This window comes from Elaeis guineensis, chromosome 1 (assembly GCF_000442705.2).
Source record: "Elaeis guineensis isolate ETL-2024a chromosome 1, EG11, whole genome shotgun sequence".
NCBI classification, from domain to species: Eukaryota; Viridiplantae; Streptophyta; class Magnoliopsida; order Arecales; family Arecaceae; genus Elaeis; species Elaeis guineensis.
In genome coordinates, this window is record NC_025993.2 from 174,080,358 (window position 1) to 174,192,373 (window position 112,016).

General features: G+C 38.2%; 7 protein-coding genes across 14 annotated transcripts; 3 read left to right on the forward strand and 4 right to left on the reverse strand.

Moving 5' to 3' along the window:
- The first annotated feature begins 44,942 nt into the window (after positions 1–44,942).
- LOC105039667 (probable protein-S-isoprenylcysteine O-methyltransferase) lies at positions 44,943–60,636 on the forward strand. The gene is made up of 5 exons (XM_010915894.4): positions 44,943–45,178; positions 57,872–58,115; positions 59,510–59,638; positions 59,871–59,969; positions 60,092–60,636. Exons 1-4 carry the CDS (start codon positions 45,055–45,057, stop codon positions 59,959–59,961), a joined length of 588 nt encoding a protein of 195 aa, XP_010914196.1. The 5' UTR covers positions 44,943–45,054; the 3' UTR covers positions 59,962–59,969; positions 60,092–60,636.
- A 659-nt stretch (positions 60,637–61,295) lies between these two features.
- Positions 61,296–65,596, forward strand: LOC105039668 (nifU-like protein 3, chloroplastic). The gene is made up of 4 exons (XM_010915895.4): positions 61,296–61,624; positions 61,767–61,845; positions 61,924–62,219; positions 65,229–65,596. The coding sequence occupies exons 1-4, from the start codon at positions 61,514–61,516 to the stop codon at positions 65,418–65,420; spliced, it is 678 nt and encodes a 225-aa protein (XP_010914197.1). The 5' UTR covers positions 61,296–61,513; the 3' UTR covers positions 65,421–65,596.
- Positions 65,597–65,760: 164 nt separating this feature from the next.
- On the reverse strand, positions 65,761–67,611 carry LOC105039669 (pentatricopeptide repeat-containing protein At3g61360). Its single transcript, XM_010915896.4, has one exon. The coding sequence runs from the start codon at positions 67,381–67,383 to the stop codon at positions 65,944–65,946; it is 1,440 nt and encodes a 479-aa protein (XP_010914198.2). The 5' UTR covers positions 67,384–67,611; the 3' UTR covers positions 65,761–65,943.
- Positions 67,612–69,210: 1,599 nt separating this feature from the next.
- Positions 69,211–70,834, reverse strand: LOC105039670 (uncharacterized). 2 transcript variants are annotated; one of them, XM_010915898.4, is made up of 3 exons: positions 70,592–70,834; positions 70,311–70,478; positions 69,211–69,604 (listed from the first exon to the last, which is right to left on the reverse strand). In XM_010915898.4, the coding sequence occupies exons 1-3, from the start codon at positions 70,729–70,731 to the stop codon at positions 69,364–69,366; spliced, it is 549 nt and encodes a 182-aa protein (XP_010914200.1). In that variant the 5' UTR covers positions 70,732–70,834; the 3' UTR covers positions 69,211–69,363. The 2 variants fall into 2 exon arrangements, with proteins under 2 accessions (XP_010914200.1, XP_010914199.1); XM_010915897.3 differs by having other exon boundaries at positions 70,311–70,481; positions 70,592–70,818.
- Positions 70,835–72,495: 1,661 nt separating this feature from the next.
- On the reverse strand, positions 72,496–88,193 carry LOC105039672 (uncharacterized). 6 transcript variants are annotated; one of them, XM_019847175.3, is made up of 15 exons: positions 87,946–88,085; positions 87,656–87,859; positions 87,394–87,502; positions 85,175–85,222; positions 85,018–85,066; positions 84,819–84,867; positions 82,853–82,923; positions 82,305–82,363; positions 81,614–81,712; positions 78,487–78,547; positions 77,494–77,630; positions 77,351–77,407; positions 75,502–75,599; positions 73,270–73,469; positions 72,496–73,164 (listed from the first exon to the last, which is right to left on the reverse strand). In XM_019847175.3, the coding sequence occupies exons 3-15, from the start codon at positions 87,463–87,465 to the stop codon at positions 73,094–73,096; spliced, it is 1,071 nt and encodes a 356-aa protein (XP_019702734.1). In that variant the 5' UTR covers positions 87,466–87,502; positions 87,656–87,859; positions 87,946–88,085; the 3' UTR covers positions 72,496–73,093. The 6 variants fall into 6 exon arrangements, 5 of the variants coding, with proteins under 5 accessions (XP_019702734.1, XP_073105110.1, XP_073105096.1 ...); XM_073249009.1 differs by having other exon boundaries at positions 87,656–87,829; positions 87,946–88,083; XM_073248995.1 differs by lacking the exon at positions 87,656–87,859 and having other exon boundaries at positions 85,018–85,054; positions 87,946–88,193.
- Positions 88,194–92,517: 4,324 nt separating this feature from the next.
- Positions 92,518–95,553, forward strand: LOC105039673 (dehydrodolichyl diphosphate synthase CPT3). 2 transcript variants are annotated; one of them, XM_010915903.4, is made up of 3 exons: positions 92,518–92,730; positions 94,440–94,509; positions 94,586–95,553. In XM_010915903.4, exons 2-3 carry the CDS (start codon positions 94,496–94,498, stop codon positions 95,322–95,324), a joined length of 753 nt encoding a protein of 250 aa, XP_010914205.1. In that variant the 5' UTR covers positions 92,518–92,730; positions 94,440–94,495; the 3' UTR covers positions 95,325–95,553. The 2 variants fall into 2 exon arrangements, with proteins under 2 accessions (XP_010914205.1, XP_010914203.1); XM_010915901.4 differs by having other exon boundaries at positions 92,519–92,730; positions 94,440–95,553.
- A 3,178-nt stretch (positions 95,554–98,731) lies between these two features.
- On the reverse strand, positions 98,732–108,050 carry LOC105039674 (uncharacterized). Its single transcript, XM_010915905.3, has 9 exons — positions 107,789–108,050; positions 106,775–107,019; positions 101,789–101,900; positions 101,631–101,702; positions 101,425–101,551; positions 100,872–101,317; positions 100,525–100,652; positions 99,711–99,800; positions 98,732–99,421 (listed from the first exon to the last, which is right to left on the reverse strand). Exons 1-9 carry the CDS (start codon positions 107,909–107,911, stop codon positions 99,307–99,309), a joined length of 1,458 nt encoding a protein of 485 aa, XP_010914207.1. The 5' UTR covers positions 107,912–108,050; the 3' UTR covers positions 98,732–99,306.
- Between the last annotated feature and the right edge of the window lie 3,966 nt (positions 108,051–112,016).

A 112,016-nucleotide genomic window follows, 5' to 3' on the forward strand; every position in this document is an offset into this window, starting at 1 on the left:
TTTATGCACATGTTCAGTGAAAAATTATGATATATTATGATACAAAGTGTTTTGATACAGATCGGATTTTTGCTCTCAGCCTAACTATGTTTCAGTGGGTCCCGCCAATGAGGATTATACGTTGGTACTCAGTGGACCCTGCCAGTGGGGGTTGTGCGCTGGTGTTTGTGGACCCTGCCAGTGGAGGTTGTGCGCTCGTATTTGTGGACCCTGCCAGTGGGGGTTGTGCGCTGGTATTCTGTGGACCCCACCAATGAGGGTTAAACGTTGGTCATAGTCGAGGCTGTTGAGTTTCGAGTGTTTTAAATCGAATCGAATTTATGATTATATTATATGTGAATATTTGAAATTATTGAATTTGCATTAAATCAGCATGAAATATATTTTTATGTTTATTTACAGCATTGTTCTTGAAAATTATAAAATATCTAATTGAGATATTTGTTACTTACTGGGCTGTCTAGCTCATTACTTTTCTTTCTATTTTTCAGATTCAGATAATTAATTTCGAGCGTGGAAAGAAATATTGGGACAAAGCTTTTAGAGACGAGATTTAGAATTGTCAACTTCATTGAACTTAGATCTATTATTTTATTTTTAGCAAAAATTTTATTAGATGTAAGACATTTGATTTAATTACTTGAATTACAGTTGAATAATAATTATTTGAATTTATTCCGCTGTGATGCATTGATATCATGATGAGATGCCTTGCATGCTTATGGAGAGAGTTCTTCATGAGTATGCGGCGGTTGCCGCGATCCTCGATTCACGATCTCGGGTCGGAGGCGTGACAATTAATATGGTATCAGAGCATAAGTGGATAAATTATGACACATAGAATTTGACATAGTATGAGTGTAGGTGGGTAAACATTAGGAATATTAGGACGTTAAAGTATGAGCATCATAATACATATATCCTAACAAATAGATAAATAAATCTAATAAGGTTTTTGAATTTTGAAAGTACGAATAAGAAGAAATATTTTTGAATTTTGATTAATTGGGATGTCATCATATGATTCATAGAAGTATGCTTTTTCTATCTTATGATGGGTTGGAATTAAAAGTGGTTAATATTTTAAAATAAATAAATAAATGAATGAATGATGATGAATGAAGTTCTTATGCAAGAATAGAGACATTGACCTTCTTCTATTCAGATAGATTTGACTTGAGTCATGAGATATTGAATATTATTTTATAAAAAATGAGATCATAATTTCGAAATTTTGAAATATTGAAAATCTTTGAGATATTGATCTTGATAAATAAGAAAATGAATGGTTCCATTTCAGATCGAAATTAATGTATTGACTTTTTTCTTATGAAATGATTTAAGAATGAATTTATATCAAGAATTAGAATATTGAAATATTTGTAGATGAGATTCAAGTAAGAAACTATGAAGACTCAGGCAAGAAAAAAATTTCGAGGACGAAATTTTTTTTTAGGGATGAAGAATGTCATAGCCCAAAACCAAGCCCAGCCCAGCAGACCCAAGCCCAAAAAAAAAAAAAAAAAACAGAGGATTCAAACCGGGAAGAAGACTCCCGATAGGAGTCTTCTTCTCTGGCGAAACCCGAGTGATTTGGGAGTCCTAGGACCTCTCGAAGTCCTAGGATCCTCTATAAGAAGACCCCCTCTCCCTTGAGACCGAACATCGGCCTCCTCCCTCTCTCTTTCTCTCCATTTTTCTCGATCGAAGCCGCGGACACCGTTCGGTTTCTCGTCGTGATTGCTCGCCGGTGAGGTCACCAGAGGCTGGGGTGAGTCTTCCTTTCCTTCCTCTCTTCCTTCCCTATCTTCCCATACCTTTGCTTGAGGCGGCCAGCGACGAGTGTCGCCGATTTTCGATCGGGAAAGAGACCCTGTTTTTTAGCCTCTTTTTCTTTGATTTTTCAGCGCCGGCGATCGTAATCGACCGCCGGCCATACTCCTCCGTGATCGGGGGAGTGGCCCCCATCTACCGCCGGTCTCTGTCGCGGCGGCCGTGGCCTGAACGGCCCGACAAAAGGAGGGGACGCCGGTCCCCTGTTCCGGCGCGGGAAGAGCCGAGAAGAAGAAGAAGAAAAAAAAAAGAAAAGAAAAGAAAAAGAAGAAAAAGAAAAGAGAAAGAAGAAAAAGAAAAAGAAGAAAAAGAAAAGAGAAAGAAGAAAAAGAAGAAAAAAGAAAAGAAAAGAAAAGAAAATAAATAAATAAATAAATATATATATATATATATAAACAAATAAATAAATAAATAAAAAATAAAAGAAAAATGATGAGAGAGAGAGTTTCTCTCTCTTCTCTCTCTTCTTTCAGTCTGAACCCTGACTTTCTCTCTCTGGAATTGGACTTTCTCTCTCTAAAATTTTCTCTCTCTAGATTGTTTCTCTCTCTTGATGGATTTCTCTCTCTCTAAAGTTATTCCTCTAGGATTAGCGAAGTGGAAGGCTTCATTGATGATTTTGATCAAGTTTAGCGAAGAGTCTAATTTTAAATGAGGTTTTGATTTTGAGATTTGTTAGATTTAATTTTGAATTAAAATTAATGTAAAAAATATAATTTTGAATAATAGGCACGGAAGAATCTCCTAGAAGTTAGTCGATCTGTTCATTCAGTGCTCTGTGAAAGGTAAGTTATGAATCATCCTCTCGAGATATTTCATATTTATTTTGAAAATAAATAATTATTCTCTGAAATTATGCATGATTTATGAAATTATGTTTTGATAGAAAAGTGCTTTTTGAAATATTATGATACGTCCATTTATGCACATGTTCAGTGAAAAATTATGATATATTATGATACAAAGTGTTTTGATACAGATCGGATTTTTGCTCTCAGCCTAACTATGTTTCAGTGGGCCTCGTCAATGGGGATGATACGTTGGTACTCAGTGGACCCTGCCAGTGAGGGTTGTGCGCTAGTGTTTGTGGACCCTGCCAGTGGAGGTTGTGCGCTGGTATTTGTGGACCCTGCCAGTGGGGGTTGTGCGCTGGTATTCTGTGGACCCCACCAATGGGGGTTAAACATTGGTCATAGTCGAGGCTGTTGAGTTTCGAGTATTTTGAATCAAATCGAATTTATGATTATATTATATGTGAATATTTGAAATTATTGGATTTGCATTAAATCAGCATGAAATATATTTTTATGTTTATTTGCAGCATTGTTCTTGAAAGTTATAAAATATCTAGTTGAGATATTTGTTACTTACTGGGCTGTCTAGCTCATTACCTTTCTTTCTATTTTTCAGATTCAGATAATTAATTTTGAGCGTGGGAAGAAATATTGGGACAGAGCTTTTAGAGACGAGATTTAGCATTGTCAACTTCATTGAACTTAGATCTATTATTTTATTTTTAGCAAAAATTTTATTAGATGTAAGATATTTGATTTAATTACTTGAATTACAGTTGAATAATAATTATTTGAATTTATTCTGCTGTGATGCATTGATATCGTGATGAGATGCCTTGCATGCTTATGGAGAGAGTTCTTCATGAGTATGCGGCGGTTGCCGCGATCCTCAATTCACGATCTCGGGTCGGGGGCGTGATATTTTTTAACAGCAAGTAAATGAGATTCTCTAGTACCTGATTGATACCTAGCACACATGTAAATACTCAGCATAATATCTGGTCTACTTGTAGTAAAATAAAATAGAGAGCCTATCATACCTTTATATAATTTATTATCCACTTTCTTACCCCTTTTATCTTTGTCAAGCTTATAGGAGGGACTCATAGGTGTGCCAATCGATCTTGAATTCTTCATTCCAAATTTCTTAAGTATTTTTCTTGTATATTTTGTTTGGTTGCTGGAGATTCTTTCTTCACTTTGCTTGATTTGAAGTTCGAGAAAAAAGTTCAACTCTCCCATCATGCTCATCTCGAACTCATTTTGCATAAGCTTGGCAAATTCTTGACAAAAAGATTCTTTAGTAGCACCAAAGATAATATCTTCCATATAGATTTGCACCATCAATAGATTATCATCTTTTCATTTTAAGAATAATATTTTACCAACATTCTCCCTAGTGAATTTATTATGTAACAAAAATTTATTTAACCTTTCATACTATACACGTGGGACTTGTTTTAGTCCAAATGCATGATCTTCAAAATCAGGTGATTGTTCAACATACACTTTCTTAGATATAAAATCATTAAGAAATATACTTTTAACATCTATTTGATATAATTTGAAGTTCATAAGATATGCAAATACAAGTAGTAGCCCAATTACTTCTAATCTAACTACTGGGGCAAAGATTTCATCAAAATCAATATCTTCTTCTTGATTGTATCTTTTAGCCACTAGCCTACCTTTGTTTCTAATGATGGTGCCATGTTTATCTAATGTATTTCTATACACCCACTTAGTTCTAATTATAGGATGGTCATTGTGTCTATTAACTAGTATCCAAATTTTATTTCTTTCAAATTAATTTAATTCTTCTTGCATAGCATTTATCCAACAATGATCATTTTCAGCTTCTTCTATTATTTAAGATTCAATTTGTGACACAAAAGCTAAATAATTATTGATATTTCTAAAATAAGATCGAGTTCTTATCCTTTGTGATGGATCACCAATAATAAGATCTTTAGGATGTCCATGTGTATACCTCCACTCTTTTGATAGTTCTTTTAGACTTGGAGTGGGCTCCTCATCTTTTTCTTCTTCATCCTCTTTTCTTAGGTCTTTTTCATTATTTTGAGGTGAATCATCTTTTAATGTGGGGCTATCCATCTTGTTATTGAGAATATCTACATCCTTATTTAAAGCATTTTTCTTTCTAGAAGATTTGTTATTAGATTCATCAAAAACTGTATAGATAGATTCTTCAACAATAAGAGTTTTTTTGTTGAAGACTCTATATGCTTTGCTTGATTTGAAGTATCCTAAGAAGATATCCTCATCCGACTTGGCATCAAATTTTTTTAGATTATATTTTTCATTATTTAGTATAAAATATCTACAACCAAAAATATGAAAATAGTTATGTTTGATTTTTTTTCTTTCCAAAGTTTATATGGTATTTTCTTTAGAATAGGTCTAATTAATACATGATTTAAAATATAGTATGCAGTATTAATAACTTCCACTCAAAAATATTTAGATAAATTACCTTCACATAACATAGTGCATGCCATTTTTTATAATGTATGATTTTTTCTTTCTACCGTTATATTTTGTTGAGGTATTTTAGGTGCAGAAAAATTATGATCAATTTTTTTATCATTATAAAAATTTTTAAAATATTAATTTTTAAATTTGATAGCATGATCACTACGAATGCATACAATGAAAGTATTCTTCTCATTTAAAACTTTTTGATAAAATTTGGTAAAGACTTTAAATGCTTCATCTTTTTGTGCTAAAAATATTATCCAAATAAATCTTGAAAAATCATCTATAATTACAAGCCTATATTTCTTACCTCCTAAGCTTGTGGTTCTAGTGGACTCAAATAAATTCATATGAAGTAATTCTAAAGATCTAGATGTTGAAATCATGCCTTTTGGTTTAAAAGAATTCTTAGTTTATTTTTCAAATTGACAAGTATCACAAATTTGATCTTTTTCAAAATTTATTTTTGATAAACCTTTAACAAGATCTTTCTTAGTGAGTTTTAAAAGTAAATCCATGCTAGCATTACCTAATCTACAATGCCACAACCAACTAGTCTCACTAACTTTGGCTTCCATTGCTACAAGACGCTGATCATTCTTCATGTGTAGATCATCTGGATCCATCATGTAGACATTGTCATGTCTATGTCCAATGAACATAATGCCATTATCATTAGGACTAGATACTATGCATAATAAAGATTTAAAAGTTACTTCAAATTTTTTATCATAAAATTAGCTAATACTAAGTAAATTATGTTTCAATCCATCAATTAATAATGTATTTTGGATAGAAGTAGAGAGAGTGATATGAATGTTACCAACACCAATGATATGCTCTTTTCTATTATCTCCAAATGTAACCACTCCTCCATCTTTAGATTCAAAAGTGGCAAATTAAGATTTATCATCCGTTATGTGCCTTGAACAGTTACTATCAAGATACCAAAGCTTTTTCTCCTTTCAAGCTGCAAGACACTCCTACACAAGAAAATGAAGTAAAATTTTTAGGTATGTAAGTCATCTTGGGTCCTTTAGGGTTAGTACTCATGATTTCTTTTAGAATTCAAATTATTTTAACTATTTTTCTATTTAATTTTTTGAAATCACATGCATAAGATTTATGATCAATTTTTCCACAACAATAGCATGAAATATTTGAAGTAGGATTTGTTGAAGCTTTAACAAATAGATTTTTTAGTAATTTTTGCTTCTTTTAGGGTTTAAATCCTAATACAGCATTGTTAAAAATAGCTTTTTGTTTATTTAATAACATATACAGTTTTTCAAAGATATAAGTGAATTTTTCTATAAATAGTTTAATCTTCTTTAGTTCATCATTAAATTTCTAATTTTCACAAGTTAGTGAACTAACTTTTTCAGAAATCTTTTTCTTTTCATGAATCAAATTAAGATTTTGCTTCTTAAGTTCTTTGTTTGTCAATCTTACTTTATTAAATTTAGTCAAAAGATCTGTAAATGCCTCTTCTAACTCATCAAAAGTAAAATCTAAGTAAGTTTCAGCATTTACCTCTTTTTGATGAGCCATCAAGCATAGGTTGACAACTTCTTATGCTTCTTCATCGGAGCTTGAGTCCTCACTATCGCTCTATATTACCATCATTGCCTTCTTTTTGACCTCCTTGCTTGATTTCTTGAGAAGAGGGTAGTCCATTTTGAAGTGATCGGATTTCTTGTATTCAAAATATGTGGAAAGTTTCTTATCTTTCTCCTTCTCCCTATCTTTGCTTGATTCTCCTTTAAGTATCATTCTCTTAAAATTTTGCTTCTTTCTTTTCATGAATCTCTTGAACTTTTTTGCCATTAGTGCCAAATCATCTTCTTCCTCTTCTTCATTAGATTTTTCACTATCATCATTCTTGGAGGTTGTAGTCTTAAGAGCTATAGTCCTCTTCTTTTTGATTTCTTCCTCTACATTTTGCCTCATGGTTAACTCAAGAGTCATTAAAGACTCAAGAAGTTCTTTCAATGGTAGCTTGTTAAGGTCTTTGGTTTCTTGAATAGTGGTGACCTTCGCTTTCCAAGCCTTCGAAAGTGACCTAAGAATTTTGTGAATAAGCTCACTGTTAGAATAAGATTTTTCTAAGCTTTTCAAACCATTGATAATATCAGTGAATCTAGTAAATATTTCAGAAATAGATTCATTTACTTTCATTTTAAATAACTCATATTTATGCACAAGCATATTTATTTTGGACTCTTTTATTTGATTGGTAACCTTATGGGTGACCTCTAACCTATTCTAAATCTCTTTAGCTGACGTATATGTAGAAATTCTATTAAACTCATTAGGATCTAATGCGCAATATAGAACATTCATAGCCTTAGCATTTAATTCTATCATTCTCATGTCATGCTCATCCTAATCCTCTTCGAATTTAAGAATTTCACTACCATTTACTTTGATTGTGGGAGTGTGTGGATCTTTGATTATAACTCTCCAAAGTTGATAATCAAGTGCTTGAATGTAAATGCACGTGCATGCTTTTCAATAAGTCTAGTTTGTTCCATTGAATAAAGGTAGACGGTTGGTTGATTGTCCTTCGATAAGAGATACACTCATTTAGGTTGCAATTTGATCTTAACTCTTGATTGTTAAATCAAATATAAGTAAGTACTGGGCTCTGATAGTACTTGTTGCCTAGTAAGACAACCTAAGAGGGGGGGATGAATTAAATTTTTCAAAATTTAAATAAGTAATCTACTGTTTTAAAAACTAATGAAGCATTGATGAGTGCAGACTTCAAGTATGCAGAAATATAAATGCAAGAGAAGCTAGAAAAAAGAACACAAGCATAAACACACACGATATATAGTGGTTCGGTGCTCTTTGCACCTAGCCTACTTACTAAGATCCACTTGAAAATTTCACTATAATCTGTCTAAGATTACACTCGAATAATTTTTTGAGCTCACTATCCAAAATTTAATTGGTTTTATAATGGATTACCAACCGCAACCAATAAACAAGTCAACCTTTGGCTTATAATCTAATTTTCTGGCTTGGATAGGCTTATTCTTTAGCTTCAAAATCCTATTGAAGCTAGTTATAATAAAGACAAAAGTAAAACAACAATTGAAAATAAAAAGCTTCTTTAATGAGCAAACATGTCGATGAAGCTCTTGAATCTTCTTTTATGGAAGCTTTTAAGTAGATGAGCTTGTCTTCTTTCTAGAGAAAATCTTTTGATTTGATGTTTGAAGTGGTTGGAAAGTGTATGCTTTCTTTTCAATGCTTTTGAACTTTTGCTCTTAACTTTTTGCTTTCTCTCAATGATTGATATGATAAGTCTAGTCTCCATAAGTTTTATAGGTGTTTTTCAATGTTTGCTAGACTGGAGAGACGTTTCAGACCGTTAGAAGACCGAATATAGCCATTGAAAAGTGGACTGTATATTTCTGAAAATTCTGCAGAACTAGCCGTTGAGATTTGAGTCGACTCGACTGACCTTTGAGTCGACTCAATTTGAGCATGGAGTTGACTTGATGTTCCTCGAGTAGACTCAACTAGCTTGCTAGTCTGCTTCAAATTTTTATCCCAAAAATATAGTTTTTTGTTTGCACCCTGAGACTTCGACTTGAGCAACTCGAGTTAACTCGACTCCTCAGCTCGTTCGAAATTTTTCTGCTTTGAAACTTTACTTTTTCTATTACTATTCATTGAGTCGACTCGAGCCTAGCTTGAGTCGGCTTAAGAGCATGTCGGTTGAAACTCTTGCATGTCAAAATACTTTTTACGTGCCGTCTCAGCTTAAGTCAACTCAGAATAATCTTGAGTCGACTCAAAGGTCTTTTCATTGAATTTTTTATGATCTTTTTCTATTAAATTCTCTTCAATTTTAGATCTTAAATATCTTTCTCCGATCTTATTTGAGATGTGTAACATGCTTTAAAAGCTACTAAATTTTTCTTATTTGTTCTCAATTTGCATTGTAGGATTTTTCTTTTGTTACTCTGTAATTTTTCCTAAAACATGATCTTGAAGAGCTCATTAGTCCAAACGTATACTCAAATATTTTGTTATTCATCAAAATCAATCCTTGGGGTCAACACTTGATGAATATAAATATGAATATGGATATTAGTCAGATGTAAAAATTTATATCTATATTTATTTTAAGAGGATATGGATACAAGTCGGATACTAAAAGTATGGATATAAATATGAATATAGATTGGATAATTAAACTTTAGGATAAATTATATTTCTGGTCCCTTAACTAAGTTAGATTTTCTTAAATGGTTCATGAACTACAAAATTCTAAATTTTAGTCCTCCAACCATCTGAACCGATTTAATGTTACCCTCAGACATGATTCCATTAATTTTCTCTCATCGAAAATTTGAGGCGGCAACATCTAATGCTTATATGGTGCTTATGTGATATTAAAATCTAAAAAAATATTGGTGTGGCGCTTATATGGCATTATTTCTTTTTTTTCATCGTATTTTTTTTTCTTCTTCTTTCTCCAGTCTCTCTTCTTTGAAGAGGATGGGGCCATGGAGGAAGGAGGGTTTGAAATGGGAGGAGAATGAAATCAATGTCGGCTTGGCAGGAGGTGTTGGGGGGAGGCGATGGGAGATGAATGGAGAAGAAGAATCGAGTGAAGGAGGATGGGGTCATGGTGGAAAAGGGGTTTTTCTTTCTTTTCTTTTTTTCATTGGAGTATTGGGGATGACAAAAAGATAAATGGAAGATGAGAGATTTAAAAAGGGATGGGTAGAGAGAATTCAGTGAGATAGAGTAGTAAAAAATAAAGAAAAAATGGTTGTGAGGGAAGAGCAGAATGGGGCCGACCATAGAGGAAAGAAATTTCCTTCTTTTCCTTATTTTTCCATTGGGATTTTGGGAATGAGAAAAAGAGAGATGGGAGATGAGAGATTTGAGGAAGAAGATGAAGGTTTGGAAAGATGAGACATTAGAGATTTTGAAATGTGGAGTAGAAGAAGATGACGTGGCTTAAAACAAGGAAGAAGAAGATGATGTGGCTTAAAAATATTTTAAGCCACGTCAATATCTGTTGAGATATGCAAGCAAAAAATACTCTATATGGGCATCAAATTTTGTCACATCAGATTCTAATGAGAAAAAATCATCAAAATCACACATGAAAGCAATATTAAATCGGTTCAGATAGTTAGAGGACTAAAATTTAAAATTTTATAGTTTAGGGATCTTTTAAAAAAATCTGACTTAGTTCAGGGATCAGAAACATAATTTATTCTTTAATTGTAGAATCAAAAATATTACTAAGTGGATGATAAATCAAGTTAATAGTATACCAATGTAATTACATATCTTATAAAAAGTTTATTAGTGTTATAAGAAATTAAGTAGGATTATAAAATAGAATCAGATATTTGAATACCAATTAGAAAATTTTTATCGATATCTATATCATTTTTTTTATGGATATGAATACAACTATGGATATTAGTTAGATGCTTAAATTTTTATCCATATCTCGATAGATTTGAATATGAAAATAGATCCAAATGGATATTATCCTATTCACTTTCACCTTTAAAAATAGTTTTACGTTAAAACTTTTCTAGAATTTGCTTAGTGGTAATATGCTTCACTCTGATGTTATAAAGGTGGTTGCATATCTAATTAGGAGTAGCAAAAAATAAAGCAACTAGTTTATAGATCAATATGTGTGCATTTTTTTTTCTTTTTTATCACTTGATTTGGTTTCTAGGTTGTTTATTCTGGCCCTCTTGTATCATTTTTGATTACAAAGGGTGGGCTTTTGCTATGACTTGCGCATTCCTAGAGTACATACTAGAGATTCTCTTCTTTCCAGGATTGAAGTATACTTGGCAGATAAGTGATAATGAGTGATGTTTTGGATTCGACCTTAGCTAACATCATCTAACTGGCCAATTAGAGTTCACCACATGACCTTCATTAAAGGTCCTATAAAACCACTTACGCCTTCATTGAGAGTTTGGGGAAGAAAAGAAAAGAAAAAAAATATTAATAAAGAGAAAAAAGAAAAGAAAAGAAAGAAAGTGTATTTCTTTCCTCTTGATTGAAAGTTTAAAGAAAAAAAAAATAATTTTTTTCTTCTTGATTGAAAACAAAAAAGAAAGAGAAAGAAAGAAAATATTATAACCTTCTTTTACTATTATACCTTTTAAAGAAATCCAAAAAATCCAACAAAGCAATCTAAGAAAAGATCTTAGCTTTTAAGTTTTTCCATCTTTCCTTTTGTTTTCATTAATTTTTTCCATCCATAGGAGTCTCAATTGGTGGGAGGCTTGAAATAAGCCATAGAATTGAAATATAATATTAATTTTATTATTTATTATTAAAAAGATAAGATAGAAATTATAAAAAATTCACTAAGTCTCAATTTTTTTCTTTTCAAATCTATTTGATTTGGAAGAGAAAAAAATTACAAATTTGAGGAGATTTATATTCTCTCTATTTTTCTTTTTTTCTTTATTATTTTTTATAAGAAAACTCTCAATCAAGAGAAAGTATTAACTTTCTCTCTCATTCTTTTTTCTTCTCTTCTATTCTTGTCTCCCAACCAAGGTGTTAAATTCTTAATCCTGAAAAGTTAAGTTGATGGTTATACCATGGCCCATGATTGCGTGTGCAGTTAAGTTGATGCATGTAATGGGCAGGCAGTTATCCAGTAGTTAGGGCATGCGTTCGTCTTACTCGATAATGAATGCTGATTGGTATCATCTATAAATAGCATTTGAGGACCTCTAGGTTCACTTTCTCTATGCTTTTCTCACTTACACCCACTTACTCTCAAATTCATTGTTGTGAGGACTCATAAGGGCATGTGCTTAGTTTCATACTAGTTATTTGTCACGGAGACATTGGATATTTATACAAAACTCAAATAATATCTTTTGGCTAATTTTTTTAGTTGAGGTCCTATATTGATCATTACAAATTGTATTCGAGCTGATCCGACCTATAGCCTATATGGATTAGGAGATGCCACAGCATGAGTCCATTGGGACTGACCATAGATTGATCGTAGTATTTATGATTGGATTTAAATGGATTTAAATTTTTAGCCTAGTAAGGATGCTGGGGTTTAAATGAGAAGAATATGTAAAGACTCGTGTAGATGTGTGTTTAGTCCCACAATGATTATTTATATAGGAGATCTTGGGTACTCATACAAAATTTAGGAATCTAAATCATACCTTTTGTTGATCCTTGTTGAGTGAGATTCTGAGTTATTATAGTTCTTAAAATCCCTATCTAATATAGGAATCAGAGGGTCCTCTGTCAAATGAACTCTGGCAAGTGAGGAGCCACAACTGACCATTCTTGGTAGCTATTGTAGATCTGTACCTCGATCTCGATCAATACAATCTTGATCAAGATCGAGCTATAGGAAATGGATGACCTAACATAGATGCAGATGTGATAAGAAATCAGATTCCTTGTTAGCAGTGGATGTCAGTTCTTCAGCCTCAGACAATCTATCTTAGATCATCCCCGACCGACCTCCTCCAGCACCTAGAAATCGACATCCACTCCAATCTTTATGACCTCGACTTTTGACGATTTGAAGTAGCTCGTATTGGCTGACCTATGCCAATCAGAGGATAATCTAATTGTCTCCATGAACTCCGGTACCTCGGCCATGATGACTTATTCTAGGTCAGCTTGATCGATCTATCCTAGATCGGCTACAGTCGACCTATCCCTCCACCAACAGATTCATCCTTCCTCCAAATTGAAAAAGTCCAAATAAGGTATGACTCTTCCGCAATCAAATCTCCTATGAAAGAAAAATCCTCCTTCAAATCTATCCAAATGATAAATTTGAAAACCATCGGAACTTCGAGATGGATACATCTCAAACTCCTCTCCTATAAATTAAAGGCTCCAGGATCCTTCAAGGTAGGCAATCGACTCCTCGCTCTCTTCTCTCATCATTCTTCATCTCCTAATTTAGACGTCGGAGGGTCTACACCAAAGTTATCCCTCTGATATGGACTTGTTTTGCAGGTGCTCGAATGAAGTTTCAGCTATGAATTTGCATCAATCACATCTATCTCAGCGTACGACCTCAGGCGAGGAGATCGACAGCAACATTTGATGCTAGAGGAAGGGCCCTCTTTGACCAGTTTTGAAGTCTTATTTCAAGGCTAGTCTTGAGGTCCTATTTTGAGAGGAGAAGAGGTTCAACATCGATCACCATGAGGGCACATAGAAAAGCATCAAATGCATCATAATGCTTCAATGGTCGATGGGTCAATAATATCCAACCGACCAATGCACCACCACCATCGACATAGGAGAACCCTTCAACAGCAGCACCGACGACACCAGTAGTACTAATGACACCAACGGCATCGATAATCTTCCACGATCAATATAACAATCTTGTTCGATAAGTGCAGATACTTTCGGCTGCGGTGAGGGAGATACAACAAAACATGGAGCCACCCCCCGCTTCAGAAGACCCACAACCTATAAGAGGAAGATCGGCAAATCAGCTCCCTTGTAGCCTAAGGGCGGGAGCTAGTCACCATAGCCGACCTCCAAGCCCACCCTGTTACCGCTCGAGGAGATCTTCTACCCCCATTTCTAGAAAGAACTCGACCCAGGTCATGCTTCTCCTTGGCATCGACAAACTTGGAAAGACGAGATAGAGAAGAAGCTCCAAGAAATGCAACAATGGTTAGACGCACTTCAGGCATCGAAGCAATTGGAGGATGACTTGGGATTTAATGTCGACCCACCTTTCACTCAGAGGATAATGGATGAGGCCCTTCCACTTTGGTTCAAAATGCCTTAGATAGAGCCCTATAATGGAACTGTCGATTCGATGGATCATCTAGAGAATTTTCGAACCTTGATGCTTCTGCAAGGAGCCAGTGATGCAATTCTCTATCGAGCTTTTCCTTCAACTCTGAGGAAGGCAGCTCATCACTGGTACTCTAATCTACAGTTGGGCTCTGTGGATTCATTCTATCAATTGAGTCGGCTTTTCATCACGCACTTCATTAGCAGCCAATGATAGCAGTATAATTAGGACCTTCTCGTTAGCATCAAGCAGAGGGAGAATGAATCTTTACGAGACCATATAAGTCGATTCAATGCTGTGACTTTGGAGGTGTGGAATTTGGATCAATCCATGGCGATGACCATATTTAAGGTCGAACTTCAGCAGAATGATCTCCTTTACTTGCTCAACTTGAATTATCCAAAAGACTTCCCTAAAATGTTGGAGCGGACTAAAAATTATGCCTAGATCGATGAAGCTTGGGACCAGCAAGGGGAGATCTTTGGCCAAACATCACATCAAAGCTCTTATCAAAAGAAAAAAGACTCTCGATGAGTGCAGCACCGATGCCCAGAATCTAAGCCTCGTCGATCTCAGACCCCACCTCGGAGCAATCGACCTAAATCTCCTGTACCGCCTTGCCAACGCAAGTCTCCTCTGTGGAGGTTCCACTACTTCACTCCACTCAACACCCCCCGAGCTTAGATGCTCATAGAGATAGAACGACAAGAAGAGCTACTCCATCCAAGGAAGATGGTCACCTCAGCACGCAAGAGAAATTCAAGGAAGTACTGTAGATACCACCGTGATCACAGTCATGACATAGAAGAATGCTGGCAGCTCAGGTAGAAAATTAAGGTACTGATCCGATGTGGATGTCTTCATCGATGTATTGACGAACGTCAGATCTCGAGGAATCAACACAGCGAGCCTACTCGATAGGAAAACCCCCATAGAGACCAACCAGTAGCAGGAGAGATCCATATGATCTCTGTGGGGCAGCTCGATCGGTGCACCTTAGATCTAAGCCCAGCTGAAGATAAGGAGATAAAAAAAATGAAGATTAGAGGTGAGGTTACTTTCTCTGAAGCTGACCTAGATAGAGTAAAGTATCCCCATGATGATCCTGTAGTTCTTTCTTTAAATATTATAAATTATGATGTACATCGAGTCTTGATTGATAATAAAAGCTCAGTTGATATCTTATTTTATGATACTTTTGTTCATATGAACTTGAATTCTGAGCTATTGATGAAGAGGATTATCCCTCTGATTGGGTTCTCGAATATTACGATCCTAGTAGAAGGAACCATCCCATTGACCACTATAGCCGGACAAGCTCCAAAACAAGCGATTGTACAAATAAATTATTTTGTAGTAAAAAGTCTATCTATGTACAATGCTATCTTAGGTTTGTCTGGACTTAACACACTTTAAGCTATTGTGTCGATCTATCAGCTGATAGTGAAGTTTCCTACTCCACATGGGGTTGGTGAGCTCTGGGGAAACCAGTAACTTGCAAAAGAATGCTACATGGTGACCCTGCGAGGAACAACACCCAAAGAATAGTTGACGGATGAGCCCGATGTTCGGGATGAGAAAACTGAACAAAGGGGACATCCCGTGGAAGACCTAATATCAGTACCCATTGGCGAAGATTCAAATAAAGTGGTGTGGGTCGGTTCAAATTTATGTGAAGAGAATCGTCAGCACCTCATCTCCTTCCTACGGGCCAATGCTGATGTATTCGCTTGGACGGCCTCAGATATGTCTAGCATAGATCGAGAGATAGTGGTGCATCAGCTCAATATGGATCCAAAACATCATCCAATTATATAAAAGAAACTTTATTTTACTCTTGATCGGTAGAAGGCCATACAGAAAGAGGTGGACAAACTCTTGAAAGTAGGGTTCGTGCGAGAAGTGTATTATCCAGAATGGTTGGCCAATGTCATCCTCATCCCTAAAGCCAATGAGAAGTGGCGTGCGTGCATTGACTTCACTGACCTCAATAAGGCATGCCCAAAGGACAGTTATCCCTTGCTCCGCATTGATCAGTTGGTGGATGCGACTTCGGGACATCAGCTCCTATCATTTATGGATTCATTCATCGAATATAATCAAATCCGGATGACCCTCGAGGATGAGGAGAAAATCTCTTTTATTACTTATCGAGACTTTTTTTGCTAGAAGATCATGCCATTCGGTCTTAACAATGTGGGGGCGACTAATCAATGGCTCATTAACAAGATCTTTAAGGAGTAGATCGACAGAAATATAAAAATATATGTCAATAATATACTGATCAAAAGTCGGATTACTGAGCATCACATTGCTGATCTTGAAGAGTCGTTCGCCGTACTACGGTGATTTTGAATGAAGCTCAACCCCAGTAAGTGCGCATTCGGTGTCACCTCTGGCAAATTCCTCGATTTCATGATGTCTCAATGAAGAATCAAGGCAAATCTAGAAAAAATTTAAGCTCTTCAGAAAATGAAGCCACCGAAGACGATTAAAGAAATACAGCACCTGACTAGAAGGATTGCCGTCTTGAATAGATTCCTCTAAAGATCGATCGAAAGAAATTTGTCCTTTTTCAAAGCTCTCAAACAGATGAAAAACTTTCAATGATCAGAGGAGTGCCAAGCTGTATTTGACGACCTAAAAAAATATCTCGGCTCACCTCCACTCCTCAACAAGCCAGAAATCAGAGAAGTACTTGTATCTTGTCATTTCCCCCTCCATAATTAGCTCCGTTCTCATTGGTCAAGAAGTCAAACTGCAAAGCTAATCTACTATGTTAGCCAGGTGCTCCATGATGCCGAGACTAAATGCACAAAGCTTGAGAAGGTGGCCTATGCTCTCGTAATATCATCTAAGAAGTTGTGGCCATACTTTCAAGTCCATACCATTACCGTCCTCATCGGTCAGCCCATCAGATCGATACTCCATCGATCGAAGATCTCAGGGCGATTAGCCAAGTGGGTCATCGAGTTAGGTGAGTTTGACATTAAGTACCTACCTCGGCCATCCATCAAAGCTCAAGCATTGACTAATTTCATCCTAGAATGTGCCATCTCGGATGAAGAGCAGAATGCTAAAAAAGCAGCTTCATCGACTGACGAATATTGAAAAATATATCCTAAAACTAATCATATGACCTTTGAGTTTCTTCTGTATATGAATTATTGATTGATAAATAAAAATTATTTTGATATTATTCATCATAAAATTATATCTTTCATGTAGAATTCTTGTGTTGTGATGAAGTTCTTAGAACTATGTTAGTAATCGATAAAGAGAAGATTTATCGTATAGTTCTTAAATATATTCATGACCAAATGATACATCATTACAAGACGATGACGTTTATCGAGTGATGATCATTGTGTACCACATAGGTTGGTTGTCCTCTTAACTAAAGAGTGTGGTGATACTGGTATGGCATACATGTGAGATGTAGGAGTTCATCGTCACTGAACAGGTGACTCACCTACGAGCGTTCTGCTGTCAAGAGCAGCTCGCAAAGCGTATGGATGTAAGTATCTCTCAGACTTAAGATTACCATAGTGACTTGCAAGCAACTCACTGTGCTTTGATGTCAGACTATCTAAATTTTTAATGCAGTGACGGAAGACTACTAGGTACAGTCAAGTACTTATGAAGTTTCTGTGTGGATCAAGATGGGATTGACCTCTTCATATTATAGGAGCTAACGTATTGCTGTATTTTGATTTAGTAAAATCTTGACTAGGATAATCCATGAGAGAGATTTGAAAGATTAAAATACAATGTAGATGAAACACTCTGGATTGACAGTTAACCTGAGATCATCCTAGAGCATTCAGGATCAAAGAGATGAATTATACGGGAACCATATGCATAGGTTCTGCAATATTCTTTTGTGATAATTCGATCTAGTCGGATGTTGAAAATCATTACTAGATGGTAGCTTCGATTAGTATAGATATCGATTCCTGTGCTACTAGCTTAGTGTTTGAACCTATGGAGTCACGCACACAAGTCAGACAACGTAGGAAAGTATTGGCCTATGTTTATATATCCAATTTGGAAGTACTTGAGTTGATTGAATATATAAATTAACTTGATTGATAATTAAGCTATGGGTCAAATGAGATTGAAGAGTTGACTATGTCTAACTAGCACTACACATGTGGTTCAGGTTCAATTTCGGAGATGAACAACTCTTGATCTATGATCCAAGAAGCCTATGAGAGATTGGATTAAAGTACTAATTAATTTTAGATTAGATCTAAATTAATTAGATTTAATTAAGTTCAAAATTTTAAGTTAGATTTGATCCAAAAGTTCTAAAGAGTTTAAGATTGACATTCTTTCGAAATTATTTCGAATCAGCTTCAAATCGGATTCGATTTGAACTATTTTTGGATGAGATCCTTGAAGTCCTATTTTCACTGGGACTCTCCCACTCCTTGGCTAACCAGCACCTAATATGCTGCTGGTTGTGGGCCATCCCACATGGGTGCGGGCATGGGTGCAAAGTAGGCGCCATATAAGCCGCCAATCCTTTCTCATGTAGGAGTCCTTCTTTAATAAGTTATAGACTGATTCAAACTTATTTGAATTAAGAATTCTATTACTTATTGGATCATAAAAATCATCTGTAAATAGAGAGGATCTTTAACTATGGATGCATAAGAGAGAGCATAGAAATCAGATTGAGAGAAAGAGAGAAAGAGGTATAGACTGATTCAAACTTATTTGAATTAAGAATTTTATTACTTATTGGATCATAAAAATTATCTGTAAATAGAGAGGATCTTTAACTATGGATGCATAAGAGAGAGCATAGAAATCAGATTGAGAGAAAGAGAGAAAGAGGCGTGAGAGCTTACAGGGCATCCCATCCTTGGCGTGTTGCTCCACCTTGCTACCCCCTTCTCCTCTTTGGCATGGGCCTTCCTTTGGGTGTCTCCTTGCTGGTGTGAGGCATCACACCTAGTGTCTCTCATCCCTCCCTTGGTGGCCTTGCGAAGGTGCATTAATCCAGAGATTCATCCTGCTTTTTCGCATTGCCTAACATGCGTACGAAGTAGAGGGCCTACAGTTTCAGGCCTATGCGAAGGTTGAATTTAGATTTTGAAGATTTGATCCCTATTCCACTATAATTTAGGTAAAGATTTGATATTTATTTAGTTGAATATATAGAGAAATTTTTAGATGCAATTCTGATTATCCGCGAGAAACAGGTTTCTTCCCTTCAATTGGTATCAGAGTCAGATTTTGATACATGAAAGCATAACTAAATTTTTTTGAATTATTTACATAATATATATAATTAAAATTTTATATTAGATATTAAATTTGATTTAAATCTATTTAAATAAAATTTATGATTTGATTTTGATTGGATTATAAAAACCTAATCAATGGTTGGTTAAGATTTATTGTAAGTTTGTTGTAATAGAATTTTATTGTTGCTGAATTTTGTTAAAATAATAACTTGATTTAAAATATAATTTAAATTTATTTTAGTAAAATTTTAATATTATTATTTTGGTTATAAAGTTGAACTTATTTCAGATCTGAATTGAATCTATTTTGATAGATTTTTAGATCTGATTTCTAACAAAATTCAGCACTATATCAAAATAGATTTAACAAAAAATTTAGTCCTTATGTATTCATGTTTGCATTTAATTAATTTTTTATATGATATCAAATCTAAAATTAATATTTTATAATCAGTATAAGATGTATTTCAGATCTGATATGATGTATATGATGCATCAAATCTAATTAGATTAGATAAAAAACATGAATGATGAGATCAAGGACATGTTCATGACATAAACTGTTTTGTCAAAATTGTATGTTGATGTGATTTTATATAAACTTAGATTTTAGATCTTAGTAGCCCAGTACTTAAATTGATAAGATCACTTCTGGTCATAAGAGATCGAAGAGATTAATCTCTCTCTTTTGTCCATTCGATGGGTTCTCTCTTATGACGGATAAGGGTGTCATTGTGATCTGATTTTATGAAAAAAATGAATAGATTTTTATAAATTATTTTGATCATAAATATATTTAGATTAGGTCTAAAGTGATTTATGATTCATCACAATAAGATAAATTTAAATATAAAATTATTTTAAAATCTGAATAGTATATTACATTAGATGTAATCGGTATTGATCTAAAAGTTGTCATATGCATGAGATATATGTATGAAATTTAGATCATACCTATACAGGTTTAATTGTTAAACAAATTATAAAAATTTATTTTTATAAGTTAAAACATATGGTATGCTTCATCTGAAATCTTGATAAAATAGTTCTATAAACTGAAACACACGTTTCACATACTTAATTTTGAGTTAAGTTTAAACAATCTAGATTTGAGAATTGAAGATTATTAAGATACCATAAAAATCGATGGGTCATGGGTTAGCATGAATCAGATCTTTCTAATAGGTTAGACCTAGGGCTAGAAATAAATATGGACCAAGTAGAGAAATTGGTAAAATCTAATCAAGTGTTGAATTAGATTATGTCAGAATTTTTTTAAATTAACCTCAATAGTTGAAGTTTGATGAAGTCTATATTTTTGACCTTAATAAATAGACCATGATCATGGCTCCATGGTTGAGCTCGAATCTTCTGGTAGACCAAATCGAAACTAATTAACCAGTTGATGTCTAAAATAAGTCTAGCAGATTCGATCAAGTGGTTTTGAATTGAGAGCTACTTATCTATATACATCTACGGTGAGTTAATGGCACATCCCTCCCACTGATCTCACTTATCTGGCCAACATGATAGATTGTATTTTTATTAGGTCATAATCGATTCAAGTAGATCCATGCCATCAAGGTTAATCAGTATGACTGATTTAGGTATCTTTAGACCAGCTTGTGTTGAATCCTCTACATGACTTGGTGAAGTCAGTGACAAAATTTATGACTTACAGATCAATCTCTTCTCTTATTCTTAAGTCAGTATAAATTAAATTCTTTAAATTATTAGATCCATAAAATGATACAGTTTGGAGGTACCACATGCCTGATGTCTATTACATATTGAAATTATCATCCATCATATGACTATCCTATTATACCATCAGATCAATGCTCAGGTTGATCGAGCCACACTTACGTCTGGACATCTATTTGTTGGATACACATGGTGTCGTCATGTTAATGGTTGGATCTAACCAGAATTTTTAGTGGATGCGCCACACACCTGCTGAAGGGATGCTTGGGGCAAAATCTAATTGCTAGAATTTATTTAGAGAAATAATTGGTTATGAACCTACCCATGGATGCACTAGGATTGGCCGAGCCACACTCGAATCCAAATGCTGTCTGTGTGGATTCTAGTATCCGTTAAGGAATTAATATAATTTCTCAAGTTGGAGGTAGAGACTACCAATTCGTACAAAATAGTAGGAGAACCTTTGGACTAAAGTCTATATCTTTAGGATTAAAAGTAATTCATATACTAATAGATTTTTATTTTTTCTTTCAGTTATGGCCAACACACTATTCCTCCGTTCGCTGTTGGACAGCGGCAAGCTCACCAGACTCAACTTCGATAGCTGGTATCGAAAGTTGAAAATCGTCTTAGAGCACAAGAGGATTCTATACATCTTTATGGATGAGACACCTGAAGAACCTGTTACCAATGCTCCTCGTGCTATGAGAGACACTTACATGAAGTGGCTCAATGATCGCATGACTGTGCATTGTGTGATGAGGACAGTAATAAATGATGAATTTAGCTATAAGTTCAAGAATGCACAGCCAGAGGAGATCATTCAAATGTTGAATGAGTCATTTGGTACCCCTGAGGATGCAGAGAGATACAAAATCTCTTGCACAGTATTCAATGCCCATATGTGAGAGGAAGCTTCAGTTACCGATCATGTTCTTTACATGATTGAGCAGATTGAATGCCTGAGCAAACTTAACTTTTCGTAACATGAACAGAGGGAGCTTCAGTTACCGATCATGTTCTTTACATGATTGAGCAGATTGAATGCCTGAGCAAACTTAACTTTTCGTAACATGAACAGTTAAGTAAGGATGCTATCCTCAACTCACTATCAAAATCCTACTTATTCTTTTTCGGTCATTAAGAATGATGAAGCCTGCAGTGAACTATCATGGTTTGCTAGGATTGCTGTAGACTTTTGAGAAGGATCATTAGCTCCAAAAAAAATCGGTGCATGTTGTGGAAGATTCATCTGCAGATCGTTGATCCTTTAGAAGAGGAAAGAAAAAGAAGGTACAGAAAACTCATGCTGCCGATCCTAAGCAGAGCAAAATATCAAAAGTTGATAAGAACCAGATGGAATACTTTTTTTGCAAGAAGTTGGATCATTGAAAAAGAAATTATCCTACTTACATAGCCACCTTTGATCCGAACCAACCTAAAAATAAGAGAAAGAAGCAAACGGTTGCTTCATAAGGTACTTATATGATAACTCCTTATAATTTCTCTATTTGTGATACTATTATCTGGGTATTGGATATCGAATGTCTGATTAATATTTGTAATTCATTGTAGGGACTGCAGATAAGTAAAAAGTTTTGAGAGGACGAGCGGCTCTTGAATGTTGGAGATGAAAGTTTTGTTCCAGTTCTGACTTTGAAAGCTTTGCAGCTCATCTTCGAGTCCAGTAGTGTCATATTAAATGATTATCATTATTGTCCTTCCTTTTTTATGAATGGCATCTCTATAGGTCTTTTCGCCAAACTTGATTTTAAGTTTATAATAAAGGATAATTTTTGTGATATCATTATGAATGATACTATAATTATACAAGGATAATTAAGACATGGCATCACGGCCTGTTGGTGTAATGTACATATCTAGTAAATACCCTAAATTAGATAATGTCAGTGAATCCTATCTTTGGTATTGTAGGCTTGGTCATGTGAACAAAAATAAGATCGACAGGTTAATCAAGGAGCGTATTCTTAAAATAGATGATTATAAATCATTACCTATCTGTAAATTCTGTCTACTTGGTAAGATGACTAAGTCACCTTTTAAGAAGAAAAGTAAAAGAGCCAACGATATCCTAGTCTAATACATACTGATGTATGCGAACCTATGAACATAAGTGCCAGAAGAGAATACTACTACTTCATTACGTTTATAGATGACCTATCGAGGTATGGATATATCTATCTTATGAAGCATAAATCAGAATCATTTGAAATATTCAAACGATTCCATACTGAGGTAGAGAAATAGACTGAAAAGAGTATTAAGATCCTTCGATCAGATCGAGGAGGTGAATACCTCACCAGTGACTTCTGACATATCTAGAAGAGAAGGGATTCTCTCACAATGGATCCCTCCTGGAACACCATAACATAATAAGGTATCAGAAAGGAGAAATCGAATCTTGTTAGATATGGTCCGATCCATGATGGATTTTGCGAGTCTGTCAATCTCTTTTTGGAGATATGCTCTAAAAATTATCCACTATATTTTGAATAAGTTACCGAGCAAGTCTGTCGATAAAACTCTTTAAGAGATATGGATTGGACGTAAGTCGGTGCTCTCACACCTTAGGATCTGGATGTGTCCAGCTTATGTCAAGTGTTTAAAGATCGATAAGCTTGGACCTAAGTCTGATAAATGCTTATTCATAAGGTACCAAAAAAAATCAAAGGATACTACTTCTACCTCGCTGCAGAATAAAAGGTGTTTGTCAGCAGCAGGACAGTCTTTTTGGAAAAGAAGTTTCTTAGAGAAGGAGTTAATATCTGTAAAATTAAACTTGATGAAGTTCAAAAGGTGGAAGGACTGATATACAGAATTGGATTTGATTGGAGAATCAAATCCAGAGCCAGTAGAAGCACCATTAAGAAGATCTGCTAGAGTACCACATCAGCCAAACAGATACTACGATTTTTTGATCCAGGATAGTGATCCCATCGAACTTGATGAGAATGATGAGGATCCGATCACCTATATGGAAGCCATGCAAAGGCCCGACTCTCAGAAATGGCTTGAGGCCATGAAGTTTGAGATAGAGTCCATGAAGATCAATAGTGTATGGACACTAGTTGATCTATCCGAAGAGATAAAACCCATAGGGTGTAATAAATTTTTAAGAGAAAAAGAAGGGTGGACGGAAAGGTAGAGACTTATAAAGTCTATCTAGTTACTAAGGATTATCGTCAGCGTTATGACATTGACTATGACGAGACGTTCTCTTCTGTGGTAATGCTCAAGTCCATCTAAATTATGCTTGCTATAGCCGCACACTTAGATTATGAAATCTGACAAATAGATGTCAAAACAGCTTTCCTTGATGGAAAGCTGAAAGAAGAGGTATATATGGTATAGCTTGAAAGGTTCACATCCATAAACGAATCAAAAGTGTGCAAGCTAAATAAGTCTATTTATGGACCTAAGCAGGTATCTAAGAATTGGAATATGTATTTTGATAAAGTGATCAAAATGTATGGCTTCGTTAGGAACGGAGAAGAGCCTTGCATTTACAAGTAGGCTCATGATTCTGTAGTCATCTTTCTTGTATTATATATGGATGACATACTATTAGTAGGAAATGACATTCCGACTTTGCAGAGTGTGAAGTTATGGTTATCATCATAATTCTCCATGAAGGACTTGAGAGAAGCATCCTACATCCTAAGGATGAAGATCTATAGGGATAGATCTAGAAGGTTGCTTAGATTGTCTCAATCTACGTGCATCGATACCATGTTGAAGAGATTCAACATGAAGAATTCAAGAGAAGCTATCTTTCGATAGACCATAGAATTACTCTCTCCAAGAAAGATTATCCGACAACCCCTGAGGAGAGAGAGCATATGAGTAGAATATCATATGCTTCGACAGTGAGATCTATCATATATGCCATGACGTGTATGAGATCGGATGTGATCTATTCACTAGGGATAGTGAGTAGGTACCTGTCTGATCCAGGTGAAAACCATTGGAAGATTGTGAAGGCAATCCTTAAGTATTTGAGAAATACTAAAGACTAATGGCTTATCTATGGAGATACTGATCTGAAACTTATGGGATATACTGATTTTAGTTTTCAGTCAGATTGTGATGACAACAGAAGCATATCGGGCTACGTAATTATCTTGAATGGAAGAGCTATTTGCTGGAAAAATTTCAAGCAACATACTATAGCTAATTTTGTATATGAAGCAGAATACAATGCTGTATCGGATGCTGCAAAGGAAGCGGTGTGGTTGCAAAAATTTATTACCGAGCTGGGAGTTACACCTCCTATGGATGGCCATGTCCTGCTATATTGTGACAACTTTGGTGCCATAGCTCAAGCGAAAGAACCAAAGTCACACCAGCGCACTAAGCATATTCTACACCGCTATCACCTGGTATGAGAGATCGTCAACTAAGGTGATGTCGAGCTTCAGAAGATCGACGAAAAAAAGAATCTAAACGACCCCTTCACTAAAGCTCTCGGGATCAAAGAGTTCGATGATTTCAAATGAAAGATAGGTATAAGATACTATCATGATTGGCTTTAGTCCAAGTGAAAGTTGTTGAAAAATATGTCCTAAAATCAATCATATGACGATTGAGTTCTTTCTATATATGAATTATTGATTGATAAATAAAAATTATTTTAACATTATTCATCATAAAGTTGCATCTTCCTTGTAGAACTCTTATGTTGTGATGAAGTCCTTAGAACTATGTTAGTAATCGATAAGGAGAAGATTTATCATATAGTTTTTAAATATATTTGTGATCAAATAATATGTCATTACAGGATGATGATATTTATCGAGTAGAGATCGTTTATGTGTTATATGGATTGGTTGTCCACTTAACCAAAGAGTGTGGTGATACTGGTATGACATACAAGTGAGATGTAAGAGTATATCGTCATAAAATAGGTGACTCACCTATTGAGCATTCTGCTGTCAAGAGCTGCTCGCAAAGTGTATGGATGTAAGTGCCCCTCAGACCTGAGATCATCATAGTGACTTGCAAGCAATTCACTGTGATTTGGTGTCAGACTATCCAGATTTTTAATGCAGTGATGGAAGGCTATTAGGTACAGTCAAGTATTTGCGAAGTTTGTGTGTGGATCAAGATAGGATTGACTCCTTCGGATTATAAGAGCTGATGTATTGCTATATTTTAATTTAGTAAAATTTTGATCAAGATAATCCATGAAATGGATTTGAAAAATTAAAATATAATGTGAATGAAATACTTTAAGTTCACAGTTAATCTGAGATCATCCTAAAGCATTCAGGAACAAAAGGATAAATTATGCGGTAACCATATGCATGAGTTTTAAAATATTTTTTTATAATAATTTGATCTATCCGAATGTCAAGAACTATTGCTAGATAGTTGCTTCGATTAGTACAGGAATCAGTTCCTATGCTACCAGCTTAGTGTTTGAACCTATGAAGTCCACATACAAGTCAGACAACATAAGAAAGTATTAGTCTATATTTATATGTCCAATTTGGAAGTACTTGACTTGATTGAATATATAAATTAATTTGATTGAGAATTAAGTTATGGATCAAATGAGCTTGAAGAGTTGACTATGTCTAGCTAGCACTATGCATGATGTTCAGATTCAATCTCGAAGATGAACAGTTCTTTATCTATGATCCAAGAAGTCTATGAGAGATTGGATTAAAGTACTAATTAATTTTAGATTAGATCTTAATTAATTAGACTTAATTGGGTTCAAAATTTTAAGTTAGATTTGTCCAAAAATTCTAAAGAGTTTGGGATTAACAACCTTTCAAAATTATTTCAAATTAGCTTCGAATCGGATTCGATTTGAACCATTTTTGGATGAGATCCTTGGAGTTCTATTTTCACTGAGACTTTTTCACTCCTTGGCCGACCAGCACCTGGTATGGTGCTGGTTGTGGGCCATCCCATATGGGTGGGGCGTGGGTGCAAAGTAGGCGCCATATAAGGCGCCAATCCTTTCTCATATAGGAGTTTTTCTTTGATAAGTTGTAAACTGATTCAAAGCTTGTTCGAATTAGGAGTCCTATACTTATTGAATCATGAGAATCATCTATAAATAGAGAGGGTCTCTACCTATGGATGCATAAGAGAGAGCAAAGAAATTAGATTGAGAGAAAGAGAGAAAGAGAGAGAGAGGCGTGAGAGCTTGTGGGGCATCCCATCTTTGGCGTGTTGCTCCACCTTACCATCCCCTTCTCCTCTTTGGCATAAGCACTCCTTTGGGCATCTCCTTGTTGGTGTGAGGCATCACACCTGGTGTCTCTCTTTCCTCCCTTGGTGGCCTTGTGAAGGTGCATCAATCTAAAGATTCATCTCACTTTTCTACACTGCTTGACGTACGCGCAAAGTAGAGGGTCTGTAGTTTCAGACCTATGCGAAGGTTGAATCCAAATTTTAAAGATTTGATCTTTATTCCACTGCAATCAAAATAAATATTTGATCTTTATTTAGTGAAATATATAAAAAAAATTTTAGATGCAACCTTGGTTATCTGCGAGAAATAGGTTTCTCTCCCTTCAATGAATATTGGATTCTCCATGTAGATGGCTCTTCGAACACCGTAGGCTTGGGAGCTGGATTGATCTTAACTAGCCCAGATGGAGTGATCACAGAATACGCCCTGCGCTTCGAGTTTCCTACCTCTAATAATGAAGCCGAATATAAAGCACTAGTGATTGGACTGAGGATGTTAAAAGACCTAAGGATGAAGCACCTCAGAGATCGTAGTGACTCACAGCTCATTGTCGGCCAGGTGCAGGGAGAATATGAAGCTCAAGAGTTGAACATGATGAAGTACCTATAGAAAGTCAAAGATCTTGCCTCCAATTTTGATACCATAAATATCCTGCAGATATTGAGGATAGAAAATGTGTGAGCTGACCTACTTTGAAAATTAGCAATAGTAGGTGCGGCCGACCTAAAAAAGATTTCATATCTCGAAACTCTTGAAAAATTGATTATTGAGGAGCCTAAAGTGATGCAAACTGATCCCAAGCCAAACTGGATAGATCCCATCTTATGTTGTTTGCAAAATGGGATGTTGCCTGCTGATCGAGATGAGGCTAAGAAGTTGAGATATCTCACCCCCCAATACCTTATCTATGATGGAAGATTGTATAAAAGGTCTTTCACTCTACCTCTGCTCTGATGTCTCCGCCTCTCAGAAGCTGAGTATGCTCTACAAGAAGTCCATAAGAAAATTTACAGTAATCACTTGGGGGGCAAGACTCTCGCTCATAAGGTGCTACGATAGGGGGTACTACTGGTCGACCATGCAGAAGGAAGCTGTCGATCTGGTAAACAAATGCAACTAGTGCCAAAGAACTTCAAACATTCAGCACCGACCTTCAATCTTTTTGGCTCCGATTATAACCCCATGGCCCTTTGCTCAATGGGGGATGGACATCCTGGAATCATTTTCAATGGCAGCGATGCAGAAAAAATTTCTACTTATTACGATCGACTACTTCATCAAGTGGATAGAAGTAGAAGCACTGACAACTATCACCTTGACAAAGGTATGTGACTTTGTGTGAAAGTCGATCATCTATCGATTTGAATTACCACGAGCAATTATCACCAACAATGGATGGCCGTTTGACAACCTGAAGTTCAAAGGGTTCTGCAATGGACAGGCATCAACCACTGGCTGACCTCGATAGCTCATCCTCAGAGCAATGGCAAAGCTGAGGTGACGAACACGACCTTGTTGCAAGGATTGAAAGCTCGGCTCGATCAGGCAAAAGGACTGTAGATCAAAGAGCTATATCATGTGCTCTGGACGTATCAAACAACTCAACGACTTTCAACAGAAGAAACTCCTTTCAAGCTAGCCTTCGACGCTGAAGCTGTCATACCACTAGAGATCAGCTTGTCAATGCTGTGCGTGGAAAAATTTGACGCAGATAGTAATTCTTTTGGATTAAGAGCAAATTTAGACTTGCTGGAGGAAACTTGGGAGCAAGCATGGGTGCGGATGGCTAATTATCAATAGAGGGTAGCTTGGTATTACAACTTCCGAATTAAAAGAAAGTTCTTGGCAAGACAGCTAGTTCTTCACTGAGCTAAGGTTTCTTGCCCAACAGAGTGATCAAAGCTTGCATCGAATTGGAAGGGCCCTTACCACATTGCCGAAATAGTTCGACTAGGAGTTTATCGACTTAGCCGACTGGATGGAACTCCAATCCTCAGGACTTGGAATACTAACAACTTAAGTATCTACCACCCTTGAATTGTAGTTTTCATCATTCTTAAATTGAATAATAAATTACTTTTTTATTTTATTGAACTACATGTTCTTTTGAAAAGTATGCATCTCATTCACAGATGGAATATGGAATATATTTTCCATGTTTACCATGCAGATCTCCAAAACACGCGATCCTCGACTACAGTTGAGGAGCAAAATGTATTCTCCACGTCAATCTCCAAAATATGCGATCCTCGACTACGGTCGAGGAGCAGAACGTGTTCTCCACGTCAATCTCTAAAACACATGATCTTCAGCTATGATCGAGGAGCGAAACGTATTCTCCATTCAAGTCACCAAACATGCACCCCTCGATTATAGCCGAGGAATGGAATGTGTTCTCTGTACAAATATTTATGCGGTCTATGGTCTTGACTGAGGACTGATATATACCCTATGTAACTACGGTCAAGGACCAAGAAAGCACACCCCAACCTTTATCTCACCAAGCTACAACAGCCATCACCTAAAAATAATCGCTTCTTACTTTTCGTCATCAAGAAGATGATCTACAACTAGAGTGTATCCTGTGATATTTATCGGATCCCAAACTTAATATTCGACAAGTTGAAAAATAAAAAAGAGTACTTTTATTGAAAGAAAAGTTTTCTTTACAGAACTTTCATCAGTCCGATACAAAATACCTCGGTATATGCTGAGATCACCAAAATGAACCGACCGAACATGAAGCTCAGACATGCCCGAGCTAAGATACAAAAAGAACATTTAAGCTCCCTCTGGAGCATGAAGTTTGTCGGCCTCAGCATGGTTAGGCAAGATGATGACGGTCGGAGGTGGAGCTTGGACCGCCTCCTCAACTGCCCGATTTTCTCCTTTCGGGCTAAAGAGATCATCAACTTGTAGGCCTTCATCTCCACCCTCACCGACCTCTCCCTCATCATCTGACTCCTACAGACTGAGGTCAAAATCAGAAGCCACCTTCTTGATCTTCTCTTTGAGGTTGGCAGCCCCGTGCATATACGAGGCCACGTCGTACTCTGCTTTGATGTCACGGAGTTCAGTCGAGGATTTGAAGGCCTCAATCGCTACAGTCTTGGTGGCCTCCAGCTTGTCCTCGAACTTTTTCTTCTCGATTGATAGTCGAGCTTTAGATTCAGCCCGAGTTTTGGAAAGCTCGGATTCCAATCACTTTAATTCTTCCCTCAGTGACCTGACCTCCTTCTCGACCTTGAGCTTCGCAAGTTGGGCATCATCCACCCTTCTATTGGCCTGGCCGGCCTTCTCTTCGGCTTCCTTCGAAATACTTCGAGCTTCACGCATTGCCTCGACAAAATGATCCACATGATAGGCGCGCTATAAAAAAAAAAGAAGGGGAAAGAGAAGATCAATAATAAATAATGGGATTGATAACAGTCGAGCAATATAGAGAGGTCACCACTTATCTGAAGTACAGAATCATATGAGTCCTGGGCTCGAAAGGCACCACCCTCAACATTGAAGGTCTCGACATCGGTCGGCAGGAGAATCGACTGAAGAAGAGACCGAGCAACCTAGTAATTATTGATGCCTGTCCGAGTGTCTTGGATGCCAGCATCTGATGGAACTTCTATCGGAGGAAAAGTCCTGATCTGTACGTCAGTCGGATGTGATGACATCTTTGCAGAAATTCAAGGTCTACCCGAGATCCTCTACGATGAGGATACAAAAGGCTGGGGGATAGGTTCCCCCAATGTAGCGATTGTATCAGCACCACCGCCTTTGCAGGTGCCGAAGACTCCCTCCTCAGAGTACTGCTCGCCCTCGAGGAGCCCCCAACAGCGAGCTAGGCAAGGACAGCCTCAGTGCGGCTGCATTTGGGAGCTGGGGCCGTGCTCACCTTCTTCTTTTTCATGGTTCGACGAAGAGCTTCAAGATTGCCAGCATTTATTTCTACATAGTATACGAGGTTAGTAAAAAATAGAAAAAATATCGAGCTAAAAAAAAAAGATGCATGAAAGCTACTCACTCTTCGGGTCGGCTAGACTTAATTCGACCCTGAGCAAAATATCCTCGATAAAGAATTGAGTTAGCGAAGAAAAAGTCTGACTAAAAATCTGCTTCAATACCTCCTCCTCGGTATCAGATAAGATTGGAGCTCTGACCGCCGACCTGTGAGGTTTATCCCATGACGTGTTGAAGTCTTAGAGTTGCTCGATCGAGACAAAGAAAAAATACTCCTTCCAGTTATGCACTAAAGTAGGAGTGATAAATGTTGGAGCACGATCCTGGCTCCTCCCACGGACTTTGGGTGCAGCAAAACTAGCAACGAACAAATCTGGAGACTTCTGGACTCGATCGAAGGCCCTTGACGAAATTAGCCTGGTTGCTGTCTTCTTCGTCAGCCTTTCGTTCCAGATGAAGAATGCCTCTAAGATCACCTCTAAAAAATTTAAGATCTGGTATCCAACCAGATCAGGTCTGGACCGAGGTCTTCCAATTTGTAGATCTCGAATTGCGATATTCTAGATAGGGAAGAAGGTAGATAGAACCAGACCTTACAGATCTATCCTACTGTAACCTTTCCTGTAGATCTGTTGATGGAGATCTCACCCGTGCCTTAAACGACCTCAGATCAACTCCAGATCTGAGAGAAACTTGTACCAACCTTGTAGCAAGAGATTTCAAATCCTGGACCTGATGTTTGGGCAGCTGCAAGAGAGGGAGAGGCAATATGGTTGGCGGCACAAAGGGGGAGGGGCTCAAAACACTAGCGCCTCCCCTGCTTTTCCTGCCTTCTATGGACCTGGCGGCAAGAAACCCTAGGGTTTCTTGCTCCTGGGGCATGGAGAATAGCTGGAGAGAGAGGGAGAAGAGAGAGAGAGATTTGAGAGAAAGAGTTTTCGTATTCTTTGGCTTAATCAAACCTATACAGTGCATGTATATATAAACATAGGGTCAAGTGACCCAAACCCAAAACTCCCTTGACCAACTCTATGAAAGATTAGGTTAATCTAAGCCCATGTACACCCATGACTTGACCTAATCTCACCTATCCTGGGCCCAGACTTGACCCATAAAGAGTTGGTCCCTTGAGGCCCACATAACCTAGACCTCAAGAACCTGAAAGGCCCACAGCCTTTCAACCTAGGGCCCAACTAGTCCTAGAGCCTCCATGAAGCCCTCATGAATGATGGACCTTGGCCTTAGCCTTGGTCCCTTGGGCCTTGGGCACACCACCTGGATCACAACAATCTCCACCTTGGTGTCCCAAGACCTCAACCAGCTCCACTCTGTCCATCAGTCGAATCAGCTCAACACATCTCTGAAAGCCATCCCGTGGAAGTACCTTCGTAAGTGCATCAGCTGGGTTCTCCTTGGTGTGTACCTTTACTAGCTCCACCTCGCCATCCTCCACAAGATCCCTGATCCAATGATACCGAATATCGATGTGCTTTGTCCTTGCATGATAGACTGAGTTCTGTGCTAATAGAAGTGCACTCTGGCTGTCACAGTGCACTCTAATGGCCTCCTGAGTAAGACCCATCTCCGTCAACAAACCCTTCATCCAAATTACCTCCTTAGCTGCTTCTGTCAGCCCAATGTACTCCACCTCTGTAGTGGATAGGGCCGTGATAGGCTGCAGACTCGATCTCCAAGAAATAGGACCTCCATACAGGCTAAAGATGAAGCCTGTCGTAGACCTCCGGGTATCCACATCTCCACCGAAGTCTACATCTACATAACCGTCAATCAGCCCCTGAGCCTCCCTGGACATGTCAGAGTATCCCACTGTACTTCCTCGCTGTTCGTAGCAGATGCCAACTCCAACTGAACCCGTCAAGTATCTGAATATCCACTTCAGAGCTCTCCAGTGCTCCCTGCCAGGCTGCACCATGAACCTGCTAACCTGACTCACTGCATGAGCGATGTCTGGCCTACAACAGACCATCGCATACATCAAGCTCCCAACTCCTGAAGCATAAGGAACCATCTCCATCTCCTGAGCCTCCACCTCAGTCTGTGGTGCCATGGTCTTCGAGAGTCTGAAGTGACCGACAAGTGACAGCTCCACCGGCTTTGCTCCCTTCATCTCGAACCTCTCTAAGACCTTCTGTATGTAGCCTCCCTGAGATAGATGCAGCACCCTTCGGACTCGGTCTCTGAAAATCTCCATGCCTAGGATCTTCCTTGCATGGCCCAAATCCTTCATCTCAAACTTTCGAGATAAGGATGCCTTCAGATCCTGCACAACCTTCCTACTCTTGCATGCTATAAGCATGTCATCCATATACAAGAGTAGGAACACCCTAGAACCATCCTTAAGAGACTAAACATAAACACAGGGATCAAACTCGCACCTGAAAAGTCCAATGCTGCACACATAGGAGTCAAACCGCTTGTACCATTACCTCGGTGACTGCTTCAGCCCGTACAGCGACTTCTGCAACAAACAAACCTTTCCCTCTGATCCTGGATCCCTGAAACCGGATGGCTGCCCCATGTAAATCCTCTCCTCCAAATGCACATGGAGGAACGTCGTCTTGACATCCATCTACTCCAGCTCTAAATCCTGAGCTGCTACAATGCTCAGCAATACTCTGATGGAAGTATGTCTGACGATGGGAGTATCCCTTAGCCACTAACCTCGCTGAAGTCGATGCCTTCCTTCTGAGAGTATCCCTTAGCCACTAACCTCGCCTTGGATCTGATACCTCCCTGCTCTGAAGGCCCTTCCTTGCGACTGTAGACCCATTTACAGCCAATGGGCCTCTTCTCCTGTGGCAACTGTACCAATCGCCACGTCTGATTCTGGTGGAGAGACTGCATCTCCTCGGACATCGCTTGGACCCACCACTCTCTATCCTGGCTCTTAATAGCCTCTTGATATATATATGGGTCTCCATTCACTGTCACCAGGGCATATGACAGTGTCTCTTCGAAGCCATATCGGTCCGGTTGCCTGATGGTCCTCTTGAGCTTGTGTAGGGCAACACCGATATCAGTCCTCGATCCAGCTCACTCCTGCTGGACCTCTTCGCCTCGATCATCCGTCCGAGTCCTCTCCACCTGTAGAGATACCTTAGGTAGGTGCTCCACCTGAATGTCATGTCCTCCAATAGTACCTGCAAGAGGCAAAATCAAAGAGGTAAGCTGTCCAGCAGCGTCCTGCTGGACCTCCTCCTGCTCCTGCTGCTCCTCCATGCCTGCTTGCCTCCGTAGGACTGACTCCTCATCAAAAGTCACATCCCAACTAATGATGACCTTCTTTTCCAAGGGATCCCATAGCCTGTATCCCTTAACTCCTTGCGGATAGCCTAGAAATACTGTCTTGCGTGATCTGGCATCTAGCTTGCTCCGCTCACCAGCTCCAATGTGCACATAGGCCGTGCACCCAAATACCCGTAGATGGCCCAACCCAACTATCCTCCCAGACCACACCTCCTCTGGAAGCCTGCCATCCAACCTGGTGTGAGGTGATCGATTGACCAAGTAATCCGCTGCGTCAACTGTGTCAACCCAGAACGCCTTTGGAAGCCCTGCCTGCAGCCTCATGCATCGTGCCTTTTTCAGAAGTGTTCTATTCATCCTCTCGGCCACCCCATTCTGCTGTGGAGTCTTCTTAACTGAGAAGTGTCTCCTGATCCCACACTCCTCACAGTAGTCTTGGAACTCTCTGCTGGTGTACTCTCCGCCATTGTCTGACCTCAGACACTTCACGCTCCTCCCCTGCTCCTTCTCCAACTCAGCTCTCCAGATTTTGAACTTGGTGAAGACCTCAGACTTCTCTCTCATGAAGTAAATCCAGAGTTTTCTTGAGAAATCATCAATCAGGGTCATGAAGTATCTGGCCCCATTCCTAGTTGAAACTGGGACTGGTCCCCACACATCCGTGTGTACTAACTCCAGAGGGGCTGCACTACGGGTTGTACTGATGTTGAACTGAACTCTCCTCTGTTTTTTCATCTGGCAAGGCTTACAGATCTCCCCTGTAGCACCATCCTCCAGATCAGAGATGAGTCCTCTCCTGCTCAACTCCCTCAGCCCCTTGTCACCCATGTGGCCTAGGCGGTAGTGCCACATCCTGTAAGCCCCCTGCTGGTCCTGTGCTGCAGCTGCTGCATCAGACTCTCCGGTCACCACAGATCCCTCCATGTAATAGAGATTATTATCCAACCTCCTGCCTCTCATCACCACCAAAGCTCCATTGGAGATGTTTAATACTCCACTTCTAGCCCTACTGCTGAAGCTGTATCCACTGTGCTCCAAGTAGCCTAGTGACACCAGATTCTTTTCCAGCTCCGGGACGTACTTTACATTTATCAATGTCCTCACAATCCCATCAAACATCCTCACCCTGACTGTCCCTATCCCAACCACCTTGCAAGGATGATTGTCGTCTAGAGTTACTGATCCCTAATCTGTCTTGGTGTATGTCGCAAATCAAGACCTGTGTGGAGTGTAGTGATGTGAGCACACAGAGTCTAGTGTCCACTCCTCTGTGTAATGTCTGTAACCATCTGATACCATAAGTAGATCATCCTCCACCTGCTGCCCAGCAACTGCACTCACTGATTCTGAGCCACTTCTTTCTCCCTTCTTGCTCTTCCATAGTGGACATTCTCGCTTGAAGTGCCCGAACTCGTTGCACTTGAAGCATTTCATCCCTTTCTTTCTCTTCCTGGACTTGGACCATCCCCTGGACTTGCTTCTGCCTCTGCCTCTACCTGTCCTCTCCCCTACTGCCAAACCCTCCTGGGGAGCCCGATCTCTGGTCAACTTTTTCCTTTGCTCATTAGACCTCAGCACCGAGACCATGTCCTCATATTCCAGAGTCTCCTTGCCGTAGAGCAGTGTAGTCACCAAAGAGTCATATGATCCTGGCAGCGAACACGAAAGCAACAAAGACTTATCCTCCTCATCCAACTTCACCCCGATATTCATCAACTCCGTGCACAACTGGTCGAACCTCTGAATGTGGCCAATCATATCAGATCCCTCCTGCATTCGAAGACTGTACAACCTCTTCTTCAGCATCAACTTGTTGCACATATTCTTCCAGCACTGAATACAATGGTGTGCAACTTCGACCAAAGGCCCTTCGGGGTCTTTTCTTCCAGCACTGAATACAATGCCGCATCCGCCAAATATCCTCTGATCACCGAGCATGCTTTCTTCTCTAACGATGCCCACTGTCTATCTGTCATTCCCTCAGGCTTCTCATCCAAAGCCTGATCCAGATCTGCTTGCACCAGAAGATCCTCCACCCAGATTTTTCACATGGAAAAAATTTTTTTGCCATCAAACTTCTCAAAATCGACCTTCATATTGCTGCCCATGACTGGATCCAAGCCAAACAAGCAATATAAAATCAAGAAGGGTAGAATATACCTTGATGGTACCTTGCTGAAAATTTTCAGCACTTGGGATCTTCAACTTCTCGCACTTGGAACCGCTTCCTCACCACCGTGGCTCTGATACCAACTATTGGAGCATGATCCTGGCTCCTCCCACGGACCTTGGGTGCAGCGGAACCAGCAACGAATAAATCTGGAGACTTCTAGACTCGATCGAAGGCCCTTGACGAAATCAGCCTGGTTGCTGTCTTCTTCGTCAGCCTTTCGTTCCAGATGAAGAACGCCTCTAAGATCACCTCTAAAAAATCCAAGATCTGGTACCCAATCAGATCAGGCCTGGACCGAGGTCTTTCAATTCATAGATCTCAAATCGGGATATTCTAGATAGGAAAGAAGATAGATAGAACCAAACCTTGCAGATCTGTCCTGCTGCAGCTTTTCCTGTAGATCTGTTGATGGAGATCTCATCCGTGCCTCAAATGACCTCAGATCAACTCCAGATCTGAGAGAAACTTGTACCAACCTCGTAGCAAGAGATTTCAAGTTCTAGACCTAATGTTTAGATGGCTGCAAGAGAGGGAGAGGCAATATGGTTGGTGGCACAAAGGGGGAGGGGCTCAAAACCCTAGCGCCTCCCCTGCTTTTCCTGCCTTCTATGGACCTGGCGGCAAGAAACCCTAGGGTTTCTTGCTCCTGGGGTGTGGAGAATAGCTGGAGAGAGAGAGAGAGACTTGAAAAAAAGAGTTTTCATATTTCTTGGCTTAATCAAACCTATACAGTGCATGTACATATAAACACAGGGTCAAGTGACCCAAATCCAAAACTCCCTTGACCAACTCTATGGGAGATTAGGTTAACCCAAGCCCATGTACACCCATGACTCGACCTAATCTTACCTATCCTGGGTCCAGACCTAGCCCATAAAGAGTTGGTCCCTTGAGGCCCACATAACCTAGACCTCAAGAACCCGAAAGGCCCACAGCCTTTCAACCTAGGGCCCAACTAGTCCTAGAGCCTCCATGAAGCCCTTATGAATGATAGACCTTGACCTTAGCCTTGGTCCCCTGGGCCTTGGGCACACCACCTGGATCACAATAATAAATAGTATATTTTTGCATTTATTGAAGGTATTTTAGTAATTTATGATGCTAACATCTTCTTAAAAACCTAATTTCATTAATAAATTAGATTTTTTTATAAAAATAAATAATTTTAAAAAAATATATAAAATTAGAGCATATTTATAGAAAATAGATATTAATCTAATTGAGTAATTTAAGTATCAAAATAATAAAAAAAATTTAAAAAATTTAATATATATTTTTTTATTTTTCAGATAAAAATTAGAGTAAAAATCAAGCCAAAATATCCTAAAAAATAAAAAATATTACCTCCAGTGCATGGTGGACCGGTCGCTCGATCCATAGAGCCAGGATGCAATCCACAAAAATAGTTTTGCGGTCCACAGGTGCGGCTCACAGCGAGAGAAGAATTCTGGATACGATCCAACGGCTGACATTCATCCCGATCCAGATCCGACGGTCAGCATCCATTGTTGGTTTATAAAAGAGATTTTTGCATGATCTAATGGTCAAAAATACATCCATCATCAGATCCAACATTCCAGATGCATTGCCGACTTCGAATAGAACTCTTCTGTGTGATCTGACGGCCCAGAAGCGATCTATCATGCGATCGGACGGCTGAGGATGCTCCCGACTGTGTTAAAAAAACTTTTTGCATGATCGATAGCCCAGATCTCATCTGAAGCATGATCAGATGGCTATTATTGAATCTGACTTTGATGAGGATTAAAATAGTGGATTTTGGACAGATCTGGATAGATTTGGGCAGTCTAAGTGTTTAATACATTTTCTAAGGGTTTTAGGATTCTTTTTTCTATCAAAAAAATATGAAAAATTTACCTATAAATAAAAAGTCCGAAAATAAATCTGGAGAGCAAAAAAATTGAGTAAAAAGTTAAAAAAAATAGAAAAAAATATTAGAGCTTTAGGGATCCAAGGAAAAGAAGGAGAAAACTCAGTTCGCTCTATAGAGTACGATAGAAGACGGAGAGATCATCAACCATCTTTCTGACGAGGCTATGCTGATCAACTTCAGATCTTTGTTATAATTTTATTTTTATTTTATTATTTTTTTTAAATTTTTTATACTTGAATTTCAATTTCAATTAATATAAAATTTATTTTCTTATAATTTAAATTTTTGTCTTTTATTTTTTATAAGTAGATGCTAGGATCTAGTTAGTAGATCTTAGTATCAATTTATTTTATACTTTTTAAATTCTTATTATTTATTTTTATGGTAAGTAGATGCTAGGATCTGTTAGTAGATCTTAGTATCCGATTTATTTTTTACACTTTTAATTTTTATTTTTCGACTTAAATTATTTTTTTTAAAATTTTATTTTTTTATAAAATTAAAGATTTCAAATCAAAATTTTGTCTTCTCTATAGATTCAATCCGATTCACTATTTTTTATATATTTTTAATTTTTATTGAAATCAAAATTAGATTGATAATCACGGTGTCCTAACGATAATATTGTGATTGTATCAATTTTTGAATCGTATCAATTTTTGACGTCGTTGCTAGAGATGGCAATAATTTTAATATTTAATTTTTTATTTTTTTTATAAATATAACTTACTAATTTTTTTATATTCTTTTTTTATAAAAAAAAAGAAAAAAAAGAGATAGAAAGCTTCCAATTTTGTTTGGTGAGATCAATCCTAACCCTAACTATTTTTTTAGTATTAATTATTATTTTTTTTAACCTAAAATTCATCCACATAAATTTAATAAAAATCACATAACAAGATTAAAAATTTAATTTAGAAGCATTCATCATCTTAGATTTACTTTTGGTGATAGCTGGAGACAAGGTAAGCTTCCAAATTTGATTAATTTCATGCATCTAATTTAGTTGCATAGAACTTGTTGGAAATTGGTTGTGCATATTCATCTCAAATCAATTTAAGAGCAACACCTATAACAAGATAAGGTAGAGATTTCATCACTCTTTTTTAACCCAAAAATAACCAACCGGCATCCAGCATTAATCCTAATCTAATTAAAATTCAGTAGACGTTGACCCCTAGGATCAATTGAGTTCAGTTTGAGTATTGTGGTGAAGTCAAGTGCAAAGTAAATTTGGATTCACCCCTGAAACTGGTGTCTAAGATAAAAGGTTACAAAGGCTCTGCCTAAGTGGACTCATGGTTATCTAATTGGTTCCATTAGCTTACCTGACCAATTCAATTGATATCTAAGATAAGCAATGGGGTGACCCCCACGACCCCACCTCTTACCTGACTAGTTAAAGAAAGTGAAAACAAATCCAATTTGTATTTAGGCTAAGCCACTCGAGATATATTCATTAAGAGTTTCATTTTCTTCAGCCTTAGAAATCGGTTCTTCCACTTTAGAATCACCATCTCCTCCAAAATTGAAATTGCCCTTGGTCACATCTGAGTATACATATTTTGAATCAAGTAACATCCTTTCAACATCTATTACATCGAACTCAACTCCTAACCTAAAAACTCAATTCATGAGCATTTTAGAAGAACAAATAGAAGAAATTATTAAAGAGACTATAAATGGGTTTGTGACTTATCTTACTACAATTAAAAATGGAGATGTGAAATACTTTTTAAAAATTGATAATAAAATATTAAAATTTATTATAGGTCATCTTTCTAAGATTGGCAATCCAAAACTATTAAAATTTGTCAATCCAATATTTGACATAGGATAGATAAGAATTGGCATGGTCTGACTGAAGATGGTCAACTTAGCACTTCCTAAAAGACAACCCAATTTTTTAGTTTCTATTTTTAGCTTTTGCTTTTTTTTGTATTTTTTTAGGTTAATCGAGTCTTACTTAGTGTCTTTTGTAGGGATCTGAAGATAATCTTGACTAAGTTGGGGAGAGAATCAATTTTGAAAAGACTTATGGATTAGGTGGTATCTCTCTTTTTCTTTCTTCTTGCATGCACCCTTCATTTTTTCTACTCCATTGAAGACAATGTCGATTAAGTTGGGGGGGAGAATAAAAAAATTTTTAAGTCCTCAAGTAAGTTAGTATTTAGCATTTAAGTACCTGATTATACTTAAAAATCAAGTTAAATCGAGCATTTTTAAAAGAAAATTGATGTACAGATTAGAGAGTTTGTGAGATATTGAGGGATCAAGTATTAAGAAAACTCGATAAAAAGTTAAGTTTAGAACTTAAATAGTTTTCTTTAAGTATTTCTAAATTTTTCTACTAGTATCAAAGAAGAGTTTACTTCTTATAAACTTGTATAGGGTAACTATACATTTCTTCATATATATATATATATTTATAAAAAAAAAAGAAGAAGAGTTTTCAAGTACTTCATGCTGAGTAATCGGGCTTCTTTGCCTAAGCATTGAGTTCCGCATCAAAAGATATGAAGGGTAAAGAAGTTTTGTTGTAAAGCTAGTTTTAACTCGTAACCTGTTTGATTCGAGCAAGTAGATCTGAGGGATATTCTATATCTAGTGCCTTAAAGTATCTGGTTTGGGAGTCATTGATTGAAAACTCGCTACATGGGTCAAACAGAAAGCTTAAAGGGTTAAGACACTCAATAGCAGTACAATGTTAAAAAAAAATTAATTAATAAATGAAGAATGAAAGTAATAATATACTTGTCCATATGAAGGTTAATGATTTGGAGACGAAGGTAGGAATAAATTTGAAAAAATTCAGAAAAGATTTAGTATTTTTAGTTTAACTCTTATATTGAGTAGTATTAATATCCCAATGACATACCTCATTTACACTCTACTAAACATTAGTGGCCCTTTTGAAAATTATTTGGTAAAATTTGAGATTTTAAGTTAAATGGTACTTAATTCTATTTTTTTTTTACTCAAAGATGAGCAAAGTTCAAGTTGGAGGGTGTGATAAATGATATATTTTTATATTTATTGAAGATATTTTTGATAATTTATGATGCTAACATCTTCTTAAAAATCTAATTTTATTAATAAATTAATTTTTTTTATAAAAATAAATAATTTTAAAAAAATATAAAATTTGAGTATATTTATAAAAAATAGATGTTAATTTAATTAAATAATTTAAACATCAAATTAATAAAAAAAATTTAAAAAATTTAATACATATTTTTTCTTATTTTTCAGACAAAAATCGAAGCAAAAATTGAGCCAAAATATTCAAAAAAATAAAAAATATTACCTCCGGTGCACAGTGGACCAGTCGCTCGATCCATAGAGTCAGAGCATAGTCTACGAAAATAGTTTTATAGTCCACAGGTGTGACTCACAGTGAGAGAAGGATTCTGGGTGCGATCCAACGGCTGACATTCATTCCGACTCAGATCCGACGGTCAGCATCCATTGTCGGTTTATAAGAGGAGTTTTTGCATGATCTAACAGTAAAAAATACATCCATCATCAGATCCAACAGTCCAGACGCGTTGCCGACTTTGAATAGGACTCTTCTATACGATTTGACGGTCTAGAAGCGATCTATCACGCGATCGGACGGCAAAGGGAGCTCCCGACTGTGTTAAGAAAATTTTTTGTACGATCTGATAGTTCAGATCTCATTCGAAGCATGATCGGATGGCTATTATTGAATCTGACTTTGATGAAGATTAAAACAGTAAATTTTGGATAGATCGGGTAGTCCAAGCTCCATCCGACGGTCAGAAAAATTTTTAAGTGTTTAATACGTTTTCTAAGAGTTTTAGGACTCTTTTTCCTACCAAAAAAATATAACAAATTTATCTATAAATAGGGGGTTCGGGAATACATCTGGAGAGCAAAAAAATTGAGTGAAAAGTTAGAAAAAAAATAAAAAAATATATATTAGAGCTTTAGGGATCCAAGGAGAAGAAGGAGAAAAGCCAGTTCGCTCTACGGAGTACGATGGAAGATGGAGAGGTCATCAACCATCTTTTCGATGAGGCTGTGCTGATCAACTTCAGATCTTTATTATAGTTTTATTTTTATTTTATTATTCTTTTTAAATTACTTGTACTTGAATTTTAATTTTAATTAATATAAAATTTATTTTTTTACACTTTAAATTCTTATCTTTTATTTTTCGTAAGTAGATGCTAGGATCTAGTTAGTAGATCTTAGTATCAATTTATTTTATGCTTTTTAAATTTTTATTATTTATTTTTTTTGCAAGTAGATGCTAGGATCTGGTTAGTAGATCTTAGTATCCGATTTATTTTTCATACTTTTAATTTTTATTTTTCGACTTAAATTACTTTCTTCAAAATTTTATTTTTTTTATAAAATTAAATATTTTAAATTAAAATTTTATCTTCTCTGTGGATTCGATCTGACTTGCTATTTTCTACGTATTTTTAATTTTTATTGAAGTCAAAATTAGATTGATAATCACGATGTCCTAACGACAACATCGTGATCATATCAAGGAGCACCTCGAAAGAGATGACGTCTCTATCGAGGAGAGGCATACCACTACCCATTCTCTTTTGGATTCTCCTTTAGTGTGAAGGAGGTCCGAAGAAGATGGGAGGTCAGTTTGACCCCAAGGAAAAGGCAATGAGCAAAGAAATCTATGATCTGACGCTATGAGTTCAGTGCGATACTACATAAACTAACTTTATATAACTTAAGAAATTCTACTACGAGATAGTGGAAAGGCAGCTGAACTCTAGCTTTCAGAGCTTCCTCGTACATGCCCACTCAATTAGGATGAGGAAGAGCTATTCTTTCACCTGGAATGGCGACCTCCAGTTTAAAGTCGATCGGTATTTGGTATTTTAGCCTACTGATCTCCAGGTCCTTGGGGGTGAGGATAGGATCTACTCTATATGGACCAAAGTTTGGAACTTCGGGTCTATCCGAAGAACAAGCAACATCAGATTCAGAGTTTGTACTCCTAATATCATTATTCGAGCTTAATGTCTCAGGATCCACACTCCTAAAGCCGTAATCTGAGCTCCAGGTGTCGGGGGACAAGCTAGACTCACTCATGGCTAAGGAGAAAGAAACTAACCTAAGGATGAAGCGGCTAAGCAAACGAAGGATGATGAACAGACATAGCTCGGCTTTATCCGAGCAAGTGTGAAGATTCACCAAGTGCTAGAGTTCCCCCCTCCGAACAGTAGAAGCAGTAAAAAAAAAATTATCGCGGCCCTATTTATAGAAGTCCAGAATGGCTCCGATCTATTGTCGATCTACCTCCCCCGACCGATGTCCGACAAGTGTAGCTTGATGATTGGTTAGACGTAGCTTCCACGGATCCGAGGAATCGATGCTCTAGATTTAAAAACGATTCACCTCAGCCGATCGAGTCTCGACATGTGTCCATGATGAACAGTTCAACGCTACCAACCTCGACCTCAGACTGGTACTCTCATTGGTAGATCTATAAATAGCTCAATCTCAAGAGTGGAGGGTATCTGTTGTAGATCTGTACCTCGGCCTCGACCAATACAACCTTGATCAAAGCCGAGCTATAGGAAATGGATGACCTAACACAGATGCAAATGTGATGAGAAATCATATTCCTTATTAGCAGTGGAAGTCAGTTCTTCGACCTCGGACAATCTATCTTAGATCTTCCCCGGCCGACCTCCTCCAGCATCCAGAAATCGACATCCGCTCCAATCTCCATGACCTCGGCTTTTAACGATCTGAAGTAGCTCGTACTTTGCCAACCTATGCCAATCAGAGGATAATCTGATTGTCTCTACGAACTCTGGTACCTTGGCCATGACAACTTATTCTAGGTCGGCTTGGTCGATCTATCCTAGTCGACTACGACAGATCTATCTCCTCCACCAATAGATCCGTCCTTCCTCCAAATTGAGAAAATCCAAATAAGGTATGACTCTTCCGCAATCAAATCTCCCATAAAAGGAAAGTCCTCCTCCGAATCTATCCATATGATAAATCCAAAAATCGCCGAAACTCCGAGATGGATACATCTCAAACCCCTCTTCTATAAATTAAAGACTTCAGGACCCTCCAAGATAGGCAATCGACTCCTCACTCTCTCCTCTCATCGTTTTTCATCTTCTGACTTGGGCGTCGGAGGATTTACATCAGAGTTATCTTTCTGGTGTAAACTTGTTTTGCAGGTGCTCCAACGAAGTTCCAGCTGTGGATTCGCATTGGCCACATCCACCTCAACATACAACCTTAGGCGAAGAGATCGACAGCAACAGTAGCCAACCTTGTCATCCGACCTCTCGAAACTTGTGCTTTAGTAGCAACGGCGAGGTCATACCAACTTTATTTTTTGATTGATATACGTGGAATTGGCTAAACTTGTGTCCAAATCAATTTGGCCCTGCCAACTTTTCAAATACCCACAACCAACCCAACTATAGGTTGTAATTATTTAAGATTAGCGCACAGAAGATCACGGGCCATGATCAGGCAAACGGGCGGGGTTCAAGCTTGGGGCCTTTACCGCGGAAAATAAAACGGGCCAAGATCGGCAAATATCTTGAAACCGAAATCCTCGATTAGCGTTGAAGACGGGGGTGGAGCGATCCGATCTCCGGCGAAAAGAGCGGAGATGGCACTGAGCTTAGCCGCGCGCATCCAGCTATTGCGATTCCTCGTCGCGGTTGTCTTCTTCCATGGCTCCGAGTACTTCCTCGCCGTCGCCATCCACGGCCGCTCCAGGGTATCCTTGGGCTGTAAGCGTTCTTGCTCTCACCTTCCTTTTCTCTCTCGCTAGGGTTTTCGGTAACGCGAATTTCTTTGATTGGAACTAATCGTGCCGTTTAATTGCATGTCCTGGCTTGATTTCATTGTTTTCTTGTTTTGGCGGACTTCTTGGATTCATGATTTGGTGAATCAACCACCAAGTGCGTGCTCAACTGGTTATCACCCCTTGCCTTTTGGGGACGGGAGTTTGATTCCTTTTGGAGTCATCAGGGGTGGTCGTCTAGGGTAGAAGTTGGGGATTAGCTCCTCCTAATCTCAGAAAAACAAATCAGGGTTTTAGGTGCAAGAAAATTAAAAATCTTATAAATTGTACTGGGATTGCAGGACATTGACCCGTCTGTTTGGTCGAATTTTGTTGATTTGATTTTTGTTGTTTCTTCTTTTTGGAATTTCTTGCTTGAATTCTAAAGACTGTGTGCGTGAGATTTGGTGATATAGGGGGTTCAAAGCAGAAACTGATGTGTGTGCTTGGCATAGTTCAAGAATCTGTGATATCTGAAGTCCTAGACAAGACGCGTCATAAGGTCAATAAATTCCACAGCATGTGACAAGAGTGATTGGAGGATGTTCTGTCTTGAGGTTTCAAGGGATAGGTCTCTGTCAGATTAGAGATATACTCTGTTGAAGAATGAAATGCTAGTTCTGCCTGTGAGATGATTTTGGAAAAAAAAATAGTGATGTTCCTGTTTCAATATTAGTTATATCTCATTTTTAGTAGTATAGTTGTGTTAGAACGAGAACCATGCCCTAAGTTTTTTTCTTTTTTTTTTTTAATTCCTTTAAAAAAGTAAGTATAGATATACTAGATTTGATTTCAAATGGTAGATTCCTTAAAGATAGAGACTCTACATATGGAAATGTTTGGTTCATTAGGATGTAAATAATGTGAGTGGAGATGGTATGGTAGTTGGGTGGTTTAGGATGCGTAAGCATCACAAATATTTCACTTGTTCTAGTGGATGGTTTATGCTCTCTTTATTCTTTTCTTCTCTTGACATATTTTTTTTTGGTGCTGTTATGGGACTTCCAAATCCATATCTTTCTATGAAACTTAAGAAGGAAGTGTTAGAATGGATGTGCTGCCTCATATGGGGTGTATAAGCACTAGTACATTCTAGCATGGGATCAGACTTGATCAGATATCCTAAAAGACAACATTGATGCTAATAGATTTCTATGTTCCCCAACGCACCACTGTTTGTAAAGTAGTACTGTATAAGAAGATCCTGGTCTGACTGTCTTTCTTTCTTTCTTTCCTTTTTTGCATTTCCAAAGTTGTTAACAGGCTTGTTTAAAGGTCATTTTATTTTTCAGTACAATTAGATTACTATTTACAGAAAGTTCAGAGTATGTGATTGGAGGATCCTGTATAAACCAAAGCTGCAGAAATGCCAATATTTAAAATTCTTTAGATTTTTTAAGGAGATATTGTGACTAATTTGATGATAAGTGGTCATGATGGCAAGTTTTTGGTGGGTTGAATCAAAAGACAGAGGAGAGTTAGTGCTAGCCATCCATTTCCTCTGGGGCCTCACCATAGCTAATCAGGCATGATTTTGTTTCCTAACTTATTCTCCTGTAGTAGTGGCTGCTTTTCCTTAAGAGGAGATTTTTTTGGAAAGAAATGGCCCCTAGGAAGGCATTGGTTGGCTGTCATTGGAGGTAGAATTGGGGAGGCACGCTCATAGATCAGGAGGACATACTTTGAAAGTCGAATGGAGGTTTTGCAATAAATATGAGTTCTTCCAGTATGCATGGTTCACTTTGCTAAAATGTGATGATCCACTCATAATGTAGTCCTCTTATAGGGTTTAAGTAATATGTCACAAAATATGGCTACATATGAAATAGTTGATTCGCCCTCCTTTTTTTGGTTCAATTTATCATCAGCCAATTATATTGGAATCTTTCATTTATTCCCATGAATATCACAAGAACCTATGGACAAAAACATTTGGGTTTTAGCACGAGTTTATCCAATAATAATTCCATTTATTTTGACCTAGTTGCTGAAGCATACATTAGTCAAGAATGCAGGTACACATCAAAGTATCAGATTGCTTTTCTTGTGGATTGTGAGTGAAAGGGAAATTGGTTTGAACGAAAATGAAGCAAGGCTGGCATGAACTCAACCAGCACTGTGGTTGGCTGAGACACTTTGTTGGGCCACAGCCTGGGAGAAACAGAAATCACTCTGATACCTTGATACCCATCTGCCTGCTTGCCACTTTTATAGTGACTCAATGTCAGAGTCACTATCTCTACTGCTTAATTCGATCACAACCAGTTCAAAAACACCTACTTGTTAGCTGCAATTTTTGATAAAGTATCCATTGGTTTTAAACTGATATAAACATAGAGGTTAAAGTCAGGACTCATGTCTGAAGGAGGCTAATCAAAGTCCATGTTGCTCTAACTGATGTGGTCATGATAGATGTTAGGTTCCCTATGACTGGAACATGGTCAACCGAAGACATATGACATAATTTATTTGTTAATTTATATCAGTTTGGCACATTTATGCATATAGGTTGTTTGATAAGCATTTGAAATACAATTTACATCATTTTGAAGCTAATGATGCAAAAAACTGAAATCCTACGAAGCAATTTATCTATAGGTGCATACGTGATGATCTGGGAAGCTCTTTAATTTCATGTAGTTTATAGTGGACCTATGTGATTTAGTTTGGTATTTGTTGTAGTAGATCCCTATGGTCTATGGACCCTATTTATTCCATTTATTTGCTATAAGCTCTTGTGTTCTATTTAAGTTTCTCATTTTCTTTGTTGCTACTTTTGTATGCCCTTATTTGATCTGATCTTCTAAGATATTACTTGTTAATTAAATTTATAATTGAATATTAGATCTGAAGCCATACCTCATGATTTGGAACTAGAGCTGCTTTTGCATCTTTTAAGAGTTTCAGAAATGGATGCTAATCATTAATATTTCCAAATCATGAGGTATTTATTTTCATGAAGGGATCAGATCCTGAACCTCAGGTGGACGATACTCCAGCGAGCCGCCATGTGCATCGCTTTTGTTGTCATGAGAAAATGGACATACCTAAGCTACAATCTTTCTGTTTGACACCTTGATACGGGATAATCCTAAAGAAAAGAGAAAGAAATCAATCCTAATGATCAAGCTCCCCATCAACAACAAATCACGTCCGGCTAGAGACATCATTATTCGCAGGACAGACAGTATAGTTGCCTATATTCTGCTCAGGAGACGTGATTGATTGATACAAGACCAAAACGAGATCAAGCTAAATGATACAGATGAATGCCATTCTAGAGATTAGTAAACAACTAGCAATAAGAAAGTCCATAAACAGATAGCAGAAATTAAACATGCTCACGAGTAAATGCAAAAAAAAATATGAATGGAATGAGAGAGAATAAAATATTAAATCTGTGAGAAAATTCGAGAAGATGATAAGAATTCGGATCGTGGTAGTTAAGAAATTACTTTGATTAGGGCTCTTAATGTTTAACCAAACAGATCCGTCGATAAAGAACTAGGTCTTTACTAACATCGGATTTAACAAAAAAAAGAAAATCAAAGATCAACTGAGAAGGAACGAAGGTCCTTGACAGCATATGATCTGTAGAATAAGAGATCACTCTTTTCTCTCAGTACGATAGATGAAAATTCTGGAGGAGACGGATCTTCTCTTGGTGGGATAGGCTTGCATGGGTAGATAGTAGAGTCGAATCGGGGTCGTAGGAACACTGGATCTCAAGTAGATGAAGGTTAAAAAGATAGGATAGAAAGTGGGCCTCACACCCTCCTTTTATGGGACGATATTGGGTCTCACACCCTCTCCCTTTCGGAGCGATTGACACAAGTATTTGAGGGGTTTGTAAAATCACTCATTGCTCTCTTCATGAAAGATACAAAGATTTATATAGGATCCTAGGGGTCCCATTTTTTTAGGAATTCCTTATCTTTTATAAGGAAGAAATCAGCCCTCACACAAAAAAGTAAAGCATTATATCTGGTTTTCAAACAAAGTAATTTATCATGGGGAAGAAATCAGCCTTCAACAAAATAAGTAAATAGCCAATAACTCTTAAGGAATCTTAGGGAAGAAATGGAACTCCATGTGGGCGCTTGATGCTTGGCATAATTTGATATGAGAATCCTTGGGCACGGCACATGCTAGCATATATATTTCTTCCTTGGACGTGTACAGAGTGGTGGCTCCAAAGGGGATGTGGACAAACCCAATATAAACCCAAGTATGGTCCTATGGACCCAAAACTAAATGCATCAAAAATTTATTGACCGAAAATAAATAACTGAAGTAAAGTCAATCTAATGGGGCTTCTTTGATTCAAATCGAATCTAAATCATGTTGCCGACTTCTGATGGCTCTGGTGTCCGCACCAATTCTCTTGAGATGGAGAGAACTCGACCCTATCGAGTATGGGTCGATTCCGCTGTGGTGACGCTCAAGCAGATCAGGATCAATACGCTGCAGCTCTTTTTGAGTGATTCAGATATCTTCATACTTCGATCAACCTCGTCATCTGATCAAATACCGCTGATAGCCTTGACTCCGGGTAGAGAGGATCTGCTCGTCCAAAATTCTCTCAATCTGATCGTGTTTTGCTGACATTTTGGCTGGTGGACATTCAGGGACAGGTTCGCTCTCAAAGGTTGGTTCAAGCTCAAACGGCTCACTAGGTATCCGAGTTGGCTCTTTATAGGCGACGAGATCTGTAATGTTAAAAGTAGAGCTAATCCCAAAATCAGAAGGTAAGTCCACAATATACGTATTTGGTTCGATTTTTTTATGACCTTAAACGGATCTGCTCTTTGGGCATGTAACTTCTTCACGGTTCCGAGTGGGAACCATTCAGGCCTCAATCGAACCATCACAGTCTCTCTCTGCAAACTCTTGAGTACGTCGATGAGAATCTGCATTCTGTTTATAAACTTTGTTGTTAATGCTAATTTTTTTACTGATCTCTTTATGCAGACTCTTGACATGCTGTGTAAATGACTCTACAGATTCGAAAATCCTAGCATGAATGAGCAGTGGGATAAAGTCTATTGATTTTTTAGGTTGATATTCATGAACTACTTCAAAAGGACTCGTGCCAATGGACCTATTAACAGAGCTATTATATGCAAATTTCGCTCGGGATAGTAAAAGATTCCAGTTACCTATATGTTTCCCAATCAAGCAACGCAACAGATTTTCAAAACTCCTATTGACCACTTCGGTCTGACCGTCCGTTTGCGAATGATAGGTAGAAAATTTTAGTTTTGTGCCTAGAAGGTACCATAGGGTTTTTCAAAAGTAGCTCATAAATCTAACATTTTTATCAAACACAATGGTTTTAGAAAATCTATGTAGTCCAACAATCTCATCAAAATATATCCTTGCAACTTTTGACGCATCGGACGTTTGACAACAGAATAAGAAATAGGCCATTTTTGAAAACCTATCTACAACCACTAGAACAGAATCATGCTTCTTAGTTGTCCTAGGTAATCCCAAAACAAAATCCATACTAACGTCTTGCTAAGGACAGTCTGGTATAGGTAGGGGTGTATATAGGCCGGTGTTTTGTTTTCTCTGCTTGGCCACGACACACGTTCTACACTGGACAACAATTTGGACGACATCTCTTTTCAAGCTTGGCCAAAAGAACTGAGCTTCTACCAATTCTATGGTTTTATTCCTACCAAAGTGTCCAGCTAATCCTCCAGCGTGTAGTTTTCAAACTAGAAAATCTCTTAAAGATATATGGGGGATACACAATCTAGTTTCTCTAAATAGGTAACCATCCTGAAGGGTGTATTCACTATATTCTCTAAATGGCCCTTTATGTAAAGCGGTAAGTATGCCACCAAAATCTGGACACTCATAATCTTCTTTAATCTTATCAAAATTAACAACTTCTATACTAACGGTGGACAGCAAAGTATGACGACGACTCAGAACATCAGCAGCACGATTTTCTACATCCACACGATGTTTCTAAACAAAAGTATAGGCTTGCAAAAACTTGATCCACCTACCGTGTCTATGATTCAGTTTTTTTTGAAAATTCAGGAATCGGAGGGCCTCATGGTCAGAGTACAAAATAAATTCTTGCGGTAGTAGGTAATGTCTCCAATATCTTAAAGCTTGGATTATCGCATAAAACTCTTTATCATAAGTAAAATACTTGAATTTAGAATCATTAAGTTTCTCACTAAAGTATACTATCGAATGATCTTCTTGACTAAGGACACCACCAATCCCAACTCTTGATGTGTCGCATGCTACTTTAAAAATTTTGAAAAAATCAGGTAGACGTAAGACTGGGACGTGGGTCATCTTGTCCTTGATGTCTAGGAAGGTGCTATTGGCTGTCCCAGTTCATTCAAAATCTCCCTTTCTAATGCAGCTAGTGATAGGAGCGACTATGGTGTTAAACTCTTTTATGAACCTACGATAAAAGGTTGCTAATCCATGAAAATTTCGCATGTCATGTACACTCTTGGGTACCGGCCACTTAACTATTGTCCTAATCTTTTTAGGATCGGCAGACATACCATCGGGGATAACAACAAAATCTAAGAAGATGATACAGTCTGTCATAAAAACGCACTTCTTAGGATTAGCATACAAGCTTTCTGTTCTAAGAACTTGGCACACTCTTCGGAGATGGTCTAGATGGTCTTTTCTAGTTCGACTATAGATCAAAATGTCATCAAAATATACGACTACAAACACTTATAAATGGTTGTAGCACTTGGGTCATCAACCTCATGAAAGTACTAGGGGCATTAGATAATCCAAATTGCATCACCATCCACTCATATAAACCATCTTTCGTCTTAAAAGCAGTTTTTCACTCATTTCTCGATCTAATCCTTACTTGATGGTAACTACTCTTAAGATCAATCTTAGAAAAAATAGTGGATCCGGCCATCATATCTAGCATGTCATCTAACCTAGGGATGGAGAAGCGGTACTTAATGATGATTTTGTTAATGGCATGATTATCTATGCACATCCTCCATATACCATCCTTCTTTGGAGTCAATAGTGCAGGAATTGCGCAAGGACTCAAATTTTTTCTCACGAATCTTTTTTTTATCAGCTCTCCAACTTGTCTTTGTAGCTTGGCATGCTCAGTAGGGTTCAACCTATAGTGGGGCAAGTTGGGTAGGGTAGATCCAAAAACTAAATCAATGGCATGTTAAATATTTCTCATAAGCGGTAAGTAATCTGGGAGATCTTCGGGAAAGACATCATGAAACTCACTAAGAAGGCTAGCTACTTTCTTAGGATAATCCACCTTAGAGTCCTCACGAACTTCTCTTGCAGCAAGCATCCAAACTGGTGATCCTTCACTCATGGAGTCTCTAATTCTTTAGCACCTATCAGATGGAGGCTTTTCTTAATATTTTCTTTTGATCCATCGCCTATCTTTCTATTAGTAGCCTTAGATGGGGAAGGATTAATCGTGATCTTCTTATTCTGATGAGTAAAGCTACAGGAGTTGGTTCGGTCATAAATTGTAACATCATTGTCGAATAGCCAAGGCCGACCTAATATAATACTTTCGACTTTCATGGGTAAGACATCGCACCACACATGATCTTGGTAGGAATGAAGCTGGATGGGTACACGGCATCTAAATTTGATGGGAATAGAGGAGGAATCTATCCAAGACACATGGTATGGACTGGGATGATCTATAGAAGTTAATCCTAATCGCTTAACCGTATCGGTGGAGATGGCGTTGATACAGCTATCGCTATCAACGATTACCTTATAAATTTTATCGTCAAATTTTATGAAGGTATGAAAAATAGAGGTCCTACGTCCGTCTTCACTTTTCTTAGTCTGTGCTAGAACATGTCTAATGACTCCAAGCATAAGGTTTGATTCGGGTGCAATATAACCTAGGATATTCTTAGTACTCTCAAACTACTCGGCTAAGTCTGGATCAGCTTCATAAACTTCTTCAGTATTTTTTAAGATTTCTTCTTCTAATTCTTCCATGAATAATGATCGGTTGGGGCATTGTGCAGCAAAGTGATCGTAACCATAGCACTTGAAGCAATGGGATCGAGAACTACTTTTTGATAACTCTCCTATAGCTCTTTTTTCTTTATCTTCTTTTCTCCTAATAGGATTTGTAGGTAGAGGTCCGTTACTAGGAGCTTGATTAATATTGAATCTCGATCCAGAAGGGATTACTCGATTAGGTTCAGGACGATGAAGAGTCGAATATCTAGAAAATCTCTCAAAGTCTAAGACAAGTTGATAAGTTTGTTTTAACGTGGTCACTTCTCACAGAAAGAGCTCATATTGGATATCCTCTCGTAATCCAACTCTAAATCTAGACAAGATAACGATCTTATCTTCAGCTACTCCACATCTCATGAGATACTCATCAAATCTCGTGATATACTCGGTGACTAATCTATTCCTTTGAGTAAGCCTCTGTCATTGATCTAAAAATTTTTGTTGGTAGGAGGTGGGGAGGTATTTCTCTTTAAGTTTCTCTTTCATCTCATTGCAGGTTTCTATCAGGTCTTGTCTTCTCTGGTTAAGAAGATGCTCAACACTTTTCCAATAAAATCAGGTTTGCCTAACCAACTTCATCCGAGCAAACCTAACTCTCTTTGCTTCAGACATTTCATACCACCCAAAGTAGTGATCCATGCCTGATTCCCAGTCTAGGTACTCTCTCGGATCTAGACAACCATTAAAATTGGGGCTTCGACCTTTACATTTCTAAGGATATGCTCATCTTGATCGAACTGGTTATGGTGCGGACGTGCCCCTATAGGTCGATCAGGTTCTAGGTTCCTACCTCTCTATCCTATAGGCAGTCAGGGAGACTCAGATTCAGATTGTTTCTACCTAACTTCTTCTAATACTACTATTTTCTCATTCATGGCTTTCATAAAATTTTTCATGTCATCAAATTTTTCAGCCAAAGAATTGATGATGGCTGCTGTATTGGGATCCATATTGATGTTGGGTGAGGAAGTAGGATGTTGGTACCAGATACCTGATCTAATGGTCATGCAAATCTAGGATGCAAAAATAAAGTGCAATAAAAAAAATAAAATGCTTGAAAGTAAATTATGAAATTTAAAACGCTAAAATTCAACTTGCAGGAATTTAAATTGCTGAATTTAAACTAAAACCCTAATCAACTAGCTTTGATACCAAATTGATGCGGGACAACCCTAAAGAAAAGAGAAAGAAATCAATCATAATGATCAAGCTCCCTTCTGTTCATCAACAACAAATCACGTCCGATCAAGGGCATCATTATTCTCAGGACAGACAGTATAGTTGCTTATACTCTGCTCAGGAGACGTGATTAATTGATACGAGATCAAAGTGAGATCAATCTAAATGATGCAGATGAATGTCATTCTAGAGATCAGTAAATAATTAGCAATAGGAAAGTTCATAAATAGATAGCAGAAATTAAACATGTTCACGAGTAAATGCAAAAAGAAATATGAATAGAATGAGAGAGAATAAAACATTAAATCCGTGAGAAAATCCGATAAGATAATAAGAATCCGGATCGTGGTAGTTAAGAAACTATTCTGATTAGGGCTTTTAATCTTTAACCAAACAGATCCGTCGATAAAGAATTAGGTCTTTACCAACGTTGGATCTAACAAAAAAATGAAAATCAAAGATCAACTGAGAAAGAACGAAGGTCCTTGATAGCATATGATCTGTAGAATAAGATATCACTCTTTTCTCTCAACATGATAGATGAAAATTCTGGAGGAGATAGATCTTCTCTTGATGGGATAAGCTTACGTGGGTAGATGGTGGAGTCAAATCGAGGTCGTAGGAATACTGAATCTCAAGTAGATGAAGGTTAAAAGGATAGGATAGCAAGTGGGCCTCACACTCTCTTCTTATGGGATGATTTTGGGTCTTACACCCTCTCCCTCTCGGAGCGATTGACACAAATATTTGGGAGATTTGTAAAATCATTCATTGCTCTCTTCATGAAAGATACAAAGATTTATATAGGATCCTAGGGGTCTATTTCTTTAGGAATTCTTTATCTTTTACAAGGAAGAAATCAGCCCTCACACAAAAAAGTAAAGCATTATATCTGGTTTCCAAACAAAGTAATTTACCATGGGAAAGAAATCAGCCTCCAACAAAATAAGTAGCCAAGAACTCTTAAGGAATCCTAGGAAAGAAATGGAACTCCATGTGGGCGCTTGATACTTGGCACAACTTGGCATGAGAATCCTTGGGCACGGCACATGCTGACATGCATATTTCTTTCCTAAGCGTGTGGAGAGTGGTGGCTTCAAAGGTGACGTGGACAAACTCAATACAAATCCAAGTATGATCCTATGGACCCAAAACTAAATGCATCAAAAATTTATTGACTAAAAATAAATAACTGAAGTAGAGTTAATCTAATGGGGTTTCTTCGATTCAAATCGAATTTAAATCATGTCGCCGACTTCTGATGGCTCTGGTGTCTGCACCACACCTACCTTCATGTACCTATGTCACACCCTTTATAGGTGACAAAAGAAAGTGCCCATTTATGGAATATCCAACATGAATGCATATCTCGATTGCTAAATTGAAAAAAATAAAAGTGTTGTCACCAAGTCAAATTGGTGCACTAGGATATGGTTCATATTCACATGCATGTAGTTTATATATGGCACTCATATGCATTCATAACCTAATTCTATGTTAAGAAAGGTGCTGTCACCGCATAAAATTACTGTGTACTAGGATATGGTTTCTATTCACTATATCGATATGGTATATTCTAGGATACGGTTCATATTCACATGCACTACACTTGCAGAGAGCAATTTATCTAACACATTGGTTTTACATATGCCCAGCCAGATGATAGATGCACATGAATGGAACCAACCAGAAGAAGCCATCTTACATGCCTTGCATTCTAGAGGTGCATGAACTCATGTTGATGCACCACCTTGTGAACAGAAGTTCACTCATCCTGCTTCTTTCTCCAACAAATGTCCAGGTTAAGAACCCAACACGGATTCTCAATCAACTGTGCAGAGGCAAGACATGGCTAATTGATAGAAGCACTGGATGCTTTTTGATGTTGGGCCAATGTATAATTAGCATACAAGATGGGGGCTACAGGCAATATGGGTCTTGCCTCCCGCCGCTGTAGCCAACCCCATCAGTACTTCCCCCTGCGCCCCACAAAACACAGAAAGAAGAAGAGGAGGCGGCTTCATGTGTGAGTGCACTGCCAAACAACGATCCATTTCAGCAGAAGGAATGGGAGGGGTGATAATGGGTCGTGTCAAGGGGGTTGTATCTAGGTTTAGCATGTCAATGATTGATTTATTCAAGTAAGGGGTCAATATAGGTCTAAGACACTATGTTTTACGTAATCCAGAATTGCGCACTGTTCTTGGCTCTTTGCTCCGAGTCTTCTGATAAAAGAAAAATTAGGCATAATGGTGATCTTGGGGACCATAGGACACTCTGAAAATATTGAAGTGAATGAAATAAACCAAAAGGGTGCAGCATATAGACCTCCTTATGGGGATCTCTATGAAGAATGTATTGTTAGTATCTAGCAAGATTTGGTACCAATGGAGCATGTTTTGAACAATCAAATGAAGCTACATTGAACTAGAAAAGAATTCAGACACTCAAACAAATGATACGGCAGTCAATTACAGGTCAGAACAGAAGAATGTTCAAATTGATGCTTCAATGAACCAAATGCTCATGAACGATGGAAAGCAACACGACAAACCTATAAGCTGAAATTTCAGGAGCAATGACCCGCAATGGCAAAGCTATGCAGTATCGTATCTATAACTGTATTTCACTAATGACAAAAAGGAGAAAAGAATTGAGAGGTAAGCAAGATTATTATAGGTAACCAAAATTCACTTCTAATGAAAATTCAAGAGATGAAACAACACCCTTTTCTTTCTCCTAAATCTGGTGTTTATTTGGGTATCAGCTTATTGAGCAAAATACCATAGACCTTCAGCTCACACCAGGGAGAAAGTTAAGTTGTTGACATGTTGAAGAAAGGATTACCACCCTCCCCTATTATGTTATCATTGGTCATTCTTAAGACAATCATGCATGCATGATGTCTCAAATCATGATATCTCAAATAGCAATTATCAAATACTGTTGCTCATGAATTGAATTCCTTCAAATTGCTGACTAATGTTAAACAAGTCTATGGTTGAGATCTGTTATAAATAATGTGTATAGCAAGTGTAAAAGCATGTGCTAACTACCTTTTTTTTTTTTTTTTTGTTAAGTGATGTGCCAACTAACTTTAGGAATAAACTAAAAGAAATGGTTGTTGATAGGAGAGTAGTCTTTTGCACTATCCCATCAAATTCATGATTAACAAGTATTTTGACCTATAGGCACTTTCCTACATGTGTTTGGTTGATACATAAATGTAATAATTTTTACTTAAACATAGTTTTCCATTAAAAATTCCCTAAAATTTGCTCATTGGTGATGTGCTTCACAACAAGGAACAGATTGGACTGGTGTCTGCATATTTATTTTGGAGTGAGCACAACTAATTTATCGATGAATGTGTTTTTTTGATTTTCTTTCTTATAATTTGATTTTGTTGGTAAAATGGTTTTTTGCCTTCTTGCAGCACTTCTGATTAGCAAGCAGTATGCTTTTGCGATGATTTGTGCACTGCTAGAGTACAAGATAGAGCTAGTCTTCTTTCCAGAATTGAAGGAGAATTGGTGGATGAGCAACATTGGCCTTGTGATGGTAATAATAGGGGAGATCATACGGAAAGCTGCTATTTTAACAGCTCGCCGTGCCTTTACACATACCATCAGAGTTTATCATGAAAATCACCATCAGTTGATCACTCATGGAATTTATAGGTAATTGCTTGATGAAGAAATACATAACAAAGTTTACAACATTGCAAATAACGCTAAATGTTATGGTATGATCATAATTTACTTGAATATAAGCTACTTGTGTATAAATACAAATTCTTGTTGAGTAATCCCTGATCCACAAGGTAGAATAAAATAGTTTCCTTGCTGGATAAGTTGAAAATAGCAGTGCAGATAATATTCTTGTGGATTAGAAGCCTCTTGATCTTTGACCTGCATCAGTTTTTCCAGTTGGTAACTTAATATACATTTCATGCAGCTAACTTGTTTTAGTTAGTGGAATGGGAGCTACATGAAACCAATATGCTAAAGTAGGCACAAAGGATGCATCAGTATCCCTGCATACTGATTTTTGGTGTGGATAGTGCTGGTAAATTAAAATATTCAAACTAGGACTGCTAACAGACCTCCTGCACACGCGCCAACCCAACAGACAATCAAAAGAAGAGGAAGGAGGAAAGAAATGAAAGAACTTGTTAATTTTACTCATGAGGTGAGGGAATACTGACTGATTTTAACATTATTTTATATTAGGATAAACCTGATCAAGGCTCTAAATTCTAAAGTCTGATGAGGATAGAGTGTTCAATTTAAAGGTTAAGGTGTTGGATACTGATTAATGTCTCAACTGGTTTTTTACTTTTTGTATAGAGACATTCCAGATTTAGAAAAGATAATTATAAGCTGTACTATCAAGGAGCTCTGCAAAATACAGCAATTCAGGTGAGTAAAATTTTAGGTTTGGTTGTCAAAAATTATAATGGTTTGAGTAAGCTATATAAATGATATTCCTCTAAAGAAAATAAAGTAAATCTCTATTTAGGTTTCATCCTTCTCATCACGTGACTTTTTTCCATACATTATTAATTAGATAAATGACGTAAATACTTGGAATAGAGATGCTGCAGGATGCTGCTATAGTTTGATTATGGTACTTAATCTTTAGTTAAAAAAAAAAAATCTCCCTCACTTTCTTTCTTTCTTTCTTTTTCTTTTCCTGGAAGTTGGGATTTCTTTTTGTTCTCAGAGCTCATAATTTGTTGGTAACTGTTATAGAGTCCGAGGTGGTATAAGATAGCTTGTACTTCTATATGTAGATGTACTTATGTTCTTCACTGATGCTTTAAAGGATAATAAAGAGGTGGGCCTCTCCTAGTCCAATCCCTACCCCAATGTTTCTTAGGCTATAAGCCTTATTAGCATGATCCCAAAAACTGATCAGGCAGATCTTGGATAAACTAAGCCGAAGCAAACTTTTCATTGCTAGAGCCTGAGTTCTGTGTTGAACATAGTATACTTGCTATTCTACTATTTGCTTCGAATAGAATTAACTAGCTATCAAATGGTAGTTGTCTAATATGTATTCAATGAAACAGATTCATGCGCCATCCAGGGTATTGTGGGTTTTTTATCTGGGCAACTGGAACTCAACTTATGCTCTGCAATCCCATATGCATAGTAGCCTTTACCATGGTCACCTGGCGGTTCTTTTATAGGAGGATACGGTATCCATTTTTGCAAGCAAAAATGATTAAATCATATTGCCTTTATTGCTCTTTTTAGTGTGCTTTTCATTTTGAGTGTATCGACTGGATGGGTTTGTTACCACACTTCCTGAGTCAACTGGGATATTTCCATCTTTGATGGATTGGACCTAACATGCTATTGGAATAAAATGTTGATTTTCCACTAAAGTTGTATATATTTTTTAAATACTAATCCTTAACTCAGAAATAGATTTGAAGAGTTCTTCTTGAGGCAGTTTTTTCGCTCCCGATATGTGGAGTATGCACGACAAGTTCCTTCTGGACTTCCTTTCATAAAATGAGCAGCTGTGTAAGTATGGTTGAGCACTACTCTTGTTTCTTTTTGAGTTTCCCTGCAGCTTTTCTAAAGCAAGCAGATAAAAATTTCTAGGAATGTGAAAATCAGTTTGTTACTCCGCACTATTATTGCAGATTGACTTCGTAACAAATGGCAAAACGTCTGTAGCTGCATCAACTTGTTTGCTGACTGGCTGTCCAAAGGAACGCAGGAAAACACGTTCAAGGCACCGACCAATTGATCTACGCAGTAAATTTTGGCATACTTAACCGGCAAAATAATGGTGGTAAGTTGTGAAAAATTGGTGTCTTGTTTTTGGATCCTTGGTCTTAGAGAGGAGCTGCCAGGTCTGAGCAGTGGCTGCAGATGCTTGATTAGTGCCCTAAACAATATGACAGGCTTTTCATCCAGCACGGCAGCAGTCATTTTGTTTTTGTGTAAAGTGAGTTACCAAATTTAGTTTTCTGAAATTCTGTTATGTGCCTGCTGTGGGGTTATTAGAACTTCCGGTGGTAGCTGCCAGAATTGAGAGAGATTTCATAATCGTTTGGTTCTCTCTATGTGATTTGAAGACTGCTGGTGTTCGATTCTATTCAAAGAAAAAAAAAGACTTGTATTCGATGTCCGTATCTCATTTGATAGGAAATCGGAGGTAATAAAAATTAAAAGGGTTTCTGAAGGTGCATTCATGTGCATGTTGACCATGACTCAGTAACTATTACAGTCATGATTTGGTTACCTTCCTACGTGTGTGTATTTGTAACTTGAGGCTCTGCAGTCCTTGTTGAAGACCAGTGCCCGGCAAGAGAGAACCATGTCAAACCTTGCTGCATCTACTGCAGCCAAGGGAAGACACTGGTGGATTCCCATCTGCTGGTAGCTTTGTTTTTTTGGGTTAAATCTGCTGGTGGCTTTTAGAAACAAAGCAAAGATGCCCTTATTGGTGCCATAAACTGGGATCACTTTGTCAGGTTTTCTACGAATCTTTAGGGTTCGCTTGGCTTCAGCTGAGAGAGAGAAATCATCATAATCATCAAACCAATCAGCTGCTTCGTGTTGGCTTAATGAGTCCTCGTTCGTTAAATAACGTCCTTAAACGAGAAGAAGAAATAGGATTTGTGTAGAGTTAATCAATTCCTGTTCGCTAGGTCGTGTTCCCGTCGGGGGCTGGATATTACAGTGTCAAGGCATAACGGGCACGCATAGGTACTTCTGTGCGAGTGCCGAACGTACGCGGCTACTCGATCCGCGGTACCCGCATACAAATCTTCCCATCCGCGCGTCCGGGTTTAACTATTAAGTTTACGTGGCACTCCGTCTCTCATCCGAGGCAGAGGGAGAGCATAGCAGCGGTTGAGAGAGGAGAACGAATCCCATCCACAGACCACTCACACTTCGGAAATAATCCCTCTTATAACCCCTCCCCCTCCTCACCCCCTTCTGCTCTAGCTAGCGTCCTTCTCTCATATTAATGGATTATAGACCATCAGAGTGCGGGAAGAAATAGGAGGGAGGAGGATAAGAAGAGAAAAATAGATAGATAGATAGATAGATAGATGGGATTCTTGTCGTCAGCCCATCTGCAGGGACTGAGCTCATCAGCAGCAATCAACCCATTCCATCCTCCATCTCAACGCATCTCTACGTCCCACTTGACCTTCCCCAAGGTACTCCTCTCTCCCTGGCTCCATATTATTCCAATAAATACTCGTCTCTTTTCGGCCGTCTGATGGAGAAAGTAGTGTTAAACAACCCAATCATCCTGCTAATCTTCATCCATTCCTGTAATTCCGATGAACTTGGAAACAGAGCAGAGGCCAAACCGACCTCAGGCGTTCTTTCCAATTCGCTCGGCATCGTGGGAGAAGAAGAAGAAGAAGAGGGGCAGGTAATCATTTATTAGTTTTATTCTGACGATGATGGCTGGTTCTTTCTTTGATGTAATGGATTCCGATGGTTGGAGTAGGATCGAGCTCGGCGGTGTGCGTCCTGCCATTGACTGAAGAGAATGTTGAGATGGTTCTGGACGAGGTGAGGCCGAGCTTGATGGCGGATGGAGGAAATGTGGCCCTCCACGAGATTGACGGCCTCGTCGTGGTGTTGAAGCTGCAAGGGGCGTGTGGGTCGTGCCCGAGCTCGATGATGACTTTGAAGACGGGCATCGAGACGCGCCTCATGGACAAGATCCCTGAAATTCTGGCAGTCGAGCAAATCCTTGATACCGAGACCGGTCTCGATCTCAATGAGGAGAACGTAGAAAAGGTTAGCAATTGCCGTAACTTGATGCCTTTTTTTGCCCCCCTCTTTCGATCCTGCATTTAAACTTCTCTTTTGATGAAAATAGTGCATTTCAAACCTAGAATGCAGATTACTACTTTTTTCTAATGATTGCCAATTGTTTGATTTTATTCACTAGTCGAGTGAGTATGAACAGCAGTAGTAAATCGGTGAAACAAGAGTCATTAAGGCCCCTACAATCTTTTCACTAGCTTAAATGCTAAAATGTTTGAACAAACATAGGTTTTGGCTGTTAACTTACGACTGTTTCAACGTAAAACATGCTTATACATGAGTTATCTTGCGCACAATTGAGAAGGTGGGAAGAAGCAAACAGGAAGCTCAAATAATTTAAAGGGAAGAAGCAAACAGGAAGCTCAAATAATTTAAAGGGTTGTGGAAATCCATATTATCCCAATTTCCACAGTCCCAACATCTTAAGGATACTAGAAAATTGAAATCACATTTTACCTGCAGATGCCATCCTGGAAAACTAAGTAGTGGATAATTTTCGAAGTAAGATTTGTTGTCTCCCACAAGCCATGCTTGCCATTAGTCATGTGCTATCTCGAGACATTCTAAAACTACATGAATGTCAATCTGTTAATTCAGCTAGTTGTGAACACTTTGTATAACTAGTGCCTAGTGTTGAAGTAGCGCGTGGCATATGTTTTTTTCTAGCTTAGGACTAGATTTATCATTCTTCATCTGAAGAGCTTGACCTCTCCATGTCCTTTGTTCTTTCTAACATCTAATGCAACAGTTTAACAATTTTGTAATGCTTCGTACTCACAATTTCACCTCAATGGATGATGCATCATACATCATGTGAAGAAAGAAATTAGGATAGACCCCTTGTAAGAACCATGTACAGCAAATTTTTATGTTCTGCAGACTGAGAAAGTCATCTCTTCTTGCCACAAATCGAATTTGGCCTCATGTAACCAAATTCAGCATATCAGAATCAAGGCATCAAAAATAGGAACTTGAAGTAGAAATGAACAAATACTGTGAGGAAACCACGAGGTTTCATCATGGAAAATTGGTATGCAATGATGAAGGAAACTGAAAAAATTTCAGCAAGAAAAATGAAAAAGAAGATTTCATTACATGACTGGATATGCAATGACTAGATAATTTGTGAGAATAAGTGATGTGGATCATATAATGTGCACTCATAAATAGGAAATTCTTGGGTTGGGATTGGATGGCCATGGAACCTATTGAAAAGTGATCAGATAAAACATGTTAATAGAAGTAAAGTGGTGAATGGCAGCATTACAGACCTCCTATACAATTTGATTAAAAAAAATATTGACCTCCTATGCAGGTTGATTAAGTTAAGCCTCAATGAGAATTATGTAGGGAACTTGGAGCTGGCCAAGTTGGGGTATAGGTTCATAAATGAACCTATTTCTACAAATATTTGGTTATTAATATTCATATGCAACCATACAGACAGGAGATCATTAAACCAAAGAAATTGCATCAATATACACAATCAACTTAGCATGCCAAATCTGATCGACAAGATTCTGCTTTATAAAATTAGGTATCTACACTAGTTGGTGACATATTTGAGTAAGCACTGTTTTTGTTTGGTACTGTTCTAAGTTAAATATGTCTGTTCCTTTTGCAATTCTAGCATTTGCATGTGCATTTTCATGAGGAATTTATATGGAGTACATATAAGCCCACCTTTTGGAGAGAGAACGGGGTGGGTTGAGGGGTGCAGGGGTGGGGGATGGAGTTCTTGAAATTTATGGTAACTGACTTGTAGAGGTGATAATATGGGTTTTGCTTATTACACTTTTTTGGCAGCTCAAATAGTGAAGACCATTGCTACTGATACTGATCAAATGAGAAACAACTACTTCCAGTTTCAGAGCAAAATATGGAGACACGCCATACAAACTAAAGCAGCCAAAATTTGACATAATAGGAAGCATGAAGAAAGGTGGACATCATCTTCTTCTTCCTTAAAGATACCTAATTTCATGAAGAACCTTAAAAAATAGAATGCAGCCCCAAAAGACCAAATGAGCTCCAAATCTGATTCATCCTTGTAGTATTTCCATGACTAAGCTGGATGTTTCAATTTTACTAGAAGGGACATTCACTGAAAGCTATTTGAAATTGCTAAGCAACCAATCATTCAGCTTGAAACACTTTTTCAGTTGCACTGCAGTCTGAAACAATCTAAACAGAGCTGATAAAAGTAATACACATTGACATTAAATAAGATTAGCCCATTCCAACAACCATATATTGGAAAATCTGTTCCACTCTATTTACTATAGCACATTAGTGCATTATAGACCTTGTAGCTAGCTTTAGAAGCCATTCTGACTCCTGCATGCAAAGCCGTGGCCTCACTGAAACTCTAACCCTCCACCTGATTTTACTTTGGAGTGGGACTTCTGAATGGGCTGCATGCACAGGTTAGTAGCAAAATAGAAAAACTAGAAAACACAAGCAAAACTATGGAGATCAATTACCCATATCACAGAAAACCAACGGACCTTATATTTATGATTAAGCTTAATTTAACTATGTGGAGCATTAACTATAATTGCTATAAATATATGCTTGTTTGTTACAAGGACTAGAAAGTTGGGTGGCTTCCATCATAACTATGTACTTTTCTCCGGGAGTAATCTCATAATTCAGATTCTACACCTGTAATTTATGTTGGAGTTCTCATAGTTGCTGTAGGGACATATTGGAGACACAGGCAGTCCTTCGTCACCAGAAACTTCGATTTTTGAAGAGCTGCTTGTGCATAATTTATTAGAATAAAAATAAATAAATAAATAAAAAGATTGACAGTCACTAGCTTCCTGTCTTGAATCTATAACTTTCACTGGATTTTTATGTAATAAGTACATTTCATTGCTGCTTGGGAGTAGACTTGCATGATTTATGATTGACATGGAGCAGTGATGTTGGATGATTGCACATGTTTCATCTAATGGAACCTAGTTTCATCTTTAGATTCTTGCGGAGATAAGGCCCTATCTTTCGGGCACAGGAGGTGGTTTGCTGGAGCTTGTTCAGATTGATGGCTATGCTGTGAAGGTTCGATTGAGCGGACCTGCTGCTGGGGTTATGACTGTCCGTGTAGCTCTGACGCAGAAGCTAAGAGAAAAAATTCCCTCAATCGCAGCTGTCCAGCTGACAGAGTAGTAATCTTAATTCTTAGTCCCAAATGTCCTCAAGCAATTTTAATATATTGTATAATCACAAAGCAATCAGTTGTTCAGTCATCGCAGAGGGTCTAAGTGTTGTCATTGGATTGAATAACTTTCAGTAACTGGGATTGTTCACAGTTTTACACCGTATGAGATAATTTAACTTTGCTACATTCAGCTCTCCATGGATGGGTTTTTTAGGGGATTATGGGTCTCTTATGTGCGTGCTCATCGACAAAATTCCCATAATTCAATCATCTAGCAAAAGGAACATTTGCAGATGTTTTAGTCCCGGTCATTTCAGAATAACTGCATCACTCATTCACCTAAGAATCAAGCTTCAAGTCTTATCATTGTTTCATCAATTCGTGATCAAGAATTTGGATTCACACTATGTTCGCCATAGTTATAACTTATCATATCCAGCTCTCCAATGTATTGAATTCTCAAGTGAGATTCTATGTTACAACATTTCTTCTTCTTGTGCTGCCTGGAGAACAACTTAGAATTTTAATCATCTAACAGGAGGAAGGTGCAAAAGCTTGCAGTCCCTTCATCATGTGGCCAAGCTCCTCCACCTTCTCCATCGCCTGGCCTCGCATCAGAAACCCTTCCAACACCCGAAAAGCTCTCTCCGATGGCACTGACGCCCTGTCCGCCATCTGCCTAAAACACTGGTAAGCCTCCTCCACCCTCCCTCTGCAGCACAAACCAGTCACCAACAAATCCAATGCATGCCGGTGAGGGCAACATCCCTTGTCTACCATATAATTCCACAACTCCAACCCCAAGTCGGCCCTCCCATTCTCGCAGAACACCTTCATCAGCAGCATCACTGTCCTCGTCCTCGGTACAAAATCCCGCTCCATCATCCTCCTATAGAGCTTCCAAAATCCGTCCAATTCCTCAAATCTCTTGAACCCACAGAACAGAGTGTAGTAACTCACGTCGTCCAGCCCGATCCCCTTCGCCTCCATCTCATCCAAAAGCTCCATTGCACTCTTCAAATCCCTGACCCTCGTGTAGGAACCAAGTAAAGCATTGTAAGATCCTCTATCCGGACTCAGTCCTCTCTCACCCATTTCGTCGAACAGCCGGCGGGCACGCAAAGGGTTCCTCACGATGCCGGCCCCATGGATCAGAGTGGTCATGGTTTGGACGGTCGGCGTGCAGTTCTTCTTCGTCATTTCTTCCAGAAGCTCCAAAGCATCGAAAAATCGCCCCTTTTTGCAGTAGGCGTCGATCCGGATGCAGTAAGTGACAGCATCGGGCTCGAACCCCCGGGCCAGCATGTCGTGATAGAAGAGGTCGAGCGCCACGAGGTGGCCGGACTCCTTGAAACCGAGGAGGAGGGTGTTGAGGGTGCGGGCGTTGGGAGGGAAGCGGTGGTGGAGCTGGCGGAAGACGGCGCGTGCCTGGGCAACGCGGCCCTGGGCGCAGAAGGCCCGGAGGAGGGCGTTGAACTCGTCGGCGCCGAAGGCGAGGCCAGCCAGGGCCCAGGTGCGCTCCGCGCGGTCGAAGGCGTCGAGGGCCTCGGGGAAAGGGCGGAACTTGACGAGGCGGGAGAGGAGGACGGCGAGGGGCTTGGGGGAGAGAAGGGAGGGGTAGGAGCGAGCGACGTCTTCGAGGAGGTTGAAGGAAGAGTCGAAGTCGCGGGCACGGGAGAGGTGGTGGAGAGTGGCGGAAAGGGCGGAGGGGGAAGGGGGTGGGTGGTGGTGGTGGCGGAGGGAAAAGTGGAAGAGGTCGAGGGCCTTGGTGGCGAGGGCGTGGCCGGCGAAGAGGCGGCGGAGGAGGGGGTCGAGGAGGAGGGAGGAGGAGAAGTGGCGGAGGAGGAGGGGGCGGAGGGGGAGCGGGTGGTCGTTGATAAGCTTCGCGAGGCGGTCGACGGCGGCGGCGGAAGGCAGCAGAGGGAGTAGGGTGGTGGTGGTGTGAGCCGCGGTATTCTCGCAGAGGTTCATCAGGTACTCGTGAATTTGTGTGTGAGGGGATGAAAGGTTACGCGAGTATTTTTTTTTTTTTTATGGCGAGGGATGGTCTAATCATGGGCTTACCCACCAAACTATTCAATACTGATCTTTTCATCTATCAATATTCGAATTTGAATTAAAATCTCTTATTTGGAGTGAAAAGTACCAAACGGGAGGAGGGTGATATCATTTGGTTCTGGTTCTGATTCTGGTTCGAATCTAATGCCTACTCTAATCTCTAATCCTTAAAGATTTTTTTTTTTTTTGATAGGATAGATCGCTCATATATATATATATATATATATATATATATATATATATATATATATATATATATATATATATATACATCCAAAAGATTAAAAAAAAAATATCATGGAATGCCATAGATAGATCCGTCGTTTTAGTCCAAGTAATTCTTTTGATGTACTCCACTGCAAATAAGACCATCCAATCAATTATACTATTGGTCTCATGATGCTCTGATGTCAATTGAGAAGCAATCCTATATTAATCACCAAATATGAGAAGTGGATGCATCACTCAACTTCTCCCGTAGTTGATGATAGTGGCCAAGCCCTCCTCAATCGTAAGCCTTTTTGCTCCAAACCTCAACCTTGTGAAGGAGATACCTACTCAGGCCATTTGTAGCTATGCTACTGGAATAGTGCCATCTAGGAGGTGGCTCCCATCGGCTGGCATAAATCTAGAATCGGAGTCATAAATCACAAATCCCGCTCCACCCTAAATGCCTCTGAAATTGCTATTAAAATTGACCTTACAATAACTTAGATGTGAGGTCTCCTAGGTGATAAACACCATATAGGTCGCTGCATAAGCAGCAGCAGTGTCAATTCAAAGCAAGATCGAGTCGACTCCAGTTATAAAGTGTAAAAGAGAAAAAACCAACGCCATCACTAAAGACCCAATAGAGTGAGACGGGAGGAACAAAGAGGCCCATGGGTGATGATGAACCAAATTAACTCCTTTCATTCCTAAGGGGCTAAGGGCTGATGATTTTGCCCGAAACCACGCATGAGAACCACCATCGATGGAAATGCTTAATGAGAAACGAAATTGCATACTCTCCATCGAGCTCAGCAAATAAATTTGCCTACCTTTCTATCTAATGTTGCGGTTATGGGTCAAGGGGTCGGATCTTCGCATACGTGAGATATTATCCGTTTTAGCTCATAACCATCTTTAGACTTCAGTGGGCCTTAGGCTTCAGTGGACTTTGATCATTTAGAGCCTCACAGTTTTGTCCTTTAAAAGATGCCTCACATTGGGAGAGAAGATTCCAATCTATACAAGCCATATTTTCTTTTGACTCATAATCGATGTGGGACTAAAAAGGTCCTCTCTACATCAGGGAGTATGTGTGGATAGGAGGCTTTCCCACATACGGCGCCAATATTACGGTTATGAGTCAAGGGATCGGATCTCCGCATACGTGAGGTATTGTCCGCTTTGGCTCATGACCATCTTTGGGCTTCAGTGGGCCTTGGTCATTTAGAGCCTCACAGTTTTGTCCTTTAAAAGACACCTCACGTTGGGAGAAAATGTTACAATCCATATAAATCATATTCCCTCTTGACTCATAACTGATGTGGGGCTAAAAAAACCCTCTCTACACCACAACACCAATCATTTTGCACCACATTTGTTGATGAGTGCAAAATCTCTCTAGCAACGGAAATAATACAACCATAGGTTTATCAGGAACCGGTACCAATTCCGGTAGTCATTGCATAAATGTTGTTGTTATGCAGCAAAAATTTATAGTTTTATAGTAACCTCTGAAATGAGATAGATACATGTTATAATTGCAACAAGATAAAATTATATATGTACTGTTTCTCTCTCTTAGAATACATTTTTCAGGAATAAAGATAGTAGTCATGAATACGAAAAAGGAGTAGTTTGGTGTCACTTAGATACAGATGTAGCTATACAGATGATGGCATAGCATCAGTAGTCATCCTCGTCATCTTCTCCACGCCCTGTAAATCTTCTGATAACAGCTGCAATCACTCCAAGAACTATGAATGCAGCAAATACATCAAACCCTCCTCCAATACCTACTGCAACGCTGGGGCCCGGTGCAAAGAATGTGAAAGGAGACCAGCCCCATCCACCGTAGAATGGTACCCCATAGCCATACCCTCCAATAAGAGGCGGTGCCAGTGGTGGGTTGATGAATACATTAGTCCTGTCCAAAATGGAACGCTAGGCCATCAATTAGAAAACCTTAATAATGTGATTAAAAATATGTTTGATGGTGGAAGCTATGATAGTTTTCATGGTGGAAAAGGAAGTGTGAATTATATGACAAAAGAGCCACATGGATGGTGTATCATTGAACTTCGGAATTCGATGAGGATTTTTTTTTTTTTTTTTTCTGTCATTTCAATAGACTTTCCGAAGTATATACTAAACAAGTGTAAAGGTCTGCTGAAGGGAATCGAGTGAGAATGGAATGGGTACATCTTGTGATTAGGGTTAATATCGGAGGACTTGAATCACAGAAACATCTGATCAAGGAAAATCTTGTGCCTAGGGACTCACTACATCCTCACCTTCCTCCTGAATTCTTGCATCCCATCCCGCCAATACTTTCAGTGCTTCTACTTCCAAATATCCAAACCAATGATTGCTTTCTGACCATTCTAGGTCCCAAAGGTGCAATATTTCTCTTATCAAGTAAGAGCTTAGTAGATCTATTTGGTGGCTGAACTTGGGAACAAATATTTCTGCTTTATATGCCCATATGATAAATGGCTGAGGATTCTCATAAAACTGTGGCATAAAGAGAGAACATTTAAATTGATGACTAATAGGAATTCTTCGATCAAAAATCTTCTAACTTGGATATTCCTAGAAGTTCAGGTTCTTATTTAAACTAGTCCATGCCTTACCTTGAATTGTTGATTCGCGGTCCTGATGACCTTGGTGCAGCTGACCGGAAGGCCTGACCTCCAACTCTGCCACCGGACTTGGCGGCCATGGCATCATGGACGGACCCAAGAGTGAGGACACCAGCTGCCAAGGTGACAATAGCCAGTTTAGCCAACTTTGTCTCACCTCTGCTGTTCAATCCATAATACAAATATTATATATCATCAGACACCAACCGAACTGGCAATGAAAAATTAAGTATTGGGATGGAGTATGTGAAGGGAGATTTTCATGGTTATACCCGGATGATGAGCCTGATTCTTTTTCCATGGAAGACCGGAATGAGAGCAGTGGGGGTGGAAGTGACCTCCTTGTGGGCTTGGGAATTGAGAAGCGGGGGTTGCCTGTGAGGAAGGCATGCTGAGGGGAGGCTAAAGCCATGCTCTTCTTGCTTGGTGAGGACAAAGCTTCCTTCTTCTTCCCTCGCTCAGAGTCTTTGTATCAGTTGTTCTTTTTCCTTTTTGTATTAACTGTGGCATTTTCTAGGAAGAGGTGGGAGAACTGGAGAAGTAGGCTGAGGCTCTAGCGATTGGAAGCTTACCACGTGGATGGAGGACAATGGTCTGGTGGAAGTTTGAAGAGGAGGAGATCTTTTTCCCTTCTCCTAGCTTGATAAACTTTGGTGAACTATTATTCTCTGCTGGCGTTTGTCTCGATTAGAATGGCATGTCATATGCAATGACATTAACTGATTTTCTAGATGGTTATGGTTTTATTGTGTACGATGGTACCGACTATAAAAATATCTCATATATCAGGTCACATTTAAGTCCGAATTATTTTAATTCGTTTGGCTACAAGTTAAATTAATTTGTGGAACTTGTCTTTGAGCTAAAAGATTTTGCAGAAGACTGCACTTATGTAGGATAATTTTCCCTGGTTAAGCATGTCTACCACCCAAAGATATTTCACTAATGAACCATCCATCAGAAATTGTGTTCAACATTCTCCATGGTATTGAAAGAGATTCCAATTATTTCATAATTTTTGTTTGGCTGCATGTTTGAGGAAAATATCCTTAGACAATTAAGTGTTGCATGAGCGGTTGCAATTTTGATGCTTTCCCAGCTCTCAGTGCCATTCTTATGCTTTCTTTGATCACTAGCTGTGACTATTACCGAGTGCCCTCTCATCCAATCCTAGTTCACCACCGAGCAAGCATTCCGGAGCTCTCCATCTCCGGCAGTCTTCACTCCAACCCTCCCGAGCTTAATAATGGCAACCACGAATACCCCCTCGAATGCAGTTTCCTTGCTAAGCAGGGTACTTTCAAAATAACAGACAGCTAGCAAACATAGCTAGTCCTAGTTTTCCAGGGACAAGGCAAATCATCTCACCGTTGGATTTGCTTATCCCTTATAACTAGAAACTGGGGAATCGCACCCCACCCCCACAGGCCACAATCCTGCAAATTCTGTGTTTGCTGCTGCGCTGAGGAGAAAGCACTGTAGACAGATCATCCACAGGCTTTTGTGATTCCGCCATCCAAACGGGCACTAAACAGTTTTCTAAAACAAAGTCTTAAACAAGGTTGCAGATCTGCTATCCTATAAGGTAAAAGCTAAAGTTTGAATATGGAAACAGTTGCCCTTAGAGATGCTATACAAGTAACTTTTCAACAATACGATAAACAGTGTACACAAACCTGGTGAAATAACCGCAGTGAAAGGTCAATCATACATTTTTCCCACTTCATTTCAAGCCTTAACAACAAGAGTCCAAATACACAAACAGCTTCTCTAATGCAGAGATAAGGCAGCGTACATCCGACCCTCCCTGAACCCCACAATCCCAAGAGCCTCATACACTGAACACCCTCATTATAGCTTCCATCCTTCATTCACATGCCAACATCCAACTTACATGAATCAGCAAGATAAAAGCATTAAAAGAACATTTAATACATGCATTTGGATGTTGGACGCACATTTGACCCAAAGCATAGAATGCATTGATCAAGAACATATTTTGGTCGAGGCTTCAACATGATATCATGGCCAAAAATCAGCTATCAAGAGCCATATTCCCTCGAATAAAATGTCAGTGAAGACAAAAACATACAAGAAATCAAACTAATTCCATGAGTTAGTTTAGTTTGGATTACGTACAACCAAACATTCAGTGCAGATGAAGACATATAGGAAATTCCTGCATAATCGCTCAAACAAATTCAATTAGTTAGGTTAAAAGATTACATATGATCAAACTTTCTAAAATCCTGGATAATATTAGGCATCTGAACCATGCGATGGAATTACGTTTAAAGCTGGATGGCAAAATTACTGCCATTCTCTATCACAACACAACAAAACAAGAAATCAGATAAGCAACTACATGCATATCCTTTGCGATGGGAGCATCTCTGAAGGTGAAAATCATCAACATGGAACCCAACCAGGCTGGGTTATGGGGGCGCCAGAATGTTCATTAAATTTGGATCAACAATGATTTTCACTAGAACTTTGAAGCATGTTGCCATCCAACAATATCTTGGTTTCTTGGCAAGTACATGTGCGAGTCAGTGACCAACAAATGAAGAGGGGGAAAAAACAACTTTGTAGTCTCCTCCATGATCGGCACATCCAAGTTCCAATGGAATGGGCTAATGCATGTTACTTGACAATGCATGCCTCGAATTATATCAATGACATTGGCCATCAAGAATAAGAATCATATCTCAGAAAAGATCGGCAAGCTTGAAGCTCCATTTCAGTGGTCATTTCTGGAATGTGCTTGAATGACTTTATGCACCTCCCAGATGCGGGAACATTTGTTGCAGAACTCGAGGCAGGTTCAACACAATCTCAGCATATGCTACAAGAGAGAGAGCAGAAAAGGAGAAGATTGGACAAAGGTTAGAAGTCCAAGAAAAATGTTTCATGCTTGTTGAAAAAAATAAAGAATTGAAATACAACAAACCTTCTGGCAGGCTCATAGTTCTTAATGCATCCTCAGCATACGAAAGACGAGATGGAATAGATTGAGCTAGTACTGCTCCACTTCCTTTCCTATCTCCCACAAGAATTTTTTTTGAAGGATGGACAGGCCATGCCAGAACCCTTATTCGACTTGGCAATACTGAAACAAGATCTGCATATCTTAGACTGACAGTCACCTTGCTACACAAGATAAAACAGAGTAAAATTAATGAGATGCCATTGGACAGCATATCATAAACTTCTTGTAAAAGAAGAAAAAGTAGCCTTGTAGCAGATAGGTTTCCATTTTATCAGCACAATCAAAACAAGCACCCTAAAGTCTAGAGGATGCAACATAAAACCCTGTTTAGCACCTGCCTTTTGATGGAGAGAACTCTATTTCGAATCCTGGCTTAAAAAGTATTATCTTAGAAAATACTTTTACATCTATACCCATACTAAGAAATAACCCGTATAATCTCTCTCTCTCTCTCTCTCATCCGCGCGGACGTATGCACGTTACATTGGACTTGGACATTCCAGCATGTTTAACCAATATTCAACATATGTACCAACGCTAACAAGCAACCAGCAATCAGCATAATTCTTCATTTCTAACAAACTGTGCAGAATAGAATGGTTCATTGTGAAATACATGGTTGAAGAAGAATTGATTGTGTACCACCTATAATCTGTTATGAAATTAACTAGAGATTTGGTCTCCATTATTTGCAAGCAAGATGATAAATCACAACACTATGATTCTGATTTGTTGTCTGTATGGCCTGTTTTCCTTTGGTGGCAGATCACCACCACTGATACAGGACTCTTTCTTTTTGTATTGAACAATTTACATTTGTCAACCTAGCCATCATCTACCTAGCTATTCCTCATCAACAATGCATAAACAATGATGGAACATGTAGACCTTCCATGTCTAGACAAGGTGGCAGAAGAAGACTCCCTAGATTCAATCACTTTGGATTGACGACCAGACCATCTTTAACATGATTGAGGCTTGATGGAGGTGTCTTCCAATTGTATTAAGTAGCCATGTGGCAACATTTTAGCTTCTTTATGGAATAGTGGAATAACAATCATGATTTAATCTCATCTAACGGCTGAGATCATTTTTTTGAAAGGTAAAAAAACATGAATAAGTTAGTTGAGGAAGGGGAAAAAACAAATACTTTTTGCAATGTGATCGGCCATATTTTCCCAAAGCTCTAATCAAGATGCAACCCCTCCCCCGACCCCCACCCCCTGCGCACTCTCTGTATACATGTTCAAAGGTCAAGTATGTCATAGGTGGTGTAATCTAAGATTAAGGTTTATTTATTTCTAGGTGGTTGGATTTCATTATGAAATGAGGAAGGTAGAGTTCTAGTCTTTCCAAAAGTAAGTCTTCATTTCTTCTCGTATTGGATCATAAGTCCAAAAATCATGGAACAACATGTTCGAAGAAGTTTTGCATTCTTTAAACATGTGTTTTCGGGAAGCTCCTGAATTTGTAATGTGGAAATACATTAATTAGCTTAGATCTCCAATTCCTCACCTACCCCCAACCCCCTGCACGCTCTCTGTATACATACATATATGTTGTCCATGGGACATGCACAGGTTTCTATTCCTTACCTTTTCCTATCAAAGATCTCTATGGTCATAACACAAGTAACATACATAAGAGAAGTAAATGCCCCAGGCTTGGCTGCTTGGGACATGTATCAGATAGGCAACAAATGCAAATATGAACTTAAATACTACATTAGCTGTATTAATTAACTTAGATCTCCAACCCCTCTTCCCACTCACCCTCCGTGCACTTTCCGTACGCACATGTATATGTTGTGCATGGAACATGCACAGGTTCCTATTCCTTGCCTTTTCCTATTAAAGATCTCTATGGTCATAACACAAGTAACATATACAGGAGAAGCGAGCGGCCCAGGCTTGGCCACTTGGGACATGTATCTGATAGGCAACAGATGCAAATACGAACTTAAATGCTACATTAGCTGCAGGATCCAGCCAAAAGACTGCAATACAAAATAATAAAATGGTTTTTCCACAATGACTCAGTAAAAGAATTGCAGTGCTGATGACCATTAAAATAAAAGAATTACAGTGCTGATGACCATTAAAATATGATTGATGAGGCTCCAACATGAAATCAATTAAATCTATATTTAAAAAAATTAAATTCATAAAACTAATTGTACAAGTGGCCACTTACCAATCAAAGTCTTCCAATACAAATTCAATCAAATTGTAAGCAAGACTATGGAATAGCTCCCCAATTTGGTTTCCATACAGTTCCTTGATAAGGCGAACCTAAATGAACCCCCCCCCAAAAAAAAAAAAACAAGTAAAAATTGTGCAAGAGCATTTCTTGAATGATAGGAGGTTTGCAGCATATATGCATGAAAAGACAAAAATCATGCAAGCTAAATTTGAAGACAAGTTTGGCAGGAAAAAAATAATAAAAACAAAAGAAAAAGTATCATGAGCAGAATAAAAAAAGATGCATTTGCATAGCTATTAAAAAAATAAATTTAAAAAAAAACATGAAAAGGATCATAAACAATGAGTATGATATGATCTCCTCGACCTCCTTATTTATTATTATCTTCCCAATGAGAATTCATAAATACTTGCAAATCACTGTCACTAATATCAGAGTCAGTACAGTTGCATATCACACCAGCCAGCTAGCAAAAGAAATTGAATATTATAATTTTGATATATGTACAAGGAATGTGCATGTAATCATTTTTTACATGTAAAATAATTTAGTATGTATTTTAAGTGATGAAATCCATCATTCTTAAGATGCTAATCTGCAATGAAGATATTGTAAAAACAAAAGGGGCGATAGAAAAGCATAGACTGCCTGCTTCATTTGCAGTAACAACCAACAAGTGAAAAAGAGAATCAGGATAGAATTCCACCAGCCTTCAAATAAAGATTGCAGTCCACAATTATGGTACAGGCACATGAGCAGGTTTTTATTATCAATCAACATCATAAAGAGATTTTGACCCTCTTCTAGCTAAAGCGGACATAAATAATGTTATGTGCCTCTTCAAATTTATATAAATTGAGGCCTGCAACTCAGCTGGGAACTAAGGATTTCTTGAAAAAATAAACCATAAAGTCAAATCCAAATTATACACAGAAACATCAACAAATTAACTAATTAAGAAAAACTAAGAAAACTCCCTTCCAGATTCACTCCACCTAAATGTCTATATTTTTGTATTTAACATGAACCTAAAGATTAATGTTAAGTTCTTTGCCGACACTTGTCAGACAAGACCAACAATTATGTCGTGTCAAACCTTCTACATCCAAAAATTTGCAAAATAAATGCCTAACTGTGAACTATATGAATAAACTTACAGGTGCAGTGGCCAGTTCATATTCATATTCCACATGATAACACCATATTTTCTCAGTTATACTTTAAGGCAAGGATTTAAATGCCAAATGCATAAGGCATGCAGCCAATGGCCGGCACTGCAGGCACTGTGCCTCCCCATGCTGAAAAGAAAAGATAAATAGAAAGAACATAGAAAATGTTTTCTAAATTTTAAAACATTTAAAAGAAAAGATGCAATAGGTGTCATGTTGACGTGAGCCAGGTGGCAGCAGTGCTAGCCTGCCATTCTATGTCCTAGTGAGCACCAACTAGCAAGGTGCCGCATTTCAAATCATGCTTTATGGCTAATTTCTTTCCTGCAAGTTCATGGGTTAGTAAACAAATTATTACTCTATCACAGAAGCTCCCAGGTCCTGATTTGGATTATTCTATTGGACCACATTGATAGCTAGAATGAATAAAGACAACAAATGCAGGTTTTTGGAAGCAACAATAAATAAAATTTATAAACTTGAAGTTAAGCAATATGTAGCCTCAGTAAATGACCTCTTTACCAATATCTAATGCAGATAAACAACCTAAGCAAGATAGTGCCATCACTGTAAAGCATCAATATAGACATAAGAAGAATACATGAAGATATAAGACATAAGCATCATATTGTTCAAGCCAGAGTGAAGGATGACAGTTACAAGCATGATACCTGCTCTCTCCTGTCCACATAAGATTGCAGAAGTTCTCCAACATGGTCGATAAATTTCTGAAGGCACATAATCAATAGGATTAAAATCAAAAAATAATAATAATAATAATAATAAAGACACTGTAAATGCTTAGAAAACCCACAATTGCACTAGAAGACAGAAGGTCATTTTCTGCTTCACGTATTGGAAGAAAGAAAGGAACTGTATGTTCAATTACAGTCATTTTTTCAAGAAATGATTTACTTTCAAGCACGCAATGGTAAATCTCACAAGGTTCTCCTGCAAAACAGAACTAAATATGATTAACTTCTCTAATTACTTAAAGAACATTATTCAAGAAATAACAGCATAGATCATGGGATCATCATGTGGGATCTAAAATTAAAAAGATTTGAAAATAATAACATCCGAATGTACATAACCATGTATTCTCCTTGTCCAATTAAGCTGACTCAGCCAGCTGCAAGATTGAAGCGAGACGTTCCACAGAGGTAAAGTAAATGCACATGCTTTACTCATTACAATTTAATTGAGAGTCACTGGTATTAAATTAAGTATAAGCAGTTGAGCAGTTTTAAAAAATTTCTGCTCTGGACCCAAGTCACATAAAAATTTACACAACTGGAACACCCATTTATGGTGCAAAAGTCTGAAGGTTTCAGATTTTAGATTTTTGTAGAGTTATTAAATTAAGTATGAGTAGTTGTGTGGTTTTCAAAAATTTCTGCTCTCGGTCCAAATCATATAAAAATTTATACAACTGGAACAATCATCAAGTATGAGTAGTTGTAGAGTTATTAAATTAAGAATGAGTAGTTGTTTGGCTTTGAGAAATTTCTACTGTTGATCCAAATCATATAAAAATTTATACAACTGGAACAACCATTTATGGTGCAAAAGTCTGAGGGTTCAGCCTTTAGATTTTTTGTAAAGTTTGTTTCTTTTCTTTTATAATCCCAATCCCACATGAGTTTCACAATCCTTGCAACGCCCAAAATCTGATTAATACTACCCCTTCATGAAATTTTAAGAATTCAAGGCTTATCTAAAAGATAAAGCAAAAGGCCATTAGGTTGCACAAATAAAAGTCAGTCATTACTATTTTCCCAGCCACAAAATAACTTTACACAATTACCAGCAAAAGATGTCTCATACTGTATGCCAATTCTTGCACCCTCCAGACAACAGATTACCTGCTAACAAGGATCACAAACTGCAGACTCAGCAAGTTTCACCAATAGATCTTCCACATAAAAAGACAGAACTGATAAACTAAAGATTGATATAAAGTTTTTGTTATTATCTTTTTCAGCAGTCCAGTTTCTTTCAGGCAAAACTTTTGCAATGCAAAAATGATATCGAATCTCAAGGTGAGCTTCTTTGCAGGTATACAAACCAAAGTTATTTTAATAGCAAGTTAAAATTTAACATTGTGCATAGACCACAATCCAACATAAATAAGACTAAGCAGTAGCATGCCATTTATTGCCTTATAAAGTTTGAAACTGAGTATTGCCAGAGTAGTCAAGCAAGAGCCCGTCCACTGACAAATTATTATACACAGGAACAACAAATTATTTGTCGACAAATTCCTTTTTTCACATGACAATGGTATTATTTCTATCATTCCGTGTACTCACTAATGCAAAGATCTGCAATGCTTAAATTTATACAGGTTCTTAATATATTGACCAATTGGTCCTGCATCACAACCTTTAGTATTTTCATATCTAAATCTGTAAAAAGATTAGTTATAGCATTTCCTTTATGGTAGTTTAAGTGCACAATATTAGGGATGAAATTGGATGGGCAACTTAAACCCAACACAATGACAACCCTGGCCAAAGAAAAACTTGGATTGCTGTTAAATGGATCAAATTCATGAGAAATGACCATGTTTGGATAAACTAACTGGCTTCAGATTTGGTTCAGGTCCAATTCTTTTTGGGTTTGGATAAAGGTTTGTGAGAAGTGCTTCATCATCCTCAATGAGTTCAGATAGGGCTGAAAATGGATTAAATGCAGGTTGGATTTCAGCATATCCAATTCTAATTATTTTCATTTTGGGACAACTTTGTAAATACAGATATTAATCCAAAACCATAAGCATCCAGCCTTATCCAAATTATTTGGGATCAGCAAGCCTATGAAATTTGGATCCATTTCAAGTTTGACATGTCTTTTTTATGGCTGTCTGTCAACCCAATGTCAACCCTCCAGCTTTCTAATCCAGGCTAGGGATTAGCAATAACAGTGTTCTAAGCAAATGTAAGCAAGAAGCTAATATTTGTATCCAAATTTGTTCTAAACAGACACCGATATAGAAGAAGCGGTAACAACACCCATATTATTCAAATCATAACAGATATAAATCAAATATGAGCAGTATGTCAACTAGTTTTAGATGATGTAGATAATCTTTTTATAATTAATATATATCAAATATTATTTCTATTTCCAGACTTATTATTTAACTTTGTAGATAAAACATATTTCCACTTTATTCTTTATTACTCAAGCAATGTATGCATGTCGTTCTACCTTTTTCCAAGTTGAAAGGCTTGTAGTTAGTTGTCCTAACAAAGATTTAAGCACTGCATGCTAATGGAATGCCAACATGGCACTGTCATGACACATACTATGTGGTGCTATGTCAGCAATTCCAATGCTCAGCACACAGTAATAGGGGAGCATCCAAGTACTGTCATGCATCAGGTACCATGCTAGTGTCTTATGCCAAGAAGCACTATCATGCAAGATCCATCGTCTCGGTACTATGCCTCACACTAATACCACGATGGTACAATGTCAGTATGCCCAGTATAGAGATCAGTTCCATCTACTGAAACTCGATAAGCCCCCTAAATAAAGTCTCAGTTCAGTACTAGCATGGTATAATGCACTCGATACAAGACATTATGTAAAGGTATGACAAACCATGCTACCACATTATATATCATGTTTGTTGAAAAGCACTTAAATCCATCAATCCTAATGACTCCAGTAAGATGCACACCTTGGATTAAGAGTCTCAAGTTTATGGGTCCAATGATGGAACCACCAAGTTAAAGATATCACTCCTTAGAAAATTGAAGACATTGATGTTATCACTTATTAAACCCACCCACAACTGAGTCTAAAAGCCATATGAGACTAAGTAGGCTAAAATAGATTAGATACATGTCTATGCATCATGGATTGTCATATCACCCCATACCACCCAATATAGGGTACTAGGTGGGAACCAGTACGAAACTTGAGTTCGGATCAGTACAGACCCTGTATCACACTGTACCAAGATGTACTGAGACATATCGAGGCGTGTACCAACCTGTACCAAGACACATTGAGATAAAAAGTGAGAAAAATAGTTGGAGACCTATTTCGATATAGCATGCGTACCGTTTCATACCGACCCATACCATATCGAATCAGTAAGATACCAGCACAGTACCCAGTACCCAAATTGCAGACCTTGCAATGTGCACATATCTGTATGACCGCATCTGTATGACTATATCCACTTCTGTTTGGTGGATATGAATATGAATGCTCATATTATTCCAATGCTAAAACTTGTCACTATCCAGATTAACCAGGCTATAGAAATGGATCTAGAAAGATATTGCCTAATCAGTTTTCAAGCCTAAGTTCAAATCGATTATTGGATTTAAACAATAACCCCTCAAGCATATCAAAGTAACTATTTGTTTTTTGCCATTTTCCAAAACAAGTTCCAATATTTACCCTAAGCAATACTTCAAACAGAATCTTTGTAATGCTAAAACTATCAAATTCACAACTGGCAATGATGATTTTTCTCAGACTTGACCTAATCTAGTCATAGATTAACGACCATGTTCTTTTGCAGAAACGTCAAGTTCAAATAACTGGAATTGTGATGACTTCAATCTAATAGCAGCCGTAAGTAACCTAACAACCGGCAAGAATGTGAAACATTACAAACAGCATAACAATAAGTATGCATACTTAAAATATGTACAATATGCATATGCGTGCATATATGCATATCAAACATTATAAGGTATGTTATTGGGCTATAGTATTTGACAGAAATTATATGTACTCACAAAAGAAGTAGGACCTGAGGTATAAAACTAAGGTTCCAGTTTTTACATATAACTAATAATCTAAGATATGGATGTTGAATGGAGATGTGTTTTAGTTTACCGCAAATGCACATTTAAAAGAAATCGGCTGACAATAATAAGAATCACGAGATAGTTGGAAATAGAAGTCACCTTATTTTTTATTCTGTAAGTAGTTTTTGCATGAAAGTGGGTATCAGGAGGAATGCTTGCTTGGCTTGACATTGCCTTTCTATCAGCTTCCATGTGAACCTGTCTACGAGATTAAGCAAGCTCATTAGAAATTCTGGTGCACCAGCCAGATTGAGGCCTAACAAATAAAACAATATGAATATATTATCAAACAATATGAATATATTTATCATACATCAGTTCACAAGCAGAGGGAAACTGACATTTGAGGTGATATCATCCAATGATGATGATGATGATGATGATACTAATAATCAGAAAAGTGGGTAATGTTGGGGTGAACCAAAAAAAGTTTGGATAGAGCCAGAACTACGTTTTGGCTAGGTAAGCCTCATGAACCTTGTACACCATGTCCATGGGGTTAGTGAAAGGAAACTTTTTGGAAAAAAAAAGGTTAAAGGGCGTCCTAGTGGCTGAATGGAGAGGGTATTTAGGTGTTTCAAACCTGTGACACCCTGGTTACAATCAAGCAACCTTACCAGCGAGGAGAATGATATTGATAATATTATTATTAACAATCAACTTTGTTTTACTTTCCCAAAACAAGCAGTAAATCTTAACAGGGGCAAAAAAAAAAAAAAGCAGAAGAATAATATGGATTTATAGGGCAAACTAGAAAGTATTGTAGGCAAAGAATTCTAAAGCATAGTACCCTCTCACGGATAGTCGCTAGTAATCCTTCATTCCATTGCTCACCATCCAAAGATATCTCTGCAGAATGAGGAAATTTTACTTTAGAAAGGTATAAAAATATGGAATGCATAGTAGATGAGGAAATGCATTTCAATTTATGAAGTTCATTGTTTCCTAATGGCCAGGCAAGCAAAGGTTGCTTCACATCTTGGGGTTCAACTATTCAGCAATTGTAAATACTACTAAGATCATTTGACATGTAGTGATATCAACGAGATATGCACTATAGGCTGAACCTTGCTCCAGTTGATCAATATGATTGATCCTCTGGACTCTCCTATATCACGAACCATCATGCATAGCACAACAATGATGAGGCAAACATTGTGCAAAAACATATACTCATACAACATGAAGACTCGTATCTGGGTGTTCATAAAAACAAATAAATAAATAAAGATGTAGTATGAACCATGAAAATTGATGGTTAAGATAACTTAGACCACTATTCCAATATAAAACATTAAGAAACAATTCTATAATGTTAGAACCATTATGAAAAGGTACCTTCAGTTTTTGCAGCTTGTGCAGCTTCAAATTCTCTTTGCAAACGCTCAAAAATCATCTTATCAGAGTCCCTGTGGCAGAAGAGGAAGCCATAGAATCAGAATAACGGCTGGAAAAGCAAAGCATTCCTTCCTAAGAAATAACATCTTTATTTAATAGTAAATAGAACAATAACATGCATGCTATATAAATTATAGCTAGGGGTGTTTGGTGACAGGAGATTAGCAGAATTAACAAAATTCCAAAGAAAAAGTCTTGCAGCCCATTCTTTATATGGACTCCAAGTACTCCACAATCTCACATTTCTCCAAGTACTCCAAGTCCCCCAACTCATGGCACCCCACATCCCTGTCCCACTGGTTCACTCCCCCTTGGGAAACGGTAGAGGGAGAAGAAACACAAAAGCTGAGGCGCCTCCCCCCCCCCCCCAAACCAAAAAAAAAATCCTCCATCTTTCCTTTTAGCTTCCTTTGTTCATTGCTTGTCAGTCTACCACTACTACATACTTTGCTCCAATCAGATGTCTCTTTTTATGCTTTTGATTGAGTAACATTAAAGTGATTAGATTTAATACCTGCATTTTTATAGTTGATATCTTCATTATATTCTTATTACATGCACCATGCAGCACAAAGGTCCAACGTTGAAGTAGGTAAATTCGGGAGATAAGGATGTCCATCTAACCTATAAACAAACCCTCCTTCCACCCAAAAAAAAGGACAACAGGGATATAGAGAGAACGGAAAAAACAAAGGATAATGTAGAATAACCAAAAAAAATAGGGCAGACTTGATGATGATTGCTTGGAAGAGAATGGTCAAGCAGGAAGAGTAAGCTTAGTCAGATGTATTTCAATGGTCACACAAGTATAGGTGAAAACCCACGCACCAATTTAATTCTTTTGCATTGAAGATCCATTTGTCACAGTGGCCTGGAAGTGCTCTTCTACTTATATATAAGAACAGAATCACTATCATAATTATTTAAAATGGGACCACAATTACAGAGCTGAGAAATATACTATTCAAACTGAAGTTTATGGTTGATTCTGTAGAACATTATTCGAAAAAAAAAAAAAACTAGAATATTCTTGGCTTCCAAAAATTTTTCTTCTCAGTTATTAGATTCTATTATGTTTACTAAAAATTCCTTGCTATTCTAGTCTGTTCCCAAAAAAGAGCACTAAGAACATGAGATTTTGGTGTATGGTGGATTGGGTGGGAGATAGCTTCACTATTCATTTATCATTTAGCATAAGGGACACAAAAAGTTAGATTTAGATGTGACATAAGGCATTTCAAACCATGACTAATCCTTCAAGAGGAGGATTCTAAAAGCATCAGTTACTTATGGGAAGTGAGACTGTGAGATGATGAGATATAACCACAAATGATTAGCGGTTGCACATATGTTCAACTTTCCTTTCATAGCTTTGCTAGTCATTCTCTTTGTGGAAATGTTCGTATTTTAGCGATTAACATAAAGAAAATCAACATTTTTTTTATATATTTGCAAAGTAAGACTCATAAAACCCGCGATGAGAGGATAAGATAATGAGGATTTTTGGTCACAAAAATCACAGCAAATGAAGCCAAAAGATATGAGCAGCTCTATCAACAGGTGTAAGAACTTTTCATTCTGTTGCCTGTTCCCCTTTCTGCTAAGGAAAAAGGCCAATCTGCTTACCGTGTACTCACTCAACAGTCTCTTGGTTTTGTACTAAAAACTTTGCTCCTAATTATGAAAAGCGTCTAGAAATTGGTTTGACTGTAAATCTGATATACATGAAGACATAATCAATCACAAACTGAACAAAGTGATGTTTCCATAATGTGCAAGAAGCATGCAATCAATGACAAATCGGGGAATGGTGCCAAAAAAAAAAAAAAGCACCAAAATGAAGTGGCCATCAGTTCCAGTGAGCACATAATGTTCGTTTATCAGTAGCTTTCCACAAACAGCTTACCTTGAAAGACGCTCCTTTAACACCTCATGCCTTCTAAGAACGTTTGCCACTGCGAGGAGCCAATAAACATTTCAAGTGTCAAAAACATCTCATGACATAAAGTAAGTTCAGGTACATCTGTATTTTGTTTTCTGCTTTTTTCTTCAAGGAAATGTACTCGTAGTACGTTCAAATATAGCAGCAAAGATTGTGACCGTACATCTTGCACGTGTAGTTTCCAATCGAGTATCCTCTTCCTGAATGAAATTCTATAAAACATAAATATAATGCATTAGAAACTCCAAGATCTCTCTAAGTGATTTCATCTCCCCACCAATATGAAAAGTAAAGGATCAAAAGAGCTAAGAGTTGTTTACCACTTCTCCAGTTAGCGCATATGGGCGCCTCCTAAGTTGCTCCAGTTGCTATAGAATTTGAAACAATGAGTTATTAGTGTATCGTGCTATAATTACTAAGAGTTTTTCTTTGGCATATATAAATTAAAGTTTAAAAAAATAAAATAAAATAACTGCAGACTTCACTAAAAATGTGGTAGGCTGAGTGAAAGTCCAAGAAAAATCAACACAAAAGTAACATGGGAAAGTTCATGTTCTTAAAATCAAACACTTTCCAAATGGATGTTTCACCCAGTGTAGCCTGACATCTCTCCATGACCAAATGCTCCATTCAAAAAGAAATTGCTTCTAGACTTGCAAAACAGTGTACTTTGGTGGTGGCAGGCTGAGTGGGAGTCCAAGAGAAATTAACACATTAAAATGGGAAAGTTCATTTTTTCTTGTAATGAAAACACTTTCCAGATGGACGTTTGATTTCATGCTGCTCAACATCTCTCCTTATCCAATGCTAGTTTTCAAAAAAAAAAAAAAGAAAACGGTGTAGTTTGGCAGTGGCCAACCACCTATATTCTTGTTGCCGGGCATATGAGGGGAGGCTGAAGCAAGAAGGCAACTGTGCATCACAACAGTGACAGAAAAGTTGGAAACTAAATCTCACTGACTGCTCCCAGAGGAGAAGAGCATAAATTCTATGGTCCTCTGTTTCCTCTTCTGGCAAAGACACTCCCTGTATTGCTCCTCCTTATGAAGGCCACTCAGACAAAGTTTCAATTGTTTTAGAGCCATTTGGTTCAAATGCTCCGTTCAACTTTATTCAATCAAATATTACATAAATCCATTTATGAGCTTGACAAGTGTACTGAATACCAGCACCATCAGGCCACAAAATTGCTTTATAAATATTTCTCAGCTGCACTGTCATTTGCTTGCTTAATCCTCTTCCTCTTTATCTTTGTGACAAGAGAAAGATCCTAAGATGATGTAACTATGTAATGTCTGTGATCACACAAAGCAAGCTCATGGAAGAATTTTTAGCAATCAACAGATATGAGAATATCATGTATAGAGATCTTTCGACTATATCTTTATAATCAGCCATCTTCAAGATTGATTACATTCTCAGGCAACTAAATCACCTATATCATAATCCTATTTCTTTTATTCAGACATGCTGCTCCAAATCTTTGCCTGGATGTCAAACTATGGTCTAGCGCACCCCATAATTTGCTTGAATATGTATAATTAAGTTTCAATCACTGTCCAGAAATTATCCACTTTCTACAAGCTAATTCAATGGCTCCTAGATGTCAATTACAGCACTGGTCTACTTCCGGCGTACCTTGTCAAAACTTTATTTCATGAATTCCAACCATACCATCGCACTCAGCTTCTTGTGTTTATTCTTTTTTTCCTGACAACTACTTTGCAAAATATTCCTAACACTTGAGGATCACATTAACTAGAATTTGAAAATTATGATCTTCATCCTCCATGGACAGATTTAGCTGATATAAAGCCAATTTCCCATTTAAATATTTCTCCTGTTTTACATTACTATTGTTCCAAAAGAAAAACCTTATTATACTGTTGAACCTGACTTCATGTTCATGTACTAACAATGAATTTAAATATCACAGCCTTGATCAAAATAACAAAGTATCCGCTGAGGCATGAGATGGGCAAAAGACCAATAGGTGACTAGGTGGATAAATTGCGAATAAAGAATCTATGACTTCTTTAAAACTGAGAAACCCTAAAGGACGAACAGGACCTTGTTGTACCAGGAAGGGGAGAAGAAATCAATCTGACTTAACAAATCACCCACGAGTTTGAAAGGCAGGGAAGTGCCTAGAAGAGTATTGTGCAATCTTTAAGAAATTTCAAGAAACAAAGAGATACAAAACAAATAGATTGGAGATAAAAGGAGAGTTTCTTGCAAGTCTTGATAAATTTTGTGGCCGTCAAATCTTACTTACCTTTTCTTTTCACGTTCTTGATGTGCAAAGCAGCATAAATCACCCATTGTAAATGAATAAATGAATTAATAGAAGAAATTCATGAAAGCAATCAAGAAGAAAACATCATGTAAACAACAAAAAAAAGGAAAGGAAAGAAAAGAAAAATCAAATCACGTTTTCATTTCTTGCTTCAGTGAGAAATTCCAACTCCAGATTTAAAGAAAAGTGGGAACGAGGACAAAAATAACTCGGTGGTCAGAGGAGGGGACCGAGAAGAGGCACCTCGTAAGAAGTAGCTCTGACGTCTCGAAAGCCGGCCTTGACAAGCTCCATGGGAGGCTTCTCGGCCGACATTGGCCAAGAAACACTAGCCCAGCTCACAGTGGGAAAGCTGACAACAAACACAATAATTTAAAAAAAAAAAAAGAAACAGAAAATTATGACGGTGCTCCGGAGACCGGAGACATATAAATAAAAGGGACAGAGAGAGAGGAGGGAAAGGGGAGGGGAAGGAGAACGTATGTGCGATCATGTATCTTGATACCGGAGCGGCACCGGGAAGAAAGCGAAGCAGCGGCGGACCAAAAAGTCCGGCGGTGGCAAGAAGAAGGTGATGCTGCCACCTGTGCCGCTGAAGAAGGTGGTGATGGCGACGGTGCTGGCGGTGGAGGTAGGGTTCAGAGCCCTATAGAAAGGGGCTTAGTGGAGGCTGGCCGGGCTGGGCCGGTGATGGAATCGCCGTCAGCCACTAGACATCACGGCGATGAAGCAATAGAAAAACAGCAATAGGCCCAAACGTGAACGAAAATGAAAAGAGGAGGGAGATCATGGTACCTCAATGGAACCACAGTCAGCCGACGATAGGCTCGCCTACGCCTTGCTTGGACCGACGACCGGCGACCGGCTACCGGCGATGAGGGACGAGCTTCAGGGATCGGAGAAGCGGTGCAGGCGGAGAGACGAGAAAGGCGATGACCGATTGTTGGGATTAGGGATCCAGAGGGGAAGAAGGGCCCAGCGAACCAGCGGTCGTGATTTCGACCGAACCGGTGAATCAAATCAACCATGCGTCTGGTCAGACCGGTTATGTCAGTTTTCCGGGCCAGACATCGGGCGATATCATCGGGCGGGCTACGGGCCTGATCCAGGCTCGATTGTCGGGCCAGATCCGGGATTACATTGGGCCGTTCCCGGCCGGGCCACGTGACTCCGAGTGCTGCCCGACATGTACCCAGGCCCCAATTGTAGAGCCCAACCAGATCTAAATATATTTGGCCCTAGACCGCAGGGGCGGCTCAACATCTTTGGAGGCCTAAAGCTAAAAACGAAGGCGAGATCAGGGAGGGGCCTTCTTCCGGGCTCCGACTTTCGAGAAACGAAGGCGGACCGGCGGACCGTCGGTCCGGCGCACAACCGGGGCGGAGGGGGAGTGTCGAAAAACAAAAAAAAATGAAGAAACTTACCGGTGGAGGCCGGGGGGGGGTGGACCGGGACGCCGGAGGCGGAGGCTGGACGCCTGGACCGGGACGCCAGAGGCGGGAGGCGGAGGCTGGACCGCGATGCCGGATGCGCACGAGCGGGGGGCCTCCTGGGGGTGGGGGCCTAAGGCAAGGGCTTCGGTGGCCTTGCCCTTCAGCCGCCCCTGCTAGACCATAGCCCTACCCAAAGTCACTATGGCCCGATGGGTCTCATGCTGATTCTAACTAAAGCCCACTTGTAGCCTTAACCCAGGAGAACGGATGTGTGACTATGCATTGATCGAATGGCAATTGAAACTTTGCGGGGAGCGTGGAAAGTGGGGTAACCAAGCCCTGGGGCATTTGAGCAGTGTACATCACTTACGGTTTTTGGTTGGCAGGAACATCTCGGTGTTTGAGGGGAGGAGATTATCAGCAAGATTCATTGTAGAGAAAGCTATTATCCAGACTGACAACAACATTCAGCGCTCCTCGATCGGAGTGACTACGATAACTCGGAACACCTAAGGCCCGATTTCTACTCTTTATGACGATCTGGTTGGTATATATCATATCGGAGCCCTCACCTCCGAGTTTCCCCAAAGTCAAATTCAATGGTGATGTTTTAGAGGCCAGTCAACAAAGAAATTTTGGATATGCCATCAGGGGATCGGACTTTAGGTTGATGATAGTTAAAGAATACCAGATTTTGAATATTTTGGTGCATAGAGTTCTGCATTGGCGGGGAGTATCTATATAAGACAAATACTAAGGGCTGACCATCTAATCATCAAGGGTGTTTCATTTACGGTCCTTAGCTGAATTCAAGGAACAGAGGGGAATCCAATCTGTTCACCTGCTCTTGCATGATATCTGAGGTGCTTTGATGAGGTATGCCTTTCTGAGGGCCAAACATATCTACCGAGAGATGAATAAGGCAGTGGACTGAGTCATCTCATATGTAGTGAGGCATTATGTTGTATTTAGTGCATTATCAGACAAAGATAATTTAGATTATCTGTAATTTAGATAGATTGTCAGTAATATTGATTGCTGTATTTGGTAGATGCAGATAATTTTATAGTAAAATTATTGAGAATCTTGATTGGCATGTTTGGTATGACAATTAGATTACGGATAATGTAACATCAAATTTTTAAAATATCCTAAAATTAAATTATTAGTTTAGCATTTTAAGCTATTTATTTAATTTTTTTTAATGATAAAAAATATTATATAAAAAAATTATACTATTATAGAATACTTATTATTATTATTTTTATTATTTTTTATTTTTTCTCCTTTTTTTCTCTTTCTTCCGTACGCCACACCCAGACCCCCCTCCCTGCCTCCACCCTGGCGGCCTCCGCCACCCTCTGGCTTTTCATGCCTCCTCCTACCCTCTCGCACCGCCTCCTGGCCCCCCGACGAACCCGCACCCACTTGTCGCACCTCCGGCACCGCACCCCAGCCCCCCGGCCACCCATGCTGCCTTGGCCACCGCACCTCGGCCCCCCGACTGTCCGTGCTGCCTGTGCTACCCTCCGGCCACCCGCGACTCCATCACCCGCACCTCTTCTCCCGGCTCCCCCTTCTTGGAGGATGACATCGCAACATTGCTTTCCCTCCGCCATATCATCTTCAGCATCGCCGGCTCTGCCCAGCTCTGGCTGCGGTGTCGAGAGTTCCTCCGCCTATGGTGGCAGTCAAGGGCCATGCACGAATACATCTGGCTCGACGACCGCATCCCCCACCCCCAAAACACCTCCCTCGCCCACACCCTACCCCTGGTCCGCATCTCTAGGGACATCTCCCGCCTCATCCAGCTCCACCGAGGGAGTTGAGGAGGAGGCCATTGGGGAGGAGGATGATAGAGGAGGCTGTCGGGGAAGAGGAGAAGGAAGCGATCGAGGAGATTGAGGAGGAGGCCACACGGGGAGGGGGGAGGGGAGGAGGGCAATTTCATGCAAAATTTTTTTTACAAGATTATCAAAATAATGGTAATCTGGATAGCCGTCCATCTTCTTGGTAATCCAGATTAGTTCATAGAAGATAATTTGGATTATCTGGCAATTTGGATTATCAACTCAAAAGACATACCAGACGTAATAATCTAGTGAGGCCCCTTTAAATTGCTGGCAATCTATCAGTGAGGCCCTTTTAAATTGCCAGCAATCTAGATAGATTGCCAGCTATCAAATGCAACCTCAGATGTTTTATGGATCGACCATCCATCTACTTCGATTGAACTATGCAATATTTTATTTTTCTGATTCTATTGGATGAATTAATACTAAAAGGGTATGAACTTTCCACCTTATCAAACAAAGAAAAAAAGGAAAAATAGAATGGCAATTAATGGCTTGGGTCGTGGAACTAAGGTTTAGGGCATTTTATATTTAAAGCTGATCAATTTAGCTTCACTATCCCATAGTTTAATATAAAATTATCAAATAAATAACCAACCTGAAATAAAAGAGAGACAAGTGGTCGATTTGCTAGTTTTTCATATTATTTGACCGCTTTTCCTCACCAGCTTGATATAAAAATAGCTAAACTGTGCCATCACCGCAATTGTATGGAAGATTAACCAACAATTCTTTGATTTCGGACCCCAACTTTAGATAATTTCTCCTTTCTATAGAGTTGGGATAGTAGGGACAATTGGAGTGCGATTTCTTTATGCAAGGAAGCGATCCTTGGGAGAGAGGATGGAGGAAAGGTAATGATTTTGGATATAGTTATAAATGCTAGCACTGGAGATAGTGCTACGATGATCGAGACACAGCTTTTCTGGGATATCGATGTGCTTTGCAATACAGAAGGGAAGGAGCGGCAGGAGCATGAATGGAGGAGGATTTTCTTGGAAGCAGGTTTCACAGATTATAAGATCAGCCCGTTGGGTATTCGCTCCCTGATCGAGGTCTTCCCTTGAGGATTATAGCTGCATTTTATGACGCATCCTCTATTCCCATGTCACCAGAGAATTAAACTAAATAATAGAGAAGATCACATGTAGAGTAAATGGGACAATTGTTCTCGAGTTAGACCTCCGTGAGGGCTCTTTTCTTCTGCACTTTTTGATGCCTCTGAACCACTGGTAACATGTGAAAATAAAGCCCTTATAGTTTGCGCTACTTGAAGCTTCTGAGTCCATCTTTTATAGGAAATAAGTCAAATCAAAATCTTATCTGGATTCATTTGGTTTGCCCTACTATATTCTGGCATATGTTTGGTTCCATAATAGCCGTGCATCATCAGAAGCTTTGAATACTTCTACGGACTAAAAATAAAAGATCAAAAGCATGTTCTTAGGTGAGGTTCTAGGTTCCTCTACCATATTTTGAGTCAATCTTTTATAGGAAATAAGTCAAAATCTCATCTAAATTCATTTGGTTTACCCTATTATATTTTGGCATATGTTTAGTTCCATAATAGCCATTCATAAGAAGACCTTGGATATTTTTATAGTACTAAAAATAAAAGATTCAATGCATATTTTTTAATCAATTTTTTTAGATGAAGTCTTAGATTTATGCAAATTATGGATCAATCATCGACCTTACCATGAAATTTAGACAACTACAATGGCTAGCCATTTTGGATAAGGCTCCGAGTTATCATGGATCAATTTATAGATAGCCTTAATAATCAAATTGAGGCTATTGTCATGACTTAATCAAGCCGAGTTGTTATTTCGCTTTCACTCCATTTGAGAGCCCATTTGATAGATCGATTCTTCCAGGAAGGCCATACCAAAACAAAGAATAAAACAATTTTTTGTTTAACTCGCTAGCAGAGAGGACAAGCCTCAATAGCTTTAAAATCTACAGAAGATACAACCGTATCTAAGACGTAAACAGTGACATCAACTAGAGAGGCTGGGGTGGACACCCTTTTGTCTATGGACCACAAAGTTGCCGCTCCTATTATCCTCGCGACCAGCGCAACCCAAATAATTTTTGTCTACGAAAAACAAAGCAACCACACACCCACCATCAATATACATATATCGACTTTAGAATCAAAGAAGGTCACCAAGTTAAAATAATTTACTTCAGAGGGGAAGTTAATATTTCTACTCCTCTCTTCACCGCCGGCCGGCCGGCGACCGTCGCCGCCCCCCCTCCCGGCTTTTCTCCCTCTTCTCTTCGAGATCAAGGTACGCCCATCCCCTCCCTCCTCACTCTGTATTTCCGTCGCTTTTGCTCGCTCGCCATGTCCGGGATCTTTTTTTCCACGCTCCATTTCTCCTCTATCTCGTGTTTTTGACTCATCTAATCTCTTTTTCTTACTACATCCTGACATTTTTTTTAGCGAACCGGCCCAAAAATTGAAGCTTTCTTCGTATTATTTCTCCGTGTTATATAATATTAACAGTAGCCTCTTTAACTTCATCCTTTTCAAAAAAGGGATAAATGGAAGCATCGCTCAATGTGCTTCGGTGGCTGGATTTTATGTATCGATTGCTTGCATTGTCCAAATAATTTGTACCGATTAATTATAAATTGGAAGTTGCAGATTTTCCTTGAGATAATTGTTGTTTGCTTGTCATCTTTCTATAGTTCCCCTGCTCTGCAGTATTTGAAGGCCTGTCCAAGGACCTTCATTTAGAATTTTGGAATTCTGTCAAGCTATAACTTAATACTTTAAGGACCTAGGCATCCTTCCATTCATAGATAATATTGTGTGTGGTATTCCTTGCTTTTAAGGACATACCACCACTAAAATAACCAGAAGTAAAGGGCATAAAGAACTAATTATGTGTACCAACGTCACATATTTTTGCCAAAACTGTGGAAAGATCTCTCTTCCATATCCCATGATTGAAGCATCTATAATTATTTTTATTCTCTTAGACTCTTACTTTATATATAATTTGTTTATATGAAGAAAACTGAAAGCATTTTATTATGTTGCTGTTTGGTCATTCAAGTATTGTTTGACAACGATGCATTCAAGTAACCAACTCCTGTTAATTCTTAAAGCTTCATGAGTTTCTGCTGTGGTTGTGTTTGGGAAGCTTGATTGAATATAAAACAATACAATGTGTGTATGTGTTTGTGTTCAAGCATTATCTAGCTGCAAAATAAAGTTTAAGTTTAGGACTAGCAGCAAGAACCTATTATCTCATGACAGTTACATCCTTACAGTTTTGTATAAATTAATCATTTGGACACAAGTTCCAAGCTTCTGATAGTATAGTCATGAGTTTTCTCATGCAAATCAATTCGTAAAATGAAATCTGATAGATAGGATTTTTACTTAAATGAATCTTCGAAGACATGGAAATTTCTGGTTTGTCTGGCAAGTTCTTCTGATTTCAATAGCAGAGTAAATTTTAATTTCTTATTTCATCGTGTAGGATGTTGCTATGCTCCTTGCTTTTAATTCTCCTTTATAGTTGTGTTTAGTATATTCTATGGGAGAAATTAACACAAAAATGAATCTATCATATCAAATGGTTTACCTTTTAATATTTCAGGTAGTAATGTGTATGGGCATGCTTCTTCTTTTTTTTTGTTTTTGTTATCGTTTCCAAAGGGAGGGGTGAACTATATTAAGAAGCATATGAACTATGTTACTTTCAGATGGTAACTGTATTATTAATGGTCTCTACTCTTTAATAAGATTATAATGTTAGGAAATAAAATCAGGATAGCACATTATGTATTGATATTTCATCCTCAAATTTATGATATTTTTTTTCTCTAAAGAAAAGGAAAAAAGTAAAGGAATGTCGGTCTTGAGATAAATCAGGAGTTCTTGATGCTATTCCACCATCTATTACGAATGGGTTCTTGCATAGTTTGTCCTCCCAATTTATCATTGGTGACTGATGACCTAAGTATGTATGTTCTTATTTAATAGGATTTTGTAATGGACAAGCATCATGAAAGCAGTGCATCCAATTTCCTTGAAGGTGTATGGTGCTTTCTACGTAAGTGCCTCTTTTCTGTGCTCTCTTTTGGTCCCATACCTAAACATATTGCATTTATCATGGATGGAAATCGTAGATTTGCCAAGAGCAGGAATGTCAAAAAGGGTGCTGGCCACAGGGTTGGTTTCACAGCTCTCACCTCTGTTCTCCAATACTGCTATGAGATGGGTGTGAAGTACGTCACCGTGTATGCTTTCAGTATCGACAATTTTAAACGACAACGTGATGAGGTCCAGTCATTGATGGATCTAATGAAGGAGAAAATCGATGAATTGCTAATGAAAGAAAGCATTGTGAACAAATATGGAGTTAAAATTAATTTCTGGGGGAACCTGAGTCTTTTGAGCGAACCAGTACGATTAGCAGCTGAGAAGGCAATGGCAAGCACTGCCAGGAACACAGGACCAGTGTTTTCAGTATGCGTGGCCTACACCTCGACAAATGAGATTGTGCATGCCATTGAAGAATCATTTGTGGAAAAAGGGGACAGAATACAAGAAAGGTACTGCAATAGTTATAGTGATGAATCAATTTGGGCAGATAACATGGATGGTGTGATTTCAGTCACTGATTTGGAGCAGCACTTCTACACAGCTGATTGTCCAGATCCAGATATTGTGATCAGGACATCTGGAGAGAGTCGGCTTAGTAATTTCCTTTTGTGGCAAACTACTTTTAGCCACTTGCAGAATCCAGTCCCTTTATGGCCTGAGTTCTCATTTAGGCACCTGATTTGGGCTGTTTTACAGTACCAGAGGGTCTACCCTTATCTAGAACATAGGAGAAGCTCAAGTAAAAGAAACTTTGAGACCTAACTCTTATGTTTTGCTTCAGAAATTGTACCATATTCCATTACATTGAAGTGTGTTATAATGAATTTAATGATAACTAGCCTCTACATCAGTCAGAAGCAATGAGCCAAGGTTATCTGTTATAAAATGCCATGCTGTTGCAGTTTTGTGTTGGCATTATTGTTCGAGGATGACATCCTTGATAAAGAGGTTGAAATTTGAAAAGGGAAAGTTATTATATATTTTTCTTGAAGATTCTTCATTTTGGTGCAGTACCATATTACAGTGGGGATTTGCGTGAACTTGACGGATAACTTCTGTCATATGATGGTTCCACTGTTTTCCACAGGCATATGCCCATTCATTCAAACTGCTTTTTTGCTGCTGTTTTCAGTTGTCCTTGTTTTCTCCAAGGCTATATTTATTCAAGGTTACAATCATTTAATACAGTCTCTTGGTTTTCACCATTGAGCTCGTTTGACAAGTGAACATTGTTCTTAGCTATTATTTAGTGCCTGTACTAGTCAATCAGCATATATTAGTTCCTTCTGCATTTAAGGTTTTATACAACATACTACAGTAGTTGCTGTACCTTGACTTACACAGGCATCTGACCAGATGAGGCAACATCCTATCTGAACAGGAACACATCCCTTTCGAACATACTACAATGTTCCTCTAAGTTTCCGTCAGAAATTTGTGATATTGCTTTTCAAGAACATGATTGTTCTGATTCTTTTTGATAATATCATTAGTATAATGAGTAGTTTCTGGCCACTTCATTCCAAGGATGCACAAAAATTTTGTCAACAGTTTTCTTATTAATGCCTGTATTTCTCAGTAAATGCAAATTTTTTTGGAGCACAATCAGTTTTGTTAGTTTTGGATGCTGAAATATGCTAAACATAAAGCTTGATATAAAATAAGCTTTGATCTATTACTTTCTCAATTAGTGTTCTGGCAAGTAAGCAATTTTACGGGGTGGATATAGATCTATTTATAGTCATATCCACATATGATGTTTACTAAGAGGTTTACCAAATTCATTGTCTGCCAAATTAATATGTCTAAGGTTAGGTTTTAACACACAACTATAGCAACATGCAGTATTATCTGAATGGTTGAAATTTACAGTACAGAATAAACTTTATGTTCATGAAGCCGAGCATTTAGAGGATCTTTGTCTGATCAATTTGTTATATATGTCTGTATGTATGCATTTTCCTTTTATTGCTGCAAGATATAAGGATATATACAAATGCTCAAAAATTAATTCTTCATACCAAAGGCCTGCTAGAACCTACTGTTATTGCTGTTATTTTTTTTCGACCACAAACTACATTGATAGAGAAGCTGTGAATCACCAGAAGGATTCTCTTTAAAAAAAGAAGCTGCTCCCAAAGTCCCTTGGTTTGGATTGTTCTTTTGTCTACTGCAAGAATAATTAGCTTCAACCGATTTGCACTAGCCTAACTCAGGTGTTGTCTTTTTCCAGAATCTCCAGAGCCATTTACCCAGCAATGCTAAATTCATATCAAGAAAGTCTATCACACCAAGAGTGCCAAATTGCTTTCTTTTGCAATATAAATCCCAGTTAGCTAGTCAATAGCCTCACTTGCCATCACCAACTTTCGAGAGGAAAAAAAAAAAAAAAAGAACCTTTTCTGCTATGCCGATCTATTCTCTTCCTGACCCATCCTGGTAGCATGAAGACCAACATCAATACAGAGGTATAGCTGATATCACTGTATTAAGCAGAATTAAATTAACCCCTAGTGAAAGTAAAATGGCCTTCCACCCATCCAGTTTTCTTTCTATCTTCTGGATTAGAGGTTGCCAATCAGTCTTTTTTAGCTTTTAGGAGCTTAGCGGTAGATCTAGATCTAGATAAGTAATGGGGAAATGACCAAGCTGATAGTTAAAGCCATGCAGCACATTGAGACTCCCTGAAAGTATCATTGCTGGTGTATACAATCTGCAACTTATCGAACTTAATTTTCAGCCTTTACACATCTTCAAAGCCATCCAAAATAGTCTTCCATGCCACTATCTATTGATTCTATTCGTTCTTGTCTTCACCAAAGATGATCGTGTCGTCTGCATATTGTACACACCTCACTTGGTTTCTGCAAAAATTTCACCAGAACGTCCACTACCAGCATAAATCAGTATGGTTATTGAGGATGACCTTGCTCTAACCCTCTGGAGAAATTTATGTATTTGTCTTGTTTGCAATTCTAGAATCCCATTTCATGCCGAAACATCCAGCCTCCAACAGTTCAAAAAGGAAACTCCATTGAACCTTATCATTGCTTTCCCCAAAACCAGCTTGGATAAAATCCCTGTTTGATTGGAACCTTAGCCAGCGTGTCCTGCACCATTATAAAACTATTTTGAATTAATCTTCGTTTGACGAACGCTGTTTGGTCTCCGCTATGAACTGGTACATAAGCGATTGGAGGCAAATTGCCAGCACTTCAGATGCTATATTCAAACTACCATTCATCGGATAAACGGGTCTGAAGGTCTTTTGCAATCTCAACATTTTGTTTTTTAGGGATTAAAGCAATGAAAGCGTTGTTGAGTCGAGATAATTCTGCTCTTCCTGCATAAATTTCCTGGCTAGCAGCTTTCTCCACACCAAGCTGAAAAGATTCAGGCAAGTGGAATTAAAAGAAGTTTTAGATTTCTTGCTGTGTTGCACTTGTATCACAACTTGAGCATCCATCAATGACTAGTCAGGATACCTTGTTCTCTCTCTCTCTCTCTCCAGTTGCTAGCCTCATTGCTTGCACTGACTTCGTTTCACCACCTTTTGATGAGCTCATCTAACTCGGGGTAAAAGAATCATAAATTTCCAAGCCTAAATTATTTTCACAGGCTATGAAACCATACCCAACTCCAGAATTAGAGGGTTGCGATCAAAAGTAGGCGTAGGTATGGACCTGCAATACTCTGGGGGAAAGGGATCATCCCAAGTTAACGACATTACAATCCTATCTACCTTTGCAAAGCAAGAAGATGCCCTTTGATTCGACCACGTATATCTTGTGGCATTCATGGGGGTGCCAACGAAGTTATTAAATTCCAAAAATACACATCTTTCAGTTCTTGAAGGAAAGCTTTGCTGTATATTTAATTCCAATCAGTTTGGATAAAACCCTTTCTCGCTGCTGCTGACAACCATATATGGTGTATTCCTAGTATAGCTAAATGGGAATCCAAACTGCACTATAAAGCGACAAAACTTTCATACCACATGACAGGTTCTGGTCGGGTGTTTTCCCAACTGGCCTGTTCAGAATTGAGGCATCCTTCATTCCACCAACCACGAATGGGCGAGAGAGTGACATGATTGCTATTTTTTTCCCCCCAATCTTTGACAATGTTAAGATAAGCTGAACAGAGTGGCATGCCAAATTTCCCTCAGATTATTCAACTTAACCTCAATTCATTATTCAAAATAATGGAGACACACAAGAGAATGGAAGTACAACAGCCTCATGGAGGTCAGAAGGCCTAAGATTTGGCATCAGTAGAAAATGGCAAAAAAAAAAAAAAGTTAATCTACTTGAAAAATCATGATGGTAGTGATTTGGCAACAGGTCAAAAGCTAAAATTTGTGATGTGATCAACAGACATTTCTAGATGGATCCCGGAGGAACTCTCAGGATCTGTACCATCCACTTGTCCGGATGAATGGGACCTTTTCTTTTTTTTTGTTCACTTCCATCCCCACGAGCACATCCTGTGACCCAACAGATATGGGTGCAGTAGCAGTCTGACAGCCACATGAGAGTTCACAGCATAAATTACATCAGTTGAGCTCTCAAGGGAGGAAACTGAACCTTCATATGGCTGTAAAACCAACATGAAAATTGAACGATCTTCACGAGTGAAATTATAACGTGGGAAAAGCAGCAAAGCGATTCCATCTTTGATATCTCATCTCTACAACAACCAGATGGAGTTTAGCAACCCTTCAAAGGTATGATTTCAGTCAGCATCACCGATGGCGTATCTTCTGTTTCTTTGTCATTAGCTTTCTTCGCCTCTCTTCTTCTTCTTCTTGCTCAATGAGGCGAAGTTGCTCTTCATCCTCCTCTCTACCAATCTTGGAACTGCAACACAGGCATTCATTAAACTCTTGTTACAGATTATAATGTGAAAGTTTCTGTCCAAATGCTCTAAAGCAGCCCCAAACCAAAGGGAGGCATTGCCAGGATGCAAACTGCTTTTCATGTTAGGTCAATCTTACAACACATTGCTTCAACATGCAAGTGGAATAACAGCATCAAGACAGATATCAAATAGCTGAGATAGAATTCTTTCCGCTCATTCAGTTTGAGAAGTCAAAAAGATTTTAAGAGAAGTGCCTGCAGCCAGCATAGGGTAAGAAATATTCCATACCTTCTTCGCTCTTCCTTCTGGATAACATCAAAACCAACCTCCATGTCACTGACATCCTCATCTTGCTCTGCATATTTACTAGGATCATACCTGCAAACATAACACAAAACACAACATTATACCAAAAACCATATTCAACTTCTAACATGGTATCTCAACTCAAAATTTATCCCTGCAACAAATGACAAACCAAATTGTTATAAGAGCTTCCAAACATATATAGTATTTGATAATGGAAGAATTTGATTTGCCCGATTTATATTACTCTTACTAGAATTCTGACGAGCAAGCTGGGAAGCCTCAGCACATGCCATGTCTATATCATATACGCATCATATTTCAATAAGTGTCCGTATCAGATACACTTCAGCATCCTATTTTAAAAAATAAAAAAATGGCTCCCCCTACTTTCTAAGGTATAAGGTAGACTGTTATTTTGATAATCCACTATGTGCCGTATATGCCCTTTTTACATATATAAAAGAAGGTATTTTTATCCTTCTATCCTAGCTGTAGTGTCCTGCTTTTTTAACACTTGCCGGATCAGCCATCCATATAGTGTGGCATCTGTATCCCATATCTATGTCCTTGCTTTGTAGCAAGCATGGCATGGTAATCTACAACAAAACATTTCAATATCGAATTTTTGTAATTTCAAAACCAGTTTTGTGTCAATTACTGCAAAACTCAGCATCCCTCTCACCAATCTACTAAAATTATTGAACCAGTAAATGACTGCCTCAAAAACATTTCGTAATTTTAAATGGTAAGAAGATAAAAAAAATTTGACGAATTACATGAACAAAAAACAAACCTAAACATTTTTCTGATAAGTCCACGAACATCATCAACATCATCTTCCTCTTCATCCAAGTGTCTTCTCACAGGCCTTTTCTTTGAACGGTCCTCATGGATGTCACGAGATGGGATTTGCTTAGATGGCTAAATCAAAACTCAATATGAGAAATATGACAACAGCATATCAGAAAACAAGAATTATACATGTATGACCATGCTACACAGAAAAATCAGAAGTGCATTGCCAAACAATCACTATTTGTTAGTGATGCATATACATTTTTATATTTCTACTAATGCACTTTTCCATTCTTTTAGCAATAAGATGCATGTATACACGTGTGCACAGAGATGGAAGGAAACCTGAGCTTTTGCAGAAGACAAGGGCTGTTTTGTTGTTGTTTTTACTCTATCTGGTACTTGGGTTACTCTTTTCTGATCACGGTGATAATTTTGGGCTGAAGAATGTGGCTTGGCAGATGAAGGGTTCTTCTTTAAACTAGGATCACTTGTAGCCTTCCCAGCAGGCTTATTTGTACTGCTAATCTGAGCAGGCACCTTGGAGGGTAAAGCTTTACTCCCCGTAGTGTGGAGAGGCCCATTTCCAGCACCACCACCAAGCACTTTTCTAGGTTCAACTGAAGCTGACTTGGATCTGTTTACAAGAGCTTCTTTCACAGCACCTACTTTGGTTTGCATAGGCCGAATGGCAGAAGCTGGCTTCTTCAATTCATGACCATTCAAGGTTGGCTTTACAGGTTTACTTGTAGGTATCCTGCTCTTCAATGGTGTTTGGGCTGACCGACCATCTTCCACACAAGTAGAAACCTATATAAGTATCCGCTATGAAAAGACCAAAACGCTCAATAGTTTACACTCAATGTCTAGATGTTTATTTATTACAAGAAAAACATACCAGCCTTTGGAGCAGAAACATTTCTGGTTGAAGGCTGCTCTTTTTCAGAGGAGGGAAGATCAGCATCGTCTGACAATAGAAACGAATAATCTCGCATGTCTTTAAGTGTCTGTGCCTTCTTTTTTACCTGCAAAATTATAGACATCTTATGCATCCCAAATCAATGACACTGAAAACGATCTGCAATGGGGTAAAATTCTTCCTACCTCATTAACAACTCTTGTTTTCTGATGGTGCACATGTGTCTTTACTTCTGAAGATGTGGGATCTCTTTTGTTCTGCAGAAACAAGTAAAATGTTGTAAGCTTACCCAGTTGAAATGAAAGATAATAGAAGTATGAAACCTATGGCCCAGAACACATACACCAGAACTCGAAACCTTAGCCACAATATGCTTATTCTCCCGAATTAAACGGCTTTCTTCAATGACTCGTGGAGCAATAATGGGCTGTGAAGGGCCAAAAAAGGAGCCAAATCTGCAAGAAAGTTATGCATCAGAGAAAATAGAAAAAAAATGCATCATCAAACCATCCTTAGATATTTAAATATCTCCAGATTCAGAGCAGACGAAGATAAAGCAAATTAGACACTATCAAGCATTCATAAATGTTTTCCCCTACAATGTAATCCTCAAGTTTAATTAGCAGCTACCATACACAGTAATCCGTCTTTTTTGTAATCAATTTACGGGTCATGCAATATTCAGTGCCCAAGAGAAAGGCTGATGAATGGACTAATATATATATAAAAGATCAAATATTCTCAAGTAGCGGTTTAATGTCAACTGCATGCTTTGGCATAAGGAAATAAATGCCAATACGCCCTTTTGTGGAACTCAAGCATAGGATACATATAAGAATAATTCCAGTGGGTACCACCACCTTCTTCTAAAGAAAAAATATTCCTGATTCCTACCTGCCTCTTTATGATGTCACACTCCCAGACTGATGGTAAAAGAGGTGCCATGCACACTAACCCCCATTGCTTCCACCTAACCACAACCTATGGCATACACTATCCAGCTGAAAGAAAGGAGAAATGACTTGGCAAAACAGCTACATTTGACCAAATATTCAAAATCAATTTAACAAAAACCTCTTCTTGATACTTGATCCATATAAGACTACCAGGCCTTTGAAAACCTGGCACGATGCAGACAAATTTACATGATGGAAATTCAATTTTTTGAACACTATCATCACAGGCACTCGCATAGGCACCAGAACATTTTCACGTGACATGCTGGTACTCCAAAGCAAATGAGCAAGTGCACTTACAGTTACAACAGATGCAACATGTTCTAATCCATAGTAACTTAGCTTTGATCATCAAGCCCATAATACAGTGCAATCACTAAATGTATTACTTTTATGATTCCCTTAATTATTTCTTCTTGTAACTCTTTACCTACCAGCCAGCCTAAAGCCCTTTATTTTGTTAATACGATATACCTAAATCCAGAAAATTTTCTTATAATAAGATTTAAGGGAGATGGCTAGTTCCTTTTGTCCCTCCATCCATATGGAACTTCAAGCAAATGGTTCCCAGGTGCAAAAATGTTTTGGGGAATGGAGTACATACTTGATTCCCTAATGGCATTTTTCATCCTATTTAAGAGGGCAAACAAAAGAGAGTAGCATTGCATTGTACATACCTATTTTTTTATCCATCTACTCTCACACTCCCATGCTCCAACCCTCAGCCTACCAACTCTTCCATCAAGAGCAATGTATTTTAGTCCTGAAGATGTAGATGACTCCCTATAACTGGGTTTTCCCCTTTATCTTATTGAATTATCTTAGTCACTCTTATCCACCTGTTTGTACATGATCAGGTCTAATCAGACCCATATCATTGAGTCATGAGATTTAAGAAGGGCCATAATCATATATACCTTCAATAAATATCCTATTATGATATCTAAGGCTTAAACTAAATCCAATAAATCAATCTTCCATTCACATGAATGTGGCAATCAAGATGTGCAAGGCTAAGGTGTCCTCCAAATGGATTTCAAGATCATGTAATAGAAGAAGGAAGTTGAGTTGTTGAGACAAATAGGTACACTGTCACTGGCCATGAGAGATTGTTAGACCCTACAGAGACATACCTAAAATTTCTCATCCCAATTGTAAAATAGAAACACAATTATAACAGACAACTAAGGGTCAGTTTGGTAATGTTTTATTTCTTATTCTATCTTTGAAAACCTGAAGAAGAAAAATAACATAACAGAAAAATAAACCTGACGACAGCCCTCATCTTTTTGTCACTGTTTGTAAAACCTCTAAAATGGTTTGGTACTAAAACTTTTTTACTTCTGAAAATGAGAAAACAAAAACAAAAAGTACTAGTGGTGATGTGCTTCCCCTCTCTCCATCTAACATGAAGCAGTGCCTTCCATGAGATATTTTATGAACTTAAAAAAAATGGCAACATCACCGAGCTAACCCTTGGTTACATACAAGGTTTGCCGTCTCAATACCAGACCTTATAACAGTACCATCCTATTATAATATCAGTAAGCAGTTACAGGAGCCAGTCTGGCATACCGAGTATTGGTATGGCCGTCATATTGCATGTCAATTTGATACCAATATGGTATGGTATGATCGGCATACACCGGTACCAACAAATACCGCAAACTTGGTTACATATCTTGGTAGATGTTTCATGGAATCATTCAACTATCTATTTATTTATTATTTTTCGGAGGGTAAAACTTGTCTAAGTTATCTAGGAGGTGTTTGACATATGGGAATTGACATAGAGAAATGAATGGTTGTCATGCACTTTCTTTAGTGAAGGACAAGAAATTAGATCTTCACTTTTTTAATCAATCCAAACATTGTTAAAGAAGAAGTTATCTAAGAGGAAATTGGAATATTTTAGAATCATGCATCTTTAAATCTAACAAAAGATCTTAACAAAGTTTTCCATCAAACTAAGAGATTGCATCATCACACGTTTGTTGCACCTTAAAAAAGGATGTGGATAGAGCATGATCTCAATTTTGATGATCATATCAAAACATCAAACAAGTTATCTTACAAAATAACAATAAATCCTTAATAAAATTCCAAATGAAAACAAGGCAATCGTCTTCTATCGTCCAAATAAGGTTTTAAAACCTAACATTTTCTTGAGAATCTGCTGCTGAGTCAAAGCAAATAGTGATCATTAAAAGTTCCCTTTCTTTTCTTTAATCAACAACAAATTGCGGAAGGTTTACAAAGATTCTTACATAACTTCCTTTTTTCAAAAAAGGGAAGGCTTAAAATACTAAAGGAACCCCAAGTGCCATATCTAAAATTCATTTCAGCTGACATATCTAAAATTCTTTCTATTCAATCCAAGACAATTATAAGTCATAACTGAAGCCACCGACAAAACATATGCATCTTTAAGGTATGACAAATCCAAGAAAACATCATACTGGCTCAAGAGATCACTCACTCCTTACACAAAGCTAATCTTGAAAAACCTTCTCTTACCCATATAGCTTTGCCGAGGTTTATGAATCGAGAATTCTAATTTCAAAAATCATGATTTTATCCTTCTCCTAATTTTAACTTTTGAACTTTGAAAATTGGTACTTTGAGGTGTTTGAATTTTTTCAAAGAGAAGGTTTAAGGGTGTCCTAATTCACAAGGCTTATGCCACTATAGAGTCTGGAGCGTCAAACCAGCGACACCCATGTCACCATGGAGCAACCTTTCTATTGCACCAAGGCCTGTCCTCGAAAAGGGTAGCCTGCTGCATTGCAAGGTTTGGGGAGGGTTAGATGTACACAACCTTACCCCCACATACTAAGAGGTTGTTTACATCTTTTGAACTTGCGGCCTCCAAGTCACAATGGAAAAACCTTTCTAAAAATAAGGTTGAAAAATGAAAAAAAAAAGGGTACAATAATATGGAGAGAAAAATATGAATTTGAAAAATTCAATTCAAAATAAAAAAATTTACAGTTTCATGATTTTTGGGCTTTCATTCAATTTTGTTACACAATGAAATACCCAGTACAACAAAATCATAATTTGTAACTTCAAACAAGCATGTAAAATTATGTCATATCATAAGTACACCCAAGATTCTAATCCAAAACCTTCTCCAAATGAATGAGGGGTGTGATCGCTCAGGATTCATAAAATCTCTAATGAAAAAATAACCTAGAATGGCATGACAACTAGATTTGCTATAATGATAAGTCACCCATGCTAGGGTAGATCTTACAAGAAGCATTCTCTATATTCATGATAAATAAGAAATACCCAGATTCACAATGACAACATTGTCAATCAGGTGCTATTGGGACAAAAATTAATCAACAAATTAATTTTCAATCAGGTCAGCAAAACAGCTAGTCATTGACTTAAGAACCACCAGTTCATATGTGGAGATGATTATATAGCTAGACCTGAAATTAGAGTCTTTTTACATGATTTGTGAAGCGAGCTTTTGAGTGCATACCCACTGATAGTTGCATCATGAAACATGGTGTTTGAGTAGAGGACCTAAAGAGTCCCTCCGAGTCTGAGCACTTTTAAATAGAAGAATTATGAGACAGATTGTCTATTAGAAAAACCTAATGATATAAAACATTTACTGAGTACAGAGGATATAAGCATAATACAAGGGAGCAATCCAGAAACAAATGTTGCTAATGTCCTGCAGAGTACCCATCAGAAGAGATGTGACAGACACTACATAGAAACTGTCAAACTTGAATAATAGGTTATTAGAGTCGATGCTAGTCAAGTCATAGGACAATGGCTTTTGAAGAAGGACCTGCAAAGGAGGAGTTAATGCAGCTAAAGGTTAAAATGAATAAATCACTTATTAACCACAAAGCTAGCTCTGTCAATCAAAAGGCATATGCCTGGCCGGTCTTACAAAATCCAGCATCAAATCCATATTAACTATGTTGCTCCTTTAGCTGGATATGGAAGGTTTATAAGCTAAGTTTAACTAAACCAAAAATCCAAGCAAAAGCGGAACCCATTAATTGTTTGATGAGCTGAGGAAGCCTTCTAATAGAGATTAAGCAACCAGTGCAGAAATCTAAAACTCTATCATAATGAGTTTCTCAAGTGAAGGTGGTGCTCAAGATTAGTGTTCGCTAGGATGATGACTAATGGCTCAACCAAGAGAGACAATAAGGATACACACATCTTTATTGATATGTAGCTGATGTTTCATGAACCTTGCCATCAAGCTAACCATTTATTTTTAACACTTTCAAAACAGAAAAAAGAAAAAAGATTTTTATTTTTAATGGTGAAAAGGCCAATAAACTCTTTGTGAGGCTAAGCTTAAAGGACTCATGCACAAGGGTATGCACATCGCTCACTTGTCATTTGATGTTGTCCTCTTCTTGTCTTGGGATTGAGATGAATGACCAAAAGTACTAGCACTTTGTTTCTTTAACTTTTGTCTAATATTATCTTTTAGCCGCTCCCGCAATTTGAGAAATTCTTGTTCCTCCCTAGTGGGCTTTGGAGGTTCCGGTTCCTCTTCTTCCTCTGGCTCAGAAGGTTCCTCCTCATATCCATCATATTCTTCCTCTTCGTAATATTCCTCTCGCTGATGCAAACCCTGCAAGATAGTGGAAAAAAAGGTGAATTGTTCCACATATTAATAGTAAAAAAGAAAAGCATTACCGCAAATGTCATAACACAAGGAGCAAAGCAACGGAAGCAAGGAAGCCACCAAAATCAATTATCCAAAAAAAAAATCCAATATAATTAGATCGCATGTAGCAAATTACAATTCGAATGAATAGACAGATATAAGATGGTCTTCCCATCATTTTTTCTTGTTTCAGATATGAGCACGGGATTAGTTTCCTCATGGTTGAAAGGATCATAGGCATCCACAAAAATCAATCAATCAGTGCATCACACTGACTCGAAAACATAACAATTCATCACCAGATGATCAAATTCCTCGAGCAATGATATGATATTTTACATTTGCTGAGGGAAGATCCATATTCTCAGTGTAACAATCCCGATTTAATGGTAGTTTAGTTCTATCTTTTTGTATTCAATTATGATCAAGATTCGATTTTTATGGTTCTCTTTTTCTTCCCCTCAATTTTTACCAGTTTGATTTGATCCTTCCGTTTGCTGCCAGTAAATTTGGGGCTTTTGGATGAGGATTAGGGTTTGGATTGGGGGAAAAAATCCTCCTTTTACCCTTCTGTTCTCAAGGAACAAGCTAAGAATTTCAAAAGCACAACCAGATCTAAATTTAGAGTTTTTCTTTGATTTCGCGGAAGGGAAAGGAAATCTATAGGCAGAAATAAAGGAATTTTACGAAGGTTAAGCAAAAACCAAAGCCCATGGCGGTGGTGAATTAGTACCTCTGAGGTGCCGGCGTAGGAGAACCTGTTCTTCGGCTCGTGGATTCCAAGCCTCTCCGCCTCCCGCTGCCGCCGGATCCTCGCCGCTGAGTCCTGGGCAGCGCCGCCATAACCGTCCCTCATCGCCGATGTCTCTCCTCCTCCCTCTCTCTCTCCTCGGCTTTCTATTTCTTTCCTCCCTTTCAGACGCTCGACGGATGGCTTAGTCCGACGCGACGGCCATCTCGCAGAGCTTTCGTCTGCACGGAACGAAACTGCCTCAAATAAGAGAGAGGTCTTTTTTTGCTTGTTAGTCCCTAATATTTTCTTATATTCTATTTTTTAATATTTAAATTTACATATTAATTTTTAGCTTGCACAATTTCTTGTATAAAAATTACGAGTCCTTCAAATTGCAAGTCTTTCAATTTTTCTTTTTTTAAAAAAAATATATAGATAAAAAATTATTTATTAATTTATTAAGTAAATAAAAAGTGCTGGCTTGAAAATAAAATAGAAGAACAAGACGGACAACAATAGGAGAGATAGAGGAAAAATGCGTCTAAAATCTCTTTTTGTTTGTATATTTTTTCTTAAAAAAAACTAAAATAATAAACATCAAGAGAAGAAAGTAAAACAATCAAAATCTATACTTTCTCTTATTAGCAAACTTCAAAGTTCAATCTTATTGTTCCTTCTAGTTGGATGATCCAAGATAATATAAGGATATGAAATTTTCATTCTAGCCGTATCTATTTTTGGATGCCAAGTAATTTTTTCTTAGATCATAAAAATCTTTAACAAGCATTTAGTCATTAACAATTTGATGAAGCCCTTCTCATCATCTTAGAATGTGAAGCTTGCTAGTCAATTATGAAAAATTTGAGTTTTAGATCTCTTAAACACAAATCAGTATTTTGCATCTCAACCTATCTTAATAGAATAATTATCAATGATAGTCTAACCCTAAACCCCTTGTTGGGATATACCGACCGACCCTGAGGCCAACTCGTCGATGCCGACTCACCGACGGATCCCGATGCCGGCCCATCATCGACGCCGACTCACCGACGGATCCCGATACCGACCCATCCGTGAGGATGGACCGACCGACTTTGCCCGTCTGACGACGGGCAACACTAACGGTAACTACCGATCATTCCCGACCGGAACGTGTCGGCCTAACAGACCAACACTGCCTCCGATCGCCTAGAAGCCGATCTCCCATCGCCGACCTCCTGTCGGGAGGGACATCACCGACTCACGGTCGGTTTGGACATCACCGACTCACGGTCGGTTTGGACAACTGACGTCCGACCTCTACAGGCCCTTCTAGACGCCGAATGAGCGGCATGGGCTGCAGTCCTGTCAAAGAAATGCCGTGCAACCGCCAGGGGGCGTTGTCCTGCCAGAAAATCTGGGACGCTGTCCTGCCAAGGACGCAAATTAATTCCTAGGACCTGTCAGCTCGTCAACGACGTGACAACCTCCGGCGATTTGACAACTCTCCAGTTGTCTACATCACCGACGGCGGGACCATACCACCTCTTGCTATAAATCGGGGAAGGCAACAATGCTGAAGAGGTCTTTTCGAAACCCTCGAACTCTCCCTCTCTAGCTCTCGCTCTCACCCTCTCGCTCTTGAGCTCTTTGATTCCTTTCTACTGTTGCCTAGTCTCCTCTCTGACTTGACCGTCGGAGGGTCCCCGCCAGAGTCACCTTCGGTCAGTGCGGACTTCTTTTGCAGGCGCTCGTTCCCGATGACCAGACGACGAGGGGATTGGCCGCAACACCCCTAGAACCCTACTCAATGATAGAGGATAGAAGAAAGGCTAGAGGAGGTAAAGAAAATTAGAGGGAGTGAAAAAAATATCACAACCCCAAGCTCTAATTTAAGCAATGATTGAGGACCTAAGTAACATAGTTTTAGATGTGAAATTAGGGACTGAAAAAATAAATAAAAAAATTAAAAAACTCATATAAAAAGCCTCGTAGAAAGCATTGTAGATCATGATTATCAGGAAAGCTCCTTCCCACTCAACTAGAAATACTCTAAGAAACCAAATTATGAAATGTTTAAAAAACTTGATAAGAAACATAAATATTTGGGGAAAAAAAACTTTGATAAATTGGACTACCAAATAATGAGCTATGAAGAGGAGGGAAAAGTGTTGAGGCCTAAGAGGAAAGGAAAGATTCTCTTTGATAACCTTGATAAAGCCATTGTGAAAAATCATTGATTTTATTTTTCCTTATTAAAGGATCGTGAAAACTAGCAAAAGAGTTGAAACCTATAAAAATTTGTTTGAAACTAGTTCACCATTTATTTTCCTTTTTTTTTTGCATTTACTATGCATAATACTTTTGCCTTCATATGGTTGCATGTCCTATTTTTTCATATTAGGGTCTTTTCTTAATCATCTTTTTTATTTTCTTGCATTTGCAATATTTTCTACTTCGATATCCTCTACTGAAAACATGGGTATAAAGAAATATCACCGTTGAGGTTCACCTCTTAAGAGCCGTCAGATCCCAGTATTTGGCCATAATTTTTATATCAGCATTATAAAATCCTTTTATATATTAATTTCATAGTTTGTTTAAGCCAACATCCCACTTTTTCATTCTATAAACTGAATTAATACATGGGACTGTAAAATTGCCCACTTTATTCAAGTTCAGGCTTCCCATTGCCGGATCAAACTTGACAAAATTCACTATGTTTCCATTACCACCATTAGCAGTGACAACTATTCTTTGTTTAAGAATGACTTTAGATAGGCATTGCCTTAAGGATAAATATTTTACATTTTAAAGGATATTTAAGAGCATAACTACCCTAAGAGAGTCATAGTTACTCCTACCATTTAAATATAGTTAGTGAATTTAGAACTTATAATCAATTTGCGTGACAAAATCCTAGTAAGCTGATATAATAAGGACCTAACAATTTTATTTTGAAAGAGTGAAAAAAAAAAGGTGTTTGGATATAGGAGACCTAACTTAAGACCCTCTAAAGCCCTTCCTCCAAATTTGGAATCAGATTTGCAGCCTTTCTGAGCCCCTGTAAAGCTTAATATAAGAGATTTGTTCATCAAAACTATGTTGAAACTTGCTTTAATTTAAAAAAAAAAAAGAAAAAAAGAAAAGAAAACTACAGTAGAGATGAAAGCAAAACAAGGAAATGAAGATATTAGAACATGATTAGCAAGTACTAATAAACATATACAATAGATTCTCAAAATTTTGTTTACACATTAGCTATCATAAATTTGAATTTAGTGAGAAAGACCTCCATAATGGAAGACAAAAACAGTTGGTAATTGATCTAATAATCATATCATACACATATATACATATGTATATATGTACATACGTATTTTTGTATGTGTCTATGTGCATAGCAATATTATTTTTGATATATAATATATCAAGAACACAACAACCTAATAGGGTGTTCTACAGACACCTGTCTCAAAAAAGAATTAACTTAATCCGAGAAACTTATGTACAATAAATAATATAGCTTGAAAGATAGGTCTTAAACTTTCAAGAATTAAGAATGTAATATAGCAATTATAAACGGGTCAAATTTGACAAGACGCCTGATAATGATGGGTTGCTTTGGGTTGGGCATACTCCCTAGATCTCTAATATACTGCTACCTGACGGTTGGTATGGATTTACACTAACGATGCGGTTGGAAGGTTTTTGACCTTATTTCTGTGCATCCCAAGGTTGGGTTCAAATGAGAAGAATTTCACTCCAACTTTTGCTTGGCCTGTCAAAATTTACCATGCATCTAAGCTGCAGAAATTTTCACTAGCAACATAATTCGTATCATAGATCAGGCGTCAGAATATCCTTGGCCGCATCCCTCTCTACTAATTTTGATGGAAACATCCATATCGATCCAGCGATGGATAACTCCAGGATAGGCTCTTGAATTTTCACGGTATCTTTTTAAAGACTCAAACTAACAATTCTGCTTTTTATACGACCGTAGCCAAAAAAATATTCCTTTGAACTAAATCTCAGGAAAAAAGGAAAAAGAAATTTGTCCAACCCCGCCTATGAAAAATTATCAGTTAGAACTATTTGAAAAATTAATGATTAGAACTATTCGACTGCATATATCTTGCACCAACCAATAACAAACCAAAAAGATACACTATCATCCAAGTTTGATGAAAAATTAAAAAAAAAAAATTATTATTCACCAACTGATAATTTTTATTTATTTTTTTTA

What these genes read in the sequence shown, in the direction of transcription:
- LOC105039668 (XM_010915895.4), top strand. Translation starts at nt 61,514, where the DNA reads ATGGGATTCTTGTCGTCAGCCCATCTGCAGGGACTGAGCTCATCAGCA. An exon ending in CCCACTTGACCTTCCCCAAG is followed by an intron (nt 61,625 to 61,766) that starts GTACTCCTCTCT and finishes ACTTGGAAACAG; the next exon opens with AGCAGAGGCCAAACCGACCT. An exon ending in ATGAGGAGAACGTAGAAAAG is followed by an intron (nt 62,220 to 65,228) that starts GTTAGCAATTGC and finishes TTTCATCTTTAG; the next exon opens with ATTCTTGCGGAGATAAGGCC.
- LOC105039669 (XM_010915896.4), bottom strand. Translation starts at nt 67,383, where the DNA reads ATGAACCTCTGCGAGAATACCGCGGCTCACACCACCACCACCCTACTC.
- LOC105039670 (XM_010915897.3), bottom strand. Translation starts at nt 70,731, where the DNA reads ATGGCTTTAGCCTCCCCTCAGCATGCCTTCCTCACAGGCAACCCCCGC. An exon ending in GAATCAGGCTCATCATCCGG is followed by an intron (nt 70,482 to 70,591) that starts GTATAACCATGA and finishes TGGATTGAACAG; the next exon opens with CAGAGGTGAGACAAAGTTGG. An exon ending in CCGCGAATCAACAATTCAAG is followed by an intron (nt 69,605 to 70,310) that starts GTAAGGCATGGA and finishes CATTTTGGACAG; the next exon opens with GACTAATGTATTCATCAACC.
- LOC105039673 (XM_010915901.4), top strand. Translation starts at nt 94,449, where the DNA reads ATGGACAAGCATCATGAAAGCAGTGCATCCAATTTCCTTGAAGGTGTA.
- LOC105039672 (XM_010915899.4), bottom strand. Translation starts at nt 88,178, where the DNA reads ATGGTTGATTTGATTCACCGGTTCGGTCGAAATCACGACCGCTGGTTC. An exon ending in CTGACTGTGGTTCCATTGAG is followed by an intron (nt 87,503 to 87,945) that starts GTACCATGATCT and finishes GTTTGTTGTCAG; the next exon opens with CTTTCCCACTGTGAGCTGGG. An exon ending in ATGCGCTAACTGGAGAAGTG is followed by an intron (nt 85,067 to 85,174) that starts GTAAACAACTCT and finishes TATGTTTTATAG; the next exon opens with AATTTCATTCAGGAAGAGGA.
- LOC105039667 (XM_010915894.4), top strand. Translation starts at nt 45,055, where the DNA reads ATGGCACTGAGCTTAGCCGCGCGCATCCAGCTATTGCGATTCCTCGTC. An exon ending in ATCACTCATGGAATTTATAG is followed by an intron (nt 58,116 to 59,509) that starts GTAATTGCTTGA and finishes TCAATGAAACAG; the next exon opens with ATTCATGCGCCATCCAGGGT. An exon ending in TTCTTTTATAGGAGGATACG is followed by an intron (nt 59,639 to 59,870) that starts GTATCCATTTTT and finishes ACTCAGAAATAG; the next exon opens with ATTTGAAGAGTTCTTCTTGA.
- LOC105039674 (XM_010915905.3), bottom strand. Translation starts at nt 107,911, where the DNA reads ATGAGGGACGGTTATGGCGGCGCTGCCCAGGACTCAGCGGCGAGGATC. An exon ending in AAACAAGAGTTGTTAATGAG is followed by an intron (nt 101,552 to 101,630) that starts GTAGGAAGAATT and finishes ATAATTTTGCAG; the next exon opens with GTAAAAAAGAAGGCACAGAC. An exon ending in TGTTTCTGCTCCAAAGGCTG is followed by an intron (nt 101,318 to 101,424) that starts GTATGTTTTTCT and finishes CTTGTGTGGAAG; the next exon opens with ATGGTCGGTCAGCCCAAACA.